At 38.7% G+C, this 126,814-nt stretch overlaps 2 protein-coding genes and 1 long non-coding RNA gene across 8 annotated transcripts; 1 reads left to right on the top strand and 2 right to left on the bottom strand.

Annotated features, from left to right (window-relative positions):
• Window positions 1-26,479: 26,479 nt before the first annotated feature.
• On the bottom strand, window positions 26,480-34,886 carry LOC135319385 (collagen alpha-2(I) chain-like). Its single transcript, XM_064479340.1, has 3 exons — window positions 34,876-34,886; window positions 33,803-34,416; window positions 26,480-26,623 (listed from the first exon to the last, which is right to left on the bottom strand). The coding sequence occupies exons 1-3, from the start codon at window positions 34,884-34,886 to the stop codon at window positions 26,568-26,570; spliced, it is 681 nt and encodes a 226-aa protein (XP_064335410.1). The 3' UTR covers window positions 26,480-26,567.
• On the top strand, window positions 34,228-108,711 carry WAC (WW domain containing adaptor with coiled-coil). Of its 6 annotated transcripts, none has more exons than XM_031444598.2 (14): window positions 34,228-34,355; window positions 35,360-35,396; window positions 36,911-37,106; window positions 77,627-77,733; window positions 83,666-83,781; window positions 84,331-84,443; window positions 88,689-88,997; window positions 99,287-99,532; window positions 100,951-101,073; window positions 101,928-102,076; window positions 103,038-103,156; window positions 104,590-104,776; window positions 105,524-105,651; window positions 107,253-108,711. In XM_031444598.2, the coding sequence occupies exons 3-14, from the start codon at window positions 36,968-36,970 to the stop codon at window positions 107,320-107,322; spliced, it is 1,806 nt and encodes a 601-aa protein (XP_031300458.1). In that variant the 5' UTR covers window positions 34,228-34,355; window positions 35,360-35,396; window positions 36,911-36,967; the 3' UTR covers window positions 107,323-108,711. The 6 variants fall into 6 exon arrangements, with proteins under 6 accessions (XP_031300458.1, XP_064335503.1, XP_064335502.1 ...); XM_064479433.1 differs by lacking the exon at window positions 34,228-34,355 and adding an exon at window positions 34,489-34,929 and having other exon boundaries at window positions 35,360-35,395; window positions 36,892-37,106; window positions 104,593-104,776; XM_064479432.1 differs by lacking the exon at window positions 34,228-34,355 and adding an exon at window positions 34,490-34,929 and having other exon boundaries at window positions 35,360-35,395; window positions 36,892-37,106.
• On the bottom strand, window positions 71,301-90,406 carry LOC135319402 (uncharacterized). Its single transcript, XR_010377951.1, has 3 exons — window positions 90,317-90,406; window positions 81,079-81,182; window positions 71,301-71,531 (listed from the first exon to the last, which is right to left on the bottom strand). It is a non-coding gene; the product is annotated as an uncharacterized LOC135319402 (long non-coding RNA).
• Window positions 108,712-126,814: the final 18,103 nt, after the last annotated feature.

Below are 126,814 nucleotides of genomic sequence, written 5' to 3' on the forward strand. Positions count from 1 at the left end.
CCATGTCTTGCTGAAAATGTTAAGCCATAGCTCTGCAGCAAAGTTCCTTCTGCTTTCATTTCAAAATCCAGTAGGTGTATCACTTCCCTTCTGCCTCAAAGACGTTGACACAAGATGTTGGGTGTTGGATGCCTGCTTGACTCTCTAAAACTAGTGTCTGTTACTCTGAAGCCTTATTTTATTTTATTTTTTAAATTTTTAGTTGCAGTAGAGTCAATTTACAACGTTGTGTTAGTTTCTACTGCACAACATGGTGAATCAGTTAAACGTACGCACGTATATACATATTCCTTTTCATATTCTTCTTCATTACAGGTCTCACTTGATTATTTTCAGAGGCTGATTTATAGACCAAGAAAGCTTCACATTTGCTGCCAAGTGAGAAAGTCACCTTATGAAGGGTTGTCTTTGCCTGCATGTCCTAGACCTCTCAAGAACACTGAGGCCTTCAGTAACCCTGCCATCAACCAGACTAAGACAGCTGGGTTTTGCCCCTTTAAGGCGACTGTTTAGAAAGCCAGTGTTCTCGAGAGGGCTTCTTTGCCGAGTCCCCTCTGCCAACTCTCTCACTTAGAAACACTGTAAAAATGTCAGCACACAGAGTGGCAGGATCTCATGCAGACAGGCACAGTTTTTGCAGGTGGTGGGCCCTAGCTCTGCACGCTGCCGTCACAAGGCCAGTGACTGGTGGATGCCCAGATGCCAGGCTGTTGGAGAAGCTCCAAAGAAAGAGGAGGTTTGGGAGTAGCTGCTGGATACGTACTCACTGTACAGTGATGTTCAGAGGAGCAATTCATTCACTAGGCTGGGTGGGATTGGAGGATTGGAGGAGAATCCACTTTGCAGGGGGTGGGGGCAGTGAAGCATGGCGAGAAAGTAGCAATCAAGTTTCCCACCTACTGAACTAGAAGGCAAGAATGGGGCACAGAAGTATAAGTGAAGACTCAGTCTCCTGGAAATATTGCAGGGAAGGATCAGAAACTGTCACTAGCTGGAGTCTGATCCAATGCTGGGCTGATATCCTGTAGACTTAGGGTTCTTTATCTACTACTTACAGAGGATCTGAATTGTCCCACAGTCTGAGCTGGAACTTTCTTACCTCACAGACAGGGACCAAGCAAACTCCTAGGGCCCAGAAGACCATAAGCTCAAGAAGCTAGAAGTACGATTTTATGTGTTCACACTCTCAGGTGATAATTCCTTTCATCACACTACAGGATGGAAATAAACATTTCACAAATTGAACGTCAATTGACTCAAAAGCATAAGAGATTTTTAAAAGAAACAACACAGTGGTGACTTCATTATCAACAAGGACTAAAATAGGATCATGGAATGACTATAAATTGGCCCGTACTCATGTGTCATCAATACCACCGAGAAATTCTCAGTTTTCATTACCTTTTGACGATTTGATGAGAGTAAATGGCCCTTTCATATTACTGATGTGTTGGCTGCTGCTGCCAGGAGCTGTCCAAACACCAAGTTAATGCTCTATCGAGGCAGAGTGTTGCGTATTTAGAAGAAAGTATATTTTAGGAGAAAAAAAAAATTAGAGAGTAATATTCTGTTATTTTCTTATTCCTTTAGAGGAACTTAAGCCTCTATCAGATAAACTGCATACTAGAGGCATTTCTTTAAAGATTACTTCTTTAAAGGCACTTAATCTCCTACTTAGCAAATTTCATATTTAGAAAGAGATATTTCCAGTCTTATAAATGTGTGGTAAACTTAATCTTTATTTTTCTTCAAGTTTTTTTTTCCCCAAAAATATGGATCATGAGGTGCATAATGCAGCAACCTTATAATTCTTCTGAAGGGAAAAATAAAAAGCTTTATTTTAAACTTACCCTTAAATTAAATATATCGGGAAAAATCATTAAATGATACAGCCAAGACTAAGTCAAAGGGATCCAGGACTTAGCGGAAATTACACTGCCTGTGTCTTCTGCACTTTTTACCCTCTGCCTGGCCATGCAAAAAAAAAAAATTATTTATGGCAGTATAATCTAGTTAAAATGAGATCTGGATGGGAGGAGAGATGGGGAAAGGAGATAGAGAAAAGGCTTTGAAAGAGAATGAGTAAGAGAAAAGTAGGTGTGGGTGAGGCCACATCACAGACTGATTTTATTTATATGTCTGTGCCTAAGGAACAGCTTACGATGCTACATCCCTTTCCCCAGTTGACTACCTTCAGGAGTCCGACGCTTGGCATCTCTCGTTGCTTGGGCTCAGCAGTGCTCTGGTGGTCATTTTGGTGTGATTTGCTCAGAAGTATTTCTCTGCCCCACATTTTCTTTTCTAATAAGTCTGGCTTGTTTCCAAAGCACATCTCTCTGTCACCAACCACCAGCTGATGGTTAAGACAGTGGACTATTGGTTAATGAGGTAAGGTGGGGGTCAAGGAACACTGTTTCTAGCTGTGTTGTCTTAGACAAATCATTTAATCCTCATGATTCGGATTCTTCATTGTTAAAAGGAAGAGGATGGACTAGGTATCTTTCCTTTTTAAGTGTTTGTCTATGTATTTAGTTGTTACCCTTTATCAGTCAGACAGGTATTTGTTAGAGGTTGGTATTTCCATTGGGATCTGGGATGATGAGAATAATGAGTAAGGGTAGGTAGATTAAAAGATTCATTAGCTGCTACTACTGTAAAGAGAAGTAAAATACATTTGTTAGAAGTGGATATTTCCATTTTAGAGTAGGCTCGGAAGAGCACTTACCCATTGTGGACTCGTTTAGACTCAATTCGGAGTCAATATATTTTAATCCTATTCCGCCACTAGTTACTTTTGTTATTTATATGAGTCATTTATGAAATGAGTATCCATTATCAGCCAAACTTTTTAGATCATTGGTTTTTCTGAGAAGTAAACACTTCATAAAACTTAGAAAAATTAGTAAGCATTTATTAACTATTTTAACAGTTTGTATGTCTTAACTGTGCCAACAGACATATAAAATACTGAGAATTCAGATACATGTGAAGCTGATTTCTTTCCATTTAGATCACGTTCATCAATTAAGAAGCTAAGTCAACATAAACTTCCAGACAGATTAAAAAGTTGAAAGAAAATATGACTGACAAATTAAGAGATATGTAGGCTCCAAGAGGGCTAATACAATTCCAGGAAGAGAGAAGAGAGGTAAAAGAGTGGGAAAAGAAGAGAAAAAAGAGAACAGAGATAGTAACCAAAGAAATAACAAGAGAAAATCTCCCCAAGCTGAGAATAATCGGGCCATTGTGGGCCAAACAGAATACACTGTAACAGACTAATATTTAGACACATCCTCCTGAAATTTTACAAGAATGACAAAGAACTCTTAGAAGCTTTCTGACATAAAGGGAAAAAATGGGTTAAAAGGCATAGAACCTATGCTTTGAAATTAAAACATTTTCCAATTTGTATTGTACTCATCATATATATTTCATTTCTTGGGTCTATCTTTTCATAAACTTGTCATTCATAAAAACCACCTGTATTTTCTTTTTTTAACCTGTATTTTCTCATAGGTATATTTTCTCAATTGAAAAACTGGAATGGTCTTTAAGCTGGTTAACTTTATGACTGAGAAGGCTCCATAGAAACATGAACATTAAAATAAGGAGCTTGGTATTGAATATTATAAAATCATGTGTATTTCTCCATTTCCAAAAACCTTGATTGAATGGAATTTGGATATATTGCTTTAAAATTCATTCTTTTTATTGGCCTAAACCATTCCAAACTGGCAAGATAAAGACGACCCACAGGCTCACTTCCTGATAATTTTGGGCTTTCCCCCGGGCACTACTAAACACAGGAAGCTCAGGCAAAAACAAAGGCAAGCATTCAATGTCTTAAGTAACTTTCCTCCCACTAATGTTCAGAGCAAAGCTCACTAATAGTAAAGCAACAGAAATCCTCAGGGGGAGAGAAGGAAGGAGGGAAGGGAAGGAAAGAAGAAAAATGGAAAACAAAAGAAAAAAAAAAAAGAGTAAGAAAGAATAAATCCAGAAAAGTATGCACTAAAGCAGCAGCTATCTTGAAGGCATTTGCTGATTTCTGTAGACCAGAGGGGTAATAAAACAGCTACAGTTCAGGGCTCATGCAAGGTGGAAAGTCAGGTCAGAGACCCCCCCCACCACACACACACACAAAGTGATACCCTGAAATGGGACACTATAGGGGATGAACCACAAAATGATCCATTTCTTTAAAAAACATATACTTACACTACACAATTATTTGTTGTTTTTTCAAAATTAGAATTTAACCAGGGTCCTGTGTTTTTATTTGCTAAATCTGGCAACCCTACCCCTCAGGTAAGATAGTAATAGAACTTAACTATTTCAGCTTTGGCTCTGGATGGAGGCAGGTGGTTAGGTAAACTTTCCCTGAGAATTCCCAAAAACAAGCAGGTCCTCTTATAAATTCATGCTACTTGTCAGATGTATGACTAAGGAACAGGAGACCATAAAAAATAACCAGGCGTTTTTAAAATAAGTATTTTACACAACTTCTAAATATAAATCTAATCTTTGCTGGAGGAACCCAACTTAAACACAGACTTCAAAGAGTGACAAGAGATAAATTTACAACGAATATTAACTCACCATCAGAAAACACAAAACACCAGAGGAAATAAGACACCATGAGTGAAAGTCAAAGAAATAGTAGATAAGAGAATCAAAATTGAAAGATTAGAAGTGTTTAACCTTTTAGATTTGGAATGTAAACTAAGTAAGCTTAATTTGCTTAAATAGATAAAAGAGGGTATCAGATGTATGACTAAGGAATAAAAAATAACCAGGCAATCTTTTAAAAAAGTATTTTATACTTCTAATGAAAAATGAAAATGTTAATGGATAAAATTAGAGATACAATAAATTGGCTATACTATAGAGAGTGTGAAAGAGAGATAATGGGACAGAAAATGTGAAAGGGAGATTAAGAGACATGGAATTAGGGTAATATACATGTAATCCCAGTCTCAGAAGTAAGTAAGAGAGAATGGGGCAAAGGAATGCTTAAAGATTAGCTCTTCTGCAGATGCTCCCCACTACCCCGCCAAATAAAAAAAAGAGGAAAAAAAATTAAAAAAAACACTTAAAGATATAATGGTTAAGAATTTCCCAGAATTAGAGATTCAAATAACCATATTCAAGAAAGGCAAGAAGAAATAAAATGAAAGGAGGCAAAAATACACACCTTCCTTTACTGGATTATCCTTTCTTCCTGAGGACCCAAGAATACTACATTCATCTGTTGAAATACAGATTTAAGATTCTGGAGAACAGCTAATATGGTCCCTAAACACCACTAACAATTAGTTTTACATAATAAATCAAGCTTAATTTTTTTCTTTTTTAGTCCATATTTTATTCTAGGCATATTTTGGTTAATGGTTATCATAAAACATTTAAAAATATATCATATCTTCTCAGTTGAGTAAAAATTATATATGTGAACTTCAATGGCAAATAAAAACATTTTATTCCCAGGCACATTTCTCTTGTTAATACTTACTCAGATAAGGAGAAGAGTATGTGTTTCTCTTCACCTGCCAACTGCACGGTTCAAGTAAAGATTAGGAATAGTAATTTTATAGATTTAGGTGTCTGCTCTTCCATCAAGGGAAAATTATTTTCCACTTGCATCTCATGGGCTACAGCAGTAGGGATGATGACCATGATGCTAGGTAGCATTTATTGACTTACAAGCACTAGAACAGGAGTCAGCAAGCTTTTTCTGTAAAGGATAAAATATTTTAGATTTTGTAAGCCATATGGTCTTTGTCTCAATTACTCAACTGAGTATTAAAGAAGCTAGACATAATACTTAATTGAATGAGCATAGCTGTGTTCCAATAACACTTTAATTACAAAAGAAGGTCAGGGTCCAGATTTGGCCTGAGGGCTGTAGTTTGCTGGCTCCTGGATTAAATTATTGAGGATATTTGAATTCCAGTGAATTACTTTTTTTTTTTTAAGTTTAACATTTTTTATTGAGTTATAGTCATTTTACAATGTTGTGTCAAATTCCAGTGTAGAGCACAATTTTTCAGTTATACATGAACATAATACATTCACTGTCACATTCTCTTTCGCTGTGAGCCACCACAAGATCCTGTATATATTTCCCTGTGCTACACAGTACAATCTTATTTATCTATTCTACATTTTGAAATCCTGTGAATTACTTAATTGTAGCAGAGTGTTGTAGTTCCTTTATCCCCTGCTTTAAATTGTATTATTCTTTAAAACATATAATGAATTAGTATAAAAATAAAGATATATTAGATTTATTTTAGTCTTCAAAAAAATTATCCCCATATCATGCATGTTTGCTTACAGTGTTGTAATGACATTTTCTGTTTGAACAATAATAATTAGTGTCTACTTTTCAATAGTGGTGCTAGCTAGCTTTTACTGTACAATCAATCATCCCCCAAATGGAACTCATAACAGAGTCCCCCCAAAATAAGTAAAAATTACCATAAATTGAAAAAAAAACAGAGTCCCAGTATTTGCTTACAGTTATGTGGGTCAGCGATTTGGGTCTGTCTTTGCTCCGTGCATAGTTAGCTGGCCTCGGCCCCCTCTCTGTGGTGGGCCTCACCTGGAGAGGCTGGGTTGGCTGGCATGGCTGGGTCCTCCCTCCATGGGCTCTTTCATCTTCTGCTGGATATTTTCTGAACAGGGCTGGGCAGAGTCCCCAACAGCAAGAGAGAGCAAGGCCTCGTCAAACCTCTGGTGAATTCTATTTGCTAACATCCCTTTGGCCAAAGCAAGTCCCATGGTCAAGTCCAGGTTGAAGGAGTGTGAAAAGAGTCTCCTGATGGGAGGCGCTGCAAAGTCATGTTGCAAAGGGACATATGGGTATGTTAGAAAGAACTGAGAGTCAGTGAGGTAGTCGGGGGTGTCCTGGGGGTCCTGTCGTGTGCTCGCTCACTCCAGATCCACTTCACCGTCAGCCGTTTAGAGTGGATGAAGTAGTTTACTCCAGTCCAGGCACATCCTTAGGCACAAATTATGTACTTAGGGGGTGAATAGGCATAAGTGTTGCTTAAAGGCATTAACTCATGTTCCCACACAGAGCTGTCTTGGAAACTGTTGCCAGTTTTCATTCTAGTCCGCTTCTTTCTTCCGCCAGGCCAAGACCAGAGCCATCTATATAGTGAGTTGGTTTAGATACATACTGTGACTGCTACTAAGAGGATTTAAAGTAGCTGCTCAATTTTTTTCTCAGTTCCCTTGGGTCTTTGGGAAGCACATTCCTTTCCATCAGAGCCCAAAGCCTGGCCTCCTGGTCCAAGGGAAAAAATGCACTTTTGATGGCCAAATACACCCCTACCCAATTTAACACTGAATCTTACAAAATGTTCTTCACTCCAGTTTCATTTTTCTGGGAATCCAGAGCCAAGCTTATCTCTCAACTTCCTGCTTTCAAGCTTGTACATCCATCCAGAAAACATAGCTTCTTTAAAAGCTTAAGATATTTTAATTCTTCTTTTCAACTTTCACCAGCCCATTTCAGTGACACAAGGCTCATATTCTGATTTTCTTAGAAACCATTGTCTTCTACATTAAATGTTATCATATGCCTACCACCCAGTTACCAGGATACACTGCCAAATATATATTAATTTTCAAATAGAATTTGCAAAGTCTACAGCTCTCCTTTTTAATTTGGTTATTCCTCATAAATGCCAAAATGTTTATCAAAACATTCTCCAGCTATAGAACCTTCTTTACATTTTTGCTGTTCTGTAACAAAAATATATACTAAGTTTAAGAAACATACATATTATAAAAAGCAAATACTATAAAATGAAGCCAAATTGACCTATTTTAATTCTTTCTCGAGTCTTGATCCTGATACAGTCATTCCTCTTTAAAAGCTGCTATGCTTGCTATCTCCGATAGAAAAAAAAAAAAGGTTGATTTACAAAACTATAGCAGAACTTGGCCACAGTTGAAACACATTGTTAATATGGAAAGAGAGTTCACAGGGTAACTCCCAAAGAAAGGGACAAGAAATATGCTCTTTTGAGAAAACATAGAGTAGGGAGATTTTATCACAATCTATTTTTTTCTATCTATCTCTTCCTACTTCAGACTTTAATCACAACCTTAGAGTTGTAGACAAATATCTGGGGTTATCTTACTCTTAGACTTTTCATATTTGTCTAATCCAGCCATTCATTTTCAAAGCAGACTGTAATTTAGGGGCTGTATGGACTTCACTGCTGTAAGTTGTCGGTCGCGAGCAGTCCTGGAACCAAGCAGGAGCCCACGGGGCCTTCCCGGGACAGACCCCCACCCACCTCTTGTTTATGGAAAAACTTTAGCCTCCTAGGCCTTTCCTAAATTCCAAAGAACAAATTTAATCAGATAAGTGAGAAAATGCAGAAACAAAGGAAAGCAGTCAAGCAAGACAATAGAATAATAGTTTAGCCATTCAACAAAGTCAAAGACCTTTAGCTCCTCCTCAAGGGTTAGAGATAATATTCTGAGCCATCTCCTTGAGCTATTTTGCAGATATTGAAACCCCCACCAGAGGGAAGAAGTTAAATGCATGCTGACCCCAAACACGTAGACCACAGGCTGGTTGGAACCAGAAGGTTGATGATGTTGACTCCGGATTACCTCATCACCCACCTATCAGAAGAATGTTCATGTGCTGATCATGTACTTGCAACCCTCTCCCTCACTCTGCCCTTAAAAAACTTTTCCTGAAAGCCTTCAGGGAATTCGGGCCGTTTGAGCGTTAGTTGCCTGTGCTCCTTGCCTCTCCCTACATTGGGTTCCTTACAGTAAACGCTGCACTTTCCTTCGCCACAACCTGGTGTCAGTAGAAGGCGTTACTGCACGTGAGTGAGTGGACCCAAGTTTGGTTCTGTAACAGTCCCTTTTACTGAAGCTCATCGAGGAAAAATTAAGACCAAATGGCTAAACCTAAGATTCTGTTTTCTCTGAATGTGAGGGAGGACTGGAAGGATGCTCACATGGTACTTCTCAACAGGTGCACTTTTATGAATTTCCTGGTGGGTCACAGGCGGGCCAGAAGGGTGGGTGAGATCTGATTGCCTCACTGGGAACTCACTGGGACTGATGCAAGTAATAGTGACAGGAAGAGAAGGGTGACAGGGAATCCATGTTAGCAGAAGCAGTGAGGCTGCAGGAGAAAGTTGCCAAAGGCTTGCACCCACTTTTCTCTCTAGAGCCCCCCCCTTTCTCTTCCTCTGTAGGGTCTGTCTCTTCATCCTCTGTTTCTTTTTTCCATCTACCTCTTCTTACTTTTGCTATGAACACTTCACAATTTCTGGTTTCTTTTCCTTGTTGTGCTTCCTCTGGTATAATCAATCATATTCTTTTTAAAGACCTATCTACTCAGTTTTTGTTCCTCTGATAAACATTAGGGTAGAAGCGGCAGTAATTAAGAGCTACGTGGTATTTCCAAATTAATGTATTATCTTATAGAGTATATTTCCATTTAGCATATGTAATTAAACTAAGAAATTTGACTAAGATATCTCACTTTTTCATTTCCTTTCCTAAAAGTTTACACACAAAGAGCCTTGTGTCAGAGAGACATGGAACAGCTGACTACAGCGGGGAAAGTTATTGTTTGGATGTCCCATTAGCACCCCAATCTCTATTTTAAGAACCCTCTATGTGCATCATTTTGGGAGGAAGTGGTTTTCCCTTATGGGAACAAAAGCCTGTAGGGGTGGGAAAGTAGCAGGGATAGGGGTGTCGAGCCTGTGACTGAGGATGGGACCTTTAGACACTCTTTGAGGCCTTGAGCTTGAATCAGGGAAGCACTCGTGTGAAAACAGCTACAAATTGACAAACTATTGTTACTGCTGCAAAGTACTTTGCTGAGAACTCACTTCCTGACCCTTGAGAGCAATTTGGTTCCTGTTCTTTGTCCAAGTTGGGGGACCCAGCTTTCCAGGAATTCTCTAAGCTCTTCCAATAAATTCCATTTTGCTTATTATAGCCAGAGTTAGTTTTTGTTGTCTGCAAAAAAAAAGGGGGGGGGGGGTTGAGGGGTATAGCTCAGTGGTAGAGTGCATGCTCAGTATGCGTGATATCCTGGGTTCACTCCCTAGTACCTCCATTAAAAAAAAAATCCTAGCTTAAATACACATGATACTTCTGATTCTAGTACAAAAAAAGAAAAAGAATCCAGATTATATTGCAAAAAATGCTTCAAGATACCATCTCTAAGTGCTCTCTGAAGTGACTGAGTGGATCATTAATTACTCTTTATACTCCAAGGACATACTTAATATTTTCAAATTTTTATATTTAAAGTGAAAATTCAGAACAAAATTTAGAAAGAATAAGAAAAATTTTCTCGCTAGCTTAATGCAAATACTGGAAATTATTTGCAAAAGTTATCTCAAAATCAGAAAAGCCTTAAGCACGTATTTCTATTTATCTATCCATCTCTCTGCTTAAACATGATTCAGGTAGAAATTCTTTCACTTTTCTTCCTTGCGACTTGGTGTTTTTCTATTTGTAGCCAGTTCTGGAGTATATATGTGCGGGTGGTGAGGGCTATTGCAAACTCTCTATTTTCTGCTCAATTCTGCTGTGAACCTGAAACTGCTCTAAAATATTAAGTCTATTAATTTTAAAAAAGATTAAAAAGAAAAGAATTCCTGCTTTAAATCAAGTAGCTTCTTTTTAAGTCACTTGTTAGAGTCAGTGTTTACAGATGCGCACATTCCCCTACAGTTGGGATGGGGCTAGAGAAACAGTTCTGGCCAGAAGACTGTGAGGGGAAAGACGCATGATGCTTTCAGTCCAAGATCATGATGGGCAGGTGTGAGTTCTCTATTGTCTCTTTCCCATCAGTGGAGCTGGAAGTAAAGGGCTTTAAGATGGCATCCCACCTCCCAGAATTGTAGGAGAACCACTACAGATCCACCTGACTCACACTGGATTGTGACGGGATGGAGGAATAAATGCACTGTGTTAATTCACTGAGAAGGCAGATTGCCTGCGAAGGCAGCTAGTATTGCTTAAGCTAACTAATACACCCCCTCTACTGACATAAAACCTCATAGAACTTGGGTTAGTCTGGACCACATCCATATTAAATCAGATCTGTGTATTATTAATAATAACAGGTTTATGAAGTGCTTGTTCAAAGTTCTTAGGTACCTAAGATAGGAGGGCAAGGATTATTATAACTCTTTTATAGTCAGAACAAACTAAAATTCAAAAACTGTATGTGCCTTTTCCAAGTACACTAGGAGAGACCAACATTCTTGTACTACAATATATTTTTCACAGAAGTATGTCTTATAATCCTACTGCAACCCCCCTCCAAATCTGATCTATTAATTCATTCATTTCAGGCTTGTTCTACAAAAGATGCAAAGTGATTATATTTCAACTAGATCCTATATATTAAAGGGTTTAGCTAAAGGAGATATTATACAGAGAAAGTCTGATAACTTTCTGGAATTATCCTTAGTATGAACTACTGGATGGTTTTGACTAAAATAACACATATATTCAATAAAAATTTGTTAACCAAAGCAATACATTTGTACTGGGAAATTTACTAACAAAAATATGAATTTTATATTTTACATTTATTTTTGTCAAAAAACAAAATATTTGCTTCAAAACAAGTAAAAGGTGTATTTTTAGAAAAACCACCAAATTCACTTCTTTAATCCTCTATTATTATGAAATGTATAATACTGAAAAGTACATAAACATATGTACAGTTTAATGACTAATTATAAAGCAACTATATATGCAACCACCATCTAGGTCAAGCAATAAAATATTTTCAGCACTCTAGAAGCAGTTGTCTTCAACACAAAGTTCACTCACTATTAGTTCAACATTAATCTTCTGAAATCATAAGAATATGAATTTTCCACAATTGTATTGACTCAAGAATTGAAAATGAATATGGGGGGAGGGTAACAGCTCAAGTGGTTAGCACCTTCTTACCATGCATGAGGTCCTGGGTTCAATCCCCAGTACCTCCTTTAAGAATAAAGAAATAAACCTAATTAGTTCCTCCACTAAAAAAAAAAAAAAAAAAAAAAAAGAGTGTGGCTGAGGGGCCAATTAAAAAAAAAAGAAAATGAATATGGAATTTGTTTTTTTAGCAGATTTAAACCCATAGCAAGTTATTTGCTTTTGATAATCTATTTCCACTTGTCAAGACGTTATTCTTCTGAAGGAAGTGAACATCATGTTGAAGGTACTGATGTCCTCAGAAGGAGAAACTGACGTGACCTGTATGATTATTAACTTTGTTTTTTTTTACTACATGAACATCATTCAGGTTTGAATTGCTTCATTAAAAGGAGATGCCACGATTAGCCCAAATTAAACAATTTAAAGCACAGTATGACGTATGTTCAAAAGAAGAGACTTTATTTCCGTATTTGAGAGCTGGATTAGACTTAGCTATGAGTAACAACAAATACAAAATGACAGTGGCTTACCAAAATAGCAGATTAGTTTCTCTCTCACATAAAAATTTGGAGGTCGTTTCTCTAGGGCTGCTATGCCTGTCCCCGGTGCCAGGAAACCATACTGCTAACTTTTGATCTATGATCCTCAGCACATGGCTTCCGCCTCACAGTGCAAGATGGCCATTCAAGCCCCAGCTGTCACATTCATGTTGTGGCAGAGGAAGGACAAAGGCAGAACGGCCCTTTCTGTTTAAGGATATTTCCTGGAAGTTCCGTGCACTATTTCTGCTAACATCTTAATAGACATGATCTGGTCACATGGCCACATCAAGCCACAGGGAAGTGAGGAAATACAGTCTTCTAGACAGAGATGAGCCCCACTAAAAACCAAGTGGTCTACTAAGAAAGAAAAGAAGAAAAGGTATTGGCAGAAAGTGTCTTTGCCACAGAGGGCTTTTATATTTGTAGTGTTGCATAAGTACATTTATTCACTACATAAACAAGTCAATATTCCTTTGAACAGGAAAATGACATTCATGTAGAAAAACATCAAGAATCTATTTTAGAATTTTGCAGATGAAATCTAATTTTTCTAGATGTTGACTTAAGATGGCCTTTTTTTTTGAAATCTTTATATTTCTGATGAATATTCCTTTTTCTAGAAGTATGCTTTGTGATGTAAGAAAGAATGAAAGCCAGGTGGAAAACAGCATTTTAAAAGGAGGGAACTCAGACCCCACAGTTGCATACTACCTGGCAAGCAGTCAACACTAAGGTAAGTTTGGAACCCTGTGGGTGGGGTCATATGTCCCTACTGGGCTGGGCTGCAAGGACACGTACCTGCTTGTCTGTGCGAAGGGTGCTCCCTACTGCAGTGTGTTTAATGCAGTGGCCTAAATGCACATAATACAGGTCAATGGTGAGCTTAAAAGAATATTCCTCCATAAGTCATATCATCTTGAAATGAATTAATTAAGAGATAATAGACATTTACATGAGTGAAATTATCATAACATTTCCTTAAACACTGCATGAAAAACTGGGTACCATGTTAATTCTATCAGAGGTTGGATTACATCACATATCTTATGACTTCCTTGATCTAACTTCCAGGGATTCAAAATCTGGACAAAATACCTGAAAATGCGTATTTGGAAGACTTTGCAGAAGTGGATCCTATGATGTTCTGATGGCGCCTTAGAATCTGTCGGGAGAGGGTGTTGACAAGGGGGTATTGGTTCCTAGCAGCAGGAGCCAGAGAAACCCTACTTTAACAAGAAATCATTGCAAAAAGTATTAGAAGTCCCTAGAGTTCACCACATTCTTATAAGCAAAGTTTGCTTTACCAAAGACCCCTGAATTATGTAATTGTTCTAAAATTTAGGAGACTGGGGGGAGGGTATAGCTCAGTGGCAGAGTACGTGGGTTCACGCACAAGGTCCTGGGTTCAATTCTAGTACCTGCTTAAAATAAATAGATGGATAAACAAACAAACTAACCAACCAAACTAATTACCTCCCCCCCAAAAATAAAATAAAATTTAGGAGACTATAAAAGGGCCCCTGAAAAACCACTTAAAGGCTTTTCCTCTGCTTTGATTCAATAGCTGGAGGATAATACAGAAGCCTCTGAGATGGTGATAAACTCTTTCTTTTTTTTTTTTTTTTTTGAGAAATGTTGCTATTTTCTGTAGTTCTTAACATTCTAAAAAATTAAAAAAAAAACCCCATTCATTCGCAAGAAAAGTGTAATGGGTAAGAAATAGACAAAATGATGAGCAGTTTTCAAAATAAGAATCAGCTTTCCCATTAGAAAAAAGCTGTTTACCATTCTCTTAGTGTTTTATACTGTTTTGCAAAAAGAAGTTGGCAGAGGAAAGTTTGCATTGCAAAATAATCTGGGTAAACCAGAGATCTGAATAGGTAAAGCCTGGGCAAGTGTTACCACAGCACTTTCACTCCCTGGCCGAGGGGAGTTGCCTCATACATTCATTGGATAACTGGTTGCTTCTGTTTGAGGGGAGCTTCCTGGCACAACAGAATGCTTCATCTTGGATCCAGCCTGCTCTATGGTAATATTACCAAGGTCGCAGAAGAAAGTAAAGCCTAAAATGCGGGCCTAGAAGCAATTGTCCATCAGACTAAGATTTTAATCTGTGTGTAAATGAGCATACATAGAAGTAGGCAGTGCGATGCAAATTGCACTGAGTATCGTGGTTTTGAGAGCAGGGATTGGTTAGTATCTTGGTACGTTAGTCATCTGTGCTGTATGTCTTATTATCCATTTCACACGAGACATATGGTATTATAATTCAGATTGTACTTTCAGTTATGTGGATAACAATTCCTCATGTAATGTTTTTTCCAATTGTGGTAAAATTTACGTAACAAAATTTGTCATTCAAACCGCTTTTCAGTGTAGTTCTGTGGCACTAAGTGCATTCACATTGTTGTGCAACCGTCACCACCATCCACCTCCAGGTTTTCATCATCCCATACTGAAACTCTGTACCCATTAAAACACAACTCTCCATTACCCCCTCTCCTCAGCCACCGTTAACCTCTATTCTACTTTTGGCCTCTATGAATTTGACTATAATAGGTACCTCATATAGTGAAATAATACAAAATTTGCCCTTCTGTAACTGGCTTATCTCACTTAGCATAATGTCTTCAAGGTTCTTCTTGCATGTTGTAGCCTGTGTCAGAATTTCCTTCCTCTTTAACACCGAATAATATTCCATTGTGTGTGTGTAGAAAATATATTCTTAATCCATGTATCAGAATAGACACTGAGTTGCTTCCATCTTTTGGCTTTGGGGATAATGCTTCTATGAATATTGGCGAACAAGTATGTTTCTTCTGGGCATAAACCCAGAAGTGGAATTGCTGGATCAGATGGTAATTCTATTTATAGTTTTTTGAGGAATCTCCATACTGTTCTTCACAGTGGCTGTACCATTTTACTTTCCTACCAGCGATGCACAAGTGCTCCAGTTTCTCCATATCCCCAACAATGTTGTTGTTTTTAAACAACAGCCATCCTAGTGGGTGTGAGGGAGTATTTTATTACAGTTTTGATTTGCATTTCTATAATGGTTAGTCACGTTGAGCACATTTCCATGTGCTTATTTGCAATTTGTGTATCTTCTTTGGAGAAATGTCTATTCAAGTCCTTTGTCCATTTTTTAATCAGATTTCTTTTTTGTTGCTGAGTTGTAGGGAGTTCTTTATATATTTATTCTAGATATCAACCCCTTATCAGAGATATGACATCACTTAAGGTTTTCAGGGGTAATTAAGTCTGCAATAATGGCTGAGTAGCAGTAGAAGGCTCACTGGGGGTGAACAAAAGCTTTGTGTAAGTGAATGAAACAAACTAATAATCAGGTTTCATTGTGGGAAGAAATAGTACAGGTTAGAAATCTTCAAATGCCAAAGTAAAGTGGTTGGGTTTTTCACTTTTTTTTAAAAAAATTTTTCACTCTTTTTTGTTGTTGTTAGGGGAGGTAATAAATTAGATTTATTTATTATTATTATTTATTTAATGGAGGTACTGGGGATTGAACCCATGACCTCCTGCATGCTAATCATGTGCTCTACCACTGAGCTATACCCTCCCCTCTGGATTTTTCACTCTTAAAGCGGAGTTCTTTTCCCTTTTTTAGAGTACAGGTGTAAAGTTACCTCAGGTTTTGCCATTTTTCTCAGATCTCGACAACCATATCAAAGACCCTCCTGAGACAGATCAGTGATTCGTAGTAGACCAGTGTTTCTCAAATTCCTTTACTCAAGAACTTCACCATATTCACATAATATCTAATTTTTCTTAATTGTCCTGTTCATATAATATGTAACTTTTTTAATTGCTTTTCTTTAAATCAATTCAATTTTTTAAATGAAATTGATCTTAAAAGGAAACTTTAAAAGTCAGTATTGTAAGTGGAAAACCAGAATCAGGTGCCCTTCTGGCCATGGCAGATTTCTGCTTTGTCGTCTCGGACATCCCTTGCTGGTGGCCCTAGGTGAGCCACTCTCTCCCTGGCAGGGGGTCCAGTTACCACAGCCAGTGTGCTGAGGTGGGGCTCCTTGCTGAACACAAGGTGCTGCTCAGTGGATGGTTCGCCCTTGTACACCTCAGTGCCCAGGGAGAAGAAATGGGCGATGGTGGAATAGTATTATCTCAAATGATTTTCTGTACCACACTTTGGTAAACATTGCCCTAGTCTAGAAAACAGTTCTTAAGATTTTATTCTTGAGGGAGAAGCCACAGATTCCCCCATGGAATCTCTTCTGTTTATGTGAGGGAAAGAGAAAGGGGGGTTAGAGGCCCAACTGACCCGGCTGTCTGTTGTCTGAAAGTAATTCTTTATTTTGGTAGTTTGCAAAGTTTGTGGTTTCAGGACTCCTTTACATCCCTAAAAATTATTGAGGGCTCCCAAGAGCTTTTGTTTATGTGGGCTTTATCTACTGATATTTACCATATTAGAAATTAAAACCGAGAAAATTTTAAAATGTTTATTAATTCATTTAAAATAATAATAAACATGTTTACATAAATACTTTTATGAAAAATAACTAAATTGTTCAAAACAGAGTGGCTTTGTTTGCTTTTTTGTAAATCTCCTTAATAGCCAGCTTAACAGAACTCAGCTGTATTCTCCTATCTGCTTCTGCACTCAGTCTTTCGCAACATCACGCACCGTGTAGCCACAGGAAGACTGCGCTGTACACTCAGAAACTAGAGTGGAAAAGTCAAATGACGTTTTATTATTATGAAAGTTTTGACTTCACATATCTTTTGAAAGGATCTTGCCCACTCTCAGATCACACTTGAAAACTCTGCTTTAATTCATTTCAAGGTAGAGTGGTGGGCTGGTTGAGAGGGTAGATCCCAGAGTCAAAGTGCCCCAGCTCTGTCGCTTTTATTATCTGTGTGACTTTGGCCAACTAATTGAACTGCTTTGTGCCCTAGTTTTCTTATCTGTGAAATGAAGATAATAATAAGGTGATAAAGATAATGATGCAATTAGGAAAATAAAATGTAACCTTGAAAGAGACGTACACGTAGGTGCTCAGTCAAGAACTGGAAGTTCATTATTTTTATTTCTTAGTTTATATGTGAGATTGAACATTTTTAGTGTATCAGCCATTTGTATTTCTTCTGACTCATCTATTATTTACCTTTCTTGAGTTGTCACTCTTTTTACTAATATTAGTTCTTTACATTGTATGCATGTATTGATTATTTTATGTATTGCAATTATTTTCTCCAATCCATAATTTCTTTTTTTTATATTTTAAAATTTATTCATGTTTTTTTAACATTTTTTACTGATTTATAATCATTTTACAATGTTGTGTCAAATTCCAGTGTTCAGCACAAATTTTGAGTCATTCATGGACATATACACACTCATTGTCACATTTTTTTCTCTGTGAGTTATCATAACATTTTGTGTATATTTCCCTGTGCTATACAGTGTAATCTTGTTTATCTATTCTACAATTTTGAAATCCCAGTCTATCCCTTCCCACCCTCCACCCCCCTGGTAACCACAAGTCTGTATTCTCTGTCTGTGAGTCTATTTCTGTCCTGTATTTATGCTTTGTTTCTGTTTGTTTTTTTGTTTTTGTTTTTTAGATTCCACATGTGAGTGATCTCATATGGTATTTTTCTTTCTCTTTCTGGCTTACTTCACTTAGAATGACATTCTCCAGGAGCATCCATGTTGCTGCAAATGGCATTATGTTGTCGGTTTTTATGGCTGAGTAGTATTCCATTGTATAAATATACCACATCTTCTTTATTCAGTCACCTATTGATGGACATTTAGGCTGTTCCCACATAATTTCTTTTAACTTTATTTGTGATACATTTTTCATCATTAAGTTTTAAATACGTACTTGTCAAATCTATCAGTCTTTTTCTCCATAACTTCTGAGTTTCATATCCTGTTAATCCTAGGGGAAAACTATTCCATATTTTAGCAGTTTGTCCTTTAATTTTTAACATTCAGAGATGTAATACAGTAAGAATCCATTCTGGGGTAGGATATGAAGAGGGAATCTAATTTTCTTTCCTTCAAGATGTGTAACTAATTGTTTCAACATTTTTTGAATATTCCATCACTTCGCTATCGATTTCAAATGTCTCCTCTATAATACCATGATTTGTTACAACCACGTGGATCTACTTCTGGCTACTTCATTCCATATAGTATTTGTCTTTTCCAGTATCCATAACGTACATTTTAAAATTACTTTTGCTTTTTGGTAAATTTTAATGTATGTTATGAAATGCTCCCCCTAATCATTCTCCTTTCTCATGATTTTGAGTTTTTTATGAATTCATTTATTAAGATAAATTTTGCTATGAATTTGCCAAATACAACATTCACTTCCCCAAAGTTGTGATTGTGATTGAAATTGCATTACATTTATGTATTAATTTGGAAGCACCGTCTGACCCTATACAATATTAAGTTTTCCCATACAGGAAATTAAACAGCTTTCAATTTAGTCAGATTGTTTTATGTTCTTCAGTAAACCCTTAAGATGTTCTCAGTACAGGACTTGGTACTTCTTTTAAACATATTCTTGGGTATAAAATAGGATATTCTATAAAGATCTGTCTGTAATTATCAACCTCAATCAGAATAAAACTGTAAGACAGATGTAAGACTATGCTTGTGAATTTTCTTCTGTACAATATTTTCATCTTGCCTCATCTTGAAAAACAGAAGGTATTCAACATTTACATCCATCAAGAATTAGATCATTTTACATTGGTTAACATGGATGATAAACCTATCGGATCGATTAAATTTGTCTCCCTAAGCAAGATAAAGTATTTTAGTCAAAAGAAAACTTTACCCGAAAAAAAAAAAATTAATTAAAAAAAAAAAGGCTCTACCCACTCTCGCCACCTTTATTCAGCATACTTTTGGAAGTCCTTGCCACAGCAGTCAGAGAAGAAAAAGATATAAAAGAGAACCAAATAGGAAAAGAAGGAGTAAAACTGTCATTGTTTGCAGATGACATACTATACATAGAAAATCCTAAAGATGCTACCAGAAAACTACTAGAGCTCATCGATGAAGTTGGTAAAGTTGCAGGATACAAAATTAATACACAGAAATCTGTTGCATTTCTATACACTAGCAATGAAATATCAGAAAAAGAAATTAAGGAAACAATATCACTTACCATCGCATCAAAAAGAATAAAATACCTAGGAACAAACTTACCTAGGGAGGCAAAAAACCTGTACTCTGAAAACTGTGACAGTGATGAAAGAAACTGAACATGACACAAACAGATGGAAAGATACACTGTGTTTTTGGATTGGAAGAATCAATATTGTTAAAACGGCCATACTACCCAAGGCAATCCCCAGATTCAATGCAATCCCTATCAAATTACCAAGGGAATTTTTCACAGAACTGGAACAAAAATTGTTTTAATTTGTATGGAAACACAAAAGACCCCAAATAGCCAAAACAATCTTGAGAAAGAAGAATGAAACTAGAGGAATCAGGCTATACTGATCCCTGATTTCAGACTACAGTAAACAAAACAATATGGTATTGGCACAAAAAAACAGACATATAGATCAATGGAACAGGACAGAAAGTCCAGAAATAAATCCATGCACTTATGGTCAATTAATCTATGACAAAGGAGGCAAGAATATACAATGGAGAAAAGACAGTCCCTTCAATAAGTGGTGCTGGGAACATTAGACAGCTACAGGTAAAAGAATGAAATGAGAACATTTTCTAACACCATATACAAAAGTAAACTCAAAATGGATTAAAGACCTAAATGTAAGACTAGATATTATAAAACTCCTAGAGGAAAACATAGGCAGAACACTCTCTAACATAAATCATAGCAATATTGTTTTAGATTCATCTCCTAGAAGAACAGAAATAAAAACAAAAAGAAATAAATGGGACCTAATTAAATTTAAAAGCTTTTGCACAGCAAAGAAAACCATAAACAAAATGAAAAGACAACCTACTGAATGGGAGAAAATATATGCGAACAATGCAACCAACAAAGAATTAATTTCCAAAATATACAAAAGTTCATACAGCTCAATATCAAAAAAACAAACAATCCAATCAAAAAATGAACAGAAGATCTAAATAGACAGTTCTTCAAAGAAAACATACATGTGGCCAACAGGCACATGAAAAGATGCTCAACATCACTAATTATTAGAGAAATGCAAATCAAAACTACAATGAGGTGTCACCTCACACTAGTCAGAATAGCCATCATCAAAAAGTCTACAAACAATAAATGCTGGAGATATGTGGAGAAAAAGGAACCCTCCTACACTGTTGGTGAGAATGTAAATTGGTACAGCCACTATGGAGGTTACTTAAAAAACTAAAAATAGACTTAAAATATTATCCAGCAATCCCATTCTTGGGGATATATCTGGAGAAAAGTCTAATTTGAAAAGACACATGCACTCCAATGTTCATAGCAGGACTATTTACAGTAGCCAAGACATGGAAACAACCTAAATGTTCACCGACAGATGACTGGATAAAGAAGATGTGGTGCGTGTGTGCGTGTGTGCGTGTGTGCGTGTGTGTGTGTAAAATGGAATATTACTCAACCATAAAAAGGGATGAAATAATGTCATTTACAGCAACATGGATGGACCTAGAGACCATCATGCTAAATGAAGTAAGCCAGACAGACACAGACAAATACATGATATCATTTATATGTGGACTCCAAAAAGAAAAGATACAAATGAACTTATTTACAAAACAGAAACATACTCACAGACATAGAAAACAAACTTACGGTTACCAAAGGGAAAAGGAGGAGGTGGGATAAATTAGGAGTTTGGGACTGACATATATAAATAGATAACCAACAAGGGCCTACTGTATAGCACAGTGAATTATATTCAGTATTTTGTAATAACCTATAGTGGAAAAGAATCTAAGAAAAGAACAGATTTATACATAAGTATAATTGAATGACTTTGCTGTAACCTGAAATATTGTAGATCAACTATACATCAATTTAAAAAAATGAAAAAAAAAATTAGGCTCTAATCTTCTACCTGGATCTGGAAAGAAGTAAGAAATAAACTCCCTGATTCTAATACATTGAATCTCAACTGTGTGCATCATCAATCACTTGGAGGCCCTATTAAAACAGAATTTGCATTCTAACAAGTTCCCACGTGGTGCTGATGCTATTACCCCAATAACTACACTTTGAGAACTATTGTTCTGATGCAATAACCTTGGGAGAGAAAGTCCAGTAGCCAAACTGAGATGGACATAAGAAGTGATGGTAGAGAAGGCACAAGTCAGATCTCTGATCACAGTAAGATTTTTGTTTGGCCTTATATTCCTTTAAAGCTATGACATTTTCTTCTGCATTTAAGTTTTGTTCATATCTCATATATTTTCATATGAAGTGTTCTAGTTTTTCAATCTGTATACCATTTGTAATCTGTACAAAATTTGACTTCTGCTATGATCCAATAATTGTGCAGTAGATTGCTTGGAAAATTAGTAAGCAACTTAAAAAAATCATTTGTTCATCTACGTCAAATATTTATTGAGCATCAACTACAAGCCATATGCTTGGGATACATCAGTGAGCAATGGAGACAAAGCGGGCAAGAGATACGCAAAAAATATAGTAAGTAAATTGTATAGCATGCTGGGATGTGATAGGTGTTACAGGTAAAACAAAAACAGCACAGAAAGGGGAATGATAGGTGCAGGTAAGGCGGCTGTTATTTTAAATATGTTGATTAAATTAAGCTCCACTGAAATGAAATTTGAGCAACAACTTAGAGGAGGATATGGAGTGGAGTAGAAGAGCTTGTGCAAAAGCCCTTAGGTAGTAGTATGCCAGAGTATCTGAAGACTGAGGGGGGCACTGGAGCAAGTAGCGGTAGAGAATTGGAGATGAGGTTAGAGGGGTAAGGAGGGCATATTCATGTAGGGCCTTCAGAGGCCACTGTTATGACTTTAGGTTTCATTATGAGTGAAATGGGGAGCTACTGAAGAATTCTGAGTGACACAATATGGTATATAGTTTTTAAAGCATCACTGGCTGTTATGTTGAGCATAGACTACAGGAATCAAGGGTAGAAACAGAAATCAAGAAGTAGGCAGCTGAGCAGCCATCCAGGCGAAGGATGATTGTTATCTTGCTTCAGGGGTGACAATGGAGAACTGAGAAGTAATTAAACTGGTTCTATTTCAAAGGTAAAGCCAACAGAATTTCTTGATAGAATGGACACGTAATGTAAAGGAGGGAAATCAAGAATGACTAAAATTGACACATGAAGGAGAGAATTAGCATCAGTGAAATGAGGATGACTACTGAATAAGTTTAGGGTTGAAGATCAGGAATTTGGTTTTGGATATAAAGTTTCAGGTGTCCATTTGACTTCCAAATGGAAACATTGAGCAGGCAGTTAGATATAGGAAACTGGATCTCAGAAGTCAAGGTTAGTTATAAATTTGGGAGTTGTCAGCAAATAAATGGTTTTGAAAGCCGTGAAACAAGATAGGACTACCAAGACATACAAATGGAGAATGGACTGAGCCCTCTGGCACTCCAACGTGAGGATATCAGGGTGAAGCACCAGACCAGTAAAGGAGACACTGGTACTGCCGGGAGAAAACAGTGTGGTGTCCTGGAAATCAAGTGAAGAAAGTGTATCGTGGAGGGAGTGAGCCACTGTGGCAGATGTTGCTGTTAGGTCAAATAATATTAGGATTGAAGACTAACCACTGGAGTTGGCATATAGGGGGTATTAGGGACCTTGGCAAGAGCAGTTTTGGTGATGGGGTGAAAGCTTGGTTGGAGCAGGTTCAAGTGAGAATTAGAAGGGAGGAATCTGAGACCAGTGTAGACTATTATTTCAAGAAGCTGTGTCGCAGAGGAGAACAAAAAAATGGGACAGTAACTGGCAAGGGAAGTGGGGTCCAGTTTTGTACTTTTTTTTTTTTAAAGGAGAGAAATAACAGAATGCCTGAATAGTGGCAGAAATAATCTTGTATGGAAGCAAAAACTTGTTAATGTGGGAGTGAAAAGGGAGAATTTTTAAATCAGTGTTGCTGAGTAGGTGAGAGAGAATGGGATTTTTAGTACAGGAATCAGAAAACTCTTTCTATAAAGGACCAGTGAATTTTTTAGACTTTGTGAGCCACACATGATCTCTGTTGTATATTCTTTCCCACTTCCCAACCATTTAAAAATATAAAAACAAGGAACAGTATTTGGCTTAAAGGCTATAGTTTGCTTATCCCTGATCTAGTACCCAAAGATATTGATTTTAGATAAGAGTGGAGACAATGTGTAGTTTTTGTAGAGTAATAGGCTGGAAAGCAGAGTACATGAGTTCAAATGCTGATGGGTAGATATAGTGGCAGGAGTTCTTTTTTGACTGTTTCAATTTTCTCCAGGAAATAAACAGGAATAGTTATCACTGAGGACAATACTAAGAGTAGAAAGTACCAAATATCCAAAGAGGAGAATTGTATAAACTAGTTGTGCAAAAAAAAAAGGGATAAGTGAATAAATTTTGGAGCAAATATAATTTGATTGCCTGGCAGCATTTTCGGATCACCTGCGGTTTGTGTTCACAAGTTAAAGTGAGAACTCTTAACATGCTTTCATTTTTCTTCAGTCATGTTCAGCTACATGGAGCCAGAATGAAGTAAATGAACATTGATTTGAGTTATGGTTTTGCCAGGTGAGTATGATGAATCAAGAAAAGAAAAGAAAAACCCAAGGGAGTGATCAATAACTATGGAATTTAAATGGGGTAAAGAAGGGAAAGAAGGGTGAGGGGCAGTGCAACAGCGATAGGATCAATATACTGGAATTCTCAATGAGTTTGAAGAATTGTTGAGAACCAGATATCTAGAGGGGGTGAGCTGGAAAAACAGGAGGTGATGGGTTAGAGAAGGGGATGTGTGATGTTGAGAACATGGAGGGTTTAGTTACTGGTAATAAAAAGCCCAACTAGGGAAACATCAAGGGAGTGACTTAGGTAGATGAAGAGAAGAGATGCTGAAAAAGAATGGAGCCAAAGTATTAGAAACAGCATCAATGTGCATATTAAAATCACCAAGAATTAAGGCAGGAGCATTGGAGATACTGACAACAAGCCAGAAGTTAAAATCAAGAAATGAAAGTAGCCTTGGTCGACTTCAAATTTTATTGCACTGAGATCTTAAGAGGAGCTTTTAAGATTACTAGCCTTTGAAGTTCACTGAGGTTTTCTATGTGGCCAAACTTGTTTCATATTTGGAAATGCTCCATGGGCATAAGATAATATGAATTCCCTACTTGGAAGATACAAAATTATATTTATAATTACGTTTCATTAGGTTGTTCTCAGTGAATATGGAGAGGTCAATTAGGAGGCCATTGTATAGACAAAAGATGGTGGCTTGGATGAGGCTGGTAGCAGCAGAGATAAAAGGAACAGGACAGAGTGAGAAATAGCTAGGAAATCAAATTACTAATGATGAATTGCATATAGCATATAACAGAAAAAAATGACAAGGATGCCTTCTAGGATTCTATACAAAATGTGGATGATGATCTAGCAGTATCATTAAGAACATAGACTTGACAGAAAACAAACTTATTGTCACCAGCTGGGACAGGGGGTGGGGAGGGATGAATTGGGAGTTTGGGATTTGTAGATACTACTGTATATGAGATAGATAAATAGCAAGGTCCTAATGCATGGCACAGGGAAATATACTCAATACCTTGTAATGGCCTATAATGAAAAGGAATATGTAGGTATAAATGAATCACTATGCTGTAGACCAGAAATTAACACAACATTGTAAATTGACTATACTTCAATTGAAAAAAAACAAAACAAAACACAGATTTGAGAAGTCAGGACACCTTTGCTCAGAGTTAGCCTTACTTACATGGTATGTGATAGCCACGAGTTATTCGACCTCTCAATTTTCTCAGCATGAAAAGATAATATGTGAGGTTCTTATGAGGATTAAATGAGTTGATGAATGTAAGGCACTTACTTAGCCCTAATGGTGCTGAGCTCTCAGTGAGTGTGAGCTATTCTTAGCCTTTGTTGATAGGAAACATTCAAAGATGACCCAGTTTGAAAGGCGAGTGAACGAGCTGAGTTTTGTACATTTCAAAGATGCATTTGAGGCATTCACATGCAGGTGTGAGGTAAGTGAGCAGTTGGATATTCAGGTCTGGAACTCAGGAAAAATATCTGGGCTAGAGATACAATTTAGTGAGTCATTTGTGTATAGGTGGTAACTGTATACAGAAACCATAAGAGTAGATAAGAGTGCCTGGAAAAAAAATAGGAGAGAGACTGATTCTCTTTTTTGAATTGAGATAACATTTACAGCATAAAATTCACCATTTTAGTGTAGAATTTAGTGACTTCCAGTACATTCACAATGTTTAAATTTGAACATTTTCATCACGCAACAAAGAAACTCTATCAAGCAGTAACTCCCCAACTTTAACATCTCCCTAGTCCCTGGCAACTAATAATCCATCTCTATGGCTCACTTATTCTAGACATTTCACGTAATTCCAATCAAAATGTTAATGTGATTGGTGTCTGGCTCCTTTCAATTGGCATGGTTTTCAAGGTTGATCCATGTTGTACCATGTATTTTTTGAGAAAAAAACTGGGTAGTCACCTCTCTGCCTTGGCAGAGTTCCAAGTTAAGCAAAATAAAGGCAAGCCCTTTGCACTAGTCCTTCAGGGAACCACCAGACAGGTCAAAATAAACTACCACAATAATTTGAGAACAAAATCCAATCTGCTCCCTCTGTGACCAAGAACCTACACTAGAAATGCAGATTGTTGTCTTCAAAACTGCCACTGAGCTGGGGATGAGAAAACGGGACCAGGACAAGTTTAAACGACACAAATTTTTCTACTGAGATTCAATCACCTTTTTCTTGATTAAGTGTTTTCCTAGTTATTTCAAATGTTTGACTCGTTTCCATAGTTCACATAAATTTGATTCTGACAGGTTGTGCTAATTTATTTGCTGTTTATACGAAGGGATGGGTCCTTGGGAGTTCTGTATTCACCATTTTTGCTGATTCACCTCCAAGGGACTGATTCTTGAAGAACATCAACATCTGGTAGTGAAGATGAGTCTGTAACAAGGAATGAGAGGAGATGTCAGAGAAGAAGCAAACAAGAAATGTGATATACTACAGAAGCCAAGAGACAATGGTAATGCAGAGAGTAGCAGCTATCAGTGTCAAATATTCTGAGATCAAGTAAGAAAAAGACCGAAAAATGTTCACTGGACACAGGTACACAGAAGTCATTTGTGACCTTAAGACTATTTTCCAATCGGGCGCTACTGGTATTTTGAGTAGGACAATTCTTAAATGTGAGGGATTGTCCTACACATTGCAGTGTGTTAGGCAACTCTGACAACTAAACACCAAAAGCACTCCTGGCCCCCGCCCCCAAGTCATAACCAAACATATACAAGTGAAAACCAAAAACCAAAAACAACTGCTCCAGGAATCCCGCTTCTGGGCTTATATCCAGAAGGAACCCTACTTCAAAAAGACACCTGCACCCCAATGTTCATAGCAGCACTATTTACAATAGCCAAGACATGGAAACAGCCTAAATGTCCATCAACAGATGACTGGATAAAGAAGATGTGGTATATTTATACAATGGAATACTATTCAGCCATAAAAACCGACAACATAATGCCATTTGCAGCAACATGGATGCTCCTGGAGAATGTCATTCTAAGTGAAGTAAGCCAGGAAGAGAAAGAAAAATACCATACGAGATGGCTCATATGTGGAATCTAAAAAATAAATAAATAAATAAAAACAAAACAGAAACAGAGTCATAGACATAGAATACAAAATTATGGTTGCCAAGAGAGCAGGGAATGGGAAGGGACAGACTGGGATTTCAAAATTGTAGAATAGATAAACAAGATTATACTGTATAGCACAGGGAAATATATACAAGATCTTATGGTAGCTCACAGCGAAAAAAAATATGACAGTGAATGTATGTATGTTCATGTATAACTGAAAAATTGTGCTCTACAGTGGAATTTGACACAACATTGTAAAATGACTATAACTCAATAAAAAAAAGTTAAAAAACAACAACAACAACAACAACAACAACAACTGCCATACATTTCCAAGTGCCCCCTGGAGAATTAGCACTACCTGTTGATGAACCACTACATCAGGAAAATGTATTTCGGTGATGTTATGAGTGGAGACGTTAGACTGCCTGAAATACGAATAGAGGAATGACAAATGAAACCACTGAGGTGCCAGAGACAAGTCTCACTGGAAGTTTGGCTAAAGAGGTGTGAGAGAGCATTAAGTGGGATCAAGGAAGGGTTTTTTTTTTTTTTGATATAGGATTGACATATTTAAAAAGCAATCAAACTAATCCAGATGAAAGGAAGAGTCTGAGTATACAAGAAAGGGACAATTGTTTAAGTATAAAGTAACTGCAAGGGTGAAAGGAAAGCCTATGCGAAGGAAATGGCCTTAGAGATAAGGCTTAACTCCTGTTTTGAAACGGTGACTTAAGGGCAATGCGGTGTATCCTAACTTGTTCTCTCCCTTCCTTGCCGTAGAGACTATTCCTAACACAGTAGCCAGTGTCACTTCTCTGCTCCTAACTCTCCAGTGTCTTCTCATCTGTCTCAGAGTAAAAGCCAGCCTTCTTAAAATGGCCTATTAGATCCTTCATGACCTGCTACCCCAGCCCGTCCTTTAACCTACTTGACTTCATTTCCTAATACTTTCCCCTTCAGTTGCTACGTTTCACCTGCACAGCTTTCCTTACCATTCTTGAACACAGCAGACATACTCTTCCCTCAGGGCATTTGCTTTCTACTGTTCCTTTGCCAGGAACACTCCTCTCCCTTATGACCTTTAAGTCTTTGCTTAAATGTCATCTCAAACACCACTCTATTTAAAATACTACTCCTAATCCAGTACTTCCAATCACCCTCCACTTCTCTCCATAGCACTTACTATTTTCTAAATTACCATATCACTTATTTATGTCTGTCTCTTCCCACTAGAATATAAGCTCCAGGACGGTAGATATTTTTGTTTGTACTGTTCAGTTACGTATCCCCAACACATAGTGGGTTCTCAATAAATTGCTGAGAAAATAGAAGGGTAAGTTGAGTGTATGTATATCTGCATATTTGGAGGCAGGAAAAAATTTCCATTTGGTGGCTTCAGTTTAGGAGGAAGGAGGTGTTATCTTCTGAAAGTGAAGGGGAGGTAGTAAAGTGAGAGGGACAGGTTTGAGGAGAGTGGAAGTTTGAGAAAAATTTTGGAGGAGATGAGAAAGCTGAAGAGAGAAATGTAAGACTGCCTGGCTGTACTAAGGGTCCATTTGATTTGGTGATCATGAGATTTTAGTGGAATCAGTGTATTCTGAAGTCCACTCAACAGTCTTCAGCAGAGTGCAATTGCTTCCAGGTACTGAAGAAAGTGAATTGTTGGGTAATCTCAGGCTGAAGTTTTGCCAGAGGCCAAGGGTTTAGGGTATAGTTTTCAATCTTGGCTGCATTTTATCATGTATCACTCAGAGAAATTAAAAAAAAAAAAAAAAGAAAAAGAAACAGACAGTCCAGTTTGTCAATCCAGATCTTAGCTCTACTGCCAATACATGAGTCAATAAGAATCCCAGGACCTGCTGATCATACTATTTACATTATTATCCCAGCTTACAAGGATACACCATACATTGAGATATGGTGCTCTCCTGAAGGTTTTTACTCCCCCTTTCTAAACCATAATTCTTGTTGCAGTTTTCCTATTTTTCCACATGGTTGAATGAAAGCCACACATCACAAATATGAGAACACAAAGGGTCACCTTTTAGTTATGTGCTGCAGTTACCAAAAATTAAAACTCCATAGGAGCAGAGACCAAGTTAATTTGCTTAGTACTATGTTCCTAAGACATGATACACGGAAAGTCAGCAATGCTGTTTTTGAATGGATGAATGATATTCACCAGCAGTGGAGCACGTATGTGCCATGTACTGCTAAATTATTTACATAATTTCATTTGCTTTTTACAAACAGTCCTATACCCTATCAAGCCAATTTTAAGAGATAAGGAAGCATAATCTCTGAGATCTCAGTAAAATGCCCAAGTTCACACTGCTAGTCAGTCAATGATGTAGCCAGAGCTTTGTATTAGGTCATTCTGATTCCCAAACCCATGCTTTTAATTACTATTACTTTGCAAAGTTTAGAGAAAGGCAAGGACAGAGGGAAAAAAAAAAAAGATAGAAATGAAAAGAGGTTGATAAAATTTCAGGGAATACATTTTTATTTTGTGACCCCTTAAAAATTCCAGCAAAACCACTTGAGGATGCCACTTTTTGATTCTTCCTCCACCAATAGGATCACATTAAAATTAGTCACCTACAGCTTCCGGGCTGATAGTTCTCCCCTGTATTGGCTATGTTAATTTACTGGTTGAAATATGGGTCTTTTGCACATTTACAAACTTGAGGTCTCTCATTAGAAAGATGTAAAAGTCTGCATAAGATTTGCTATAATGCAAATTTATATAAAATTTCAAATGTTATATTTTACCTGTATTAGGAATAATCCAGTGTTTTGCCATTTCATTTCTGACAGCAGGACTGGATTTATAATTCTATTGTTCTTTTAGAGACCAAGCAAAAATGAACCCATATGCCTTTTCCTCTTGAGAATTACAGTATTTTGCTATTTTCTTTGTATATATTTTTGTAGGCAAACGTCCTTTCACTCAACAAATATTTATCTGATTGTCACATAGAGCTTTCATTCTAGTGGGAGACAACCAATAAACAAAACACATTATATGGCAAACAGTATGAGAAAAGTTTAGCAGGGTGAGAGAGAGAGATAGTGGTGAGGTGCTGTTTACATAGTTCTCACAGTAAAAACCCTTCTGATGAGACTTGAGAAGAAATGATAATATGAGCCAAGTAGGTATCCAGTGGAAGAGCAGTCAGGCAGAAGAGCACTAGTGCAAAGGTCCTGAGACAGACATGCTTGGTGTATTGGAGAAAAAGGGAGGACAGAGTGGTGGGAAAAGAATGAGTAAGAAAAAAGTCTCTGGATATGAAACCAGAGGTCATGTGGGTGGGAGCGGTTCACACAGGGCCTTGTAGACAACGCTAAGAACTCTGGCTTTCATTCTGAGTGAGATGGGATGCCATTACTGGGCTTTAAGACAGGAATGATATTGACTAGCAAAGGGATCACTCTGACTGCTGTGTGACTGAGTAGACAAAGTGGAACAAAGTATATGAGTGGGAGATCCATTAGGAGGCCTTTGCTACAGTCTAGGTATAAGATGGGGGCCTGGACCAGAGTCAATCTGACAGAGGTGGTGAGCAGAGATTGGATTCTGGGTAGATTCTGAAGAGAGTATTGGTGGGATTTCCTGATGGAGTGGATGTGAGGTACAAAAGAATCAAGGAAGACTCCAAAGTTTTTAGTCTGGAAGAATGGAGTTGCCATTTCATGAAATAGGGAACACTCGATCAGGATTTGTTTGGGGAGAAAAATTAAGAGTTTGGTTTACCATATACTAAATTTGCAATGCTCACTAGACATTCAAACAGTGCTGTGAGTGAGTCCAGAGTTTCGGGGAAAGGTGTGGGCTGGAGATTCAAATATGTGTTTCATTTAGCCAGAGTTCTGGATGGGATTGCCTAGGGAGAAAGAACAGAGAGAAGCAATCCAGGTTGTGAGATTTGAATTCCGGGGTACTCTAGTGTTCAGAGCCTGGAAAACAAGGAACGAAAGTCATCAGCTGTGTCAAATGCAGGTTGAGCGAGATGAAGCCAAAATAAAACTAGATTTAAGAACACGGAGGCTATTGAAAGGCCTAAGCTTCAGTTTCAGTGGAGTATTGGGATCAAGTCTGATCTGTAGGTTCAAGACAGAGTAGAAGTGGAGATGAAGTTTTTCTGTACAGGGGGGCAGATCAGAGCAATGGGGTAGTATCTGCAGGGAAAAATGGTCTTTTTTTTTTTTTAAACATGGTAGCTATTAAAATATGTTTGTAAGTTGACAAAAGTGATCAAATTGAGAGGGTGAAAATTTTATAAGGAAAGAGGACAATTCCAAGAGTAAAATGGATCTCAATGGAAAAGTGGCAATTTTGGTCTTAAAGAGGAATTTTGACAATCTAGCCCCAATTATTGGAGGCTAGCAGTGTACTCAGATGGAGGAAGGTTGATAGGTGCAAGGGTGGGAGTAGGCTGGACTTGGTACTGATTTCTGATTCCTTTTATTTTCTCAGAGAAACAAGAGCCAAAATAGGAGGACTGGGATGTACTGTCAGCTTTCGAAGATGGTAAACAGCTATTTAAAGGGGCAGGGTAAAGGGATCAGGGAAATCAGCCTCAGGGGGTGAGGACACCAGAAGCTCATTTCAGCGTTTAGCGTGGCTGTTATGTTTTTCTCAAGCATGCAGCGAATTGTGCAGGGTGTGGTTCTGTGAGATAATGGAGAAAGAGAGAAGGGAAGGATCAAAGGTATTTCCAAAGGATTCTTAAGGACAGAAAATGGAATCTGAGGCAATGAGATGAGATTTTAAAAATGGGTGTAGCCCTTAGACGTGACCTTTAGTAAATAGTCAATTCTCATTATCTGAAGCAGCTGTGTTCTACAAAGTTGCCTTCAATACAGAACTGCTCCTAGGTGGATAAACACAGGGTTAGTTTCCTAAGATACTGTGGTCACAGTTTCGTCAACTGATCAATACAGAACTTTATGTCTGTTTCTGTTTAGACATCTTATTTAATATATAGTTGATTCATTAGCCCTGAACTCATCATGGCCAAGAGCACTAATGAGAAACCTAAACGAACCTGAGGTAAGACATGTTTTCTCCACAAAGAACATCACAGCCTTCTTGTTCTTTGAGATACTATGTAACACTTCAGCACTATGCTTGAGGAGCACTTAAAACAAGAAAACCACCAATAAAAAGTATAAAGAAAAAAAAAAAGCTTAAAATATGACAGTGCATATGGTGAAAAGCACACTTGTTCACTGAGTTGAAATAATAACGCAGGGCTTTGCCTTCTTTAACCTCAGCAGGGCCTGTTAAATTTTTCAGTGCATGTCCATGAATGCTGTGGATATTGATTTTGGGATTATAAGTAAATTTCAGTGAGTAGGTGAATTCACAAATATGGAATCTGGAAATAAGGACTGGCTATAGGACAAGTTGAGCCGACATCTAATTATTAAACTCTAATTATTAAACAAGAAATTAGTAATACATTTTGCTGCTAGCTTTCAAAAAGTTTTGCATGAGACTTACATAATACTTTTTGTACTCTTTCAATCTGATGTTTTGTCCTCAATGTATTTGTTACAAAAGTGTTGGAAATTGCACTTAAAAGACTATAGGTGTTTGGGTTTTTTTTTCTTAGTTACTGACAGCTTCGGTAAGCCTTTGCTGGTTCTCGCCAACAGCAATCATCTTAACATTTGGTAGGTGGATGTGACAATTAAGGCTACACAATTTTTTTTTTTTTTAAATCTTTTTCAATCAGTTGTGATTTCACGGCCTTTCCCCCTCATCATTCCATCTCTTCAGTAGGGCAACAATAATGTAACTGGTTGGATACTAAATAAATCCGTTTTTATACTGTTTTTTGGAGGCATCTTATTTCTTCTGATTTCTTTCCTATTTTGCCTTTTTCTCCTAAGTAAATGGCTATATACCTCATAGTTTATTACAATCCTTTTCATTCAGTGTTGCCTTACAAGGATTTTAGAGCAAAGAGAAAACCACCTGAATACCACCATCCTCAAGTAAAGCTGAATTCTGGGGGGTGTATTCGTCCCCCCCCCCCCAATGTGCCAGTGTTGCTGTCCCTGTAGTAATCTAGAAAACTGAACTGGCAGCAGTTTCCTTTAGCATTCCCTGTGCCTTTTTTCACATGCAGGGCCTCCAGATGACTGGATTTGAGCGAAGAGGAACCAGGAGACAGAAAGATGTGAAATAAAGGAGAGGGTGGGGAGGTCGCGGGTGGGGGTGAAAAACATTAAACGAGGATGAGGCGCTTCAACATTTTTTCCAAGTAACCCACCCCCTCCGTCTCCAGGCTCATCAGATGTTTTAAATCACTGGCCCAGGCGGCGCTCCCCCTTGAATCTAGGGCTCCCCACCTTGCGGGGGCGCAGGCACAGGGCCTGCTGGCATTCCGCACAACCAGCCTCCGACGCACACTCGTCCCTCCCCGCAGGGGAAGCTCGCGGTCCCGCGGCGACCGGCGGCGCGACTTACTTCTAAAGGCCGAGCCGAGCTCCGGGCAGCCCAGCCCGCCCGAGGCCGGCCGCGCGCTCAGCGTCCGGCTTGAGGCAGGCGCCGAGGCCCGGCTTCCGGCTCCTAGGAGCGGGCCTGAGGGGGCAGCTCCCATCGCGGCTCCCGGAGGAAGCTCCCTGGCCACCGCCTGCAGGCCCGTCGTCCAACGAGGGGGCTCCCGACCACCCGGCCCGAGCCCGCTGGAGCGGGGGCGGCGGCCGGCGAGCTTCCCCGAGGCCGCCAGCCCGTCCCCGCGCCTCCGGGCGCACGCGCAGCAGCCTCCGTCTTCCTTATTTAGCCCGCGATGGCTCCTCGCGCGCGCCGCCGTCCTGCTCCCGCAGACGCCTCCCTCCCCGCGCGTCCCGGGGCCCTTGGGACCAGCCTCGGGCGGTTGCCAGAGCCGGACTGTCCCTAAACTGGAACGGCGGCGACCGGACGGGCGCGTGAGGACCAGCAGCGGCAACCGGAAAGGGCTGCCGGGTCGCGAGGAGGCGAGGCAGGCCTCGGAGGAAGAGGAAGGCCGGGGCGAGTCGAGGTTTGCCGAAGGCGGCGTTCCGGAGCCGCGCGAGGGTGGGAGAGGAGGGGCGCGGCGGAAACTGCCGAGGGTTGCCGAAGGCCGCCGCGGCCGAGTAGCCCGGATGTAGTTGGTGGAGCGGCGGCATCAGCGGCGGCGGCGGCGGCAGGAGGAGGAAGAGGAGAAGGACCCGGGGCGGCGGCGGCGGCGGCGGCGGGGGGAGGAGGGGAGGCAGGGAGGAGGCGGCGGAGCAGGAGGAGAAGGAGGCCTAGGAAACAGTAGCTCTCCGCCGGGCTGAGCCGGACGCGTCTTCTTGCCCCCCTCCCCCCGTTTCGCCGCTGCCCGGGCTTGAGAGTGAGCGTGGTGTCGGCCGAGGGAGATGGCCCGGGAGCGCCGGCGCCAGTAACGGGGAGGTGCTGAGCGTCGCCGAGGGCGCGCTGGGCCCTGGTGCCGGTGCTGCCGCCCGCCCACCGCCTGCGCTCCCGCCGGCCCGCCCGCCCGCTCTAGCGGCCGCTCTCCCCCCTCCCCGACACACGCTCACAGGCCGGGCATTGATGGTAATGTATGCGAGGAAACAGCAGAGACTCAGTGATGGGTAAATTGTCTTTTCGTTTCGGGCCGGGCGGCGCGGGCGGGCGGGCGGGGGGCGGCGGCGGCGGCGGGGTGGGGGGGCTGTTCCTCCTTATCGGGAGCTGGCCGCGCCGCCATTTTTGTTGTTAACCCTGATCCGGATCGCACTGGGGAGGAGCGGCGGCCGCGCAAGCCGGCGGCGGGCGGGCGAGCGAGGGGCCCGGAGCGGGGCCGGCGGCGGGGCGGCGGCCTCTCGGCGCGCCCGGGAGCCGGTGAGGCGGGCGCGGGCGTGTGTGTGTGTGTGTGTGTGTGTGTGTGTGTGTGTGTGTGTGGGCTCATGGCCGGGACGTTTGCTGGGGCTCCCGCGGGGAGGGGCGCTGGGGGGGGCGCCCGTAGGCTCCCTCGCCGCCCGCCGCGGGATGTCTCATGTCGCCGTCTCTCTTCCTGTTTTTCAGCTGTCACGACCGGAGGGGGGACTCGCAGCCTTACCAGGTACCAGCCGAGGCCGGGGCGGAGGGGCGGATGGGGGCCGGCGGGGGAAGGGAGGAACTGCTACTCGAGCGCAGGCTTCAGAAGTCGCTGCAGGCCCTTCGGTGCCACAGATCCGAAACTAGCACCGTGGGGCCGCGGCAGCCCCGGGATCGGGCTCCCGAGGCGCTCTCCAGCGAGGCTTAGTGACTTATTTTGACAGGTGATTGGAGGAGGTTCAGGATTTTGTTTGTTTTGTTTTGTTGTTTTTTGGAAAAAAGGCATTCTCAGCCAGAAAGGACCTGGCTCTATTATTTGGGTGCGAAGGGATCGTTGGGTGAGGTGGTAGGTGACTCTTGAACCATGTTTCTTTATCGTGTTGGGGAACCAGAAGTTAACGTAAAGGTATTAAAATGAGTTGGACGGCCTGGGAGGAAACCAGTAATTGATTTGCCATTCTCAAGCGTGTTGTAAGTCACTGTCCCTTCCCGATTTGTTTTTGGTGCAAATAATTGCCGTACTAGGGGGCTTTTTTTTTTCCTGTAGGAATTGAGATCTTTGGAAACTTGGCTAATTGAATCTCATGTAGATGGTTCTAGGTATGTGGGTTCCTTTTTTTGTTACTGCAGTGGCTGCCTGTAAAGTTTTAAGAAATTATGATAGAAGTGGCCCCTGTTTTCCAGAGGGGGAAAAGTCTCATAAATGGTTCGTTAACTTGCAGATAACACTAGAAGTAAGTACTTTATACAGCTAATCATTTAGAGGATAGGAGAGCAGGTTTCTAAGTTGATAGTTCCGTTACTGGCCAGCACCAGTTGTTAAAGCTCAAGTTAAAAACCCTAGGTCTTGGGATGTGTAAAAGGTTGTTCATTACGTTTGGGTAAGTCAAAAGATTAAAACCTATTGAATCACACCTTCTAAAACATGATTAATGCATTTTAAAAGAATACTATATCATGGTTCTCTTAAATGTGTTAAATGTCTTTGTTAAATTATTTTGAGGGATTTCCATTATGATAGGGTAGAAGCATCAGCCAACGTTTTTATACCAAAAATTTGTTTCCCGCATCTGCAGAAATAGTTAGGTCTAAAATCCTTTATTTGAATCAAAGAATTGTAGAAGCTAGTGCTTTCCTTTTTTTTGTAGGTTTGCAGAATCATGTTTATGCTTACTTATAGTTTTATATAGCACATCAGTTGTAGAGCAGAAATGTAGACTAAACTCTTTAATTCTCAGAAAAATTTTTTGAGGAATTAATGTATTAACTGTTCGATTTCTTCTGTTTACAAGATTATTAATATAGGAAATTTTCTTAACATGATACTATGATTTGTACAAGGAGCCTTACAGTAACTTAAATGTTTGGGTTTTGTCTGAATGACTTAAAGGCAGAATTGAAAAAGGAAATTTTAATTTTATTGATAGAAATTCATAAAACTTAATGAAGTCAGTATACTGAGTTTTATGCTAAAATTAACTTTAGGAAGTTTAAAGTTTCAATTCTTTCTCTCTTTTTTGGGGGGGTGATGTTTTACAGGCACTTAAGTATTCATCGAAGAGTCACCCCAGTAGCGGTGATCACAGACATGAAAAAATGCGAGACGCCGCAGATCCTTCACCACCAAATAAAATGTTGCGGAGATCTGATAGTCCTGAAAACAAATACAGTGACAGCACAGGTCACAGTAAGGCCAAAAATGTGCATATTCACAGAGTTAGAGAGAGGGATGGTGGTGAGTAGCTTTTTTGTTGAAACTTTCACATGTTTATTTTAAACAATAATTCTGTATAAGAATAAAAGGTGGCAGTATTATTTCCAACTTGTGGAAATTACTATATGGTTGTCAACAGAATATTAGTTTATTTGATTCCTAAACAAATTACTATAGGAATAAGATGCTGATCTGAGCATCTAAAAATGGACTTCAGTGACTGATAGAGAATGCCTTTATGAATGTAGTTTGCCAGTGCTTTACTAATGTTGAGAGAAATCAGAACATTTTTCCAAGAAAGGAACTTCAGTCTTTTCAATTAGAGATTTCAGTTTATTTGGTTTTATTTTGAGAACCTTGTTTCTGCTTGAATTTTTTAAGGAGCAGATGTGTTTCCTAATGGTAAGTTATAGATTTAAAAACTTAGTAGGATTTTTGAGATAGTTTACAAGTTAAAAGAAGTCATATATTCTTCAAGACCATATCAATGTAATTTCTATATTATTTATTTAAATATTCACGTTTTTAAAAGTTTAGCCTCATTTCTTTTGCATTCCGCTGTTATCTTCAGCTGATAACTTACCTCAGGTTCTTTGTGGTGTGAGGCTGAGGAAGAGTAAACTCTTAATTTTTTTCGGGTTTAATGTGCCCAAAATTTTCCAAAATACTGGATTTCATGTCTAAAGCATGCATTGAGAGACAAACCAATCTCAGTAAGGTGATTAAGAATCTATATTTTTTCCCACTATAAGATCTTAAATTGCTAAATAAGTAACGTAGCAACATAAGTGTACCATGTTGACTGTGCTCTTGTAAGCTTCTAAGGAAGTTCAGATTTTCTCAGGCTTTCTATCCCTGATTTTCAACTAGCTTCTGAATACTTTGCTTACTTAAAAAAAAAAAAAATCCCACATCTTCTGGTTCTCTTTTCTGCCCCCTAGGATAGAAATCAGCTATATTAAGTATGACGAGATATTGAGAAACTTTGGTCTCCTTTGTATATAATTACTGGATTGAGGAAATTAATAGTGATCAGAAGATTGTATTGAGATGGAATAATTTAGATGGGTTATTGAATGGGAGCGAAATACAGTTCTATTGAATACAGCATAGCTTTGTCCTACTTATGCAGGTAAAACTATTTTTGTTTCTAAATAACAGCAGGTGGGTTTGGTTGTTAGAAGTTTTTTGGCAAAATTAAACTATTAGTATACTCAATTTTGTGGGTAAACTTTCCATAGTGTTATGATTCTATTACCAACCACTCTTGAAATGAAATGCACTACACAAATGTTACCTCTTACAAGGCAGGTACTGTTTGTACTGTATTGTGCCTTATTTTTAAGATTTTGGTGATTGTGACAAAATAGGATGTGACACTTCATCTCCTTGTAGATAAGTATTTCAGATTCTCTTCGTAATTATGATCTGGTTACTCTTATCATCTGCACCCAAACCTGGGAAGAGGTCACTTTAGGTACTCTAGGAAACTTCTGAAAGTGCTGTCATACATTTACAGGGAACCATGCCTGATAAATTCTTTTACAGGTGAGGTAATCTCAAGAACATTCTGTTGCTTATTCATTCAGCAAACATTGGGCATCTGCTCTGTGTTAACAGCCTTGTGGTATTCCTGGAAGTAATGCTAAAATGTCATCCTGGCCTTGAAGCTGTTCTTAAAGGCTTTGACTCTGGAGAGCTAGTGATGTTTTAGCTGCCTACTTTTTCTGTTCTATTTTATCTTCCTTTTGATTTTAATTTTACTTCCTGTGTGTACATCAGATACCTTTTGTTGGCTTTTAGTTTCCTTTTTGTTTGCATCTGCTTGCTGATGTTTCTTTAGCTCCTTCTGTAAGAAACATTTTTCTGATCTGATCTAGTCATTTGCAATGTTAAGCCCCACTTTCTAGTTTGCTTTTTAGCTGCTTGCTTGTCTTCCCCTGGACCCTTTCAATGCTAATGCCATCCCTGTCTGTATCATCTCTAATATACCTGGCTGACGTGTTCCCTGACACTATGTAGGAATAGTAATGAATACCGTAAAAAATAGGAGAATCTCCATTCTTGAGTTCAGAGTGCATCTTCGATGTTAATTCTTTTTAAAAATGTAAAGTGGTGATTCTTCCCTCAATTAACACATAGATATTTAGTCATTGTGCTTTTTGATTCCAGATGTTTTCTTGTATTGCTAATAAGTGTTTGCAACTAAGATTTTAAAGTGCATATGTATAATTTTATTACAGGCACTTGAATTCCTTAGAGTTTTATCTTTAAATAAATATGAATTCAGATACACGTATAGATACATATTCACCTAACGGTCAAACCCATTGTCCAAAGTCAAATGCAAGTGAATTGGATTATCTGTGTCCTCTCTGCGTGTGTAAGTAACAACTTAATGTAAGAACAAGTCACTATATTTTTGAACTAATTTCAAAATGATTTTTATTTTAGGATTTTAAAAAATATGGTTTAAATAAATTGAGGATCTATGTGCTATGATTCATAACTTGCATTTTACAAAGCAAGTTAAACAACTGTGAGATGTGCTCCCCCCAACCCCTGCCCAGAATCGGTCTTTACTGGCATCTTTCCACATCACAGCATTTTTTTTTTCCAAATAAATTCTAGATTTTTTTCCATGGCATGTTGGATTTCCTTGAAAAGTGCCAATTCAGAGTAATACATAAAAGGACTTCAAGGTAATACTATAAGAAGTCAGAAAGCAGGGATTGAGAAGCATTGTCACTCCCAGAAATCTACAGTTAAGGATTTATTCCAACATAGTATGTACAGTTTAGAGAATTAGAGATTTTATCCCTTAGGATTTATGGAAGGGAATGTAGATTATTGTAATTAAGGGAAATTATGTGATAGTATAACTCATTTAAAAGGTTCTTTAAGTTGGTGAAATAAGTTATTTTTATTTATTCAATGATCTGTGAAAAATAATCATTTGTTTAAAAATAACCAAAGCAAGAATCTTAAGGTACAATTGTTAGGTTTGTTTTTGTAGCTTAGACATGTTTTTAAAGGTACAGCTAACACCTACCCTGGAAGTGAGCATACAGTGCAGGTTGAATTTGTACTTTCATGGAATTTCAGACTCTTCCAGCTTGTTCAAGTATGTTTTTCTTGACTAGTTCTAATGATAATTTTACCAAGTAACTCTAAGAATGATAGTACAAATGAGTCTGGGAAGGAAGGATACCTTTACAGGGATTCTGAAAAGCTGTTGCACAAAACTTCAACCTCTTGGGGGTTGTCCCATTTTTCTCATCATACTTCTAAGAATTAACTCTGAGAAACTTAAGAGATATATTTGCAGTACTTATTAGAAACATCTTTTGAGAGGAGACAGCTTAGCTTAATTGGATAATTGAAAAATACTGCCCTTGATTGGCTCCCTGATCTGTGAGGCTTCACTGATTTTGCATAGCTTCTTAGTTAGCAATCCGGATATCTTTAAGTGCAAAGGTAAAATTGCCCTTCGTGGTTTTACAACCACTGTTTCTAAAGATTTAAAAGTTTGTAGCTGCATACTGAAGGTTTTTATTTTGTTTTGCTAGTAGCCATATCTGGAGAAATTTAGAAATGTATATTCATCTGATTTTCAAATGAAAATGTAACATTTGAAGGAGATTTTTCAGTAGGGAATATTTGGAGATAATTGGTGTTTTTATATTTTTAAAAGTAGCAATGATTTAATCTTGTCACATTGAATAATAGACTGATAATTGTACAATATGTCCTTTTAGTTATTCAAATAATATTTGGAATAAAACGAAACATGCTTTGCATTTGTAATGTTAGAAAGTACTAGAAAAATGAACAGTCTCATTTAATTCTCATGTTGACCTTGTAAGGTAGGTAGAACACATGGTATCCCTGTTTCACAGTCTACAAATGAGGGAAGATTTACTTCTATAAAATGAACCAAGAGTGACATTAGTTCTCTACTCTAGAAATTAGTTCTCTACTCTGGTGAATTGTGTACATTGTCAGAGATGAAACATTTAGGCATATTGGAAGCTTATTTGGTTAGTGTTTATTGTAGCACAAATTAGTATAAAGATTTTGCTTGTATCCTCTTAATGCTTTGGTTACATCGGTATAGTATAATATCAAACCCAGGGCATTGACTTGGTACAATGTATTTGTGCAGTCCTAGACTAAGTTAACATGTCAGTGTTCTACTTTTAAAAATCAGTTTTAACATGAAAGCTTGCTAAAATGTTATTAGGAAGAAGCCATTTTTTTCGAGTTAAGCCCACATAGACAGAGGCTTGTTTCAGAACAACTTAGAAATTTCATACAGAATCTAAAATTTACTGATGTTAAGTGTTTTCCTGTCTAGTGAAAATAGAAAAATATTACCTAGATTTGTCTAAGATAGAGTAAGATAATAAACTAGGCAGATGTGTTTGCATTGGGTTCCATAGGTCAGTTAAAAAAAGACCACAGAAAACAGGAATTCCATTTAAACGGAATAAGGTTGGCAGACTAGCCATCTTAATATTTCAGCTCTTCAGTTCTTCAGTATTTCTTCCTTAATTTTAGGAAATACAAATGCTCTAAACAGTTGTGCATATATTTGGACACATACCATGTCATTTGTCTTGTAGTCATCACATTTTAACATTTTGGTTGTTTTTAAACAGGTGGTTATATGTTTATGATATAATGGATTTCTGTTTCACAACCAAAAATATTTTGGAATGGTTTACTTTGTTCTTTTAAGGCAGTCATAATTGAACTGTTTCAGTTATGCAAGATGTATTTAAAGTTCTTGGTGTAACATAGTTAGGATTTTTGGTCCGTAATACACAGAAAATTTATAAATTCTAGAATGTCTTTCTGTTAAGCATCTGTTTATTGTTTTATTCTGTTGTACAGAATGGTTTTGGTGTATGTAGTGTGTAACTTTGTTACGATGCTGGAAGGAGTGGAGACAGCAATAAGCCAGGCTATCTTTCTAGGGGTTCTGTAACTGGGATCACAGCTACAATTGGGTTCTGCTCTGGGACTCATACTAAGTACTGTAGGTGCTATTTGTCAGTCATTTCAAAACCAGTTAAATAAGGGCTTGAAAGTATATACTGTGAAGAGTCTTTTTAAGATTTATATGATGATTCATAATTTTCAAACCCCTTTTGAATTGTTTTTCCAACCCTTTGAATTAAGCTGATCAGGATTATTTCTGTTTTACTGATGGACGTATAATCCAATTAAAGTATTTAGCCTACTGTTAATTGTTGAAGCTAGAAAGCAAGTCTTTCCGTAAGCTTTTGATAAGCTATACACAAAACCTTTTCCTTACCCTAAAGTTACACTCCAGCTATAACCACTTCTCAGTACAGATATTTCCTGACTTAATGGGGGGGTTACATTCCGATAAGCTGTCTTAAGTTGAAAATGCATTTAATACACCTAACCTCCAGAACACCATAGCCTAGTCTAGCCGACCCTAAATGTGTTCAGAACACATATTAGCTTACTATTGTGCAAAATCATCTAATAAAACCCTGTTTTATAATGAAGTGTTGAATATCTCATGTAATTTATTGACTTTGGTACTGAAAGTAAAAAGCAGAATGGTTGTCAGGTCTGGAATGGCTGTAAGTGTATCGGTATTTCCTCTTCTCATCCTGTGGCTGGCAGGGAGCTCTGCTGCTTCCCGGCTGCAGCCCAGTCACCAGGGGTTGTCAGACTGTGGAACCACCAGCCTGGGAAAGCCTGAAACTTAGAAGTGTAGTTCCCGCTGCATGCCTATTGCTTCCGCGCACCATCATAAAGTCAACAAATCCTAGGTTGGACCATGGTAAGCCTGGGATTGTCTATAATTAAAATACAGCTATTGTAGTCCTGGCTACCTCCTTCTCTTACCTGGACTCTCCAAGCACCTCCTGCATGGTGTCCTTGCGTCCCTTTGGCTTCGAGCAGTTATCTCCCCACACAGGAAGTAGCCAGAGGGGTCCAGTTAAAGTGCCAGTCTGCTTACATCACTCGTGCTCAAAATCCTCCCTTGACTCTCTTACTTACCAACGCCTGTAATAGACCCTGTGTAACCTGGCATCTGGGGATTTCTTCAACTTCTTCACCTGCCTCTCCTTGCCCTGTTTGTGCTCCTCTGTCCATACGGGCCCTGTAGGAGGTTCGTTCCTGTCTCGTTCTGCACGTTACGCTCCCCGTTCCTGGGATGTTTCTCTTTCTGTATGTGCACTTGGTGTAGTCTCACTTCAGTGTGTTTGCTTAAGTGCCTCCTCTCACAATGCCTCACCTGTCCTGATCACTCTGCAACGCCAGCCCTATCTTCTGTCCTCTCCACTGCTCGGTTTCTTCCTTGTACTTATAGTGACCTGATGTTACTTACAGTCACTCTGTTACGGTATGTGTTCCTGAAAGTTACCATGCCATGTAAAATTGCACCTCAGAATTTATGGGAAAATGGTTAGGGGCACAGCATTCAAAAACATTGTCAGTGACATTAAAAAATAGAGGAACCTTACTGAAATCTTATCATGACTTGTTAAATGGTATACAGGTACACAGGTTACATGTGAAGGAGTACATTAACAGTACAGTCAGTATGGGACTTTACCTTGACAAAGACCTGAAGCTAGCTTGTGGAAGGGGGTTGCACCTTGTGAAGCGTTGTGGAGTGATGGAAGGAGGGTTACATGAAAGCTGTAACCACCTGTGGGAGGTGTGACTCATAACCATGAACTGAGGCAGCTGGCAGATGTTTGAGGCGTGTGTGTCTGCACTGTGAATTCCTGTGTAGCTTGGTTCAGCTGGTGCAGCTAGTGTTTGGCAACAGGTGAAATTGGTCGTAAGTGGGAAGTTTGTGTTAGTCTCAAACAGTTTCCTGATAAATCAGTATCACCCAAACATGTCTGCATTTTCAAAACAAGTGTTGAGCCGACAGCTTGCTTGTCCTCTGGAAGATGTTCCACCAGAACAGGGAGTAAATTTGTTAATGATTTTACCCTCTTGTATTCCTGTTGCCTAGAACAATGCCTAACACCTTGGAGCATTTTAGCAAATGGGTGGATGAAAGAATGTTGGGTTTGTCATGATGATTTAAGGGAAATGAAACTGCAGTTTTCTAGAACAGTGTTTCTCAAACTTGAATGTGTGTCCTAATCATCTGGGGATCTTGCTAAAATGCACGTTCTAGTTCAGCAGCTCTGGGCTGGGACCCAAGGGTCTGTCTTATAACAAGATCCCAGATGGTGGCCGTGTTGCTGGCTGTACCTGAGTAACAGAGAGAAGCACTGCCCAGTAGAAGTACAGTGTGGCCGCAAATGCACAGCACAGCACATTTTCTAGTAGTCGTGTTGAAGTAAAACCAAAGTGAAATTGTAGTATATTTTATAAAACGTAATGTACCCCAAATGTTATCATTTCAGCACATGCTTGATATTTTAAAAACTCTTAATAAGATTCTTTACAATCCCTTTTTTGTTCAGAGTCTTTGAAATCTGGTCTTTTACCCTCATAGCATACTTCGTTGGGACTAGCCACATCTCACATGGCTGCTTGCCGTGTGTGATTAGTGGCTACTGAATTGGGTAGCACAGTTCTGGAGAATATGAGCACCCTGTGGGCCTACTTTACACGTGTTCCTGTTTTTCTAAAGAAGTATTTTATATGCTTGATTTCTGAAATACCTATTTATGCTAGGTACAATAGGAATTAACAGGCCCTTGAATTATGTAGTACTGCTTACACTAAAACTTTTCTGTTAGTACATATTTATTGAAAAATTAGGAAATGCAGGGAAAGGGGAAAAATGACCTCAGATCCTATCATTTGGAGTTAATCAGTAGTTTACATAAGACCCATTCTTATGCTATGAAACACCAGAACGATTCTATAAATAGCTTTTGCAGAGTTTTTATTAAAAATGGTCTCATATTATGGTTTTATTTGTCTTGTTTTTAGTATATTTGCACAGTAGTTTCAACAGACACTTGGTATTGGCAGAAGCTATATGAGAGGACTAACCAGTGTACTTTTTTAGTGCTTAGAGAATGTTAATACTTAGCTCTTTAGCTGATGGGTGAAGCCGTCCTTCAGTTAGATTTGCATTTAAGTCCAGTCTCTGGTACTTGTAGCTGGGTGGTGACTTCAGGCATACTACTTAATCCATGTTTTTGTGTCTGCTTCCCTAGGATTGTTGTAGGGTTAAATGAAAATTCTGTATCTGAAACACTTATAAAGCATTTAGCTAAGTACCTAATGCATTATTGGGTTTTTTATCCCTATGACTAATTCGAAGTCAATGTCAGATCAACAGCCCTAGGTCTCAAGCTACTGCTACCTTCTCCCTTCAAGAGTTAGGAAGGAAAATACTGAGTCTGTCAGTTGCCAATTGAGGAGTCTGGCCAGTGAGAGCCTGGTGAAAGAGGGCCGCAGGGCAGTTCTGACTAGCCACCTGCTCATGTCCAGAACTCTGCAGCTGAGAGCCTTCTTAGGCTAGATGGAAGAGCAAACCAAAACACACGTTTAGGGTTATTTCCCCAAATTTGGCTGTTTAATCAAATCACCTGAGAGGCTTTTAAAGCTGTAAGTTGTCTGACTCCCTCTGCAATTACCATGAATCAGAGCAATGGGGGATGGATCCTAGAAAACTGAAGTTTTCTGGTTTAATTTAGTTATTTGAACTGCAGGTCTAGGGAGAGTACACACAGGAGGAGGAACTCTTGAGTTGGACATTAAGGAATATGAATTTTATCATTAGGAATCTAGAAGTTAGAGGGGTGGTTTGCCAAGTCATATGTGTTTCCTGGAGTTTTAAAGAATTTTCTTCTTTCACTTCTTTCCTAATTCATAGATAATAGTATAATTTGTATACAGTTACACATTAAATAGTTAAATTAGTAACCATGGTATCTTATGTGGTATTTAATGCCCCAGAGTGGAACTAATGCTGAGCAGTAGAGAAGTTTCTAACCAGTATTAGCAGCTGGACAGGCCAGTAGAATATATTTGGGTAGTGTCTGAAGCCTCCACTATGACTTCAGCTAAAATGTCTTTTACTCCATAGCTACATCCATCCCCCACATTCCCATGCCATCAGACTTTCTTGACAGTTCAGTGGTAAACGTTTTAGTTTTTCTCTCTTTGGAAATACCCTTCACTGGAGTCAGTACACTCAGGCTGGTGTTAGGTGTTGGCAGACGGTTTTGAAGTTGACCCTTAGGAGTACAACTGACCCTTGAACAACATGAGGGTCAGGAGTGCAAACTGACTCCCCGCACCCCCTACCCTGTTGCGATTCTGTACACTTGGCCCTCCTTACCCATGGTTCCACATTTCAAATTCACCCAACCTCAGGTCATGTAACTGTAAAATGTATTTATTGAAAAAAGTAATCTGCTTGTAAGTGAACCAGTGCAGTTCAAACCCTTGTTGGTCAAGGGCCATCTGTAATTGCATTTTAAAAGAAACTTAGGATTAGTGTGGTTGGTGTATGTAGATAGTGCTGGCCTTCTGGTTTAATCTTTTATTACTTCTGAATTGTATGACAGTAGCCAGAAGAGCATGGGATCCTGTTAGCATCTTCCAGAGGGTTTTGACCTGTACTCTACTCACAGAACTTGTCTTTTCTGGTAGCGAAAAAGCAATACTAGTAAGATGTTGTTTTGGAATATTTTGGCATAGATGAGAGGATCATAATAAATTATTTCTGCATTTAGTAAGTGCATTTGTGAAGAATAAGTTCATTACATAGTACATGGAAAGACTTAAGGATGGTCTCTAGAGTGGGAGAACTATGGGGGGGTGTTATTCTTACGAGCTGTTTACTTGTTTTTTTGTTTTGATGTGTATTTATTGAAGTATAATCAGTTTACAATGTTGTATCAATTTCTGGTGTACAGCACAATACTGCAGTCATATAGGAACATACATATATTTGTTTTTATATTCTTTTTCACCATAAGCTTACTACAAGATATTGAATATAGTTCCCTGTGCGGTACAGTAGGAACTTGTTTATGTATTTTCTATATAGTAGTTAGTATCTGCAAGTCTTAAACTCCCAATTTATCCCTTCCCCCCTATTTTCTATGTGAGTTTGTTTCTGTTTCTGTTTTATAGATAAGTTCGTTTGTGTTTTTTTTTTTAAGATTCCACATATAAGTGATGCCATATGGTATTTTTCTTTCTCTTTCTGGCTTACTTCACTTAGCATGACATTCTCCAGGTTCATCCATGTTGCTGCAAATGGCATTATTTTATTTTTTATGGCTGAGTAGTATTCCACTGTATAAATATGCCACAGCTTCTTTATTCAGTCATCTGTCAGTGGACATCTAGCTGTTTACTTTGACCTCGTCAGCACCATGTTATTAGCACAGTTAGGGGAAGACACACTGTTCACTACTTTCCTCCCTTATATCCTTCTACGTGGACACACTGTACATTTAGGCTTTGAGATTGTCCTTTTTGTGTGCTGATTTGGGGTACATGAGCCAACTTTTGGTTATTTAAAGCCATTTATTATTAGCACTGCTTGTTGTACTATAGATTTGGGGTGATTAGGATTTGGATTAAGATGGTAGAAGGACAATTTAAAGAGGATTGGAGTTGATATGATTATTTTGAGGGAAAAACAGATTCTGGTGTCACAGTGATTAGTTAGATATGCTGAAAAAGACCTCAAGCTTGAACCTGACATACTGGGAGAATCCAAGAGAAATGAGAAGATAGGGGTCTAGATCGATAGGTTTTGGACATGTATTTGTCATTGGGTTTCTTTTTTATTGCTGTTATAATCTTGTTTGGAATCTTGCTATATGGGAACCATATCAAAATTCACTAATAAGGAAATTTCTGATTCTTGCTCTGATACTAAAGAATGGGTTGATATGTGAGTTTTTTTTAACTTTGCTGCTTTATTTGTCTTGCATAGATTTTGATGCAGAGTTACAGAAATTTCATTTTAATTCAAGCCTAAATGTGATCAGTTTTGATTTTTCTTTTTTCGCCCAAGAGTATTTAGAAGTGTGGCATTCACATTTCTAAATGAATCTTGTAAATCAGTATTTTAAAAATTATTTTTACTTGGCTTTCTGTTAAATTCTAATTTTATTGGCTTTTTGGAATTAAGAATTTTTTCCTTGTCTTAAAATACTTAGTTAATTAGAACAAAATGTTTTAGATTTGTTTAGAAAAATGGTGTATTTATTCTATTTGGTACAAAGGACTCTGTTCAGATCAAGTTCTTGAATTACATAGTACCTTACTATGTGATATAAATCCTTTGCGTTTTTAGTTTTGATCTGTTTTCTGACACTTGATGAGAAAGTTTTCCAGTATAATAGTTGATTTCACTTATTTATTAAAAGCATTTTTGCTATATGTGCTCTGCCTTTATGTTTACGTAAAGATTCATAACTGTTATTTTTTTATGAGTGGTAATCTGAGGTGTTGTATGCCCAGACATGTCTTCGTCTTGTTTCTGTACATGAACAATGATCTTTTGGCTAGATTAAAATCATTTTTCCTTGTATGTTTTTAAATTTTATTTTTTGATTACTTTAAAATTGATGACCATTCATTGTTGCAGGTGAGAAGTCAGTAGCAAACATGGTGCTTATTTATAGATAGCTTTTCCATTGTAATGCTTGTATCTTTCCTCTACTCTCCCAGTCCCAGCTTGAGAGTCTTGAGGATTTTTCCTTCCCCAGTGTCTGAGTGTGGTCTTTTTGTACTTCTGCTTAGGGCTCTTTTAGCCTGAAGACCAAACTTTGAAAGAGTCATTTCCTCCTTCTTCCTCCTCCTCCTGCCACCCTCCCCCTCTTTGAAAAGTTATTTCTGACCCTTCCCCTTTTGGAATTTTTGTTAAGTCTTTTGGCTCTAACGTACTTATCTCTTGCTTGGTAAAAAGTAGGTGTTAGGATACTTTTTGAATGAGAGTACATTATACTCTGGGGGGAGGAGTCGCATGGCAGATTCTTCTGGTGCTGCAATTATGCTTAAAGCTGTTTTCATTTTATCCATCTATTGAAGATTTTATTTTGGGCGATTTATTTTTAATTTTTTAATAGCTCCTTATAATTTGATGAATCTGATTCAACAGAAATACTTTGGAGATTTTAAATTAAATTTATTTTTCTCACGACAAATATGTGTCCCCAGAAGGTTTCCTGTTCGGGTTTGGTACATCTGCTCCACGTTGCTGGGTTCCTCAGATGTTTACTGTTTGTAGTTGTCTGTTTACATTTCGGAATGGAAGTCTGGGTCAGTTAGTCCCTGTCCAAAGGAACGTTTGTGTGGTTGAAAATGTCAGAATCTGAGCTGTCTGGTATGGTGGCCACTAGCCACATGTGCCTGTGGAATATTTGAAATGTAGCTAGTGCAACTAAGAAATGCAAGTTTCTGTGTTTTTAAATTTAGCCCACTGCAGTCCACCTGTCTTCTTCCTGCAGTATTGAGATTCTCTTTGCAGTTGCTGATAATCTCTTGGTTGCCAGGTCCACTGAAAACCTTCCAGTCCTCCTTTACTCAAGTCCTTTGAAGTGATTTCTCCTTCCTTATTCATAGTTTCTCCATTTTACATTATGTTGGCTTTCCTTTCTGGGCTGCTGTTTGGATCTCTTCCTGATCTCTGAGTCTCATTTACCTGCACTGAAAGTCGGTGTTCTGGCCTTGCCACACCCTGTTCTTTGATTTCCAGGCCCACGTGTCTTTTTGCTTATTAGGCATTTTTCATATAATGTTCATAAATTCTTAAAATCTATTTCTAAGTTGAATATTCCGTGTTCTGGGTCATACTTGGGAAGTTATCCTCGATTCCTTTTCCTTTGCTGTGTTAGGAGGAATTCTAGACCTCGTTGCCCCTTTCCTAACTATTGCAGTATCTTTTTGATAGATCTGTTGTCTCCTTCCTTATGCATCGCTATCTGACTAAAAATTTGAGAGTATAAATGTAAACATATTTCCTTCATTAAGCCTTAAAGCCTGAATGTTATAGGTCTTCATTATGTTGTTTTGATGGAATAATTGTCCCAGTAAATGAGTTTTCCTCCCTGTTGCTTTATACACTTACCTGGGAAATCTTCCTATCTGGTATTCACAGAGGACACTGAAATGGAAAGAAAACACTGTTATGTTCATGCTGGAAAGCTGGCATCTCAGAATAGGTTTTCTGCTTGTAAATATAGCTTGAAAATTTGAAGAATTAAGTCTTCTGAGTCAGCATTGTCAAGAGTCCAAACTTTTCTCAACCACCCTCCTTCCTCTCAGCTTCAGTCATGTAGAACTACTTGCCCAGGCCTGGAACATGAAACACTCTTGTCCCCTTTGTATGTGTTTTCACAGCCAAACTGTTCCCTCACCACTCCTCTCCACCCCCACCCCCCTTTCTTTTCCTTGGCAAACCTCGTAATTCTTCAGGATCCCAGTTCTTTATTGCATGAAACCTTTCTTGAACTTGTTTCTATTAACAGTGCCTTTATAGTGAGTGAATTGTAATTGTTTACATATGTAGTTTGCCTACTGTAAGCTCCTAGGAGGCAGAGATTATGGGTTTTTTTTTTAAATTGTATCAGGGTCTGGCATATAAATGTAGGTGTTCAGTATTTTTAAACTAATGTCTTAAATGCCATTTGACATATCTGATACATGTGAGAAACAAGTGAACTTCAGAGTTGGTTTCAATTGAAAGTTAGTTTTTCAAGTGCATTTAAGAGTAAAATAATAAGAATTTTCTATTGTAGAGTGGTTGGATTAAAGTTGCTTTGGTACTGTTTATGAAGGAAGCAAATGGTTTCTTCACGTTTTTGGGAAACTAAACTTCAAAAAAATTGTGTGCAATACATAATTGGCATGTTAATTGAAACACATTATTACCAGTTCTTTAAGTGGCCTTGGTAGTTAGGCTAGTATCTGTTGCCTTATCTATAATATACTATATGTAATTTGAATAGTAAAATGACATTTAAAATTCTCCAGACTTTTTACTAATTTTTGACTGTTCCTTTTCTAAATCATTGTTTATCAGATCCTCTTAAATTCATGCCCTGCTAGTTAAGGAGATCTTAGTTTTACTTTCCCTGGTGTATTGGGCAGAGTAATAGGCTGGGTTTTGGTTTTTTTGTGGGGTTTTTTTGTTGGTGGTGATGGTCTTTTTTTCAAATATAGCCCTATATTTGAATATTCAGTAGAGTTTTTCAAGCTTACTGAAATTAAGAATTTCCCTAGAAATTCTCACATGTGGTGCTCCATTTCCTGTACCCTTGGGAATTGCTGCTTAATTATTTTTAATTATAGTGATTCATTGTATTGTGATTTAATTCCTGAAAGTGACTAAAATGTTAACTGAAGATCATTTTGCATCAAGAAAAGAAGAATGCAGCTCTAACATGTTATACTTTAGCTCTTGAACTTGTGCGTTTTGACAGTAAAATTATCACTTTTAGAAGTAAGAAGTAAACTCATTTATAGACTGTTTCAGTCCAGCAATGGCTCAGTTGAAGTCTTTTGGGATTGAATGCATATGTTGTTGAAAATCAAGACCCATGGTAACAGATCATTCTTAATTTCTCTTCAGTCCCAATCTGTTTTTGATCTGAAATAATAATAAACTTTCCTTCTACCTTATTTACCAGTATTTTCATTGAGTTACTCATTGTTTTTAATAGTTAAACCCATCTTCAGTGATTTAAGAATTAACATAATAAGATGCTTGAGTGGTACACTGTAGGCTCTCTCAGGAGGAGCAGCAGCATCCTTGGAAGACCCCTCAAGGTGAAGGCTTTGAAGCTTCCTGTCTACTTTGTTTTTGTAGTATGTGTATTTTAATGTTTGTTGTTTTTAAATCATCACAGTATTTGTCACCTTTAATTTTTTTCTCTCAGTGTTTATTCTTAAGGATATGTGTGGTTTCTAAAAAAGCTATCTTCTGGCTTAAACAAGCACTGTTTTTGTAAATGTTGAAATGGTGCATCATTTAATGCTTTTTCTTCTTATCTAGGCTCAGGATTGATCAAATCAGGTGGAGAAAGGCTTGTTGGTCAGAGTGGTGCTTCAGTTTTTTGGTTTGTGAGCCCTCTCTGGATGTAGTAGACATAACCGGTATCTAATCTTTTCAGCATCATTAAAATTGGTATCATTGGAGGAAGGCAGGGAAGCAGAGAGCTTCTGTTTCATTTTCTGCAGTGTTACTTCAGAAAATCCTTATTGGTTGGCCTTTGAGTTTTTAATATACATGTCAAAGCATTATGTTAAAGAACTACTATCAAACAACATTTAAAGCCTAAAAAAATAAAACATTGAATCATAGAACCAGGACTCTATGAACGTTAACTGGATTCTAATTGTAAGAGAAATCCTTTTTGGATCTAGGTGTCTTTTAGGATGCTGTGCTGTTAGAGATGGAGCATTGTTAACTTGACAGCAGGGATTAAGGTGAGAAAAGGGAAAGTGAAAGAGCACCAGTCTTGAGATCTGGATGTTGTAGTTTTTGTTTGCTGGTTATTAGCTTTTTGACCATGGGCAAATTGTATGACTTCTGGCTGCTTTTTTTTTTCCTCCCCTCGTCCCCATTTTCAACAAGATTGAATTGTTAATCTCCAAGGTCCTTTCCAAATAAATGGCTTGAAATGTGTGCAGGAGAACCTTGTGATTCTTGAGCTTTAATTTGTGGTTTCAAATATTTGCTACGTGTCTGTCCTACCATTCCATCGTAACCAAGACTCTCTCCCTGCCAGAAGTGTAGCATGTATGGCTGCTTGTTTGCGTGGGGACCTTTGGAATATTTCCCTTCAGTGTTCACCTAGTATTTTCATCACTGCACAGAGGATAGAGCAGCATTATAGTTTCTTCTGTATTCATTAAGTTTAAATTGAGAAATAAGGTTGAAATTTTTCAGGATATTACGAACAGAACTCATAATGGTTTCACTGTATGTATTGTATATGCTGTAAAAATTAATTTTGTTCATATAAAAATGGTTTACTTTGAAACTTTGTCAATACAGTGCCTAATTTATTAAGTCTTAAGTTGCCCACCAATTGCAAATGTTTGCTTTGTCAGGAAATAATCGTTTTTGACTCAAAATACTGAGTATTAAATATTTTAGGCTTAACCTGTTGGTCAAATACCAGTTTCTGGTGGGTTTACTTTTAAAAATGAAAGAAATACTAATTTCATATTCCAGAAATTCTTGTGTAGTCTTTGTATTTTGAATATATAGCCTTTTCTGATTTTTACTTTAATAGATGAGGTACTTACAAATTATAAAACAGGTGTCATGCAGTTACAGAGTGCCAGTTAAGATGGAGGGAAGAGTCCTTACTGGTCTGAAGTTTAAAGTATATAACTAGAGTGTAAATGTTAGTACCTAAATTTGGCAATTTACTTTTGGTGAAAATGGATTTTTCAGAATGCAAATAGTCTAGCATGATTAAATATTTGTGGTGCTGTGTAGGTCTCTGTAGCTGTGTGATGGAAAAAGCATTGAGGTTTGGGTGAGATCCTGGTTGTCCATTTACTGGTTGTGTGAACTTAGATTCTTTTTGCATCTTGGTTTCCTTTAGTTTGCTTAACTTCTGACTTAATGCTGTTATTCTCCTGTATCCCCAGTATCTACTTACTGAGTCTTTTAGGTCTTGGCTCTGAAGTAGACCTCGAATCTGTTCATTTTTTTCTAGCTCAGACCATGATCCTATTTTGCATGAATTAAAGGGGTGGCATAACTGTCCCTTCCTCTCCCAAGCGTCATTATCTACACTGCAGTCAGAATTGCCTTCCAAGAAAAGCACATTTGCTCGTTCTTTATGTAAATATCTTTCAGTGCCTTCCCATTGCCCTTAAGATAGAAACAAAAGTTTCAGTGGACAAGTTGCCACATCTCTATTTTTCTAGCTCTTCTGTATGTTTCAGTTCTTTGAAAATAGTAAGAGTTCTGTCCCACATGGATACTTCACACAGGCTTGCTTTCTAGATGACTCTCTCTCCTTCTGCCTCGTGGATTCCTTCCTGTTTTTCAGGCTTCAGTTTACAGGTTGCTTCTCTAACCTTCCAGTCCCCAGTCTGGGTTGGCTAGCACACATGTTATCCCATAAAACACTTTATTTAGGGTGATTATATTGTAGTGTCCAAAACTGAGCTGCCCTCATTTTCCCCTCCCCAGCCTGCTTTTCCCAGTCGTTGAATTTTGTGCAGTAGAAACTGTAGCTTCCCACTTGGTCAGACCAGTAATCTGGAGCCTCCTGACCGGTCTTTCTGCTTTCCTGTCTTCCAAGTCTTCAGTTTATTCTTGGTGCAGCAGTCATATCAAGTTCCTGCTTTGCTCAAAACGCTCTCAGATGTCCTTAACAGTGGCCCACAGGCCATGTGATTTGTAACTCCCTGCACTGTCACCACCCTGACCTTCTGTCTCTAGACGCTGCTCTGCTCTTGGTGAGCTTTCCCACACCAACTTCCTCGTCGTTCCTTGAGCATTGCAGGTACATTCCCGCCTCATGGTCTGTCTGCCTTCCTGCTGGTTACCTCACCTGCCTTCCATCCTTGAGCTAGTCTGAAAATGATAGGTAAAAATGTGCGATTAAGAATAATTGCTCGAGTGATAACATATTGAATGAATTGATACGGAGTAATCAGAAGGACATCTGTGGTTCTCTGTTCTTACCCAGGGCAGCACCAGATTGTTCGGATGCTTGGTTTCTCATGAATCTTGTCTCCCTTACAAGGACTAAATACCTAAACTACAGACTAAATCCACTGCAGTCATTTGAAGTCTACAGAGGGGTTATTTTTTTTTTTTTTTGAACACAAAGTGAGCATATAGTATAAAATATACTGCCCATAGTATTTGTCTTGTTAGAACATACTTCAGTATATTTCACAGAAATCTATATTCATTATATTCTAGAGAAACATTCTGGCTTTTTTTTTTTCTTTCATGGTCAGAAACATGTGCCGTTGTTTTGTAAATGTGGTTCATGGACCACTTGCCCCAGAATCACTTGGTGTTTAAAATGCCACTCAGCCCTACTTGAGTTGGAACCTCTGGGTGATGAGACTTGGATGTCTGCATACTTAACATGCTCCCAAAGTCATGTTGGTGCACATAAAAGCTTGACAACCACTGCTTTGTGCTCTATAAATGGAGTTATAGTGGAATCCTACGACATGGCTAGTGGCAGAAAGTCTAGGATAAGCTTACATTTTTTAAACCTTAAAAATATTTTAATTTAAATAAAAATTTAAGAGAACTGTAACTTAAAAAACTTTGATACTAAGAGAACACGGGCCCTTTAAGTGTACAGAAGTATCATTCATTTTTTTTTCCGGAAGCAAGTGTGACAAATTTTGTGACTGAATAGGATCCCATTGGAGCTGTCAGCACTCACACACCTTCTAATTCTTAGTGACATCATGTCTCTGGTGTCTCACACTTGAGAACTTTGAAAATACCCTTTGATTCAAACAACAGAAACATATATACAGTATTTAAAGATTTTTACAAACCCCTGCTTTCTAGGGAAATGTCTTTTATCTTAGTGTTTTGGTTGCATCAGAAAACTTGAAGTATTTGCTATGAACTGTTTTACATTAGCACTCAGCTTTTAACCTGGATTCGAATGGGTTATTTGGGGTTGAGGAAGACTGTTTCCTGCCTACTAGTAATAGTTTTGTTAAATGAAAACTTTGTCACTTTTATATATGTTTACTATGTAACAGTCTCAGGATGGAAGTTGTCCTAAACATTTGAGACTGGTAATTGCATACTTTGGTTATTATATTTCTGAAAAGGCTGCTTGCTTAAGTCAAGATTATTTAACTTGAAACAGTTTTTTTCTTATAAAAACAGGTGGTGACAGTATGGCCTGAGGTGTTTATAAATTGAGTCCCTGGATTATTGACTAATAAACTCTTAGGTATAATTTAATGCATTTTCAGTGTCCCTAAAAACTACATACAGAGGCAATATAACAACAGTATTATAAAACTGTATTAATGTCATACATTATCATTACGTACATAAAGTATGTGATATTTAGCAAGCTCTGCCTTTAGAGATAAAACTTTGCCTCTGTGAAATTATTTTTCATTTTTTTTCCTGCTGTCACTTTGTTCTTCGATGTTATGTGTAACAATCTACTTTTATAAACATAAATTGTAAGAAGTTTTATGTAAGCAAACTAACCTAGATAAATTCATAATTTTCCATTCTTGTCCTTGGACATTGTTGCACTTTATTGTATCAAAGACTACAATTGCTGATATTAATGAAAGCAAGTAAAATAATACTGAATTTGCTTTAACATCAGTAAAATCCGGTGCACTCAAGGAGTTCAGGGAATCCCAAGATGAGGCTGTCCTGGGGAGTAAAGAGTGGAACATAATTTTTATACACCATAGGCTTTTTAGTTGATTTGATTGGCAGGAACCTAAAAAGTCAAAGGTTGTCTAGAAGTGAAAGGTTAGATGATGTCAGAAAATCATAGCATGAAGAATGTGTAACAGTGCATTGGTACAAATCAACCAAGATGAATTTGTTGATACAACAAATGGACTGTGTAAAAAACCATCAGGAGGAACTTGATATTTTCCTTGAGATACTGATAAGCCCACGTAAATGTATTGAGCACCTACTGTGTGCCAGGCTCTCTATATATTAAGGATAGTTAAATATGCCCTCAAGAAACTGACACTCTGGGGAGAGATAGATAATAAACTAATGAGTTAGAAAAGTGCTGCCTTATAGAAAAACAGAGACAAATAAGAGGAAATAAGATAATCTTGGGATGTAGGGGTTGCTATACAGAAATGTTGGGAGTAGGGAGAGGGTGTTATGTAGAAACGAGGAATGTAGGCATATGAATATAGGAGGAAGGAAGTATATTCCAGGACAGTAAGTGTTGAGGTCTTCTGGTGAGAGTGTGTTTGTGTATTTGGAGAACAAGGTGTAGCTGTCGGTGTTTTTAGAGTGGGGAAGTGATGAAAGATGACCTCAGAGAGGTAGCAAGTGCCGGATCATGTAGGACTCTGTAGGCTTTGGAAAGGATTTAGACTTCTACTTTGAGTAAGATGAAGAGCCATTATAAGATATGGAGTGACTTAATCTTTGTGACTAAGAGAAGCAGGATCACATGAGACACTATTGCATTAATTGAAAATGAGCTGCAGTGGTGGTTGGATTGGGGTGGTACAATACAAGTAGTGTTATTCTGGATGTGTTTTGAAAGAATCAACTGATGAACTGAAAGTTAAGAATGACTCCAGGATTTTTAGTATTAATGTTTATAAGCTGAAATTGTCATTTACTGAGATGTAGAAGACTGGAACAAAAGGTTTGGGGTGTGGGGAGAATTGAGAATTTTATGTTTTGTGGTTGTCTTATATCTGAGTCTGGTTTAGGCACCAGATGGGGATGTGGAGTAAGGTGGATGGGCTGTGAGTCTGAAATTTAAGGAAGAAGTTGGGCTGGAGTCATGAGCACACAGGGTGAATTTAAAACCATGAGGCTAGATTTCACTGACATGCTGTAGAAATGAGTCAAGACCAGTGGTCTGCAGACTTCCTGTTATAGGCTGGATAGTAAATAGTTTCAGCCATATAGTCTCTTGCCAATACTCAGTTCTACTGATGTAGTGCAAATGCAGCTGTAGATGTTGTGTAAAGAAATGTGGTCAGATTTGACCAGCCAGGAGTTTGCCCACCCCTGCTATAGACAGAGATACAGGGACGACTGCGGACTGGTCCCGTGATACTCATGCTCTTGAGGAATCAGGAACCTGAGGGACGAGCGAAGGAGATTGAGGAGGAGCAGCCAGTGGAGTAGAAGAGAATGGAGAGAGATTTTCTGGAAGCTAAATGAAGAAAGTGTTTCCAGAATGTGTGTGACCCCTTGTGTCTCAGTCAGCTGGCATGTTGGATATTGTGAGAACTGAGAATGAGCGCAGTGACCTTGTTGAGAGCAGTTTCCAGTAACTTGGGGAAATGAAGACCTGATGGAAGTGGCCTTAAGAGAATAGGGAGTGAAGAATTACCAACAAACTCTTTATAGAGGAATTTTGCTATAAGAGGGGAATGCAGAACAAAACTATGGCTGGATGTAGGTTAAAGGAAAGACTTCTTTTTTTTTCTGTTAAAAGATAAGAGGCACTGAAGCATATCGGTAAGGCTGATGGAACCATCCAGTAAAGGAAAAAATTGCTGAGGCGCAGTTGCTGGATCAGTGTTGAGATTTAGTGTGCAAATTAATGGGTGACATTATTAAGAGTTCATTGATGATAAATGTGTATATATACACACACACACTACTATAGTATATATACAGATTATTATTTGCCGTTTTTTTAAATTACAGTTGGAGAGATCACTGTGGTACCATTTTTTAAGTTAAACATAGGAGGGATTAGTTTCAGATAATTGTCCTTATTTTGATATTTGTTATTCCATGAGTTTGTTTTAGCTTGATTTTGTGTTTCTTAAAGACACCTTTATAGATTTTCTTTTCACAAAAACCATACCAGAAAAGAAAAGTTCACTTTTAAATGGTATTTTTAAAAAGAATAGTTTAAAACAATTTACATTAGGGTGTGTGGATGTGTGTATTTTAATGGGCTTTGACCTTAAGAGGGGAAAGGGGTTACGGAACTTAGCTTTTTTCATTTGGTGGGATGGTGGGTGAACTATTACGGCTTCAGTGGGGTAAGAGGGTTAAGGATGGGAGGTGGGGGTGGTGCAGAGAGCCAGGAACTGGGAGCTGATGGTGATAAAGGATGTGCTGTACACATTTGAGATAAGTTCTGTTTCTAACATTTTCTAAATGTTTTTTCTGCCAGTTTCTTAAGAGCAATGACATTAATTGAAAATAAGAGTAATCTGACCATTTACAGCATGCTTTTTGGTCTGGTACATGTTGTCCTGGAACAGAGTAGATGCTGAATAATACGATGATTTAATGAGTGAATATTGTTGTGGTTAATAGTTGTTTCTGAATTTGAAATTATTTAAGAATATACTTTCAGGAGATCAGAAAAATAGGAAAAATTAATAAAATTGGCAACAATTAGGCATTTCTATCTATCCCTTATTTGAGGGGGTTAATTTAAGCTGATTAAGTATTGGCTATCCTGTACCAAATGCCACTTACACGTAAATCATGGTGCATTAATGGCATTGTGGTACAATGAAAATAATATAAAATTAGCATTAGGGCAAGAATTCTAACCCATGTTTGTCTTCCACATATTACCTCTGTAGCCTTGGGCTCATTATTTAAAAATTTTTTTGTCTTTAGCACTATAAGATAGACATTTTTTCTATCCCCTCAAAGATTTGCTTGAGGACTAAATGGAATAACGAGCTTGAAATATGTAACAATTCCTGCCATGTACAAGGTAATCAAAAAATGTTATTTTGTGTCTTTTTTTCTGGTTGTATGATACTATTTGAGTAAAAACCTATTTGGATTTAGGCACAAAGAACCATATTTTTTCAGCATTGTTCTTTTCAAATAATCTGACTGTTTCCCTGTACTTGGGATGTTTAGTAATACGTAATAATTCTATCCTCAATTTTGACTTATAGCCAAACCATAGTGATTGTGTTTTAGGAGATAAAACAAGTGAGATTTTGCAGTTAAAAAGGGGGAGAGGGGTGTTAAATGTGGCACTCTTTTTTTCTTTTGAAAATATTTCTTAAAATTTAACTCTTAAAATGCTATATTTTACAGCAGTAAACAGGTTTGGGAATTGTACAGTGAGCCTTGACGTGAGTCTTTTTGGTTACTTTAACTTTTTCAAGCCTATGGCAATTTACTAATAGCAACCACAAGACTTGTATTTTTAAGGAGAATTTTAGTAAAACATTATTTGAATAGAGACTTTCTGAAATGGCATCAAATCTAGAAGTGTTTTGAAAACCTCAAAAGAAAACTTAAGGAACAAGAGCAATGGGAAAGAAAAGTGTTGTGTGGAGTTCATATTGACACGATTGGCTGATATTGGGGTTTTCTCCAGAAGGCAGAATGATACATTTGAAGAAAGTTTTGATGCTAACTGATTCTGTGGTGATGAAATGAGAGAAAAGCCATGGAGGTGAGACAAGTAAGTAGGAAGTGATGAAACATAGTAGGGAGAGTGAGGAGCAGTGACGAAAGAGCACCTCCAGCAGGAATGACTTTATGATTAGGGGCAATGAACACGGCCACGCCACCTGTCCTCACGGGCAGGCAGGAGAATAGGAGCAGTCACACTTGGGTTTAAATCCCAGCTATTTGGTTTTGGGTGGCTGCTTTAAAAATATATATATATATATATTGCGCAACTACCGTATACTGTCACAACCAGGAACGTGATGTTAACACAATCTGCTGACTGTTCAGATTTCACCAATTTTACATGCACTCGTGTATGTGTGTTTTCCGTGCAGTTTTATCACGTGAGTAGATTACTGATGCCAGCGAGGAGGCGCAGAGCAGCAGCTGGACACGGTTCCTTGTGCTGCTCTTTTATACCACGGCCACCTCCCTCTTTCCACTCTTGCCTAACCCTTAGCAACCACCAGTCTGTTTTCAGTCTGTATAATTTTGTCATTTCAAGAATGTTCTATAAACAGAATCCCAGTATGTAAGTTTTTGAGATTGACTGTTTTTTCACTCAGCATGATTCCCTTGAGAACCGAGGGACTGTGTGTAGACACGTGTTTCTGTTCTCTTGCTGAGCAGCAGGCTGTGGTCAGATGCACCTCGCTCTGCTTAACCCTTCACTATTGAAGGACATTTGGGTTGTTTCCAGTTAGGGGCTATTACTAATATGGTTGTATGTTCATGTACAGATTTGTGTGGAATAACTTTTCATTTCTGTTACAAATGCCTGAGTATAATCGCTGCTTAACTCATTTTAATGACTATTGCTAGTAGAAATGTCTTCTTTTCATCCATCATGACTATTAACGTTGCCAGAATTTAATCTTCATCTGTTGTCCTCTCTCTAATCACATTCTTCTTTAAGTCACTACACAAATATCTGAATTTTTTTAAGGGGAGGTGTTTAGTTACTGGGGCTAATGTTTTAATATTTATCTCATGTGGAGTGATAGTCGGTGTACCAGATTGGCTTTGCTTTTGCTCAGATAATAATATAAGCAACTCTTCTAGGTAACCTGTACTTTCATATTTGGTCATTATATTCAGAGGAACAAATACGCTGTTTGTTCATTTTTGCTTATATTATACTTAATTTATATTTAAGTATATTTAAAGTAGTTCATTATTTTTAATTGAAGTATAGTTTACAATGTTGTGTCAATTTCTGGTGTACAGCATGTTTCATTCATATATTCCTTTTCATTATATTTTACACAAGATACTGAATATAGTTCCCTAAAGTAATTTATTTTTAACTTGTCAAACTCTTGAGCTCTTAGATATTTTCACAGAAGTCCATTTTGCTGCCACTTTATTTTTAAGACATTTAAAAATTATTCAAAAAGCAATGACACAATCTAGACTGACATTTATAGCAAAGTACCATGCCTGCTGTACTGCCATCATCAAAACACGGAGTATGTTACATAAACAGAATCATAATATGTATAACTGTAATTTTTGAATTCTTGAATATTTGAGAATGTCCTCTTACTGTTGTTACTCAAATGGTTGGAAAAATAATTCTCTGGGTCACATCCATTTTTTTCTCTTAGCGTAAGACATGACTTCATTGTCTTCTGGCATGTAGTGTTTCTGTGAAGTCTGAGGTCAACCCCTCTTTATTTTATAAGTGACATGCTTCTGCTGCCTAGATGCTTTTAAGAATTCTGTCTTTATGCTTAAAATTCAGCAGCTTCACCAAGATGTGAGGATATGTGTCAGTTTTTATTGGTTCTTTGTTATTTTTTCTTGGTGCATGGTGAGCTGCCTTCAATCTCCAGATTGAGGTCTTCCTTTATTTCAGGAAAACTTTCTTTTATTATACTCTTGGGGGCCCTCCCTGTTTTCTGTTCTCTTCTTTAGGGTCTCTAGTTCTACATATGTTTGCTTCGTCTTTCATAATTGGCATCTAATCTCTAAATGCTGTCCTTTTGTCTCCAGTGTATTTTGTGATGTTTCTCAGGTTATGCTCCTTACGGATGATGTTGCTTTCAGCTGTGTTGATTCTTTTATTACTTCCATTGTGGTTTTTGTTTGAGTTCATTTTTTCACTGAGTTCCTCGTCTTATTTATTCCACCCTCCTCCTCTGTATCCTTTTATCTCTTTTGTTTTGTTTCATAGAATTTATGTTCTCTGAGATAGAACAGAATTTGTCTAAGAGGTTACTGGTTTCCTGAGACTTCCTGAAGTATTGGTCCATTTATTATATACTACCACTCTGGTCTCTGCACAGGCTCTCTGTGGGGTGGTCTCTGTGTACTTAGTTTGATGAAATCATACTGTTGAGTTTTAAGCATATATATATATATATATATATATATATATATATATATATATATGTAATGTGTAATTAGATTCTTTGATTGTTGGACACTATTTTAATTGTATGTTTAGAAGTTGGTTATTCACAAACCGAGTCCAGATCAGGGGAAGAGGTAAGGGTGGTGTCTATTAGGAGGAGAGTGGTAATGTGGGAAAGTAGCAGTTCATTCTATTTTCTCTGAGCTTCTCTATCTTTGATTATTTCTCTTTGCGGAGGTCTGTCTGTGGGTCCAGACGGTTAGGGCGGTGGGGCTCTCTTCTGATTCATGTGGTCCTCTCCTCTCAGCTGTCTGCCGTCGTTCTAAAGTACGTGTCCTGACAGACTTCAGAGGCACCGGATGTTGGCTTTTCATATTTTTCTGTACTTGAGTATGGATTTGATTGTGTTTTGAAATCATTTGTCAGGACCATTTTTTTGGGTTGTGACTAGTCATTTGTTGGATTTTTTTTTAGTTAGTTTTGATAGGTTTTGTGGAGGGCACATGTAGAAACATTCTTAGGCTGTCATCTTTCTGAAAATCTGCTTTTAATGTGATTTCCATTATCAAATGTTTACAGTGTCTGAATCATTTAATTATTTGTTAAAATAGATTTTTCCAGTCACTTAATTAATGGCTTTTAAAATTTGGAAACAGTCTCTTAAGGTGACTTTTACATGGTTCTTCTTTGTTTAATATTTTACTTGATTTATTTTTCGGTTTTTTTTTTGGAGGCGGGGAGAGGTAATTAGGTTTATTTACTTATTTTCAATGGAGGTACTGGGGATTGAACCCAGGGTCTCTTGCATACTAAGCCATGTTCTCTACCACTGAGCTACACCTTCCCATCCCCCATGGTTCTTTTTCACTTTAGATATTGCTGGTTCCGTTTTGGTATGGGTGGGAATTCCAACACCTAGATAAATGGTAAATAGAGAACATAAATGTTCCTCTGATTTATTATGATATATGCATGCAATGTGGAGTATAAAGTTGCCATTAAAAATGATGATGTAGAACCACATGTAGTAAAGGTGTTACTGGATATTAAGTAGCAAAATCCACATGCAAAGTAGTATGATTCTATCTTGGGGTACATTATATATGTACATGTGAAAAAAGAGTCTATGAGGATACAGTTTTCTTTCCTAATGGTTTTCTATAGCTGCTGATTTAGTAGAAGACTCAACTGGGATTGCTTGGTGATAAGATGATCATTATGTAAAGGTCATTCCTAGTTGAAGCTTATCTTTTTCATGTTAAGGAAATACCCATCTGTTCCTACAGCTAGTTGTTAATGCTTTGTTAGAAGTCATTAAAATCAAATGTGCTCACTATCTGTTGACAGCGTATTTTATACAAATTAACATTCAAGATATATATTCATGCAAGACTATTAACATTCAAACTGTTGTACATTCCTGGACTGAGGTGTTTGTGTAGTTGCGGATCCTCTTAATTTTGCTATTGCTGTATGATTCTTGTGATCTTTGTCAGCATTTTCCATTTGGTTACTTTTGTGATTGATTCTGGAACAGATGATATACTTTTTCTTTCAAAGTTTGAAACAGTTCCTCAGTAAACCTATATAAGTCTGGCTAGAGCTGTTATTGGCTAAGGAGGGTGGTGAGGAACAGGAAGATTGGGGCCGAGGGGAGAGTGAAGAGATAATGTAGTATTCTTCGTCCAGGGCATGTTGTTACGTAGGTTAAACATTATCAGCAAATCTCATCTATCTGTTGCAGCTTCTCCCTCTAATCATTCTGAGCTTCTGTTCCTATTTTTAAAATACTTCATAGTATTTTGCATATGCCGCTTAAATGTTTCTAAAACTGATTTAGGCGGTATGGCAGTGTTTACTTTTCCTTGTAATAGACAACCGTTTCACAGTTGGGGAACACCTAGGCACAGGTTTCCAACGTTAGGTCACTGGCACCTTATCTCAGGCTGCAGTCCTGTTCTATACAAAGCAGGATGACTCAGCACAAAACCAGATAAGTTTAGAATAAATGCTATCCATGTGCACGTGTCTCTGGTAAGAGACACAAGAGCAGTACTAAAAATGACTTAGCTATGAGAGAAAACTTTGTTTTCCTTGAGGTAACTCTGCTGTAATATGCTGCCTTTTTACTTTCTGATACCTCATAATTTTGGGAAAAGCACTTTCCAGTTCTTTATGTTGTACAGGTAGTAAAGTCGAGGGTAAATTTTTAAATAAATATTAAGCTAAACATTTTCAGTGTGTGTTTCAGGTCATGAGTGTCTTAAACCTTCTTTGCTGTGTCATGTTAGTTAACAGACACATAGAATATGTTACTACTGCTAAGCCTTCTGACAACTAATCTCTACAGATTATCTCCGTCATTCCTTTTTAAATACTTTATGGATCCTAGAGTTTCCAAGAACGTGACCAGGCTAGTTAGCGTTCACCTCCCACTACCACCAGCGTTCACCTCCCACTACCACCATTGCAAAAACAGCTCCTCCAGTTTTAGGTATTGGGCTTCCATTCATGTGTTTATTGTAGAGTCTGTTGACAAACTCAGGCACTGTTGTAGTTGCAGGAATTACTGCATGGAGGACAGGCAAGGTTCCTCTGCTTGGGGAGTTTCTCCCCTAGTACCAGAGACATAACAATATGAAGTAGACAAAAAGGATAATTTCATATTGTGATTTGTTCTCTAAAGGTAGTAAATGATGATTTGAAATGGTCATGACAGAGGGAGGGAGGCATATGTCCTAGGAGGTGGTCAGGGAGAGGCTTTTTTAGGGGTAACTTGTGAATTGGCGCCTGAAGGGTGAGGGCCAGCCATGTAAGGAAGAAATTCTGTGGCTTGAAGTTGGGGGGAAATACTAGATAACCATTTCTCTAGAAAGAATCCTCTTTAGTCTTTTATGTTATCCTTTCAGATACATACTTTTAATCTGCTTTTTCATGATGCACCCACTACTGTTGAAAAGCACCAAAAAAACCCCAAAAAACCTCAGAAGCAAAGAACAGTTTTTTAATTATTTATTGTGAGAATTCTTTGTCCTGAAGATAAAATCTATTTTTACCTTATGTGATTTCCAAGGCCCTTGATGCCTTTATCTTTGCACCCCTTTCATCTTATCCTGGGGAACCTCGTGTTCCTGTCAGACTGGCTGTACTCACTGCCCGCTGAACCCTTGTTGTTCTGTGCTTCCCTCCTGTGTGCACTGCTCGTGCTGTTTCTCTTGGCTGAAGTTTACTCTCCGTTTCATTGTACCCAGTTACATCTCCTAGATCTTTATAGTTTCTCTTACTATCTTAATGTAACTGAGAGTCTAAGTTTATGAAACATACAGGACATTGCACATACTTGATTCCTTTGTTCATTTTTCATCCTTTGTTAGATTGAGGGGCACCATGAGTCTTCCAAAGTCGAACTCTGCCACTTGTTGCTCAGTTGATTAGAATCAGGAGAGAGACCTGTAGGCATGCCAGAGCCTGCCTCTTTCTCCTTGGCTGCTGAACTATATCTCTAAAGGCATCAGCTTGGGAGAGGGATAGTCTTTCAGCTGCATTGTCTCCTGCTGACTCTTTTAGAATCTTAATGATAATTTGATAACTATAACTAAAACCACTTGTTATTTTTCATACTAACCTATATTCTGTTTCTCTCAAAGGAATGCGTTCTGTCCTTAGACTAGCCACTCAGCTAATTTAAAAACAAGAAAACAGGGAGCAGTGTGAGCTGTAGTCTGATTACACTGCATAAAAACAGCTGTTAAGAAGGGTGCGCTGTGATATGGGGCTTGTTTTAGATCGTGAGGGGTCAGGGGTGGCTTTTCTGAGGACTAGGCATTTAAGGTGAAACCTGAAGGATGGCCAAGAAATGGGCAGACAGAGAGTGGGAGTTGGAGGTGAGGAGGTGGAATGTATGAAGGATCCAGAACTGGGCATGCATTCAGAGAACTGAAAGAGGCCAGTATAGCGGAAGTGTGGTGAGCAGGGCATTTGAATGGCTTCCCTCTGTACTCATTAAACTTCAAAATACAGGTCATAATCTGAGATACATGTTTAAAAGATACCTTTGACTATTCTGTAGAGTGTTTTGAAATGGAGGTAAGAATGAAGTGGGAGAGCAGTTAGAATATGGTGAGCTCAGCAAATTTCTCCTGGGGTCAGTAAGAACAAGGAGATCCTTCGTCCAGAATTAATTCTCCATAGCCCTGTAATGCTCATTGCCTGTTTACTCTTTGTGGTGTTAACCAAGGGCCTCAGATTACTGAAGAGTTGAGTCATGTGTTGATAACTTTTTTAGGCAAATAGAAGTGTAAGGCACTGAATTGAAGGCATATGCAATTTGATGTGAAAGCTCTAGGCTTTTATTGTTACTTTGTTAATTTAGCCCTCACCAAGAGCTAGTAGAAGGGAGGATAAAAATCTTACTCAAAAATCTCCGTTAATCTGCTGGTGAAAAGTCAGATGGCAGAGGTTAGGAGTTCGTAACACTCGTAAATACAGCATCTCAGGTATAGTTGGGATTTTTGCAGGGCCGCACAGTCAGCCAGCACCTGATTTGACAAGTGACGGTAACTGTAGAAATTAGATGACCTCCTCGTTTTTATTTGGTAAGGTAGAGGCAAAATCTAGACTGAAGCCCACATTGCCTGATTGAGTATTTTTCATGAATGAGTGGTTCTCATTAAGTGAAATGTGTGGAGGTTAAACCCAACCTCCCCACCTGTATGAAATATTTTAAAGGCTATTTTTAACAATTGAGATATAATTCACATACCATGCAGTTATCACCCTCCTCCCCCAAAGCCCCATGCCTCTTAGCAGTCACTCCCCATTTTCCTGCCCACTCCCAGACGGCTGATCTGCTTTCTGGTCTTGATAGATTGTCCCATTGTGGACATTTCATATAAATAGGTATGTTATTCATCCATGTTATATCATGTATCACTACTTAACCCCATCTCCCCCAGTTTGAAGTTGATTCACTAACAGTAATTCTGAGAGCCTTAATAGTACATTTAAATTTTCTGTAACAATATCAGGTACAGCTTTTTCCAGATTCACATGACCATGCAACATTTTTTATTCAAAGCTTCTCATAGGATTAGAGTTTGAGAAGTGATGAATTACGGACTTCTGTCCAACCTAGACAAGTTAAGAGTCACGCATAAGGTGTGGTAGACTTTGTTGGTAACGGTTTTATTGCTGTGTAATCGGTACATACCATACAGCTCGCCCATTCACAGTTGTGCAGCCATCACCAGAGTCAGATTTTGTGTATTTTTATCATCCAAATAGAAGCTCTATAGCTGGTACTGCTCCCCACCCCACCTTTGGCCCTAGCTCTAGGCAACCATTTTCTTTCCTTCTGTCTCTATAAATTGGCCTATTTAAGGATGTTTTATGTAAGTAGGATCCTACAGTATGTAGCTCTGTGTCTGGCTTATTTCACTTAGCGTAATATTTTCAGAGTTTGTCCTGTTACATGTAGCAATACTTGTTCCTTTTTATTGCTGAGTAACATTCTGTAGTTATAGGTATGCCATGTTTAATTCGTCTGTCAATCAGTTGTGGGACATTGGGTTTGTTTCCATCCATCGGCTGTTAAGAATAGGGTGTTATGAACATTCGTGGACACATGCTTTCATTTTCTCTTGGACGTACACCTGGGAGTAGAATTGCTGAATCATTCAGTAATTCTCTGTTTAACCTTTTTAGGAACTGCCAGGCTGTTTTCCAAAGCAGCTGAGTTTTACATTCACAGCAGCAGAGGTGGTTTCCAGTTTCTCTGCATCCTCATCAAACTTGCTATATAGTCTTTTTGACTATAACTGTCCTAATGGGTGTGACGTGGTATCTCATTGCAGGTTTAATTTGCATTTCTCCTCGTTGGCTAATGTTGTTGAGCATCTTTTCATGTGCCTTTTGGCCATTTGTATGTCTTTGGAAGAATGTTTGTTAGGATGTTTTGCTCTTTTAAAATCTGTCTTTTGGGGGGGAGGGGTTGTAAGAGTTCATACTAGTAGAACCAGATAAAAGTCCTTTGATATGATTGGCAAATGTGTTCTCCCATCCTGTGGGTTGCTTTATTTCTTGATGGTGTCCTTTGAAGCACAAAGTTTTTCTGTTTTCTTGCTTGTACTTTTGGTGATGATTTATACCTATATTTTAAGAGTTTTATAGTTTTTACTCTTAAATTCAAATGATTCATTTTGAAGTTTTGTTTGTGATGTGAGGAAGGGATCCAGCTCAGCTCACCTTACTTGTTGCACGTGCACCTTCTCGAGTGTTTTGTAGACTCCCCACTTTTATCCTGTAGATAAACATAAATATTATACGCTACCTATGCACGTAAGGGTAGGAAAGAAAGGTAGCTCCAAAGGAAATAATGTTCTATGTAATTTTCAGAGTAGTTTTGCATCACTGTGCTGAAGATATTTAACGTATTCATTTGGGATGGACGTACAGGATAGCAGTACTGGTCTTACAAGTCTTTATTCGTGAAAGTGAGAGCAGCATCTTTTATTTATCTCTACTAGTTTAATTATTTCTGGTCCTGTCTTAAAGGAATCGCCTTGATAGCATTTGTAACAGATACAAGTGCAGGTGTACTGTATGACATTGTTGGTGATGAGGTTTTCCTGAGTGGTAAACATCTTGGTGAAAGTTCGAAACAAAAATGAGTACAGTACAGTTTGTGCAACAGTTGTATTCCTAGAAAGTTGACCAGGTTGTATTAAGCAGAATCAGGCTCTAGGTGCTCAGCTAATTATAAGCTGATTTTTTTCAGATATGGAACAGTTTCTTGAGAAATGTCCTGTCCACAGTAGGCATGCCTGGCCCCCCTCGCTAGGTGTCAGTGTGCACCTTCACGTGGAGCACTGCTGTCCAGTGAGCCACATGTGCAGTTCTAAATTTTCTAGTAGCCAATATCTGGAATTAATTTTATTATACTATTTAACCCAGTATATATAAAAAGTAGTTCATTATGTAATCAATATAAAGATGTTAATGTGCTATTTTACACCCTTTTGTACTAAGTTTTTGAATCCAGTGTGTATTTTACACATACGACAAATCTTAATTCAGAGTCGCCACATTTCAGGTGCTCAGTAGCTCTATGTGGCTAGTGGCTGTCGTTCGGATACTGGGAGTAACTCAGCTACAGGGAACTGACTGGTGCAAGCCCATTGTTGACCCATCATCTTGCCAGTTCCCCTTCCCTGAGAGACAAAGTCTGGTTAGCTACAGCTTTTGCTTTTCACCACCAGGTAGCTCATGAGCAGTTGGTAAATTGGAGCATGGCATAGTATAAACTGAAGTTGTGTTGGTTCATATGTGAAATTTGTTTTTCTAGGCAAGGTGGATCAGAATAGCAGGAGCCAGGGTTGTAACCTGCAAATAGAAAGGAAAAAGCCCTCACCTAGCTGAACAGGCAAGACCCCTAAAGAAAATTCAGGCGTGCTCCCCTCGCCGTGTGTGGCTCCCTCTCTGTGGCAAGTTGCACTCTCTTCTCTGTCTGTTTTGATTGTATCTTCAGTGCTTAGAATTTCACATCCATGTTCTCAGCCCCAGCAAGCCACATTTCTACCCTAATGTCTTTTTTGCTTTTTAAATATCCTCTTAAGCAGTCTGCAACCATACTGAGCTGCTTGCCTGTGCTGTTCAAGTGTTTGTTATTGCTCTGGTTATGATAAAAGTTGCATAATTTTGAGTGATTTGTTCCTACCCTGTTATTTTTAGTGTGCAGTTTTGCAGAATTTAAGATTTTTCAGGAAGACATTTATTATGTTATGGCGGAAACACCCATTACAGATATATGACTTTCTTTGTGTGATTTCCTTATTTTTAAATGTTTGTGGTCTCTGATTTGAAGTGATGAGAGGAGGACCAAAGACAGTGGAAGGCAGTAAAACACTTGGAATAAAGTGTGGTCCGGATACTGACCACACCAAAACCATCTTGGGAGAGGGTACCTGTTAAACATTCATGTCTTGGGGTCCCATCCCTTATAATATGAGTCACAATCTCTCTGAAATTCAGCTTTGAAGTTACATTTTTTAGTATTCTGAAGTTTGAGGTCCACTGCTGAACCTTCTTCAGTCATACCTATTATCTGCTTGTATTAGTTTGGATAGCAGTTTGGGGGTGATAGATGTACTTGAAATCTTTGATGTATAGGTATTTCTTAACCTGTTCTTTCCAGTTTTTTGGAGAAGGCATTTTAAGATTTAATTTTGAAATACGAGGATTTGGTACGGAATTCTAGTGGTTGTCATGTTCTGAATAAGGACACAAATGCCATAATGTTTTGCCCTTGAATAGAGTGGAAACTTTGTTTCAGCTTTAGAAAAGCTGCATTTCCCAGGCTTGTTTGGTTATGTAGAATTATATATACTTCCCACTTTCCAAGTTTCCTTTCCTAAATGGGAGGGCAGTCTAATTTCTTAATGCTTATTTCTGGCTGAGCCAGGTGTGTTTTGCTACATTTTTGGCCCATTTCCCATAGTGCTCTCTTAGGGCTTCATCTATTTTCAGATTGTAGGTTACATCCTTCTTATTCTTAAGACCTAACTTCTGAAGTTTTAGAGGATGACAAAGGAGGGATTATTCTTTTAAATACTGAAGATTCTGTCAGGGAAAAGGTCAGCATCTTGCGTTGTTGTATTAACTGCCTGTCTTAGTCTAGTCCAGGAGTCAGCAGACTTTTTCTTTATTAAAGGGCTAGATAATAGATATTTTAGTCTTACAGGCCACACAGACATTGCCACAATTAAAAGAGCAAAGGTAGCTATAGATAATACTCAGATGGCTGGCTGCACCTGTGTCCTGGTAACGCTTCATTGGTAGAAAAGAAACAGGCACCGAGCAGGCTGTAGTTGGCCGATCCTTGTATTCTGGTCTGATACTAGCATCCAGTCATGTTGTCACATCTCCGTTTCATGTCTGCCTTGGGTTCATATTCTGGGCAGGAGAACTTGGCTCACTTTTTAGGTTGATCAGGTTGCAAGCATAAATGTAACATCCCCTTTTCCGCCCCCTTCAAAAAAAACAAAACAAAACAAAACCAAGTAATTCTCAGTAGTATCTCATTCTTAGAAGTCTTCCTTGAAAACTTGCTTCATCAGTCTTAACTTTAATTTCTTAAGGTTGATTTAAAAATATATTACTTAAAACCAGTTTTATCACACTTACCCACAAATTATACTTTCTCAAAGAGGTATTTTCTTTTTCCTTCAAGTAGCAAGCCTCCTTCTTGATAATGTACAGAAAGCGTAAAGGGCACCAGACCACGGAAACAGCTTTTGCATCTGTTACTTTGTTGTGCCAGACAGCATCTATGAGACTACTGAGCAGCAGCATAGATCTTACTTGTCTTTATGTACTTGAGTCATCTCTGGAGTTAGCTTTGAAAAGTCTGTGTTCAGGTTTTATGCATGGCTCTACTTTTCTTGGATATGTTACCATCTACACATCACTTACTGTTTCAGCCGCAGACTGTACACTGTATTACTAATTTAAAAAGTACTACTGTTCTTATCCCGAAATGTACAAATTCATCATCGGGTAGGATATAAAAGTTTATGTGAGTTTTTAAGGTAAAATAGGCAATTTCAAAGAAAATACAAATAGGCGATTTCAAAGAAAATCTGTAAGATTTTCAGATATGGCGATGAAAAATCATAACCACAGTCATTGATTACTCTGACCTTGCTTTTCTGTTTACATGTTAACTTTAGTTTGGAAAGAACTACTTTGAGAAATTAAAGGCCTCAGTGAGATACCCTGCCCCCTCCCCAAACGCTTTGGAAGGTAATATAAATTGTAGCTTTTTAAGTAGAGAATTAGCCTCGTTCAGGTTGTCACAGTCATGTTATGCAGAAGCAAGTAAGCCCTGCCTTCAGTTCTAAGTGCATCCCTCTGGCTGGAATCTAAGGATCTGTTGTCTACTTTATCATGCTTCCTGTTTTGCTTAGTTTTGGGTTCTGTTTAAGAATGTCAGTTTATTCTTAGTCTTTCACTAAAATATGTGTCTTAATCTTGCTTCTCACGCCTTTTAAGTTACTGTCACTAGTTTTGCTATGTTCTAGATACATCTGTTTCATAGAATGTGGAATCTAGTTCCTGTTCATAAAGCTTCTGTTTCTGAAAATGACTTCTTAACAACTGATTCAGTTTTCTCTTGATTTTAAAGTCTTAGGCTAGTGTGCCTTGATACTTAAGATTTTTAATTATTAGGCTATGCCCTCTGAAAACACACATAGTAGACCTAAAGGTTACCTGATAACATCTATCAGGCTGGTAGAAGACATCACTTTCAGAGGTTAAGAGCTTAATTAATTGAGTGCTTGCTAACTTTTGAATTTTCATTGATATGAAGAATGACACTAAAGTGAAGTCTGTGTCTTTACCTCATGAGAGAGCAATAGACCTCATTTCTAATACACATCACGCTTACAGGGTACTCTCCTGTCATATCTTTGACAAATCTTTAGTGTGGCACTTTCATTTTATAGACTTACATCTTGCTCAAGAGTGTATGCAAATAAACGTCAGGACGTCTAACCCAGGCTTCTTAATGGATTACTCTGAGGATCATTTCAGTCAATGAGACGGGCCTTTTCTTTATTATTGCCAACAAAATTATGGATATTTCCATAGAAATCTCAACTTGTACTTTATAAATATGGTATTCTAGTAGTCCATATCAGTAGCTCCCTTTCTTTGTATTTTTCTGTAAAGCTGATTTTTAAAAACAGTGTTACAAGTTTCATCTGAAAGGTGCAAATTTTGGCATGGATCTGAGAGGAGTATTAATTTTTCTTTGTATCTAAGTGTGTTGGGGTCCTCAGACCACCCCCTACATTTGGTGATTCTCTTAAGAGGAGTCACAGGACCCAATGTATAGTCATTATCACGGCTGTGACTTAACCGGGAAAGAATACCAGGTACAGTCGGCAGCGGCAGAGGGCCTCTGGGGCGAGGTCTCGAGGACACCAGGTACAGGCCGCTGAGAGTCTTGCCCCAGTAGTCACACAGCACACGCTTTGTTCCTCCAGCGGTGAATTGTAACGCTTGTGAAATGCTGTCTACCAGGGAAGCTATTAGAGATTTAAGTACCCAAGATTTTAAGTGGATTTGAATTCTTAAGTAGGCACCTCTGCCTAGTTTGTACCAAAAAGTATGGATTCTCAGTAGGAAAGCAAGTGTTCAACATAAACCATATTGTCTGCACAAACTGCTTTGGCACAGTGAGCCACTCTTACCAGTTTTTGTTGTGCGAACCCTCCTGAACAGTAACTGTGCCAGCCAAGGATTACTTGTGCAAGCAGGCTTTGCTCAGGCAGTCACAGGCCTGCCGTGTTAACTTCCTTGCACACTGAGCTTTTCCTGATTTCTTCTGGATGGTGTTTATTCTTACCATGTTTACTGAAGAATTTATTACTACTGTATTAAAAACATGTTTAGGGTGTTCTACATAAATACATACCATCCAGCAAGATAAATTTAAAAGCAAACAGATGAAGAAACCAGGCATCTCAGATAGCAGCTTTGTTGGGAAATTTCCTCTCTCGTGTCACCTACATTTTGCTAGGTGCTTAGTAACCCTGTTTTGTCATATCATTAGCTTTATTGGGTCTCTGAATCTGCTTCTGGTGTCCCCTACAGGATGGATCCTATCCAAGGTTAAATCCTGGTCACTGCCGTCCCCCTTGCCATGCTGTCATTTTACTCTGAACTCATACTCCTTGTTTATTACGTGCATGGCAAAGGCAAGAGTACCCTCGTTTTCACCTCTAATGGAAGAGACCTCCAGCTCCTCCTTGAATTCTCTGCTGACCATTTCCACTTGGATGTATAAAACCTTACACTCATCGTCTGTCCTGGTTCACCTTTCTCATCCACTTACAGGCATAGCTTGGAGAGATTGCAGGTTGGTCCCAGATCATTGCAATGAAGTGAATATTGATTGCAGTAGAGCAAGACCCAAGTTTCTTAGTTTTCCAGTGCACATGAAATCTCTTCACACTATATGTAGTCTGTTAAGTATGCGATAGCATTATGCCTAAAACACTGTACATACTGTAATTTTAAAATATTTTATTTCTAAAAAAAATAGCTGATCATTTGAGCCTTCAGGAGCCCTAATCTTTTTGCTGGTGGAAAGTCTTGCCTCGATGTTGCCGGCTGCTGACTGATCAGGGTGCTGAAGTTCGGATTGGCTACGGCAGTTTCTTAAAACAAGACAACAAGGAAGTTTGCTGCACTGGTTGGCTCTTCTTTCACAAACCATTTTTCTGTAGCAGCTTGCAGTGCTGTCTGATAGCATTTTACCCACAGTAAAACTTCTTTCAGAATTGGAATCATTTCTCTCAAACCCTGCTGCTGCCTTATCAGCTGAGTTTATGTGATATTCTGAATCCTTTGTTGTCATTTCAACAGTCTTCACAGCATCTTCACCAGGAGTAGCTTCCATCTCAGGAAACCTCTTTACTCATTTATGAGAAGCAGCTCCTCATCTATTAGTTTTACCATGGGTTTTCAGTGGTTTAGTCCCATCTTCAGGCTCCACTTCTGGTTCTCTTGCTGTGTCCACCACACCTGCACTTACTTCCTCTTCTGAAGTCTTAGACCCCTCAAAGTCACCCCTGAGTGTTGGAATCAACTTCTTCCAAACTCCTGTTAATGTTGGTATTTTGATCTCTTCCCATGAATCACAAGTGTTCTTAATGGCACCTAGAATGGTGAATCCTTCTCAGAAGGTTTTCAGTTCCCTTGACTGAGATCCATCAGAGGACACACTGTGTATGGCAGCTGTAAGCCTTATGAAGTGTATTTCTTAAAGATCTGAAAAGTTGACGCTGTTCTTCGATCCATGGGCTACAGAATAGACGTTGTATTAACAGACATGAAGACAACAGTCATCTTGTACATACATCTTCATCAGAGCTCTTGGGTGACCAGGTATATTGTCAGTGAGCTGTAATATTTTGAAAGGAATCTTTTTTCTTAGCAGTAGGCGTCAGTGGTGAGCTTTAAAAAATACTCAGTAAATCATGTTGTAAAGAGATATGCTGTCATCCAGACTTTGTTGTTTCGTTTTGAGAGCACAGGCAGAGTAGATTTAGCATCATTCTTAAGGGCCCTAGGATTTTCAGAATGGTGAATGAACATTGGCTTCAACTTCAAGTCACCAGCTGCATTAGCCCCTGAGAGAGTCAGCCTGTCTTTGGAAGCTTTGGCTTCCCCTCTCTCTGAAAGTGGCGGAAGGCTGCTTCCCCTGCATTGACAGTCTGTCGTCAGTGAGCACCTTTGTGAATGAGCCCAGCCGGATCCCCTGGGGAACCTGCTGCAGCTCCTGTGTCAGCTCTGGCTGTTTCGTGTCATGAGGACGTTCTCTTTCCTTAAACCTCGTGAACCAGCCTCTGCTCACTTGAGGCTTGTCTTCCACAGTTTCCTCACTTCTCTCAGCCTTCATAGAAATGAAGAGAGTTAGGGGCTTCCTCTGAATCAGGCTTTGGCTTAGGGCAGTGTTGTTGCGGGTTTGTCTTCTGTCCAGCTCACTGGAACCTTCTTCGTGTCAGCAGTAAGGTGGTTTTGCTTGCTTACCGTCTGTGTGTTCACTGGAGTAGCGCTTTTCATTTTTCTTCGAGAACTTTTCCCTTGCATTCACAACTTGGCTAACTGCAGGAGACCTACCTTTCTGCCTACATGCCTTCCTCACGAAGCTTAATCATTTCTAGCCTTTTGTTTAAAATGAGAATCATGCAACTCTTCCTTTCCCTTGAGCACTTAGAGTAGGGTTATTGTAAGGTTATTAATTGGCCTGATTTCACTATTGCATCTCTTGGAAGAGGAAGGCCCGAGGAGAGGGAGAGAGATGGTAGAGCCGTGGAACACACGCGTGCATCATTTACACGTACTGTCTTACACGGCTGTGATTTGTAGCGCCTCTGAACAGTTACATTAGTAAATCAAAGATCACTCACCAAAGATCGCTAGAACAAATACAATAATAATGAAAAAGGTTGAAATATTGGAAGAATTATCAAAATATGACAGACACAAAGTGAGCAAATGCTGTTGAAAAAAATGGCATCAGTAGACTTGCTTAACTCAAGGTTGCCACAAACCTTCAATTGATAAACTCTTAAGTGAACTTTACTGAAGTGCAGTAAAGCAAAGCCCAATAAAACAGAAGTAGGCCTGCAGTTTTTCCTGTTGATTAAAATAGTTAATTCTTGCTCATTTCTACTGTGACAGCTGTGGTTCTGACTGCTAATTAATGCCCGGGATCACCGTACCATCTAAATTGCTCTTCCCACTGTTGGTTTGTGTTCATTGTAGTGTAGCCTCCATACCACTGGCCAGCTCATTTTTGGGGGGTGGAAATGGAGTGGGGAGTTGAATTCTGCTACCTTCATGCTTAAAAATAAATACATAGAATGAAATTCAAATAACTAATAATTAGACTCTTGTGGTGGACCTTCTTGTATCATTAATGAAGTCTGGATTTTTGTATCTTGTCTTTTCTTAAGACAATAAAAACTATCATCTCTGGTCTCTGAGATGTGTAGATCACTCGTAAAACTTATGAGTTACTTTTAAGCAATTTCTAGAAAAGTTGGTCCTGTTAGGAGGTTTAATGTCACCTTCATAATCTTGAGAGCAAGCACCTTCCCTGAATCTTCTTGAAAATCTGACAGTTTTTGTTGAAATCTGGCAAAATTGTTCAAAAAAAAAAAATCAAGTTGTGGAAACTAAGTTGAAAAATAATTGCTAAAATGTACTGGATAGTTGTGACTTAGTTTTCAGTTGAATTTTTTTGCCTTTTCTCTGTGTACGTTGTGTTTGTATTTCTCTAATAAAAATATATATATTTTTTAAACCTGACGTTGCCAGAAATGGTAAGGATGAGGGTTTGCTCATCTGTATATAAATAACATCGTTCCGTAGGCCATCAGCCATGTATTTAGTGTGTGTTCTTTAAGCCATGTCTAGTGTATGTTCTTTAGGCTCACAAATACTTTTGTAGGAATGTGTATATATTCTTTTTCTTAGTAAAAGGTGAAAGATTTATTTGAACTTGTGTATGACTTACTTATAATTTACTTTGCTTTTTATTTTTTTAAGGGACCAGTTACTCTCCACAAGAAAATTCACACAACCACAGTGCTCTTCATAGTTCAAATTCACATTCTTCTAATCCAAGCAATAATCCAAGCAAAACTTCAGATGCAGTAAGTATCCAAACATGCCTGATTGTTTTTTTGGAATATATTGCAAAAAACAATTTTTAATCAAAGTTGATCATTTCTTAAGGCTGGCTCATTAGTTCAAATGCATTATTAGTAGAACTGATAGTCAGAAGATGCCATCTTGTGATTATCAGCATTCCTGCATAGAACAAAATTTACCAGTGTGATAGTTGAGATATAAAGAACTTCAGATTGTGAAATTTGTGGTTTAACTTAAACAGTGCATGTTAATGTTGGTTTGGGAGCACGCAAGGGGGCCCTTCCAGCTTGGATGACGAAAGTATTAAAGTATATGTGATGCTAGCCAGCGGATTGAATATAACTCACCCAGTTGAAGAGGTCTGGAACTGTGTAGCCTAGAAAGGAATAGCACCTGCAAAGTGAAGCAGCATCGTGTGCTGGGAGAGTGTGGATTTTGAAAGTGAAAGAATGGCAGCAGCTCAGGTTACAGAGATAAGTGGGGCCAGATCAGAGTTCCGTAGCTTCCCGGGGAGTATGAATTTTATATAAAGACGGGAGAGCTACTGAAGGATATAATTGGTCAAGTGCCATATCTGTAATTTAAGAAACATAGGAGGGCAGTGTGGAAAACAGGAAGGAAGAGCACCAGAAGGCTGTAGAAGTGTAGGTTGAATCCAGCAGATACTGCCTTGGTTATTCGGGTGATCATCTTACCTTAGTCAGTATTGAAAGGCCTTTGGGATTTGTTATTTTTTGTCCCTTGTTGAGTCATTGTGGGTAATACATTTCCATAGAAAATTGAGACATTGGTGATTTTCATAAAAATGAATTAGAATAGTTTCAAATATTGTATTAATGAGGGTTCATTTAGGAAAACAGAAATCATACTAGTTACTTTAGCACAGAGAGTTTCAAATACAGAATTGATTAAGCAGATATATTAACGGGTATTGTGGACTGAAAAAATGGAAAGAAACATTGAGGTAACACATGTATCGTGATGACCCCTGAGGTCTGGGGAGCAGAAGGAAGAGGTCGGGGTTATCAGAACCTAATAGCTCAGAAGAGAAGCCCTGCAGAGTTGGTGATAGTACCTCTAGAGGTTTGATGAAATAAGCTGGTTCTGATTCTGGGTGGAGAGCTAGAAATTGGAATCAGCTGTGGCTGCAAGGCTTCTCTTTTCTCCTGCCTCTTAGTCTTCCTCTAATGACCAGTATTGGCAGATTTTAACAGGAAGCCAGCTGGCTAAATAGAATATGATTTGCATTATCCCAGCAACACAGAACAGAGAGAGTATAGAAGAGTGGCGTTGAGACTGAGCAGCTTGATAAACCTTCACAGGTGTTATCATCACACTATTCGATGCTAAATTGTGTTCACTGAGACCTAAACTCAGAATTTTACAGTGAGCATCTCTATTTGTATGAAAAATGGCCCCATTAATTTAACAAAGTAGCACTTAATCACTGCAAATTCAGATTTGATATTTGCTATTAGGACAGAGGCAGGCCATGTGGACATTGTTTTGAAGAAAAAATTCCTTATTCAAGTAAAACAGTTTCTGATTATTTTGATTTTCAAGAAATGGATCAACATAATAAAATCGGAAAGAATGAATAATAGCCATCAGATAAAGCTTGAAAGATCCAAATTCTAAAGGGTGTCAGGGGATTTCACCATGTGAAGAGAATCTGAAGATGGATTAAATGTTATGTGTTTTCAGAATCAAGGTTACCCTTTATGTAGATTTCAACTCTAGGTATATAATTAACCTTCAAATAGTGATCTTTTTCATTATAATATACCCAATGGGCATGACATTTTTACAAACTGTAAATTTAATCTTACCAAGATGTTGGGTTTTGAACATTTCTGAAGGTTATTTATAAACTGACTTATTCTTTGTTTTAAAATCACTTCTAATGGAAGTTTTTGAGTAGTAGAGTAAAACAAAATATTTTTATCATGAAAAAAGAGATGAGTATTAGGTAACTCAGGTCAACGCATCTTAAAAACCAGGTTAAAATGGAATACAGTTTTTTTAAGTGGATTTTAATTTTCTCTTTGTGCTTTTGAAGTTTTAAATCTGTCTGAAAATCAGCAGTATTATTTGGAGTTCTGTACACAGACATTGGGTTATATGGATGATTTACATTTATCAAGTTAACTGTTGAAAGTCAAGTTGAAATTACCTTATTTTTTCTGTAGTAGATTAAGACATTCATATGTAGTTCCCTGCTAAGTTCTGTGGTGAACATTCATTGTGTGTTTAACACAGAACCTAGTTCATGGTAAATATCGAGGCCTTGTTGAATTTAGATATTTAGCCTTGTTGAATGCCTCCTCTTTCTGAATCTAAATCATGATAGGACTTAGAGACACCACGTAGGCTGCTTTAGATTATGTTATGCATATTTGTGATTTTAAGAGACCTCTTTATTCAAAGAAGCTCTTTATTTAGAAAAATGTTTTTATTTCCATTTAAAGACATGTTAATTAGAATCTTCCCTTGTAAGTACTGTTTACCAATTTATATTTGCTGGAAGTGCTTTAAATTCAGTCCTAGATTACTTTGCATTTATACTCCAACTCCTCTTGTTATTAAATATCTTCCAGAGGTTTTGAGACTCTTAGGATCTATTCTCTGTAACCAACCAATCTTACTTGAAGATACTCTGCTTAGTCAGAGAACTCTTAGAACTCCACAGAATTCTTTGTTACAGTGAATTCCATCTTTGTTGTTATTAAATGAACTATTCTTTATTAACAGTTCTTAATTAAATTCTGAGATTAACACTTTGTTTTTCATAGTTTAACTTTGAGAAGAAGTGTTGGGACTCTATTTTGGAGAGAAAGTAAATAGGAAGATGCTTTTTAATTTAAGAGAAGAAACCAGCATCATTCTAAGAGTCATAAAAGACATTTTGAATTGGAAGAGCAGACTGGTGCTTCAGTAACTATTTATGCCGTTTTAGAGAGCCATTGTCATACTTTCTAGCCTCAATACCTCTCTAGTCATAAAAATTGAGAGCTTTTGTTTATGTGGACTCTATCATCAATGTTTACCATATTAAAACTGAAAACTGAAGGGGGAGGTATAGCTCAAGTAGTAGAGTGCATGCTTAGCATACACAAGGTCCTGGGTTCAATCCCCGGTAATTCCTCTAAAAAAAAAAAAGGAAACCTAATTACCTCCCTGCCCCCCAAAATGAAAATAAAATAAAACAAAAATTTTAAATTAAAACCCAAATTTGGGAAAAAATAATTTATTAAAAAATCATAAAGCTATTACATGTCGACATAGGTAATAATTTTATTAAACTTTCTGAAAAAGAAATAGACATCGAACATCTTTTTAATGCCTACCTTTAATGGGAGAAGATGCCTAGAATTTCATAGCTGTTACACATTCAATCTTTCGGATCTCTTCTGTGGCCTCTGGGAAAACTCCACTGTGTTCTTGTGATGGACTGAGGAGGAAAAAGGCAAAATTGTCTTAGTATTATTATGAAAATAGTTTTGATTCTGTGAATGATCTCAGGGTCCCTCAGGGGTTCCTGGATGGCATTTATTGAACCTTAGAGCGCATGTTGGCAACTATAACAAGCCTAATTTAGAAAACTTGAAATGTTTGCAGGCCTTTTGTTTAATTCTTAATTTTAGATACTCTTTCTTTAAAGTCAAGAAACCTGAGAATCTAATATATAACATGGTAACATGGTTGATAACACTGTCTTGTTTAATTGAAATTTGCTGAGAGAGTAGAACTTAAATGTTCTCACAAAAAAGAAAACTGAGGTGACAGAGACGGTTGTGTTAATTAACTGGATGAGCAGATCCCTTTCACAGTGTATAGATCCCACATCATCACTGTGTGCTTGGGAGTAATAGCTCGGTGGTAAGGTGCATGCTGAGCACACACAAGGTTCTGGGTTCAATCCCCAATACCTCCATTAAAAATAGTAATAATAATAAAATTAAAAGTTTTAAGAAGATCATTACTGTGTGCACTTTAAATATCTTACAGTTTTGTCAGTTATCCCTCAGTAAAGCAGAGAAAAATGCAATGGGAAAAAAATTTAACACCTGCTGTTGAATATCAGCATTTTAAAAGTTATCCTGTGAAAGTTTCTTTTTTTCCTTAACTCTTTTCCTTTTGAGGATAGAGGTAGGGTGGAGAAGATAAAGTTGTTACTAGTATGTGGTTGTAAGGCTGTACTCTGGAGCACATTTTGTTAAGTAAGACATTAATTTGTCCTAACCTAGAATTCGGTAGACCCCATGATCTTCAAGGTTCTGGTCTGTGAACTTTTAACTGACCTGGAGGTTGTGCCAGAATGAAAGTTAACTGTCATGAAAGACACTGTTTAATTGAGCTGTGGTGTGTGTTTGTGTTTTAAAGCAAGACCTTTGGCTAGGGGAGCCGTGTGTTGATAGATACTCTGATGCAAGCTCCTTGTCTCCTCTAGGGCAGGGTTCACACAACCATCACTTTGAAGAGCACTGGTTTGGAGCACTCTGATCTACTCTGGTGTCTTCTGTCCACCTGCCTCAGAGCTCCTTCTGCCTTTCAGACCAAAGTAGTGATCCTGTGTAATCACTTGCCCAACAAACCAAATCTTCTAGATACATCCATAGAGGGGCTCAGCTTGCATAACAAGGAATAGGGGGTGGTTGGTGGTGAATAACCTTTTGAATTTGGCTTTTTGTGATTGGGTTCTTGTAGTTTGGTGAAGCCTCCTTCTGGAAGCTAGAGGAATTGAGAATTAACTCTCCACCAATTTTTTCTTTTTAGAGGTTTGGAAGCACAGGGCTGATTTCCATTATCTTCATTATTTTGAAACATAAACCTGAGAGCAGAGTTTCTCATTCAACTATCCTCAATATTATTATGACATTCCCCCAAATTGGTGCTGATTTAATGCAAATAATAGATACCTGGAAATCTGGGGTTTGATCATTTTCTTCTACCATTAATTAGTTTTGTGACCTATGGACAACTAGTAAGTTCTCTCAGGGCGTTCCTGCGTGGTAAGATTAAAGCTGAGTTGGCAGTGCATCAGAGTTCCTTTCCTCAAGCTTTAAGATCGTGTCCCTGTGCACCATGGTGAACCCAGAAGAAGGATGGGCTGCCAGAGGATATCCTTATTTCATTTTAATCTCAAACCTCCTTTGAAAAAAGGGAAATTTATCTAGACGTATGCTTGGGGTTCTACCAGATTTCTTGGAGCTGGTGCAGGCACTTAAACATTATATTTACTGAGATTAGTTCCATGAGAATTGGGCCTTTCTGATTTCATTGTAATTTTACAGTGCCCTGTAAAATTCCCAGCAAGAAACTGTACCTGAGAACTTTTGGAAGCTAGACCAGTTTTAGTTACGGGAGAATGAGTGAAACTGCTGATCCAGTGTATTATGTGAGACAAGATTTAGTTAATACTTGACCATCTCATGGATTTTTGAAGGTGAAACAAGTTCATAACTTTTAATTAGCTTTGTGTTTACATTAAAGTTTTCCTGTGTGCTTGTTTTTCTTTTCTTTTTAACTGAGTAACAGTGAATACATGCAGGTTGTTGTCGGTTACACTATACATGATTACTGTCGTGCCTTAAAGATGCGCTCTCATTCCATCAAACCAGTCAGCAGTTACAACTGTGATCATGGGGAGCTTCTGTAATGCTTTTCTGAAGTCAGGATGACATTAACTTCACATCTGTCTTCCTGTGTCTAATAAACTACTCATTAATATTTTATGAGGTTTTCCATTGTTATCCTTGAAGGTTTTCATAGACTTAAGTTCTCCCGAGATGTATATGCAGGTAATTAGATCTTTCTTCAGGGCACCTCTAAGTCTTTTTCCATATCTATGCTTTGAAAACCATTGACATTCTTGATATTTCATATCAAGTGATGGTATTAACATTTTCTAATTTCTAAAAATGTATTTTTAAGCCTTATGATTCTGCAGATGACTGGTCTGAGCATATTAGCTCTTCTGGGAAAAAATACTACTACAATTGTCGAACAGAAGTTTCACAATGGGAAAAACCAAAAGAGTGGCTTGAAAGGTATTTGCTCTTAATCTAATTGAACAGAATTTCTTTTGATTCTACATTTGGATTCTGCTTAACATTCTAATAAGTTTAAGTATTTTAGTGTGATGCTCATCACTCCTCTTTAATTGCAGTAGTTGACCCATTGTCTTTGTTTTCCATAATTTCCCTTTACCTTAAAAAACAAAAAAACTAGGACAGATAAGCAACTGTCCAGAAGGGCCTTGTGAACAGTCAGTATATTTAATTAAAAACTTTATATTGATCTACACTTATACATCTTACAGTTTGTACTTTATAATTCTTGTAGGAATATTTTTCCTTCATACATGTAGAATTATTATTAGGGTTTGGGTTGCAGGGTTAATGGTATATAAGTAATTGGTATAATACTGCCACCAGTGGGAAACATTAATGTTGTTTGCTGTATCCTATGTTCCACACCAGTTAAATGATACTACTTTTATTTTCCATATACCATTTTTTTGAGTATTTGGCCAGAAGTGTTAAATGTAAATTCATTGCCCTTGTTGTAATTTTTATGGGTTTATTTTTTATTTTTAGAGAACAGAGACAAAAAGAAGCAAACAAGATGGCAGTTAATAGCTTCCCAAAAGATCGGGATTACAGAAGAGAGGTGATGCAAGCAACAGCCACTAGTGGGTTTGCCAGCGGAAGTAAGTGTTAATTTTTTCTTTGAACCAGTATAATGTTTGATCCATTTACTCTACGTATTTATGCGCATAGCCATTTATATATGTAAACTAAAATAAATAGAAGCAAAAGTTTCTATCACGTTGGATCTGTCCTCTTAACCTACGTTATTTTATTTCTTGAAAAGGGAAAGGGAGAGTACACAGTATGAATAGTACACAGGTATGTAGTCATGACTACATAAAATGGCTGTAATGCCACTGAGTTGGTTAAAAAATAAAATTTCATGTTGTGGATTGACTTCTTTTTAAAATAGCCCCCTCCTTACCCCCAGTTAAACTGGACACTGCAAAACTCCCTGGGTTTCAATCTAATAATTGAAGCACAGATATATACAGAAAGTGACATAAAGTACCTGTTGGTGTTTTGTGTTACCAGTGAGAAACTTATTTATCCTTCTGTTTGGAAGTGGATTTCACCATGATCATAGATCTGTGTATTAGCTCCACCCTGTGGGCATACCTTAATGTTCTTTTGTGGTCAGATTTTGTTCAAGTGGGGCAATATGGGTAGCATACATTTATTTTTTAATTCAAGTAAAATTTAAACTTTGAAGATTTCACTAAATATTCTAGTCCCAGTGGCTTCCCTTGCTCAGCATAAAATTTGAATGCCACTTAGAGTTCTTAGACTATCAATTTTGAAATTTTGAGAATTTGATGATGTGTTTTGGGAATTCTTAGACTTAACTGTTTGAACTCTCCTTCTGTAGCTCAGAACAAAGAAGTAGAAGATATACTTGGTACCAGCAGAGGATACTGAATTTTTGATAGGAAAAATTAGTTCTGCAGGACTGAAAGTTTCAAATGTATTCCTTGGAACATTTTACTTTTTATATTAGTGAAATTGTACTTAATTCTTAGGAAATAATAATGATTTAAAGTATCAAAGTTAGGAAGTTAAGAATATTATATTTTGAGAAAGAAGACTTGGGTTGTAAGTTACTGTGCCTTTGGCAAATAACTAAAAAAATGAGAGATTTTCCTTTCCAGGTTTAAAAAAAAAAAAAAAAAGTACCCAGCTTGTGGCCCTCCTGAACAAATTGTGGGTATCAAGAGTGACTAAATGGGTGTAAAAGTAATATTTTTAGTTATTAGGTCAGACCTCTCTACATAGTGGCTGATGATTCCCAGAGAGGAAAAATTGTAGAGGCTAGTATGTACATTCTTTCCAAAATAACCTATCATTTAAGTCACTCGTCCTCTCTTGGAGTAATTAGGGATCTGATAGAAATGTCAATGGAAGTGAAAATACTGTTTTTGTCTGTTTAATAAACCATCTTTAAGGAAATAAAATCAGAGTTGTGTTTTTAAATTATCTGCGTGCATTTTTTTTTCTTTCAGAAGCGAAATCATTTTCTCCCCCTTTATGATTTCAGAAGTCAGGCATGTTATTAAAAGTAGAGGGGGAAGTATTTTCATCTCTGACTCAGGAGCACTTGGGAACATACACTTTTTTCTAGCTACATATAAATGTGTATAAAAGTTACGTATGTATGTATTTTACACCAAAAATCAGATTATCTTACTGTATTTAACCTTTTGTGTTCAATAATATTTCAAGGATATGTTTCCTTGTCATTTTATAATTCAGCATTTGTTATATCATTGCATGGTGTTCCATTTTTTGAATGTGCCCTCATTTAAAAATAATCCTCTATCCATGGATACTGGGGTGGTTTTTAGCTTTTTCCTGCTGTAAACGGTGCTGTTACTCCTCTCTTTGCTCACTTATCTGATTACTTCCTTAGCTAATAAATTCCTGAAAGTGTAAATGAAGAGTCAGTGTCTGTGTTTGTGTTGAAATGTAATCATATATTATTACACTGTTTAAGTAATGTTGGAGAAAGGGCTTTAGCTGTAGCTGTATGGCTGCTGCTTTTAACTGGTCAGCTAAGCTGTATTTAGTGTGGTAGTAACGGTCAGTAAGCCATTTAAGTGCTTAACTCTGTCTATCCAGAAAATGCTGGCAGAGTTTTCCCTTATATGTCCAGTACATTGTGGTCGTGTAGGTTAGGGCTTAAAGCTTTCCTAACAGCCGATAAAGGAAGTATGTCTGTGTATGTGTGGAGGGGATGATTGGGAAGATATTATATATAAAGAGATAAAGGTAGAAAAACTTTGAGTGTCTTTGTGTGTTTGAGGTTTTTTTGGGGGGTGGGCAATGCAGCAAATAATTCATCCACAATATGACATTGAAATTGTATGGATAAATTTTAAATTTGATATTACTGGGCTGCTGTAATTGTGCTGAAATAATTGTACTGTTGATGATTTTTATTATCTTTAATCTGTGCCCCAGAGTGATTGCTCTATCGTTAGAAAAGCTTTAACTTGTGGTCCCTCAAGAGTGACACTAATGACAGTCTGGGTTAGTTAATTCTAGTGGGATTCTGTCCTGTGCTGTAGGATGTCGAGCACCATACCTGGCCTCTACGTACAGATCCCAGTAGCACACCCCTCCACTCCCCAGTTGTGACAACCAGAAATGTCTCCAGACACTTGCTAAATGTTCTTGTTGTAAGGGGTGTGCAAATACTCACTGCTTTTGTTCACTGTATTCTGTCTCCAGTTGTGAGTAATAGAAGCTGTTGCGACTGTAGCTTCTCATTACATTTGCTGTAATGCTCCTGCCGATTATTTTTTCCCAAGGCTTGCACACGCTAGGAGTGTCTTTAATTTTCATCTGAACGCATTTACTTGATACATTTTGGCTGTAGTCATACAGAACTGGAAGGGAGTTTTCTTGGTGAGGAAATAAAAGTGCTAGGTAATGAAGTGACAGAGTTGGTGGATTGGGGGATAGTATTGTTATCTATCTGTCCCTAAAAACTTCTATTGTGATAGTATTCCCTTTAGGAAGAAACTCTAGAAGAAATTTTTTTTTTCCAGTTTTATGTGCATGCAGGTTGATAGTTTAGTGGTAAGTTAGTATCACGTGGCACGTGTTTGTAACTGCTGTGATAGCTCAGCCTGTGTGTTCATTTTCTGTTAAGATAACATGTTCATTGTTTGTAGCACTGAATTTCATTAATTCATTAAGTCAAAAGAGGCCTTGTTTTGATTTGACTGAAAATTTTCAGCAGTACCCACCCAGTACCTTTCGTTTGGATGTAACATGTAGAAGTTGTGCATTGATGACTTGAAAACTGACTTGCAGTTTAAGCAATTGTCCTTCTTTGTGCTGTCATGGTCTCTAGACTTGGAGGAACCAGGAATTGGAATAAACGACACAGTATTCAACAGGGAGGGCATCCTCTGGTAATACTGCCATTATGTATCATATGCCTAAGATCTTAAGATGTTTTTCTCCTTGGAAGTTGCTTGAATCCTTTAGTTACTGATAAGACTATTTAATTTAGGCTAAAGATTTTTTTTGATAACTATAAATTTTGTTACTGTGATTGTTGAAATTTTCCTTCTCTTGTACTCTTTGCGTAAGCAAAAGTACTTTTGAATTTAAAATATTTTTGTGGCTTTAGATTGGAAGAGGATCTGTTTTTAATATAACTGATGATACCAGGTAGATTTTTCTGACTTTGCTGCAAATGTAGGGCTTCTGTTTTCAGATGGCATTATCTATAACTTGGTTTTATAGCTAACCTCTGGTATTTTTGTTAGCATTATTAAAAATTTGAATTGATTTACTTATTGAATGCGGAGTTCCTTGTAAGTTTAGCCATCCCGAAGTAAGGTCATTTAAGCCCTTGTAGCAACTACTTCAGAGCCCACTAATTAGCTACTTTAGTATTTAAAAAAGTCAGGCTAATAAAGCTGTTTCTTTGCAGTTGAACCACTGTGGGTCAATTATTAGAACCGAGATCCGTATTTTAAAAGAATGGACCATCTACTTTTTCTAGTTAAAAAAAAATTTTTTTTGAGTAAAATGTTATAACTCCATATACTGATCTTTTAAAAAATGTTTCATTTGAACTATCGTGTGGTTCTAAAGAATCCCCCCAAACTAAGTAGCCCATTTGAAATCTGAGTATAGATTAATATTTATAGTTGAGCTAAAATTCATCTTCCAATATTTAGATATTTATATGCTAGCAGTAAAACTGCAGACACTAACTGGGCTTGCAGTTTTATAAAAAGATACAAGTATGTTGCTAAATTAGCTGATGTTAAAGACAGGATTCTAACGTAATCTTTTTTCTTCCCCCTTCCGTCATTCCAACATCTCTTTTTCCGAACTCTGAACTAAAGTGGAAGACAAGCATTCCAGTGATGCCAGTAGTTTGCTCCCACAGAATATTTTGTCTCAAACAAGCAGACACAATGACAGAGACTACAGACTGCCAAGAGCAGAGACTCACAGTAGTTCTACGCCAGTACAGCACCCCATCAAACCAGTGGTTCATCCAACTGCTACCCCAAGCACTGTTCCTTCTAGTCCATTTACGCTACAGTCTGATCACCAGCCAAAGAAATCATTTGATGCTAATGGAGCATCTACTTTATCAAAACTGCCTACACCCACATCTTCTGTCCCTGCACAGAAAACAGAAAGAAAAGGTATGCCTTGTTACTAGATGCTGCACGTTGAACTGTAGTTTCTGAGTTTCTGATGATATTACATTATTTCCGTTAGCTTAAATAAGACTCTTACTTATAAATTCTTTTTAAAAGCCTTTCAGAATGTTACTGCATAGATTTAGATCTAGAATTAGCCATATTTAGTTTTTTCTTTTAATTTTTAATTTTGAAGCCTCAGAACTGTTTTTTTGCCTTTGACACTTTGAAGTCAAGTGCTTAATAATATAACAGTAATGGTTTAAATAACTTATTAAATGACTGTCCCATCATGTTTGTATAAGGTAATTTTTGGTTTTTGTGATAATTGTCTTAATGGTTTAGTTTAGAAAATTGTCTCAATTTTCTATTAAAAATTAATATGAACGGAGACATTTTAAAACTTGTTATTTCCACATAACATGCAACTGTTGGTTTCAGTTTGTGAATTAGAAAATTGAGTTATGGACCACAAGATAAGGAGTCTTTATGTCTGAATTAGGACTTCAGTCTGAAGAGCAGAAGTTAAACACAATTTGGGTTACAAAATTTATCCTGCTTTGTGCTAATAACCATAGAATGTTTAAAAATGTTAAAAGAAAAATTGTGACAACAACTACTTCAGAGATGAAGCTGGGTGATGGGAGAAGTGTATTTGCATAGACTACTCCCAGTCTCAGACTTACACTGTTTTAAGAAACTAGAGAAATCAAAAGGCAATAAATAAATACATTTTTATATACCCATTAGCAGACTAATTAGCAAAGTAGCATCAGTAAATATTGAGGAATTTTATGTCCTCTGGGTTTTAGGAGATGTTTCATGGACCTGATGAGTCCTTAAATTTTGGGGCTATTGTCTGACTAGTTCATATTGATTTAATTTGTTGACAGAGGATTTTTTTTTTTTTTTGCTTCTAATTTCCTCTCCTTTTATGCATGTCATTTGAATTTCCCCGATGGCAGTTGTTACACATTAGTAAACCATATTTTTATCATATAGTGCAGGTTATCCCAAATGTTGTCAAAGTCCTCAAAGATGGTTTGTGTCAAAATTCATATGTACAAGTCATCTTTACCATGATGCAGAATTAAATTTACAAAAGAGAATACTTGAGAGAGAAAATGCATTGTTAGTGTAGTAGTACTTTCTAAAGGGTGTTATGGTTTTTCAGTTCTGCTAATTTTGATTATTTGGTTACAGAAAAATTTATTTTAAAAAGCCATGTCAGTTTCAAAAACATTCTTCAGCCTTTTAAAAGGTCTTTGGTCTTTATCTCATTTCACCTCTTGCTCATTTAACAAACGCCTTTTAGCTCTTACCTCCTTTCTGGAGTCTTCCTCCCTAACCTCTGGGATGCTGCTGCTCTTCTGTTTTCCTGGTTCTCGTCTCTTCCTGCCCTTCAGATAGCAGTAGAGTTCAGTCTTCACTGTGTTTTGTTCCTTTTTCTTGCTCAGCGTGTTCTCTTTTGCTGGACAGTGATTCTTGTGACTACCTTGTCTACATAAGTGACTCCCAAATCTTTATTTCTGTCTCACATGTATCTGTTTCCCTCTCTAAGCAATTTGGTATTTTGTTACATCTCCCTAGAGTACAGTGTGTCCTTTCCCCACAGTTCTTAGGTTCTCAGTGACAACACTGTCCCCATAATTCTTCCATGCTCTTCAGCATTCTTGGCCACCTACGTCTCCCCATCCATCAGCAAACCTTGGTTTCTTCCTCATCAGTCTTACTTGTGTGTATCCTTTCTCTTGTTACTGAGACTCAGGCCATCTCTCTTGAAACACTCTTGTGATTACTGCTCCGCTGCCTTCCAGCCAGTCTGTCCACTTAGTGCGGAATCATAATGAAATTAAGATGTGATTGTTATATTTCCTTGCTTAAAATTTTCTAATGGTTTTCTGTTGTCCATTGACACTTGACAGTCTAGTTGCAGTCAGTCTTACTAGCTTGATATTTCACCCTTAACATTCCCAATAATTCATCTGCTGCCAATTTGTACATTTTTTAGGTCATGTTATGCTCTTTCATTTTTTTAGCCTTTGCTGAAAAGGACATATTCTTTCCTCCGTTCCCATCCTGTTGAACTCAGTACTCTTTAAGACTCAGCTTTGATCTCTTGAGTTCTCAGTGTCAGTTAACCTCTCCTAATCTGTGTTTCTCAAACACTTGTGTTTGTCTGTTGTAGTACTTACCACTTGATAATTTTAGTTCCTTCAGTTAGACTATCCTGTATAGTGTTAGACATTGTATTTATTGCATTTGGTACTTTGTTCATATCCCCCACCCCCTTGCAAGCTTGAAGCACCGTTCCTGACAGACTCCACGTAATTAAAAATTAACTGTGTACCAGGTTTGATGCAAAGTGTTTTGCATACATTTTTAGTTTATTCCTTAAAACAAGATTGTGAAGGCAAGTATTGTCTATTAGATATGACTAGCCTGAACATTGCTAAAGCTTGAACACATGGTTTAAGATGGAGCTTCTCCAAAATCCATGTTCTATCCATAAAACTGTACACAATGAAAGACGGCACATATCATGGGGTGATTCAAGTCTAAATTCTGCAAAGTATGTTTGCTGGTCACAAACTTTATGTGAAAATTTTATATATAATAATTTTAAACTTATAGGAAGAAACTCTGTTACCTTAGAATTACCTTATGTATATATTTGGGAAATAGTAAGCATTTCCCCTTACATGTGAATTGAAGGCAGTATTATTTCCTTAAGTAAATTGTATAACAATTTGGATCTTTTCAGATTGTTTTCCAGTTAGTCTAAATTTGTGAATCATCCATTAATTTAAAATACATTTTTTTCATCAGTGGAGAATCTGTATTTAAATTAAGCTGCCTATTGACTCTTCTTATCAACATAGTGATTTCCTTGTTGGCTTTTCCTTCAATAATTTATATTAAGAGGTTGATGGTTCAAATAAGAGAGGTCTCTTGGTCTAAAGTGCTGATAGTAGCTAAGCTGCGTTTAAGGATCTCAGCAGTATGATGCTGTGTTAAATAATGCAAGAGCAGGATGTTCGTCTTAACCACTGCTTTATTCCTGGTACTTTACAAATAACAGGCAGTCAGTAAGTAATTGTCATTAGTGGATAAATAACTGAAAGAATGATAATGAGTGTGTTGAGGATTGGAGAAGCACCTGCATTGGTCATGGTTTAAAAAAATATATTTGGAGAAAAAGAAGAATGTTACATGTGTTGTGCATCTAATTAAAGGATAGCAGCAATAGATTTAGGTCTGTTTGATGCCAGTTTGTCTTTTGATGAAAGGAACCTAAGGTCAGTCAGTCTGGGCTTGCTTGAGGGACAGAAGTGTGGAGAAGCTATGGCGCTCTGTGGTCTTGGAGGAGATAGTCCTGATGTTAGTAAGGCTGAAACAAGGGTGTTAGGTACCTCCTTTCACATTTATATCTGTTTGTTATGGTAGCATTTGAACATCTGTTGGCAAGATTTCTTCCTTGGACAGCTGTATAACAAAGTACAGAGAAACTGATGTGCTAGAAAATAAAAATCTAAAACTGGTTTTTGTCAGTTGCCACCTCATTGACCATTCTAAACTGGTTCTCACTCTGCCCTCTTTTCCAGATTTGGGAAATGACAGAATAGACAGGAGATGTGGGTCCTTGTTTTTTGCTTTGGCCAAATAAGTGCCAGAGTTAGAAGAGTTAAATGACTTTAAGTTTCTTATTTAATATTTAAGAGTTATGATTTATTAGCATAAGTTACTTTGAAAAGTAAATCAAGTAGCCACAGAAGCAGGCCTGTCAGTGACCTCAGGCCAGGGCTCAGAAAATTAGCATGCCTAAAGCGTCACTTAGTTACCTGCGGGTTTTAAAGTCTTAATCTAATGGGAGGGAGGATTAGTCACTCACATGAGGTATGAGTTCCTCACTTGGAACAAACTTCCTTTTTGTGTTTTGATGGCATTTGTAGCCGGGGTGGAATATAAGTGAACCTGAAGACTTTCCCATGTGTGTTGAGACAGTAGCGGTGGTCTGTTATAGCCCACGTAGAAGCTGGCTGTAAGTGGGCCGCATTCAGTCCTCTGCTGCTTTAAAACTACTTTTAGGATTACTCAACATTCATGTACAGTTAGACCAATTGGCCGTAAAGGTACTCAAATATTTGTTGACTAACTGAAAACATTAGTGGAGGAATTGAGTCTGATTTGGTCAATTACACTTCAACTTAATAAAAATGGCGTTTTGAACAGTGGGGCACGGGGAATACTGATGAAAGAACATTAGAAAATATTGTTTATAACTTGAGGAGTGAGGAGGACTTTTTTAATCAGGACCAAAACACATTGCCTTTAAAAAAAAAAAAACAAGGTTGGCAAATCTGGCCGCATAAGACATTTAAAACTTCTGTATGACAGATACAGTAAACAAAGGTTGAAAAATACATCAAATTGGGAGAAAGCATTTGCAACATACATAAATAATAGTGTATTAAGGGTACATTAAGAATTCATCAAAGCAATATGAAAAAGACAATCCAGTAGAAAAATGAGCAAAGGATGTGAACAGGCAGTTACAGAAGAGGAATTTCACATTGCCAGCCTTGCCTTAAAACAGTTAGAAAAATTAACTCAAAATGGAACGAAGGCCTTAACTTAGGAGCTAGAAACTAGAAAACTCGAAAAAGAGCTAAAAAATAAAACAAGTGAAAATCTTCATGACATTGGATTTGTTTAGTGATTTCTTCGATGTGACACCAAAAGCACAGGTAACAGAAGAAAAAAATGAATTGGACTTCATCAAAATTGAGAACTTCGGTGCATCCAAGGACACTCTAGAGTGAAGAGACAACCCATGAATGGGAAGAAATATTTCTGTGATAATCTGATAAGGGATTAATATCCAGACTATACAGAGTCCTGTATATAACTCCACAACAAAATGAGACAGCCAAGTTCAAAAATGAGCAATGGAATTGAATAGACATTTTTCCAGAGAACGCATTCTGATGGCAAATAAGCACATGAAAAGGTATTGAACGCCACTAGTCATCAAATCAGAACCACAGTTGAAATATCACTCCACACTTACTAGGATGACTATTATTTAAAAAAAAAAAAACAAAAAAGTGTTTTTGAGGCCATGGAGAAATTGGAACCCTTGCACGTTGCTGGTAGGAATGTGAAATAACACAGCTGCTGTGGAACACTTTGGCAGTTCCTCAAAAAGTGAAGCATAAAATTAACCATAGAATCCAGCAGTTCCATGCCTAAGTATATAGTCAAAAGAATTGAAAGCCAGAGAATCAAACAAGTATTTATATACCAGTGTTCACAGCAGCACTATTCACAGTAGCCAAATGGTGGAAACAGTCCCCATGTCCAGCAGCAGATAAAGAATAAAGTGTGGTACATATCATGCAGCAGTACTCAGCCTTAGAAAGGAACGATGTTCTGATACGTGCTGCAGCGTGGGTGGGGCTTGAAAATTTTATGCTAAGTGAAACAAAAGTTATGCTAAGTGACATAGAAGGACAAATAGTGTACAATTCCACTTACAGGAGGTACCTAGAATGAGCCAATTCACAGAGACGCAAACTAGTGCTTACTGAGGGGCTTGGGAGATGGGGAGCTATTGTTTAATAATGCGGTGGAGAGTTTCTGTTTGGAAAGATGAGAAAGTTCTGGAGGTGGATGGTGGTGATGGTTGAATGTACTTATTGCTACTGAACTGTACACCAGTGGTCAAAATGGTAAATTTTATATATTTTACAATTCAAAAGAAAGACTACTGAGACAGTACTGAAAATTAAAATGAGGTTTGTTTTTGCTCTTAAGGTTAGTGACAGTTTCCAGTGGAATGCAGAGCTGCACGGTTGGTGGGAAGGTGTAAGCTGGTTATTGCAGAGCTTGCTCCAGTGAGATCTGTTGTGTTTTTAAATAGGCTTATGCTTTGTATATGTTAGCATGAAGGTTTTCCCAGGTAAAAAAGCAAGTTGCAAAAATATAACTTCTTTATGTTATGGAACATCAAAGCTGTATTTACTTTTAAGTACATTTTAAATGCATAGGAAAAGTTCTAGACACATGATTTAAAAGCATGAATTATAAAATAAATAAAATGAAAGCCCTAGATTCCATACCAGGTGTTGTCACTTGGCTGTCTTAGGGTTGTTCTTTTTTTTTTTTTCTTTTCCTACTACACTTGTATATTTTGTTTTCCTTTCTGATTTCTCCATGGGCCTTCCTGTGTTAGGTCACTAGTACAAAATGGAACAAGCAGGCTACTGATACTGTTGCATCAGTGCTTTGAGCATTTTTCACATGTCCTGTTGGCAGTGTTATTACAGCAACTGTCAGAACACTGTAGGAAATTAATGTTTAGAAATGCAATGAGTACCGTTTACTCTGAAAGTGCAGTATCTTTTTAGATCTTACTGCAGGTGAGGAGGAGTCATTTGGTGTACAGAAAAGTGTAGGTCAGAAATTTTTGACTTTGGTTTATGCTGTCTTGGGTATTTGGAAAGGTTGCCTATAATTAGAAGAGGTGAGTGGTATTAAGTCCTGAAAAATTAGTTTATAGTAACATTTCTATGAGAGGTCTAGTCTTTGGTAGGTTACTCCCCCTACTGGTTAAAATTGAAAATACAAATGAATAATTCATAATTACAAGCATAAAGGGAGAGAAAAGGGTTTTATCAAAGTTAATAAACACAATTTAAATTAAAACTGGAAGATAACATACTTGATGCCTTAAAAGAACTGGTTAGAGATCTGTGAGTCATGGAAATGTCAGGTAGGAAAGTGACTTGGTTCAGTTCAGTTTAAAATTCCTCAGGAAGAGATCACCAAATCTCCTTTAAAAATCATAGGCGCACACACACAAAGTAACTAGAGCTAAAGTTACACAGCGTTTTTTTTTTGTTTGTTTGTTTGCCAAAAACTGAAAAAATACGCTTTAAAGTGACCTAGGTTTCTTGAATGCTCGGGAAAGTTTGCACTTAAAAGAGTGAGACTAGAGGCTGATACTAAAAAAGCAAAAGAGCCTTTTGAAATGGCTTTGTAATGCAAAACACTACATCAGTCCTCTTACTCAAATTTATTGTCTTTATTTTCAAAGATCCAGATTTTGCTTTTGAGTTTATTTTATTCTCTTAAACACCTCAGACATTTACAGACAAAATCTGAGTTTAAATAATTCTTTATCTGATTGGATCAGACTTAAGAATTGAATGATCACATTCTCCTAAACATATCAAACCTTTTGAGAGAGAAAGTCTAGCCTTTAGAGATGTTACTTGCTCCAGGTCCCCATAAGTATTAAGTAGTATCAGCTGGTTTCCTTACTGTTCATCACTCTCCTCTCACAAAACTGCCAAAGAAGCCTATCATCAGGGTGAATAAGCAGATTTATTTGCATTGTTGTTTTATTTCTTTATGGTGATACGTGTTAGTGTTCTGTTATGGAGTGCTTTCCTTTTCTTGAATTTAAAGGGCAACACTGAACAATTTTCAAGCCTGTGTTAGTTTTTTAAATCTCTGGATAGATTTAGCAGCACCAAAACAAATTTGAAAACAAGTTAAACTTTCTCCAACTCCTGTCATTAAAGACAGAAAACCACAGTAAAAGTAACAAAAGGGTCATTTCAGAGGGATAAAAGTACTAATTTAATTGTTCCTGCAGGGGGCTGTTTCATTCTAAACATCATTAAGATGCCCCTAAACCGTTTATTCCCTAAACTGAACCTTAAGGAGTGTGTGATCAGGAGAAGACTGCTACTTTCGTCTATAATTGCCTCATAAATGTAATAACTGACAGCAGGTGTTCACAAGGAAAATCTTACTTCCTTCATGTTTCTTTATACTGGTCCATGGATCCAAAACAGCAGAGCTGAGTGTGATAGACAGTCTGCTAGACTGACAGGCCCTCCTTTAAAATGCGTGTCTTGCACAATTGAAGTATCTGCCTTACAAAAATGGAAATGTCTTAGACCTTCTGAGTGGATCATAAGAGATCAACCCATCCTTGAAATGTACTTAAAGCAGCTGTGAGGTCTGTATTTTAGAGAGCTGTTGCCCCTAACTGACCATCGCAGTAGCATTGTGAAAAGGCCGGCAGAGGAGTTCTTCTGCACTGAGCTTGCTAGTAATTCCCGGGTTCTCTGGGGCTGAGGAGATTATGAATGTTTAGTTCCTAGAACTGGAAGTGAAGATATACAGTTCTTTGGAAGCAATATAATATTTAGATGTGGTGTTCCTGAAACTTTCCTACATCATAGTAGCAGTCTTATTTCAGTTATATAAACATGTATGTGAGCTTGAAAGTCTTCAAGAAATGGGTACGTACGGGAAATTAAACATACTTTAGCAAGTGTTCATGCTTAGTCTTACAATCTTGGCTGAATGACTATAAATATCTTGAATTAAAAAACAAGTGTAATACTATTATAAGAATTACATCTTGAAGGTTTCTCCTAATTTACGTACATCAGAGTTTCTCTGAGGGTATACACCTAAGGAGAATGACTGGGTTGTGAAGTGTGTGTATATCCACTTTTTCTAGGTAATGCCAAATTATTTTCCATTGTGGTTATAAGTTTAGTCTCTACCTGAGATGTTTTAAGTGCTTCCATTACTCCTTATCAACATTTAGCATGGTTAGACTGAAATTTTTGTCAATCAGGTGATCATAAAAGCATACTCTGTTGATTTTAGTTTGCATTTTCCTGATTGTCAGTGAAGTTGAGCATAACTTTTATCTTTTCTAAGGCATTAATGTTTCTTCTGTGAATTCTTTTCATTTCATGGTTTTTGTTCATTTTTCTATTGTATAGTTTGTGTTTTTTGATTTATAGGAGTTCCTTAAAATGTTTGGTTACTGATTCCCTGAGTGTAGTCGTTTTACTCTGTAATTTTCTGCATCCTCATGTCAAGCTTATTTTCTTATGTTTCCATTAGTTCTAAAGACTTAACATATATATATGTAAAAGTTTAATCTGCCTTAAATTGGTTTTACTTAAAATGTTAAATTTTTATATCTGGCACGGCACTAACTGTTCTTTTTCTTTAAGAATTTCTTGGGTCTTACTAGCTCATACCACTTCGAAATAAGTTATAGAATCGGTTTGTCAAATGCTACCAAAAATGCTCTTGGGACTTTAATTTGAATTACATTAAGTCTATATAAATAATTAGCAATAACAACTTTCAAATAATATTTTCACGCATGTTTTACATTTTTTAATTTTTAAACACTGAGGGTGGAATTTTGTGGAATTTTTTTTTTACTATTAAAAAGATCCATTTTAGTGCTAATAATCTTTAAATAATAGGAATATAGTTTATTACCTTATATTAAATTTAATTCCAGAATGGAAGTATGTTAATTCTAAAACCCAGCTGTTGAGTATAAAAGTTCAGAATAGGAGTTTCCTCTTATTTATCACATTTAGTCCATTCTGGGGTTGCTCACCATGGTGCTTATCCTGATTGTGTTAAGGCCTTTGTCATATTTAAGTAGACTGTTAACTGTGGCCTTAACTTCACCGTAAGTTATTTTATGATACATAGAAACTCAGTTTTGTGCTGTTTATCCTAATGAAATGTTACTTGAACATGTAGTTAATACAGGCACACCTTGGAGATACTGTGGGTTCAGGTCCATCCAAACCACCACAGTAAAGCGATTATAGCAATCAAACGGGGTGGTATGAATGTTTTGGTTTTCCAGTGCATATAAAAGTTATGTTTATACTATATAGTAGTCTTTTAAGTGTCCAGTAGCATTATGAGTAAAACAACCATGTGTATACTTCAATTAAAAAATAATGCTGTTGGAAAACTGGCATGGATAGACTTGCCCAATACAGGGTTGCGGCAAACCTTCAGCTTGTTGGTGGGGAAAACAAGGCTGTAACTGAGAAATGTAATAAAGGTGAACTGCAGTAAACAAGGAATGCCTGTACATGTGTTTGAGGCAGAGTGTGGTAAATAAATAAATAAGAGTATGGTACTTTGAGACTCAGACATGGATGGTTGAATCACTGCTTTATTACCAGGTTTTGTGACCTCAGGCAATTTATATGAATCTTTTTTGTTCAGTTTTCCAGTCTGTAAAATCAGGGTTTAAATTATCTGCCTTGTTACTGTGGTCAGCCAGGTGCTTCCCGAGTCTCTCTGTGCACTGCTGTGTAAACATGAGGTGGGATGGCTTGAGTTAGGTGCTTGCACGTGGACGTTGCTTATTTGACATTGGTTCCAGTTTCCTCAATACAAGTAATGTTTTTCAGCCTTATTATCTCCTTTTTATTTAGAATCTACATCAGGAGACAAATCTGTATCACACTCTTGCACAACTCCTTCCACATCTTCTGCCTCTGGACTGAACCCCACATCTGCACCTCCAACATCTGCTTCAGCAATCCCTGTTTCTCCTGTTCCACAGTCACCAATACCTCCATTACTTCAGGACCCAAATCTTCTTAGACAGTTGCTTCCTGCTTTGCAAGCCACGCTGCAACTTAATAATTCTAATGTGGACATATCCAAAATAAATGAAGGTAAATTTTTATGGTAACAACTTCAAAACAGTTCATTTGCATTGTGCAAAATTGTGTAATTAGTAAAAACCCCAACTTAGGAATGGTCTTTGTTTCATTTTAAAAAGTCAAATTTGAACTTCATGCTTTGGAATTTATATCCCCTGTAGCTTAGGGCCTTTGGTATTGTAATCGAATTAGCGGTACTTGGATTTCCTGTATGTTTTTCAAGACTTGCTGCATGCGTGGTAGTTCCTGGAGATAACTGTTCTGTCAGCTTAATGTGTATGGTGAATTATTTTTTTTTTCAAGTAAGAACAGAAAAAAGGATATTTGCTTAAACTGATACAAAAACACTTGATTTCTAGCATATTTCAAAAAACTTCCTGTCTGTTGCTAAATAATTATTTGGAATATTAAAATATGCTAATTACTAAGAATAGGAATTGAGATTGTTCTTAAAATACTTAAAAATTTTTGAGAAGGGATAACATTACGCTGTTTTTCCTAGTTAATTGTGTTGTTGATTCCAACTTTGCTTTTCAGTATGCTACTGAAGTATGTAGGCAGCTACCTCAGAGAAGTCTGAGTAAAGTGGATGTAGTTATAATTTGTAAACCATCCAGATCCAAACATTAGCTCTCATGAACATGGAGAAGTTTTCTATTTTTGTGCATTTTCACATCATGTATTTAATAGTAGTGTCATGAGGTTAAGTCCTTCCTTTATGCTAAAAATGGAGCTATCTCAGGCTAGTTGGTCATTACCCTTCCATTCTTCTTATTCTCATCATTTCTGTATTTTTATTTAATTCTTTAAAATAACCATGCTATTCTCTTGTTTGATAGGTAAACATTTTACTAGAAAAAAATGGGGCTTTTACAGTTTGAAGAAACAGTAGCCTAAGAAAGTCTCAAAAGTAAAAGAGCTTATGTTTCAGAAATACATGGTATTCCAGAGTACCCAGCTTTTTAATACCCGCATTTGGAAGATTGTTGGGGGTGGGTGTTGATGTAGGGTGTGAGTGTTGAGCTTGCAGAATAAAGCAGTAGGCTGAAATGGCTGCTCCTAATCCAGTTACTTCCAAGTAGTGTGCTGAACACCTTCCCTGTACATGGGTAGGTTTGTGATGTAATCAGAAATTCAAGTGAATACTCTTTGCTGTGTTAAAAGTCATAGAGGAGTATTCTTTAACTGAACACCTAAATTTTAGCTTAAGGGAAACTACTGTTTTATTATAAGCCTATTAAATTTCTGTTCCTCTGCCTTGTGAGGGCATTTCACAGGTCTAGACTCACTGTATTACTCCTGTCTTCTAGACTTTTTTGAGAGTTCTAGTTTGAAACACTCCAGTTTTTTTCTGGGTTCTTTCTGAATTTTCAAATTGTTACTTAAGCTACTGTGTTTTCATTTGAATTTAAGATCTAATGTGTTTACAGTTCTTACAGCAGCTGTGACACAAGCCTCGTTGCAGTCTATAATTCATAAGTTTCTCACTGCTGGACCATCTGCTTTCAACTTAACTTCTCTGATTTCTCAGGCTGCTCAGCTCTCTACACAAGGTATTTATTTTCTTAGATAACTCTAGAATGGTATTGATGGGGGGGCGGGTGGGATCCAGAGCAAATTTTGTTAGTCTTTGAAGAGATTAGCTATAATAATGATTTTATTTTGTTCGATTCTGTAACACTGCTGTACACAGGAGTATTTGTCTTTATCTTTTTAGATGAAGCAAGCTTTGGACATTTATCTTTCACCATTGCCATCAAATCTACACTGTAGTATAGATGTAATTCAGCATTTAAGTTGTTAATGAGACATTTTACTCCAAAGCTGAAGTAAACTATGACATGCCCTCAATCTTTGTGAATTATTGGATATCTTTTAAGAGTTGAAGTTTGATTCAAGTTGGTGTCAGATGGTTTTTGGCTTGAGGCTGTAGAAATGCTCGAGTCCTTCCTTGAGTTAGCCCTCTTCCCCGTGACAGTATCCAATGGGGAAGGATACACCTCGGAGCAAAAGGGAAATGAAAGGGCCACTTGACTTCTCCGCCAGCCCCAGTTCAGCAGGCTGATCGGTTGAGCCAGCAGTACCTGGTCTCCCTCTGAAGTGCGGAGTGAAAAGACGCTGCCAGCCCTTGGTTATTCTCATGAGGCATATTACAAGAATAAGAAAGAGGAAGTAAGCATGGTGAGAGGATGCCCCCCATGTGAGAATATGTTCAGACTTGGGGGGACAGGGGGCCGCACTGAGCGTGCTTATCTCTGACGGCGCGTCTAGTCAGCGCGGACCCACTGAGCAGCTTGGTTAGAACTTTCAGACAAGCACTCTCTTTGCGGTGTGGGGCACGTGGAGAGATGCAGAGATCTCCCCACATATGTTACCAAGGCTTTTTATTTCTTTTACTCATTTACAGCCCAGCCATCTAATCAGTCTCCAATGTCTTTAACGTCTGATGCGTCATCCCCAAGATCGTATGTGTCTCCAAGAATAAGCACACCTCAGACCAACACAGTCCCCATCAAACCTCTGATCAGTACTCCTCCTGTTTCATCACAGCCAAAGGTACGCCCCTTTGAGGAAAGCTACTTTTGGGTAACACAGATTTCATGATGTTTTAGAATATGTACTGGAGAGAAAGCCCTCTTTTGAGAATGAGGTAGTGGTGGAGTGAATGACAGGTGAGTGAGATTAGATGCATGTTCATTGAGGGAATAGAGGAGGGAATTGCATTTGAGCCACTTCTGTGCATTGACTCTGTTCTCTATTGGCCTGTGGATAGAGAAGGGTATACTAATTGAGTCTTACTAATTGTAGAATTTTCAGACTCTGAAAGATGTGAGAGAACATGTTTTCCAGTTTCCCTGTACTTTTATTATAGAAATGAGTCAATTGCCGTGCTAAGAGCTTTATATAAATTATATTAACTTTCACATCAACTACCCTTTGCCTCATTTAATAGATACAGAAAATAAAACCTCCTATTAAATCTGATTTTGGTGATAGAGTCAATATTTGAGACCTAGGTCTTTCTGAATGCAGAACCCATTTTATTATGGTTATGTTGCCTGTGTTTGTCCAAGCAAAATCTTAACATGGGTGGCTCATCAGAGCACAGAAAATTGATGGCCTCTATTCTTATTGGACTATGAACAGGACCTTACAATGTTGCTGTTATATTTTGTATTACAACCTTTGAGTCTTGCTTGCAAATTCATAAATCTCAGTCATATGTGTTCTTTGTTTTGTAGCATGCTGCCAGTGAAACTTGAGTAATTTGGAAGTTGATATGGACAAGTAGTAAATTTTTTTTTAACTCTAAACATATATAGTTTACACGATTAAATGTGACTGTGTCACTAACACTAATCTTACTATGGAGCAGTTAGGACGACTCGTGTTATCTTAAAAATCACCAAATAGAAATAATCGAAAAGTTTCATTGGTAGAACTTTTGCTTCTGTCTAGTTCCCGTGCTTCTTTCCTGTGTGGTAGGAGCCTGTCTTACCGGATTTTGACATTTCAGGCTAGTACTCCGGTAGTTAAGCAAGGACCAGTGTCGCAGTCGGCCACACAGCAGCCCGTCACTGCTGACAAGCAGCAAGGTCATGAACCTGTCTCTCCTCGAAGTCTTCAGCGTTCAAAGTAAGTACAGGCTGTATGTTGAGACAGCATTGTTTTTTCCTTAATGTGGCATGTTGCCATAGTGTTTGCATATTATAAATAAATGTGTGTAGTAGAACTTGATCTTGGGAAGAATCCATGGATAGCCTTAGCTTTCTGTATTATAAAATTTACAAAGGCAGATCTTACTACAGTAAGTGGACTGTCTCTAATAGTGAATCCTGGGTTATTTTGGAAAAGGTAGCTCTTTCTGTAGAATTTTACTTGGTGGAATGTGATGAGAGTAACAATGTGTGATACTTGTCTTACACTACTTCATTATTGTTAACTTTCTCATAGCAGTTTTAGATTTGAGTGTATTGATGAAGCCGAAAATCTCACGGCTAAAACCTAGGCCAGTATTTTCCAGCTGGTGTGTGTGTCCGTGTGTGTCTGTGTCTGTCAGGCTCTCCTGATAACTTCAGCTCTGGCCCTGTACAGTTTACCTGTCAGACAAAGCTCTATTATGTTGTGACTTTTCTTTGTGAATTAACAAATACAACTTTAAATGATTTTCATTGATTGATTTTTGCATTTTTGTTTCTTGCTGTGAGGTGGCAAAATAATTCAACTGTTGTTTTTATTGTTTTTTAAACAAGCATTTCAGAACATACACATCCAAATGAGAGTTGTTCCCTTCAAAATAATCACTTTGGGAAGCTGTCTGCCTAACTTCAGCAATGTTGCCATTGCTCAGAACACTTTTGGGAAAGTCTTCTTTTAAACTGTCTTTAGAGGCTGCAGTATTACTTTAAATATCCTCAGTGACGAAAGCTTCATCCTTTGGGAGACTTAGTTTTTGGAAATAACTGAAATTCATTCAGAGCCAAGTCTGGTGTGAAGCAGGTAGGAAATCAACTTGGGTGATTAAGTTTTGGTTCTCACCACCAAGTCCTGAAACCCCAGCCCAGAGCACACAGCTTTAGGAGAAGATACCCAGTCTCTAGAGTGTTGCTTTTTTGGTCTTATTTTGCTTCGCATCATTTCACCCTCTGATTCAAGTACTTTGTTCTGGTATTAGAGAGTCAAAGGCAATGTATTTCTTCCCCTCCATATCTTCATGTATTTAAGATAAAATAGATGCACCTTATGTCCACAGCTGTTAAAAATGTGACCATTTCTTCTTAGTGTTTGTAGCATACAAAGTCAGCAAGTTCTGCTGTCAGATTTGGGAGAGCACTGATACTTTAAATTCAACTCTGACATTTGTGTTAAAGGGCTCTTAACCCCCAAAGTGTGCTAGGAGTACGTTGGTATAAATATACTTTGGGTTTTAGGTTCTGTTTGTTTGATGTTAAAGTAACAAATTTTTCTTAGGAATTTGGATATCTTTAATAAAAGGTATCGGACAATTTCTAGGATACCTGGAAACCACTTTTTAAACATACTACTCATTCAGTTGTTTTCTCTTCTAGTAGCCAGAGAAGTCCGTCACCTGGTCCAAATCATACTTCTAGTAGTAATGCATCAAATGCCGCAGTGGTGCCCCAGAATTCATCCGCCCGGCCTGCGTGCGCGTTAACACCCACGCTCGCAGCACACTTCAATGAGAATCTCATAAAACATGTCCAAGGATGGCCTGCGGATCATGCGGAGAAGCAGGTGTGTTACGTGATCTCAGCAGATGTCTCACCTTTGAATGACTGGCGGCTTAATTCTGCTTTGAGAAAAATCTCATCTGGACCATTGAACTCAAGCTATATTTAAAACACCTAATTTCTGATTAGATTGTCTGTAGTCAGTTTGGGTGCTCACGGGGTATTTATGAGGTGACTTTTTGTGGTTTCACATAGAGCCCCCGTTGTCAGGTCCTCAGCGCTGAGCTCCATGCTGAGTGCTTTATTTTCCCCGCTTCCTAGAACTTGTGACCAGTGCAGACTGCGTTTTCCCCCTCCACTAATGAGGCCCTTAAGACCAAGTAGGCTATACCAGGTCACCCAGCTGCAGTGATGATGGCTCAGAGCCCGTGTCTTTTCCTCTCAGCAGCCACTCTGGTAGCTGTGGCCATGCTAGTGCAGTTGCCCTTGAACACCTGAGGGGCTGGGAGGCCCGGCCCTCTGCACAGTTGAAAATCCATACCCACACTTCTCATCCTTGAATTCAGCCAGCTGTGGATCGTGTAGTGTGGTAATATTTATTATTGAAAAAAGTGTGTGTAAGTGGGCCTGGCACAGTTCAAACCTGTGTTGTTCAGGGGTCAGCAGCACTAGTCATCTTACGACTCTCGCACTAGACTAGCTACTAAAAGTTAGGAAACATTTTTGCTTTGGGATAAGGGACCTTAGGACATTTCCAGCTACTGCCATTGGTTCTACGACTTCGATGTGATTTTCATTTCTTTAATTATAGGCATCAAGATTGCGAGAAGAAGCCCATAACATGGGAAGCGTTCATATGTCAGAAATTTGTACTGAATTAAAAAACTTAAGATCTTTAGTCCGAGTATGTGAAATTCAAGCAACTTTGCGAGAACAAAGGTACGTTTTCCACTGAAATAAAATTTGTAATGTCTTTTAGTGTTATATATCTTAAATTGGACTGAAGAACATCAATCAGATTTCATTTCTGAAATTGAAAGTTCTCTTTGCTGTATTATATCAGATTACATAGTAGTGTAAACTGTGTTTTCATAATTTAATAACATTCCTGGTGAATGGTAATGACACCTAGATTTTATTTCTCCTCACCCGTGGTAAATGCTTCATTAGACTTGCTTTCTTACATTATGACACTTTAAGGTACCAGTAACGTTTTATTTAAAAAGTGAGATGTTGATGACAACAGATTACAGAGAGTCCCCCTTCAGCTGAGAGTGGCCCCTGGTGCTGAGACACACTTCAGTTGGAATTTCAGGTCACCGTTTGCGTTGTCCTGCGTCTGCAGTAGATCCCTTGGAAGTTACATTTAGAACTGAGTACAGGAAGTTTAATGATGTATATCCGCTCTCTTGAGTTGTTTCCGCCTAAGCTCTGTCTCTTGTTTCTTTATGTAGGGTCCTACTAGTGTCCTACTGGACTGGGACGTCTGCATCGTGACAAATAGTGCCTGTCACAGACCCAGGGACAGGAGGGCAGCGCTTCACGTCCTGCCTGTATTGACATATAGTGACATCTCATGTCTAGTTATGAAACCACAGACATTTAGCAAATACCAAGTTGGGCTTTATATTAAACTAGGAAAACTGAGTTTTCATCTAACCTTTCAACTGCTAAAATACCTGGAGGTACTTTCTGAATATCAACTGGGAATATTTTTTTTACTCTAGGATTGCTCTGAAAGTAGTTCTAACATACACCAAACTTGATTTTGGCTTGCTAGACAGATGGTTTGACTTTCAGGGAATTTCACTGTTCTTTACTGCCACTTACTGAAACAGTCATGTATCCCACACACCACAGTCACATGTCACATGTGACTACCTGCAGTCGAATGTCAAGCTGTTATAAGATTATGCCTCATTCACCAGTATGGGCAATAAATGTCATAGGTCACAGGAGAGGATCGAATATAGGAAGTTAGCTGTGGGGTGTGTTTTATTTATTTTAAACACACATGCCAATTTGACTTTGATTCTGCTTTGTTTTTTGTTTGTTTGTGTTTGTTTTGAACCTATTTGTGTTGAGAATTGTTCTTCAGAAATGACTGGCCTCTTGCACCTAGTTAGCTCTAGGCTAGTTAATTCTGTGTTGTGATCCAGAAAGCATGCAGTGTGAGCTTATCCTGTTTAATAACTGCTGCTTTCGCGTTGCAGTGTGAGCTTACCCTGTTTAATAACTGCTGCTTTCGCGTGTGTGATGGTACAGTCACCAGCTACATTTTAAGTCAGTCATTACACTGAGATTTCTGGGAGTTGTTAGAAAGCTGGGAAGCACTCTGACTTCTGTCATCCTGATAGTAACACATGTTATGTATTCCCGTGGTTATTTTGTCTTGGCTGTAGACTAACCAGTCAACTTACTTCGTCTTAACTAGTAGTTACTCATTTTCTTTGTAAAGAGATTTTTATAGTTAAAAGTTTGGTTTTTCCATAACATTTGTAACGACCACATGGGTTCTAATGCCCTCTTTTATTTTTCAGGATACTATTTTTGAGACAACAAATTAAGGAACTCGAAAAGCTAAAAAATCAGAATTCCTTCATGGTGTGAAGATGTGAATAATTGCACATGGTGTTGAGTACAGGAACTGTAAATCTATTGCCCAATCTTAACATTTTTGAGCTGCATTTAAGTAGACTTTGGACCGTTAAGCTGGGCAAAAGAAATGACAAGGGGACGGGAGTCTTGTGAGATTCAATTCAGGGGAAAGATACAAGGTTGATTTGTAAAACCCTTGAAATGTAGATTTCTTGTAGATGTATTCTTCACGTTGTAAATATGTTTTGTAGAGTGAAGCCATGGGAAGCCATGTGTAACAGAGCTTAGACATCCGAAACTAATCAATGCTGAGGTGGCTAAATACCTAGCCTTTTACATGTAAACCTGTCTGCAAAATTAGCTTTTTTTAAAAAAAAAAATTTGGGGGGTTAATTTATCATTCAGAAATCTTGCATTTTCAAAAATTCAGTGCAAGCGCCAGGCAATCTGTGTCTGAGGATACGATTGTGAACCATACGGGCAGTGGACACAATATCATGAAACACCTGTTCCCACACTTGCACCTGATGATCAGAGCAGTGCTTCTCCATTTGTTTTGCAGAGAAATGTTTTTCATTTCCCGTGTGTTCCATTTCCCTCTGAAATCCTTGATCTGATTTTATCCATTTTTTAAGGCTCCTCTTTTCCTCCTTTCTGAAGGCACTGTTGCTATGGCACTTTTCTATAACCTTTCCATTCCTGTGTACAGTAGCTTAAAATTGCAGTGATTGAGCATAACCCACTTGTTTGTATAAATTATTGAAATCCATTTGCACCCTGTAAGAATGGACTTAAAAGTACTGCTGGGCATGTGTGCTGAAAGTACATGGATTGCTCAAATATAAGGAAATGGCCCAATGAACATGGTTGTGGGAGGGGAAAGAGGAAACAAAGCTAGTCGGATGTGAATTGTATCTGTTGTAATAAACATGTTAAAACAAACAAAAATTGTTATTTTTCTTTTCCTTTGGTCAGTGCATATTAGAATTTGAACTACCTGGGTTTTCTTTATCAGAACTATTCTTGTTGAACATTTATACTTAATTGAAATAATTCCTTAAGGGAGGTTTTGTTTAAAACCTATAAACAGGAAATTGTGTATAAGAATATTTAATGAAGTACGAAATTCAACAAGAATGATTAAGTCACTTCCCAAGTGGTTGTCATTTGTTAAACCCTGGTTTACCTGTCTTGCTATTATGACATTTCATTTTGAAGGATGTTTGTGTTGTAGCTAACTGTTCAAGTCTGGTGCTGACTGCTGTTCTTAGCCATCACAAAACGCTCAATTTGTGTAATTGGAGCTACCTGCTGTTATCTGGAATGGTGGGAAAGCTCAGCTTTGTATATTGTTTCCTAAAGTATATTAAAATAAAAAAAGAAACTATTGCTACTATAAAATTACCTTGGCTTTTTTTTTTTCCCCTTTGCTAAAATATTGATCACATGGCCTTAGCATGACACTGCCAGTTTATTAAGTCAAATCACAAGGGTTTCTTTATGCAGAAAAATCTTGTAATTTCAAAATCTTACCAATTTAGAGCCTTTTTTTCCCTGTGGAGGCAGATGTATTCATGTGCTTTCAGAACTGCCAGCACCAAGGGCTTATGTTGTGATGTTTGACGTTGTTACCACATCCTGGGATGCTAACATTCTGAGAATTGCTCTTGTGCTTTAAGCATATTTAAAATATAGAAGATAACGCTCAAAGTTTTCAATAAGTTAAAAAAGATAAACTGTAAGTGATAGTGTGGGTGATATTTTCTAAAATACAAAAATGTTCCAGCGTAATTAAGAATGAAAATCATACTGGAAACTGGTTTATATTGTAACTTGAGGATACTTCTAAAATGTAAGAAAAGACAAATGTCATAAATTATATCGTCATGAAATGTTAACACCTGTGAGATTGTTGATACTTGCTGGACTTGATTAGCGCGTGTAAATGAAACTGCGAAGAACTGTGTTACATTAGGAATGCTGGTCAATGTAGTCCTGTATCTTTTCTGGAAAGAAGTGAGCAATTGTTGATGTAGTGGGCAGTCTCCTGATCAGATGGCAACTGGACTTGTGATTTTAAGGTAAATGATTTGAGTTGCTAATTGTTGATTGACTACCACCTTATTCTTTTGACTTTAAAAAATGTCTACATCCCTAAATGCTCACATACATATATAATATAGAAGATGCCTAATTTGAAATTTCCTGGTGAATTTTTAAACAAAATTAAAAATTTGGTGAAATGATTTTTTAAAATATTTGATTCACTTATTCTGTAGTGAATTATTTTAAATACTGCACTTTAGTACAGACATGGTGTCCAGCTACCAGCCTTCTTGAGGTAGCCAAAATAGGCATAATATTCAAAAATACTATTTGTCTAGTTGTCCTGTTGCCATTATCTCATTTTGGTGGGCACCTTGGTTCAGATAGTTTGAAAACAGAAGTATAAAAAGCCCCTAGGAAACCTCAGGGTTTTTACTTCTGTGTTTTAGAAGGGACAATAGTAGTGTTACATGCAAACCTTAAAAACTCTTACTGTGATGAAGTTTTTTGTGAAGGTGGGTCTGTTAGGAAGTCTTAACCCTGCAGAGCCAGCTACCTTTTTCCCCTTTGTTTTCTGTTTAACTAGTGTGGCTAACTTCTAATTTTAAAACTTGGACTATAACTCCAGATGTTAAGCACACTGAAAACTCCATAGGTCAGCTCTTTTTAAAGACATCATGCTGCTTTTAATAGCCCAAATGAATGATTTTATCTTCGAAATTTTATATATCTGCTTCACACTTGTAAAATATTAGAAAGGAGGTGCTTAAAACTTTGCAAAGAATTGTTAACCCATTTCAGAAACAATCTGTTCTGTTTAAACACAACCTTACAAGGGAGTATTTCAAAGGGGAGGAGACAGGGTGCGAAATAATTCACTGCAAACCAGAACTGTTGTAGTTCAGGACTTAAAGCTACTGTATTTAGATGTGGGGTTTGAATATACGGATTTCTTTTCAATACCTGTAAATATGGTTATATTCTTGTATTTGTACTGGAGTGTACAAATGACACTAAAAAGTAATAAATACTTTTTGTCTATTTTGTGCAGTTATTTCAGAACAGTCTGTTTTGAACGAGTGCATAGTTTTCTGCATTTGAGGAAGAAAACTTAAAATGCCAGGTTTTGCTCCAGAAATTTTAATAGCAGTCGCATCCTGTCATGTTTCACATAATTTCTTAATTGTGATTTTAATGAAAAAATTTGGCTTAAATTCAGGATTCTGAGATCCTGTTCTAATTTGCTGTGCCCTTTCCTCCTGACCCTGCCCGCTGGCAGCGCCCTAGAGTGCAGCCTGCCCAGCTCGCTGGTCAGGCCCTGGGCTTCAAGGACCCCACTCTGAGGTCGGTTTCACCCGGACTGCCTCCGGCCCTGACCTCTTCCTTGAGCTCCCAACGGCTTAGTGTAACTTGCCTCAGCACGGCAGGTCCTCTGAAGAAGAGGACTCCGATCGTGCTTGAGACCTCTTCTCCCACACTCCCATTTTCAGTAGCTGGTGCCGTGGTTCCCCCAGTCGCTCAAGCCCCAACCATTTTTTCTGTAACACCCTGTGTTTGATCCATTATCAAGACCCCCGAGCTCTGCCTTCACAACGTTTTGGGCCTGAGAGCTCTGTACCACCACGTTTCCCGCTCCAGCCCCACCTTCAGTCCTCGAACCCCGTGCTGCCACTGCCTTCTGACCTTTCTCTTTGCTTCTGCTCTGATCTGCCCCTGCCCCCGCCCCACATGGCACATGCATAACCTGTTCAGTGGTTTCACACTCAGAACAAAACCCAGAGCTCCTGCCGTGGCTTTGTGCGTTCAAGGCTCTGAACATCACCACGGTCTCATCTCGTCCGCTGGTTTCTCCCTTGCTCACTGCCGTCCGTTTTCGGGGTTTTTGCATTTTCTCTGCCTGGAAAGCTCTTCCAAGAGACTGTCCAGCTTGCTGGCCATTCATTCTCAGAGGCCTTTTCCCATAAATGTGACCTCCCATAAATGAGAGCATCACTATTCCTGTACTCAAGTTTTCTTCACAAGAACAGTATCTGATACGTAGTGAGTACTCCATAAGTATTTGTTTAATGAATTATGAACGTTAAAGGGCTGTGGACAGAATATAAGACAATTTACAAGGGTTCCTGAAAGTGTTTTCTTCCAAGTTTTGGTTTTAGTCTTCCCTTGGAAAGATAGGAAAGAAACAGCAACTAGCTTTTTTTTCTTCTTTTTTCTTAAAAAATTGTTGCAATTGACTATTGGTTTCCAAAACCTAACTCCAAACACATTTTCATTGGTAACGTTATGCAATGTGATCTCTCTAAGCAAGATTAATCAACAACCAGTAGTAATTAGAGCCTCCTCTGACTATATGTTAGTAGTGAGGAGCAAGATGCTACACTGATGGGATGAGCTTGGGGCGATGGCAGCAGGAGCTGGCCCTGTTTCTGCAGGGCGTGACGCGGAGGCGTGGGGGTTGGGGTCTGGATCCTGGTTTCATGAGGTAGGAAGCTTTGGTAGGCCTGTATCTTTGGTTCAGATGATGCCTTGACATCCAACCAGATCGTTCTGACCTTTAGGACCAGTGTGGGCAGAAAAGATGTCATGTTCTAAGATGTGTCGCGCGATAAAGAACTTAATACACATCCATTCTGAAAGGAAAATGGCTGGGATGTGAGAATTCCCTGCTTTTGTGACCAGGTAGGAAGACTGAAGATTGGACAGGCACTCGATGCTCCTGTGTGTACTTCATAAACAGGCATCTTGTTCCTTTTCTAACATGCATTCTGTCTAATTGCCCACTTTGATCAGTCTATGCGGGTGTGTTAAGATCACAAGTGTCCTTACTCTGTTTAGGTAGTCCAGGGTTATTACCTTGGATGAAAAGGGCAGAATGCAAGGACAGTAATTTTTGTTTCTTTTGTGTATTGTGGCTTCCTGTCACCTAGAAAAACCAGCACCTAGTGTGTGCTCAACATAGTTTTGCATGAACAAGTGAAGTTACATTTTAAATATCTGCTCTGAGGATTGCCCAATTTAGTATTTAAGCATAATGTGTTCATTTTTCTTCAAAAAAATTAGTGATTAAAGAAGAGAACTTGAAGAGAGTCACTGAAATTTCAAGTCAACAGGCCATTTAATTTCACTTTTTTTTCCATTTGGATGCCTTGACATTTTATCGTCTTTATGAGCTCAAACTGTTAGTGATAAGCAGGAAAAATTACCATGGTTGAAGAAGCTCTAATTTTTAAAATGCCAGTGCAGGGTCTCGGGCTGCATCTCTACCTGTTTCACATGCACAAGTGTTTCAGAGACACTGTAAAATACTGACAGTGGCGCTACAGGGTAAGAGAGCTGAAATAACCCCCAGTGCCTAATGAAACCCGAGCATTTGAAGAACCAAAACATTCCTCCACAAACATCAATGAAAAAAGCACAAACCTGTTCTATAACCTTTAAAAGTTGATGGCTGGGGAGAAAAGAAGATAGAAGATTTTGATGTCATTTAGTACATCTAATCAGCCCTGAATTAGGGGCCAGTCAGAAAGTGGAAGTCACCCAAGGTATCTCAAAAGGAGAGAATTTGAAACTGGTGGAGGGTAAAGCCAGGCAGGCTGATGAAACAGCCAGGCAGGGAGTCTGGGGAACAGACAGAGGGGCAGCTTCCCTCCAGGGAGCTGGGTCCAAGGAAAAGACGACCCACCCATTAAGGTGCCAACTGAGGCAGAGGGAGAAACGCAGGCCCCACCACCTCCACTTCCAGGCCTGCGCACACGGGCAGAGTGCCCCCGGGAGCAGGAGGGCAGGAGAGCTTGGCACGTTCTCTGCCACCCTGAGCCGCCAAGTGAGGGGGAAACTGACCTGAGAGCTAACCAGCAAGTAACCAGCACGGCCTCTGAGCTCACCAGCAGAACAAGCAACCAGAAAGTCTGCCAAGTTAGCAACATTCCCTGATGAAAGGTTACTGCACTGTCTCTGAAGTTCTAAAAAATGTCTAAGAGAATGCATTGTGACCCAATGTTATATTTAGTCATTCAAATACAAAGACAGTAGACACTCCCAAATACACAAGTGCCTGAGACCTTGAAGAAAACAGTAATGGACCAAATGCAACCAAGAGATGAAGGGAGAAGGCGGGGGATGCACTGCTGACGGCAGGGAAGCAATTTAGCCACGCGGCTCCAGCTGTGGGGCACTCGAGGCAGTGAGACGGGAGGTGGTGAGGCGGTGGGAGGAAATAGAAACGCATTCTTTTTTTTTTTTTTTTTTTTTTTCCCCCAGCAGGGAGATAACAGGAAGCGGGTCAAATAGAAAGTGCTACATACCAGGCAGGTCAGTGCTCCTGGGAAGCACATGTTGAAGTGCAGGCAAAACGATCACAAACATTTTGAAAAAGTAAATGCACAGAAAATTCAGAATTCGACGCAAAATGCATAATCAATACAGAAATAATTGCTATGACGAAAACAAAACAAGGTAATAAATTAGAGACCCACAAGGGAGGGAGGTGAGGGGTTTAGATCCCTTAAGACATGACCGTTGAGCTGAGACATGAGGAAAGAACAGGAAAGCATATCACGTTCAGCACCACATCATGCTCAATGACAAAACACCAGGCGTGGCCCGTACTATGTCAGCAACAATAAAAGACATCTCTGTTACCTTCAGTACTGACTGGGAAATACTGGCCAATGGAACTAGACAGGAAAAGAAGTGACCTGTAAATTTGGGTTAGGAGGCGGGCAAATTTTGATTATTTTCAGTGATGTGCATCCGGAAAACAAAAAACTTAAAGAAAAAATTCAGTGAGAGCTAATTATAAATTTAATATGCAAACATTAAAAACTTTGTTACTTTGAAATTAAAATAGAAATAAAGATTTTAACATCCTATGGCAATTAAATTAATAAGATATAAATGATGCCTTCAATAAATGGTATTGGGAAAACTGGATATTCACAAGCAAAATAATGAAATTGGACCCCTATTTTTACCCCGCCCACAAAAATGAACTTGAAATAGATTTAAAATGTAAACGTAAGACCTGAAACCATAAAACTCCTAGAAGAAAATGAAGAGGAAAAACGCCTTGACGTTGGTCTTGGCAATGATTTTTTTTTTTGCATATAACACCAAAAGCACAGGCAACAAAAGCAAAAATCAACAAGTGAAAGAAACTACATGGAACTAAAAAGCTTCTGCACAGCAAAGGAAACAAAATGAAAAGACAACTGTGGAATGGGAGAAAATATTTGCAAATCATATCTGACAAGAAGTTAATATACAAAGTGTATGAGCCTACAACTCAGGGAGAAAAAATACAATAAAAAAATGAGCAAAGCGGTGGGGAGGGTAGAGCTCAGTGGTAGAGAGCATGCCTAGCATGCATGAGGTCCTGGGTTCAACCTCAAGTACCTCCGTTAAAAAAAAAAAAAAAAAAAAAGAAACCTAATTACTTCCCCCTCAAACAAATAAACAAAAACAATAAATAAATAAAAAAAATTTTTTAAATGAGCAAAGGACCTGAATAGACATTTTTCCAAAGAAGACCTGCAAATAACTAACAAGTGCATGAAAAGGTGTTCAATGTCACTAATTACCAGGGAAATGCAAATCAAAAAAACCACAGTGAGCTATCACCTCACACCTGTTAGAATGACTGTCATCAAAAAGACAGATGATAAGTTTTGGCAAGGATGTGCAAAAAAGGGACTCTGCCGCTGTTGAGGGGAATGTAAATTGGTGCAGCCATGATGGAAAACAGGATGGAGATTCCTCAAAAAATTAAAACTAGAACTACCCTACGACCCAGCAATCCCAGTTGTGGAAATATATCTGAAGGAAAGGAAGTCACTATTTTGAAGATTACTCTCTGAACTCCCCTATTCACTGCAGCATTATTCACAACAGCCAAAACGTGGAATAAACCTGAGTGTCCATCCATAGATGAATGGATAAGGAAAATGTGGTATATTGTGGAATATTATCCAGCCATAAAAAACAAGGAAATCTTGCCACTTGTGACAACGTGAATGAATCTTGAGGCTGTTACGCTAAGTGAAATTAGTCAGACAGAGAAAGACAAAGACCATATGAGATCACTTATATGTGGAATCTAGAAAAGCTGAACTTGTAGAAACAGTAGATTGGTGGTTGCCAGGGGCTGGCGGGTGGGAGAAACGGGGAGATGTTGATCCAAGGGTACAAACTTCAAGTTACAAGATGAATGAATCCTGGGATCTAATGTGCAGCCTGGTGACTAAAGCGAATGATCTGGGAATAAATCTAACCAAGGAGGTGAAAGAATTATACACAGAAAACTATAAACCATTGATGAAGGAAATTAAACAAGACTTTAAAAAATGGAAAGATATCCCATGCTCTTGGATTGGAAGAATCAATATTGTTAAAATGGTCACACTGCCCAAGGCAATCTACAGATTTAATGCAATACCTATCAAATTACCCAGGACATATTTCACAGAACTAGAACAAATCATAATAAAATTTATATGGAACCATCAAAGACCTAGAATTGCCAAAGCATTACTGAAGAGAAAGAAAGGAGCTGGAGGAATAACTCTCCCAGACTTCAGACAATACTAGAGAGCTACAGTCATCAAGACAGCATGGTATTGGTACAAAAACAGACATATAGACCAATGGAACAGAATAGAGAGCCCAGAAATGAACCCACAAACTTTTGGTCAACTAATCTTCGACAAAGGAGGCAAGAATATACAATGGAATAAAGACAGTCTCTTCAGCAAATGGTGTTGGGAAAACTGGACAGCAGCATGTAAAACAATGAAGCTAGAACACTCCCTTACACCATATACAAAAATCAACTCAAAATGGATCAAAGACTTAAACATAAGACAAGATACAATAAACCTCCTAGAGGAAAACATAGGCAAAACATTATCTGACATACATCTCAAAAATTTTCTCCTAGAAGAAATAAAAGCAAGAATAAACAAATGGGACCTAATGAAACTTACAAGCTTCTGCACAGCAAAGGAAACCATAAGTAAAACAAAAAGACAACCTACGGAATGGGAGAAAATTTTTGCAGATGAAACTGACAAAGGCTTGATCTCCAGAATATATAAGCAGCTCATATGACTCAATAAGAAAAAAATAAACAACCCAATCCAAAAATGGGCAGAAGACCTAAACAAGCAGTTCTCCAAGGAAGCCATACAAATGATCAAAAGGCACATGAAAAAATGCTCAATATCACTAATTATCAGAGAAATGCAAATCAAAACTACAATGAGGTATCACCTCACACCAGTCAGAATGGCCATCATTCAAAAATCCACAAATGACAAATGCTGGAGAGGCTGTGGAGAAAGGGGAACCCTCCTACACTGCTGGTGGGAATGCAGTTTGGTGCAGCCACTATGGAAAACAGTGTGGAGATTCCTCAAAAGACTAGGAATAGACTTACCGTATGACACAGGAATCCCACTCCTGGGCTTGTATCCAGAAGGAACCCTACTTCATGATGACACCTGCACCCCAATGTTCATAGCAGTACTATTTACAATAGCCAAAACATGGAAACAGCCTAAATGTCCATCAATAGGTGACTGGATAAAGACGATGTGGTATATTTATACAATGGAATACTACTCAGCCATAAAAACTGACAACATAATGCCATTTGCAGCAACATGGATGCTCCTGGAGAATGTCATTCTAAGCGAAGTAAGCCAGAAAGAGAAAGAAAAATACCATATGAGATTGCTCATATGTGGAATCTAAAAAACAAACAAACAAACAAACAAAAACAAAGCATAAATACAGGACAGAAATAGACTCATAGACAGAGAATACAGACTTGTGGTTGCCAGGGGGGGCAGAAGGTGAGAAGGGATAGACTGGGATTTCAAAATTGTAGAATAGATAAACAAGATTATACTGTATAGCACAGGGAAATATACACAAAAAGTTATGGTAGCTCACAGAGAAAAAAATGTGACAATGAGTGTGTATATGTCCATGTATGACTGAAAAATTGTGCTGAACACTGGAATTTGACATAATATTGTAATATGATTATAAATCAATAAAAAATGTTAAAAAATAAAAAATAAAAAAGCTGAACTCATAGAAACAGTAGATTGGTGGCTGCCAGGGGCTGGCGGGTGGGAGAAACGGGGAGATGTTGATCCAAGGGTACAAACTTCCAGTTTCAAGATGAATGAATCCTGGGATCTAATGTGCAGCCCGGTGACTAAAGCGAATGATAGTTTAGACTTTAAAGTTGCTAAGAAAACGTTCTAACTACAAAAAATTTAATCACGTGAGATGATGAATATGTTAATTAATCTTAGTCTGATGATCATTTTGCAGTACATCATCAATGCAACATATCACATCACGTTGTGTGCCTTAAACTCACGCAGTCATGTCTGCCGATCGCTTCTCAGTAAAGCTGGAAAAACCGGTTCCTCTGCTGCAAACCAGCTGCGCTGTCCCTCCAGCCACGCATCAGGGGACCACATCCTCTCTGCTTCCAAATAACACTCGTGTTGACCATGTCAATCATCTTCTGTTGAGTGCTGTGTTTTGTTTGGTTGGAGCCTCTGAACTTATCAAGCAGGGGAAAGTTACTTATCTCCAAGGAGGTTCAGGGCTACTTCTGAGGTTGTTGGCTGGGATCCAGTCCCACAGGATCGATTTGCCCACAAGAAACACACAGGCCCCTAGAAGTCCCACGTGAGGGCACACCTGGTCCACATTCCTGAGTCTGGATTTCGACCTTGGGACCATGCTTGTCCTCTCTCCTCAAACACCCGGGGATGCTTGTGACTTCTGATTTTGAAAACTATCAAATGTACTAAACATTAAAAGAACTGTCCAGTGAATGTCTGTGCACCACCCATCTGGAGTCAGTCATTAACTCTCATATTCCCACGCCCCCTCACTTTCCCATGAGCCGTTTGAAAGTCAGTTGTAGACATTGTGGCACTTACCCCTTCATACTTCAGTGTGCCTCTCCTATGAATAAGAAAGTTTTAGAAAGAAAGAGAGAAAGAGAGAAAGAAAGAAAGAGAGAAAGAAAGAAAGAAGGAAAGAAAGAGAAAGAAAGAAAGAAAGAAAGAAAGAAAGAAAGAAAGAAAGAAAGAAAGAAAGAAGAAAGAAAGAAAGAAAGAAAGAAAGAAAGAAAGAAAGAAAGAAAGAAAGAAAGAAAGAAAGAAAAGAAAAGAAAAGAAAAGAAAAGAAAAGAAAAGAAGGAAGGAAAGAAGGAAGGAAGAAAGAAAGAAAATGTTCCCTTGCATAACCAGTAAGACTGTTATCACAAAAGCAGGTACAATTTGATGGACTTTGGAAGTTAAGAAAAATTAGAGAAATTTCCATATAGGGGTCAAAGCAGAGATGCTCTGGCTTTTCTCTGTGTAAGTGGGCTCTTAGAATAATTCTCTACAAGCTAACTTGAAAGTCTTACAATAAACATCTTCCTTTGCAGTCGGGGGAAGGAAGGTGTTTGAAGCTGCACCAGGACCGGGCCATCCCGCTGCTGACGCTGGGTGGCAGTGTTGAGCTACATTCAGCCAGCTCATCCAAACTGGCGAGGAGGACACGTTAAGGGTGGAGAGAACGGTTCCGCTTTCAGAGTCAGTGTTAGAGCTGTGAGCAGACCCTGCAAAGACAGGAAGTGAAAAAGAACTTATTTTAATGAATTCACTTATTGGGGAGGATATTGAGCGGTGTCTTGGAGTCTGACCTACTGAATTCAAACCCAGGCTGTTCAGAGCAGGACCACACAACCCCATAGAGCCTGTCCTATAGTGTAAGTGACTTGATGGACAACGGTCCTGATTTGAGGGTCAGAAAACAGTGGCACAAAATGACCCTGGGAGGAACTGGGGAGAGTCAAGCCCTCTGCCTGCCTCACCAGCTACTTTGCCCCATGTGGGAGTGCTAGCCTCTTCTAAGCTGGGTGGTGGAGGCAGCAGGGGCAGATGGAAAGGATGTGGAGGTCACTGGGTGACTTGTCCAGCCAGAGAGCTGTCCCAAGAGCCCTCCCCCGAGCTCACACTCCTGCCTCCTCCAACTCCCCTTCCCAGCCGGTTTATTCTGCCTGCTCCTGACATGTCCCAGACCTCCCTGCTTTTTAGGGCTCTCTCCTGGGGCTGGGGGTGCCCTCCCTTCCCCCCATGCATCTGCACCCAGCATCCTTCGGTAGCCGTGCAGATTACCCCAGATCCACTCTGCTGTCTCTAGCTGTCTCCTCTGCCTGGAATTTGTTTGCCCCAGATTCTCAGGTGTCTGGTCCTCCACAAAGTAGAATGTGCTCCGGGACTTTAAAAAAAAAAACAAAAACAAAACAAAACCCTGACACTTTCCGATTCAAAGGAGAAGTGAGAAATACTACTTTTGTGATGATACTGTAATTAGAAACTATTTGTGCCTCGGCCAATCATTTTTACTGGTGCCGCTTGAGCAGAACTGTCCACGGGAGCCTGATCTTTCGTCCAGAGGCTCGCAGGCACCTGATTAAATACGAGTCCGAGCCTCAGCTGTGAAGACCTTGCTCTGGGCACCTTCCGCTGACGTCAGACGAGTTCTGCTCAAGCACAGCTACAGGATCAGGTCTTGGGAGGGTTTATTTATCTAGAGAACTGAATCAGGGTTGGATCTAAAACCAAAAAACCGTGACGTCTCTAGACCAGAGCTGGGGAAATATCTATAAAGTGTTCAGAGCCTTCTTGTGGCATCTCCACATGTCGAGTTTATTTAGGATGGTGATGTTTAAAGTTCTTGGACTTTGCAGAATCCTACTGTATTTCATGGCCTTACTCACCAACCTTGCAGAAATCTGCATCAAAGCGAGCCTGTCCCTGCGGTACTGGAGGGTTGCTTTCCTCTCTGAGTTCTCCTGTAGCCCAAGCAGCTTGCCCGGGGAAACCTGGGCTTCAGGGAGTTCGGGACAGGACCCTGGGATAAGCTTGCAGACCTTCGGTCATTCAGTGAGATCTTCTCCCTTGTTGAGACAGGATTAAAAGATCAGAAGTACTCAAAACAGAGAATCGGGTGAGCTGTGCCAGGCATCTTGGTTCTAAATTAAAAGATCATATTCTGTATATTTCTCTATAAGCATCGCTTTCACTTCACTTCACAAATTCTGGTATGTTGCATTTTTATTATTCTTCAGTTCGAAACCTTTTCTAAATTCCCTTATAATTTCTTCTTCGACCTATGGATTGTTCAGAAGTGTGTTGTTTAATTTTCAAATATTTGGGGTTTTCCAAGTTATCTTATTGTTACTGATTTCCAATTTAATTTCATTGTAGTCAGAGAGGATATTTTGTATGATTTCAATATTTTCAAGTTTACTGAGAGTTTTTTCTAGCCCAGTGTACAGTCTGTCCTGGTAGATGGACCGTAAGTCCTTGTAAAGAACAGTGTTCTGTCCTATCAGGCACCTAAAAAGGTAGGTGACAGTGTTCAGATCTGGTTTTTCCTGATCTTTGCCTACTTACTCTATTAGCAATCTTGTCTGTTGCTAAGAGCTGGGGGGCATGTGAAACTCTCACACCAGCACTGTGGGCATGTCTCCTTCTCCCTGTAATTGTATCAATATTTGCTTCACGTATTTTAAATCTCTGTAGACACATACACATTTATTGTTGTTATGCCTTCTTGATGAATTGATCATTTTATCATAATGAAGTGTCCCCTTATATCTCTGGAGATACCTTCTGCCTGGAAGCTGATTTCCCCTGGTATTAAGACAGCCACTCCAGCCTTCTCATGCCTTCTGCTTGCATCATGTATCCATCTCCACCCATTTACTTTCAGTTTACGTGTTTTTCTATATTTAAACTGCATTTCTTTTGGACAGTGAATGTGCATAAAATCTCCATTCTGACAGTCTCTGCCTATTAGCTGGAGCAGTTAATCCAGCAATATTTAATGTAATTACTGATATATTTGGGTTTGGCTCCATCCTTGTATTTGTTTTCTCTTTGTCTACTCTGTTTTTGTTCCTACTCTTCCCTCAACCCTACAACCTTCTTAATATCACTGCCAGTTCTCATGAACAGCTCCCAGATTCATAGCTCCAGCCTGAGTCTCCCCACCGAACTCCAGACTTTGAAATTCCATTGTCTACTCAACACTTGTCTTTGGAGATCTAATAGACACCTCAAACTCAAGCTCCTGACAGTCCCCTCTGCCCTGCTTTTAGTGGTCCTCCTCTAAGACAACAGCAACTCTTCCTGGGCATCCCTCCTCATCCTCATCCTCCTGGTCACTGTACATCCATCCTCTGAACAAAACTTGGAGTCATACTTGACTCTTCTCTTTCCTTCACACCCCACACTCACTCCATGCATAACCTGCCAGTCTTATCTTCAAAATATATACTGAATCCACTACTTGTCACCCCCTCCACCTCCACTACCCTAGGTGGAGCAAACACCATCATCCGTCACCTGGGCCATAGCAATAACCCCCAACTGGTCCCCTCCACAGTCCACTCTCAATGCTGCTGCTGCGGATTCTTTTAAAAGCTAAGTCACATCACTCCTCCTCTGTTGACAACCTACAGTGTCTCTCATTTTCTCAGAGTAAAAGCCAAAGGGTTTACAGTGACCTATCACACCATCCCTCATGTTTCTGTCCTCTTCTCCTGCTCAATCCATTCTGGCCTGCTTGGCCTCTTCATTGCTCCTCAAATTTTGTTTCTTAACTTTTTTTCATTATTGCCCCCAAGAGAGGCCAAAGGGAAATGCCTAGTTAGACCTTTTTTTCCTTAACGACCCTCTTCTGCCACCCCGTGAAACTTTAATGCCGTAAATTTATTACAGAGGGTTATGTAACTGTCTCTACATTTGTGCTTTACACAGTAAAAGAGTAAGATTTTCTTCATCCTCCAAGAATGAATTTTGTCCCCTAAGATGCTGTCTCCCCTGTTGAGAATGTATGCTTTCATTATTTCCACAGAATTCTACCCCAGGGCCTTTACATTTACTGTACCTTTTGCACAGGACAATCTCCCTGCAGAGAGCCGTCTAACTTTGCAGAGAGGCGTCCCTTGGTCACTCTGCGACTCCCCGTTTCCTTGGCATTAACTACCACCTGGCATCTCTACATGTGCCTCAGCTATTTTCTGTTTTCTGTCTCCTTTCACAAGAAGGTACGTTTCAGGAGACATTCGTGTTAGCGGACGTGCCCCTGTTTCGCCCGGTTCCCGGACACAGCACACGCTCTACTGACAGGCTTTGAGCGCGCGAGCATGCGCACTTACCTGTGCAGACCTGCCTTCATAGTGAGGCATGTCCTCTTTTCTCCTTTCATCCACCAAGTCCTGTCCTTGTTTTAAAGCCCGAGTCAGAACCAACTTCTCCCTGGTCCCTTTCCTGGTTTTATATCCTCAAGAATATTACAAAGTTCTGATACTCCACACTCCTGGTGAGAGTTACAGAACTAGAATTCATTATTGAAGGTGGAACTTTTCCTCTTAGCCTAATCTGCCTTAAAACTATTCAGTGACACCACCTTTTATCTCCAAGAGATGCTTGGTTATATATAGGTCTATTTGCCATCAAAAGACTGGGTGGAGGTGGGGGGGGGCAGTCTTCTGAGTTGAATGCGTGGACATAAAGGAAGGCGAGAAAACCATTTGGCCTTTAGGCTGATTAACACTTTAAGTATGCTTTGAGTAGACTCAATTGGCCTTTTGCTACTGGAAGCAAAGAATATCTTTTTCTTTTCTTTCTTTCTTTTTTTTTTTTTTTTTTTTTTTTTGCTGGTTTTCATTGCATTAGATCATGTTGTTTTAACCCAAGGGCCTCAGGAAGTGCAGAGTAAATTGGAACACTCAATCAAATAAAAAAAAAAAGTCTGCTTAAGCTGAGTTATAGTTGGTTGTGCCACAAATGCTAAAGTTCAAGTTGACATTCCAGCCTGAGCGCGTAATGTTATTACTGAAGAGCCTGGGGCCGGGGGGGGGCGGGGGGGGGGAGGGGAGGGACAGAGAGGGTATCAGACTTCAACACACATGTCGTGACTTTTGTTACTTTAGGAGAAAATGAACCTTGTGATAACCTAACTCTTCTGTGTTTATCCATTTTCTCGTGGGTTCGAAGGTCAGCTGGGGCATGCCGGCAAGTGTCCATAGATTTTGCCAAATACACCATCTGCTCGGTGGGTCTCACCTGGTGGAATAGACATGCCATAGGGGAAATCGCAGTCAATCCCCCCTTGTCATCTGGTCTCTCCTGTGGGATGGACGGTCCTGCAGCAGGAGGAGGGGGCCCTGTTGTGTCTGAAATGCTGGTAGCATTTGGTGTTATCTGCGTGCTGTTCACCAGGGACCATGAACAGTGAGTCTGGAACAGCTCAGTCTGAAGAGCGAGTAAGACTAACCTGTTGCCTGTGGAACAAGCCAGTCCCAGCAACGCAACTGGATTTGGGGAGCCAGGCTTTTCAAAGACAGCAAGGGTGGCCTTTGGGCGTGATTATGAGCAGGAGGAATCTGTATTCAGCATCTTTTTCATTCTTCACCCTTCATCCTCCTTCTCCTGTTTGCGTTCCCGCCTCAGTGATCAGTCCCTCAGAATGCCAGTAACAGATCTTCACAGTTTACAAAGCGGTTTCTCGTGTGATGTTTTAGTTGACCCTCACAACGTTCCTGGGTGGCAGGAAGCATCACCATGCCCTCCGTTTGGTAGATGAGAAAACGGAGGGAGACACTGAAGCAGGAAACACATTTTGGCATCCCTTCTCCGATCGTATAATCTGGGCAACATGTAGCTCCTGGCCCAAACCCTCAGATTCCATGGTTTTCCCTAATCAGGTAATCAAAATAACAAGGGAAGCCAAATGGAGCGAGGGCTTCCTCTGTGATGGGCACCGTGCCCCTTGCCTTACATAGAATGTTTCTCTTTTTCCCTCCCAGGAACCATATGAAATCGTTATTTTATTCTCATTTTTAAAAATGAGAACATAGAGACTTAGGAAGATGTGAGGCTGCAGCCAAATATATAACAAACAGCTCCATGAAATCCATCTTTATTCAGAAAAAAAGATTTCAAGAATCACAGACGTGGTCATGCCGTTGCCAGGGTGCAGGTGGAGAATGGAGCCCAAGTGCACCTGCCTCACAGCAGCCCACCGCCTCCCAGGGCCCTGGAGGAGGAGCACTTTGGGTGGATGTGGGGCCAGGAGATTTACAGGGAGAAAAGCTTCCTGGTTGAACCATTAACTCGGAAGCCAGTGATTTGTATCCCAAACCAACATAGCTGAAGAAGAGATGTAACTGCTACCGAATTGAAGTGACAAGGTGGTTGGCAGAGGGTGTAAAATCCAAGCTAGGAAGATGTCAAGGGAGCGACCAGTTGACATCTCTGGATGGCTCTCAGTTTGCTAAAAATCTTTTTGCTGAAATTTTAATGAGTTTTTAGCCAGGAGGGACTTGAGAAGCTGTTTCCCACGTTGGCTCACTTTCTAGGTGAGGATGCTGCTTCCCCCAGGGGCTGAGTGAGATCTGCTCCAAACCCAGGCCAAGAGCTGGTGTCACGGTGGCTCTCGGTCCAGTGCTCTTCCCCTCCACCCCACTGCCTCTCGCACATCCAGATCACAAACCTCCATGCAACTGCTACTCAAAGGAGGTGGTACCTCGCGGATGAGCAAGATCAAGTGGGGAAGCTGGGTCCCCAGAGGGCAGGACCCCCGGGGAAGTCACAGCTACCTTCCTTGTGGCTCTGGAAAATCAAGTTATCTCCAGGAGTGACTGGTGGGTGTCCCACCATCCTCCTCAAAATGGAAATCAGGTAAGGACCTCAGTCTGGAGCCCTGAGGTGTCCAGGAGCCCTGGAAACCGCTTCCCTGACTAGTGCGAGGCGCCTGGCTGGTGTGAAGGCTGTGATTCATTGTCACTTCTGTTTATGTACCTAATGAGCGCTGCGGGTCAGGGTCTGGGATTCCCAGGGAACACCTTCTGCAGGAGAAGGCCAAGCTCGGAGCAGAGGGAGACTGCAAATAAAACCCAGCATCAGGGGAAACAGTCCCTGACAGCTGCTGAGGCAGGCTGCTTCCTACAACGAGAGCTGAAATCCAAGAATGGCCCCAAAACAAATTCCCAGAAATCCTTACTTCAGGCTTGTAGGAACAGGGGGAAGGTTTAGGGGTAAAGGTGATTCAATCAACTCATAAACAGCCCTATTCTCAGCGGCCAAATCTCTCTCCTCTCCTCCCCCTCAAATTACTCCATTTGCCAAGAGGTAATTTTACCGTTTCCTATTGCAAAGGTGTTTCTATGGAATCTCAGAAAGACTCACAATTTCTTCCCATACCCTTGTCCAGGGAGAAGCAGGCCACTCTTCAACAGTGAATCTGATGCTTCATTTGAAATCGGCCGGAGGGTGATGCCCTGAGCCCAGTGTCTCCGTGCAACTGGTCTGACCCTTGAGGAGGCAGGGGCATGTAATCTCCTCTTGGTTTCCTCAGCTCTAAAGTCAGAGACAGACGTGATCATTTCCATGATTTAATTTAAAAAGTGGCTGGTATGGCCTCACGTAGCTCTCAGTACATAGAGGAACCGTTTGATTGATTTGATCAGTCTAGACTGGCAACTCACGTGGAGTTAGAGGCTGAATTATCCTGTTAGCCTCCTGGCTTTGATCTCAACCCAAATGAGAGTCAGATTTTCAAGTCACGTGGGGGATGACAGGGGCGTCACCCAAGGTCCACTCTGAACAGCACTGCCACACTCAGTCACCCTCCTCTGGTGTCATGTGGATCAGAAAAGGAGGGGAACTTTGTTGAATTCCTCTGGAGGTGTTCTGTTTGCTTTTTAAAGTTGAAGTCAGCCAAAACAGTTTGTGGATTTGTGAGAACAATGCGCACGTTTAGGACACAGAGATTAGGGGCAATGCCTCTTGGTGGTTCTGTTCCTTGGACAGATTTCCATTCAAAATGAATCAAAACTGGCAGCAGGTGGGGGAGGGCTGAGTGGTAGAGCGCGTGCTCAGCATTCGAGGAGTCCTGGGTTCAATACTCCGGTACCTCCAATGAAAAATAAATACATAAATTAAAACCTAATTACCCCCTACAAAAATTTTTTTTAGTTTTTTTTTTTAATTCAAAAATAACCAAGGAGTGAAGCAGAGCCACCCAGAATATGAACTCCTCCTTGGAAGGAGCCCTTGCCTGCTGACGGGGACCACAGACCCTGGCTGGCCAACATGTTCTATTCAGGACAATAACGGTGTACCTGGACCTGCCGCCCCTACCTTCTCCAGGCCTCAAGCATAGAGAGAAGCTTGTTCATTATCGTCCAAAGCCCTAAGAATCTGTGGGAAACAGGACTCACAGCCCTCTTACTGAGGTCACCGCGTGACATTGAGACACCATGGTTAAAAGATTGAGTCTAATTTTCCCCTAGAATGACCTGGCTTCTTGTATCAACAGCAAACAGCAGCTGCTCCATCCTCCTCCCAGCTGGGGGCTCCTTCCCTCT

The sequence above is a fragment of the Camelus dromedarius genome, chromosome 26 (genome assembly GCF_036321535.1).
Source record: "Camelus dromedarius isolate mCamDro1 chromosome 26, mCamDro1.pat, whole genome shotgun sequence".
NCBI lineage: Eukaryota > Metazoa > Chordata > Mammalia > Artiodactyla > Camelidae > Camelus > Camelus dromedarius.

What these genes read in the sequence shown, in the direction of transcription:
- LOC135319385 (XM_064479340.1), bottom strand. An exon ending in GCTCGGCTCGGCCTTTAGAA is followed by an intron (nt 26,624 to 33,802) that starts GTAAGTCGCGCC and finishes TCCTTGTTACAG; the next exon opens with ACTCATCTTCACTACCAGAT.
- WAC (XM_064479432.1), top strand. Translation starts at nt 34,889, where the DNA reads ATGGTAATGTATGCGAGGAAACAGCAGAGACTCAGTGATGG. An exon ending in GGGGACTCGCAGCCTTACCA is followed by an intron (nt 35,396 to 36,891) that starts GGTACCAGCCGA and finishes CTCTCTTTTTTG; the next exon opens with GGGGGGTGATGTTTTACAGG. An exon ending in CAAGCAAAACTTCAGATGCA is followed by an intron (nt 77,734 to 83,665) that starts GTAAGTATCCAA and finishes TGTATTTTTAAG; the next exon opens with CCTTATGATTCTGCAGATGA.